Here is a 144,179-nt window from a genome sequence, read left to right as displayed (position 1 = left end):
TACGGTGATATTATTTCTGCCTGTGTTAACCACAGAAGTGATAGATGACACACACTGGTGTTATGCAGTCTCTGGAGCTTGTGAATCATTCAAGTGACTAACAGAAGGTACGGGAGGGCTGGGGAGCCCCTGACCTCACCACTGTAGGGGGGGGATCTCAGTAGATTTATTGTTTTAAAAGGTTTATTTTATTTTTATTTTTCTCTCTGTGTGTCTCTGTCTCTTTCTCTTCTGTCTCTCTGCCTCTCTGCCTCTTTGTGTGTGTTTGCCTTTGTCTTTCTGTGTGTGTGTCTGTCTGCCTCTCTCTCCGACTCTCTCTTTCTCTCTGTGTATGTGCCATGTGTGTATATATAGTGTCAGAGGTCAGAAGAGATCCCCTAGACCCGAGTTAGAAATGGTTAGGAGCCACTTCACAAAGGGATGCTGGGAATGGAACCCTGGGTCCACTGGAAGAACAGGAAATACTCTAACCCCTGAGCCATCTTTCCACCCTCAGTTTTTACTTGTTAGTGCTGGGATTAGAACCCAGGATCTTGTAATTATAGGCAAGAGTCTGACACTGAGCCACATCTCTAATCTCTGCAACTATCCCTAGGTAGAAATGTACATATGTATTACTTTTGTTGATGCTATTTTTCTCACCCCTTTAAAAATTGTTTTATTACATTTTTATTCATTTGTTTTGTGGGCATGTGAGTGTGTGTGTGTGTGTGTGTGTGTGTGTGGGCCCACATGTGCCATGGTGCAGGGCTGGAGATCAGAGGACAACTTGTAGAAATCAGCTCTCTTCTTCCACCACGTGGGTCTTGGGAATCAAACTCAGATTATCAGGTTTGGCTGCAAGTGCCTTTAGCTGCTAAGCCATCTTTTTGGCCTATTTTTATTTTTATATTTATATTTTTATTTTTACTTTTATTTTGTCTGAAAGAAGCTATGAAGCCCAGACTGGCCTCTGGCTCAGTCTCAGGAATGCTGGCCTATGCCACCAGCAGCTGTCTTAGCTGGAGTTCAGCTAACAGATGTTATGATTCTTACCACCAGGGGGCGGTAGGGAGAGCATGGGGCCAGCTCAGGTGGAGGAGTCCCCCTGGAACTAATCAGTGCTCATAACTCAAATGAGAGGGAACACTCCAGACAGCTCATTATGAGGGCATTGCTCTCCTCTGCTTTTTCAGAGTTGGACAACTTCCACTCAAGCACAGCAAAAAAGCTGATAAAAAGGCAACACAAACCCCTGTGGGCGAGAGGGAGTTTCTCCATTTCCCATGTTCTTAATTCTTCTTCTAGAATTTATTTATTGGCTTATTTGTTTACCGAAGCACCTGGAACTGATCTTATGGCCTTGCACGTACTAGTCTGGAGCTCTACCACTAAGCAACTCCTCTAGCCCCTCCCTGGGGGATTCTAGGCAGGGGCTCTACCACTGAGCCACGCCCCCAGCCCCTCCCTGGGGGATTCTAGGCAGGGGCTCTACCACTGAGCCACGCCCCCAGCCCCTCCCTGGGGGATTCTAGGCAGGGGCTCTACCACTGAGCCACGCCCCCAGCCCCTCCCTGGGGGATTCTAGGCAGGAGCTCTACCACTGAGCCACGCCCCCAGCCCCTCCCTGGGGGATTCTAGGCAGGGGCTCTACCACTGAGCCACGCCCCCAGCCCCTCCCTGGGGGATTCTAGGCAGGGGCTCTACCACTGAGCCACGCCCCCAGCTCCTCACTGGGGGATGCTAGGCAGGGGCTCTACCACTGAGCCACGCCCCCAGCCCCTCACTGGGGGATTCTAGGCAGATGCTCTACCACTGAGCCACACTCTCCGCTCCTCACTAGGGGATTCCAGACAAGCACTCTACTGCTGAGCTATAACCCTGGTGGCCCTCCTTTTCCTTTTAATTTTGAAACAGAGACTCATGAAATTTGTCCATACTGATTTTGAATTCACTCATTAGCCCAGGCTAGTCTTAAATTTGGGGATCCTCCTGTCTCAGTCTCCTGAGTAGGAGGATAGCAGGCCTGTGTTACTAGATCCAATTTCCTTAGAATAGTTCCAGATGGAGTGTCTCAGACCCCAGATGAAATCTTAGACCCAAAGATGCCCTCGTGGTTCAATAATTCACCACAGAGCACAAAGTAATCAGAGTTAGTGAGCTTCACCCTCACTCCGTTCCCATGCGTAGCTGTCTTAGCGTGGCATCATTAAAGCGTTAGCTTAGGAGAAGGACATCCTGTTTGCTCTTTCTTGCGTGGCCCGGATGCCTCATGGTGATGTATGAACAACTTCCTTCTCCCTGCACCGAAGCCACCCCGGGGCTCCTCTAACCGTATGATCACTGAAATAAACATGGAAGATGAATCACACCCCCAAACTACCTCCTTGGAAAATTAATTTCTCTCATTGTTGGGAAACAACGTTTTACCGAGTGGTTCCGTGTCAGTGCAGAGGAGGCTAAAGGCCTGAGTTGGTCTTTTTGTTTGTTTTTTTCCGTCTTGATTTATCTGTTGGAATCTTCTGAGAATTTCCATTTTGAAAATGTAATTGACCGTACACAAAACAAAGGCCGCTGATGGCTTCGTGAGCGGGTGCGCGCGCGCGTATACAGTGTTTGATGGGATAATTTTACCGCAATTTAATTACAACACTGCATGGCATTATCAATTCGTGTCCAATTAGGCTCCAGCCATCAACTACTGAATACATTATGAAGTTTGTTAAATCAGACCCATGGATGTCATAACCAACACCATAATACCAGAACAAAGATGTTATCACCAGGCGAATTGAACCCTCTGATCCCCATTGAAAGGTGGGCGTGCAAACTTAAAAGTACTTAAATGAAGAAATAACAGCTTTACAATTCACACGGGCATGCACGTAAAATCACAGCATAACTCATGCAGCCACAGAGAGGCCATTAAGGGAAAAATGGAATAAAATAATAAATGGTGCACTGCTGAAGGAAAGAAAGAGGATCAGAAAGGTCCAGGGTGTATCTCGAGCTCTGAGCCACTCAGCTGCAGCAGACATTTAGAATGAGGTGCGTGGGTTAGCTATATATTCTGGCTTAACAACTGATCACCAATATCTTGTTATACCTTCTTTCCCAATTCATGAAAGCTGCATCCCTGCCGCTATGCAGGACTATGTGGTCAGACTCTAAGAGGGTGATGTAAAGTAGTGGTATGTATCACTTTTAGATGGAGGAACTGAGGAGTTGGGGGGGGATCTGAAGCATTCTTTCTGTAAATATTCCAGCAGAGACTAGGACCGGTAGTCCACGCTTGTTATCATAGAGACTCAAAAGCTGATGCAGGAGGATTGTAAGTGGTAGTCCCGTTTGGGGCACAAAGTGAATTCAAGGCTAGCCAGGCAACTTAGTGAGACCAGGTCTCAAATAAAAAGAAAACAAGGGGCCAGAGAGAAGGCTTGGGCAGTTAAGAGCACTGTCTGCTTTTCCAGAGGTCCTGAGTTCAATTCCTAGTAACCCAGTGGCTCACAACCATCTGTACTGGGATCTGATGCCCTCTTTTGGCATGCAGGTGTACATACAGCTAGAGTGCACATATATTTTAAATACATACATACATACACAAATAAATACATAAATAAGAAAACAGTGCTGCAGACATGGCTCACTGATAGAGCATCTGCCTAGAATCCCCCAGTGAGGGGCTGGGGCGTGCCTCAGTGGTAGAGCCCCTGCCTAGAATCCCCCAGTGAGGGGCTAGGGCGTGCTTCAGTGGTAGAGCTTAGAAGCTACCACCAGTCTCTCACTCCTCACCTGTCTTGATGATTGAGAAATCTTCAACCACTCTGACCCACTGAGTAACCATATGGATGAAGGCATGTCAGTCCCTGCCCAGGCTCTTCCTGTACCTGCTGGATCTGTGAACTAGAGAGAAATCATTACTGCGTCAAGTCACTTAGCTGGTAGAGTTATTTGTTAGTGCTCAAATCCTCTCTTATTCTGACTAGTAAAAATTTTTGAAAAAATAATATGTGATAGACCTTAGAAAATACATCTGCTTGTGCCAACTATTTGCTCTCTGGAAAGATCTTTGATGAGTAAAAGCCAGGGGTCTCTTACAGCACCGAGGATCATTTTGGCTGAGTGGCTGATACACAAATCTGAGTATGTCTCAGACATACTCATTGGCATCTCTGGGTGTAGTCGAGTTGATCACCCTAAGCTTTCTGTTTTTAAAATGAAAACCGTGCTCTCTGTTTCCTATTTGTGGCTTGGGGTTTGAGCTCTCAGCAGCTGCTCCAGACCCATGCCCGCCTGCTGTCATTCTGGCCACCGCGATGGTAGTGAACATTTATCCTTCTTGAACCATAAGGCCCCAGGTTAACCCTTCCTTCTAAAAAGCTGCCTTGGTGGCCATGTTTGACCACAGCAATAGAGAAGTAACTAATGTAACATCGCAAAAAGAAAAATTAGGTGAGGAGCGACTGAGAAGGAGCCTGACATTGACTTTTGGCCTCCACATGCACACACGGACATATGCATGAGTACAAACGTGCACGCGTGCATATATGCACAAGAGTGCACACACACACACACACACACACACACACACACAATTACTGACTAGTAATAAAGTAGAACAGTTATAACAATGTATAGTTATAAAAGTTATGCTATAGAACAATTATAACAATGTATAGCTATAAAAGCTCTGCTATAGAACAATTATAACAATGTATAGTTATAAAAGTTCTGCTGATGGTGTCTCTTCGGGTTCTCTCAAAAGACCTTGCTCTGACTTTGGACTTTGGTTTAGTGGATGTGTTCCATCCCCCAAAGAGTCACATGTTAAAGTCTTGGTCCCCAGCACATCAGTGCTCAGGGGGTGGGGCACTGGAGAAGTGGTTGGGTCTCAAAGGCTCTGATCTCATTGATGGAGTCATCCCTGGATGGGTCACAGCTGAAAGAGCTGTTAGGTGGTAATGGAAAGGTAGGTGAGACCTATTTGAAAAGCATGGACTCTCGAGGGTCGAGGTCTTCCCCTGATCCCTCCTTTCCATCTCCTTTCTCCCTGCTTCCTGTTGCCCATGGTGTGAGCCATTTTTTACTACCACAATGCTTCTCTTCATGACAGTAACAGAAGCAATGGAGCCCAGTGACCATGGTCTTAAGCCCTTCAAACTGTGAGCCAAAACAAAACTTTCTTCTCTCAAGTTAATTCTCTTAGGGATTTTGTTCCAGTGGTGGAAAGCTGATCAACAGTGGGGGATGATTTATCTAATATGGGGCCAGTTCTGGCTCATCTAGAAGAGCTGTAAAGTCTCCAACTGGGCAGCCACAGTCTTACCAATGACACACTGGCTTCTCAGAACCGGCAAATATATACATTCCTAAGTATGAGCCTGACAGCTCCCTGGAGCCTCTTACCCCATTAACAGAGAGTAGTGGCTGACTATAGCTGATTGGGGCTGGTTCAGTCTTGAATAGCAGTCATTAGCTTTCACTGTCCTTTGTCATTACAAAGGACACCATTGAAAAGTCCAGCAGGGCCACTTTGCAAAAATCATACCTGTTTCTGTCTCCTGGCAGCAGAGCCCGCCGGGTGCCTAAACCAAACCGGCACTTCTAGGTATACCCTGCCTACTGGGGAGGAATCCAGACATAACTTTGTCATTTCAAAGTATTCTCCAGTGGCCAAGGAAAAGAAGTGCAGACTAGCACACTCCTAAAATATAGGCTATCTGAGAGTCTACAAGAGGGGTGGGAGGCTAGAGAAATAGTTCAGTGGTTAAGAGTGCTTGCAAAGGAACCAAGTTTTGTTCTCAGCACCCACAATGGGCAGCCTCTTATTCTAGTTCCAGGGGCCGATGCCCTCTTTAATGGTACCTACACATGCATGACATACACACACACACACACACACACACACACACACACACACATACAAACCATATACACACATGCATATATACACAATGCACGCATACACATACACACAGACATATATATACACACACACACACACACATACACCCCACACACACATACAAACCATATACACACATATACATATATACACAACGCACGGACACACACACATACACACACACACAAAGTTATATTCTTAGACTTTTGCCTGGCTCCCATTCTCCTTTTCTCATATTTCTATGGCTTCAAAATATTTGTTTTTCTTTTTGTAAATACAGAGACCATTTTCATATGTCAGCAGCACTATATCTATTCACTTCCCCTCCCTCCAACTGTAAACCCTCCCTGGAGCCTCCACATATGAGCACGTCTGCAGTTATTTGCATTCTGACAGCTTAAATCAAATATTTTAAAGCCAGTCATGAGGAAGGCAGTAAAATGCACTCCTGAGCCTCAGCCCAAACAAATATAATAATAGTAAAAAAAAATAAAAACCCTCACATTGGATTAATAAACAACAGTAATACTGGAAGCTCATTAGAGTTCAGGATTCATAATTGTGATGGACAGGTATTTTAATAAAAAAGGCAGAAGGTGATGAGAAACCAAAATATGTTTTTTTTTTCTTTCTTTCTTTCTTCTTTCCTTTTCTTTGGTCTTTTTATTTGGGCCTCGTTGTGATTTTTTTTTCTTTTTTTATGATTAGTGCTCTTAGGGTGTGAGAGTACCAGAGGCATCCTGGTGCTGATGAGAAAATATGGCCAGGATGTACTTGTAGGGGCATAAGTAGAAGGGCGATAAATGCCAGCACAAGCAAGTATTTCGTGAACATGAGTCACGGCATAGAGAAGGCCTCCTACAGCTTCTTTTCACCACCCACCCACCTTGTTTCTGGCCACATTATCCTCCATGCGGAGAGAACCACACTGGTTCAGGATCAGCCAGAGAGCCACCCCGATGCTGCCTCTGTGTTGGGGTCTCCCTGGGAGTTATAGGTCCACGAATCAACGCATTTATGTGTCATGGAATGACAGATTACAGTAGACTCTCCCTGACCCATAGCTTTGCTTTTTTGTTTCAACCTGGGTCCAAAATATTAAATGGATATTTTTCTGAAACAATGTTCACATTTTTTTAAAATTTGTTTTGAATCCTTCCGCTTCTCAAATTGTGGAAACAAAATACGGAGTTTGAAACCAAAGCGACCATACCACTAGGTTTTAGGTAACAACATTAAATGATATATTAATTTTATCTATGTGTATGTGTGCTTCTCTGTGTGCATATGCACAGGTGTGCAGGTACCCACAGAAACCAGAAGAGGCCATTGGATGCCCTGGAGCTGGACTTACAGGCAGGTGTGAGCCGCCCCACAAAGCAGGAAGTTGAGGCTGGTGTCATCCAGAGGCTTGACCAGAGCTGGAAAAATTTGCTCCAAGATGGCCTATCAGCATGCCTTAGCGGTAGGGTCTGGCAAGGAATAAAGGCCTCAGTGTCTCACTGTGGAGACCTTTTTGAAGCAACTGGAGCATCCTCACAGCCTGGGCTTCAAATGAGTGGTTCAATATGGATGTCATAATGCCTTCCATGACTAGCCTCTGCTGTCACTTCTGTCATGTTCTGTTGGCTACAGAGTTTTATTCGTCATGGAGAGGGTCCTTCAGGATGGATCCTGGGTGGGGTGGGAGGGGACACGGAATTCACTGGCACCAGCTTGGAAACTGATCCCTATGGATACAAAATATCTTCCCTCAGTTCCCCCTGAACAGGAAAGAAAACACTCAGAAGAACATTGTGTCATGTTACCACAAAGCCTGTTCTCAAATACCCAAGGATATTATTGTTGTTGTTGTTAAAAAAGGGAAAGAAAGAAGAAAGGGAAAGGAATGAGAATGAAAACATGGTATATTCACTCAAGGAGACATTACTCAGCTACTAAGAAAAATACAAATTATAAATTTCACAGGTAAAGGAGTGGACCTGGAAACAATCATCCCGAGAGATGTAACCCAGGCTCAGAAAGACACATGTGGCGTGTATTCTCTCATTTGTGGATGTTAGCTTTGAATCACATGCAATTTACCTGGAATAGCTGTGGAGGTCACAAAGCTACTAAAGGCCCAGGGGAGGCTGTTCAAGGGAGGGGAGACAGAGTACTCTGATATAAAGGGATGAAAGGGCATCATGGGATAGAAAGGGATTAAAAAGTCACAAGGACACGGACTATTGTGGAAGCTTCTTAAAATATATCTATACATATGCTTGAAAAGAGTTAAATTAGAGTTCCCGTGTAACAGAGAAATACCTACTAGACACCAGAGGCTAACAAACACAAAAAAACTACGTCCCAGAAATGGCTTAACTCTCCTGGAGTTGTTGTGGCCAGTGAGGTTACAAAGACCCACCAACATTCTAGGCTATGGCCAGAGTTCTTGGCTACCCTCCAGAATTTGATGTGGTAAAGCTCATGTTGCTGAAGATAGCACATGCTGGAGTGATGGGACGCGGAGAACTCAAGCTGGTAATGACCTCACTGACTTCATCCCAACTGGCTCACTTTCACAGTGCAGGAAGGTGCTAGTCCTGCTACCTGAGTAGATAATTAATTATCAGCCTCACCCAGCTAGGAACCCTGATGTGCTTCAATAATGACCAGCAAACGGGCCAAGCAAACCCATGCCCGCTGGTGCAACTGCGGCACAAATGTCATGGGGTAACCAACCATTTCCTGACTGGATCTAAAGCCTGTTCTACAAGATCAAGTTCAGCCTGTCACCATTATTGGGCCAAGAACCTATGACTAGACAGCTCACAGACCCTAGGAGATAACCTAATATTATTATTCTGCTAAGTGGACATAGTATCCCACTAGGGCTGGTGAAAAGGGCAACATTTCCTTTCTGCCATTCTTAGCATCCTCAAGGAGTTCCAAACATTCATGACCACATTTATGCTAAGCACCTCCAACGGCACAGGATGGAACGACATCCGAGACTTTTAAAGCCTAATGTGAAGGTATTCAGAGCATGTCATTACCTTTTCCCTCCGCCCTGGAGTTACCCAGGCTCCGAATCTGCACAGCTTCTGCCATGGGCTAATTTAGCTGTGATTTGTGACGAACATTTATGGTTTAATAAAGTGACTTTCCAGTCTCTGTGTTTATCACAGCCTAAGCACGGAGTCTCGCTGGGGAAGCATCTGCTGCCGATTATTATTAAAATAAAAAACACTTCTGTGAGCTGTTTTGTCAGGCCCTTTCAAGAGAGACTCAATCTCCCTTAGTGAAATGGCAGGAGAGAGAAGATAGAGGAAGCTTGGGGAGATAGAGAGGCTTGCGCCAGATGGAGGGAGACCGCTGGGAAGGGTCTTGCTGCGAAGGAAAGGGAGCAGGGAGGACTGAGTTGTGGCTAACACTTAAGGACCCTGAGCAAATCTCTCTGACTTCCTGATCCAGTGACACAGAACATGACACCCCATTAGACCCCAGAAATGTCACCGCTACCCTGGCCCATTCTCTTTGCAGAGTACATTGGTCTAGGGGCTCAAGCTCAGGTTCTCATGCTTGCAAAGCAAACACTTTATTGACCGAGTCATCTCCTCAGTCCCTGTTGTTTGTTTCCTGATGATACCTGTTCTGACTAGGGTGAGGTGGACCCTCCATACCCTTTTGATGGGTAGGAAATTGGGACTTTCCGACTACAGATCTCCAGAGCCAAATTATGTTCCTCTAAGATTCACGTGCTGAGGACCCTGGTTCTCTGCCTTCTGGTTCTTCAGCTTTGATTTGGGATGGACAGTTATGTTAGACTGTGACAGGGTTGGTTTTCCAGGCATGGTGGCAAATGCCCACAATCCCAGCACTTGAGAGGAAGAGAGAGACAGGAAGATTGGGAGTTCAAGGTCCTCTTTGGCTATGTAGTGAGTTCTAGGCCAGCCTGAGCAACATGAGACTGCGTCACAAAATAAAACCCCAAAGTGGCAATCCTATAAAAGCAAGGGCATTAGGGACCCCTAGTCCAGTCTAACCCAGACTAGACTTCCCTGTGTGTAGTTATCTATGTTACCGGCGAACTGTTTGGATTAAAGGGTAGCCTCAGGCATGACCCTCATTTTTACTTTGTTTGAGGCAAAATCTCTTTGTTGCTTTCCTGTTGAGCGTGCCAGCCAGGATGATCAGCTCAGCTACCAAGGATTCTCTTATCTCTGGCGCCAGTTTCTCATAAAGCTCCTGGGGTTATGGCTGCATGCCAACATGCCAACACGGGTGTGGCTTTTATATGAGGGCTGGGGATTTGAACTCAGGACCTTGTAGTTGCATAGCAAGTGCTTTTACCCGATGATTCATCCCCTCAGCCTCATGAACGTTGCATATTCCTTACAAAATTCTTCCTAAGTTGTGCAATCCTTGCCTACATCTTGGGGTATCCCTCCTCCCCCCTTTCCTCTTCCTCTTGATCTCCCTCTCCCAGTAGGGTTTCAGGGTGGCCTTAAACTTGTGATGTAGTTGAGAATGACCTTGAACTCTTCATCCTCCTATCTCAACTTCCTGAGAACTGGAATTCCAGATGTGCACCATCACATCTGGCATGGTGGTGCCAGGGATCAAACCAAGCCTTCATGCGTGTTAGGAAAGTGCTCTGTCGATTGAACTGCATGCCCAGTCCCCTTTGATCTCTTTATATGTCTATCTTGACTTTCTCTCCTCCCTACCCCCACCCACCCTCCTTTTATAGAGGGACATTTGCAGTCTCATTACTGTACATCTTCAGTGGCATGAAATTAAAAATAAAAGCTAATGAGTCATGGTATCACCAGGCTCTGGCTCCCCAGGAGCCTGGATAGTTGGGGGGTGGGGTGGGGCTTGGATCAGGTTCAATGTCAGCTTCTAAAGATCTGATTGGGTGCCATCCACCTGCTTTACCAGCAGGCTGGCTGGACACCCTGGGGTGGTTAACTTCTGAGCTGAGTGAGTGATCAGGTCCTATTAGGATATCATTCAGCATTACGATTTTGGGGAATGGGCTATTTACCTCCAAGTGTACCATATCCCCTATCCCCCTTTGTGTGTGTTTTCTTGATTCCCTAATTCATTCAGTGAGTTACTGAGGTTGCAGATCAATTCACAGAAACCTGCAAATGTACAGCACATTAGTTGGAAGACTGGAGCTTTCCGCTGATACTTGAAGTAGGGTTCATCTTATGGGGCTGACTATGTCATGGGTGAAGTCTACACTGATGGTATGCATTAACATCACCTAGGATGAAAGGGACAGGTGAGTGTGGGCAAAGTTGACTGACTGGGAGGAGAGATGTCACACGGAGCTGGCAACAGGGGCTGGGGAGATGTCTCAGGAGGTAAACGATTGTTGTGTCAGCATGAGGAACTGAGTTCAAGTCCCACCTCCCCTGCAAAAGCTGGGTGTGGTGGTGTGTCCCTAGAACCCATGTGCTGGGGGATGGAGGCAGGAGGCTCCCAGGAGCTTGCCAGGCAACCTAGCCATCGATAGAGCCAATAAGGGTCAAGGAGAGACCCCATCTCAAAAAGTGAGGTGGAGAATGATGGAGGAAGATACCTGGTATCAACTGTTGCCACCATGTGCAGGTGAGTACATTCATATGTAGACAGACAGACACACGCACACGAACACGCACATACACATACACACAGGAAAATGGTACACTGTCCAGTGGGGAGGGTTGAAAATTCGACCCAGATTGACTTACCCTGCTGCTACCAGAGCCTGCATCTTTGTATTCCTGGGTCCTTCTCAGGGACCAGGACCAGGGCCTTTCACACCACAGAGGTGGCAGGTATTTCAAGGACAGACCCCACCCCTTTGCACCAGGTTGGTGAATTTGCTGAGGCTGAATCAGTCAATTGGTCAACAATGGGAATCAGGCTCTGTTTCTCCGTCTCTGTCTGTCTCCTTGTCTTTCTCTTGATGGTATTCTGATGCTTGCCCTGCAAACATGGGTTTCCCGCTGCGTGGATTTGGAAGCTGGGTTTTTGAGTTGCTCATTTAGAAAAGAATGAAGCCTTCTTTGAGATGCAGGTTGTGATTATTAAAGCATAGCCAAGGGAACAGAGCCAATAGCCGGCACTTGTAAGAAAGCAGGAACTGAGCTATTCGTTTGGAGCCTGGCATATCCTAGCCTTCCCCAACCTCACCCGTCTGTTCCTGCTGTAAGATTACATGTCTACTCTAGCAGGGATCTATTTGTCATCCGAATAACTCTTGGCTCTGCCAAAATAATAATGTGACCACACACACACACACACACACACACACACACACACACACGCACACACACACACCAGAGCGCCACATAAGTTCTGGCAAGGAAAAGCAAAGAAATGTCTGCCCTCGAAGTCTTCCCCTGACCTAAGTAGGCCAGCATTCATCAAGGAGTACATAGACTTTGTTTCAGTAACAAAACAAAACCAGAGGGTTGAGGGTATAGTTTAGCTGGCAGAGCCTTGCATACCATGAATAGAGCCTTGGGTTCCCATCCTCAGACTGGAATGAGACAGCCAAGGAGACAAGCTTTCAGGCACTCCTGTGCAGGAAGATCTAGGTTAGTTTGGACTTTGGGCACACTTGTGTTAATTGATGTGGGAAGATCTGCCCACTGTGGGTGGCATCGTTCCCTAGACTGGGGATCTTGTGCTGTATACAAAGGAGAGGGGAAATGGAGTACTGGTGTGCATTCTGTGCCTCGGCCTCCTGAGTGATGATGGGATTACAGGTTTGTGCCACTGTAACCAACTATCAACCACTGTTATTTTATCTTTTATCTAAAAAATAAAAAGGGGCTGGGGAGATGGCTTGGTCAGAAAAGAGCTTTCTGGGTGAGCATGAGGGTCAGAGTTTGACCTGCAGCACCATGCAGCAGTGGTGTACCTGATCATCACTGGGCAGCAGAGACAGATGACTTCCTGAGGCCCACTGGACAGCCTGCCTAGCCGCCTAGCCTGCCTAGCTGGATTTGAGAACTCTAGGTTCAGTGAGAAGACCCTGTCTCAAACAATACGATGGGGAGGGACTGAGGAAGACACCCAGTGTTTACCTCTGGCCTCTGTACACACATGCTTGGGCACCCCTCCACAGGTGCACATGCATGCACACACACGCATATACAGCATAGAAATAGGAAGTGGTGTGATTCTGAATTCCCAGTGCAGCAGCCGTGATCCTCAGCGGTGCTCACAAGAACATAATAGGAAGGAAAAGACAACCCCATTCATCTCATGGAGAGATGCAACTGTAAGAAAAATTTTATGCTCAATAATTATTTACAAAAATGTATAATGAGTAAGCTTTGATAAATTGGACACCCATAAATGTGCTGTTAGCTCAAGCCAGAAAAAAAAAGTTTAATTCTAGAGCTTTATAGTCTCAGGTAATTAAAAAATGTAATTTTAACTTATATACTTTTTTTTTTGTTGAGAGAATTATGAGGGGGCGATTAATAAAATATTACCAAGCATAAAAATATATTGCATTAGAAGGCCATTCTGTAGGGGAAATGGGATGGAAATATGAGTTCGAGGGGAGAAAAGAAAATTAAAAATTTTTTTGACTATTAAAAAAAAGAGCCGGGCTGTACCTTCTAAGTAAAGGATGATGGATACTGAATTGCTCGTGTGTAGGTTTGACTGACTGCATTTGGAAGAGTGATATGACAGCTTCATTTTTTTCTAAGCGACAATATTTACAATAGATCAGTATTATCATCCTTTGCAATTATTTAGACTTAGGAAAAACTCTGGGTGCCAATTAAAACTGAGAGGGTATTAAGTATTCAAATTCTCTGTGGTGGGGAGTTAGAGCGTTATCAATAGAGTGGGTTTGGTGATGCTCAGGAAGCTGGGGGCGGGGCAGGATTGCAAGGTAAGGTCTACTTGGAAACAGCACCTTCCAGGCTACTAGGGAATTTAGGAGAATCTGTATCCAAATCAAAAGTAAAAAGAAGGCTGGGGGCGTGACTCAGTGGTAGAGCCCCTGCCTTGAATCCCCCAGTGAGGGGCTAGGGGCGTGGCTCAGTGGTAGAGCTCCTGCCTAGAATCCCCCAGTGAGGGGCTGAGGCGTGGCTCAGTGGTAGAGCCCCTTCCTAGAATCCCCCAGGGAGGGGCTGGGGGTGTGACTCAGTGGTAGAGCCCCTGCCTAGAATTCCCCAGTGAGGAGCGGGGGTGTGGTTGCTTAGCTAAACTGGGCCTACTCAGTACTGAAGAAATTGGGAAGCACCATTTTCCAAGAGCCTCTCAGACGCTGCCTTTTAGTGGAGTCTTTTGTTTTCTATATGATAGAACAATAAGAAACGTCTTAGAACAGGATCGTTTTGCCTAAACTATATGTTCTTGTACAAGTATCCCAATGTCTCCATAATGCAGAACGAGGTGTAGTGGGCCAAGTCTTCTGATTCCGTTCCACCCAGAACACAGAAGGCAGTTCTGAATTTTGAAACCCTGAGAAACAGCTGTTCCTATCTTTAATGAATTCTCTTTGCTATGCGACAGAGATCATGCCTTGGTAATTACAACAGCCATCCAATTATTTCATTGAAATCCGTAAGTATGGTTTCCATTCTGAAGGAGAGGGGACTGCACAGAGGATTTCTTGGGGCATGTTCTGATTAATTTCCCACTTCCACAGGAAATGCAGATCTCACCTCGGAACGATTCCGTGGTGCGAGAAAGAGATGGTTAGGCGTGATTGCTGTGGAATTATGGGAGGGCCCTCTTTCCAGTGCCAGAGGGCCAGCTAGAGCCTCCAACACACACCCGGATACAAGTATTTTGTTGTTGTGGTGGTGGTGGTTCCCTTCCTCCCTCCCCTCATCCTCCCTCCTTCTGTTCCCCTCTTGCTTGCTTGCTTTCTTAAAGCAGGGTCTCCTGGGCCAGGCCCTCATACTCACTATGTGGTCCAGCACGACCTCGAATTCTGCCTCCGTTCTCCAAGTGCTGAGACTGCACATATACAACCACATCTGGTTTCATGCCATGCTTTGGAGGAAACCTAGACCTACGCACGTGTGTTTAGGCAAGCCTGCTCCCAACTGAGCCGTATCTTCAGTCCACAAATACTTTACTTTGTACCCTAGAAAACCCTCATCATTTAAACATTAGTTCTCACCCAAATTGTTTCAGCAATTTTCAAGTGGCATCTGGAATATTCTATTACAAGGGAATTAGCCTTTTCCTTTAATCTCCAATACTTAATATAAGTGAGATATTTCTGTTTCAATTTATTAGGAACTGGCTAAATGATGCTCTGAGCCATCAAGACAGATAATCACGGAACTATGTGAAAATTAGTCTTTTTTTTCACTTAAAATATTGTCTGGCATGATGCTTCAAAAATACATTTGAGAAAGAAGCCCCAATGCATGAAGGTTTATGATTCCTTCTGTAACTGTGATAGCAGTTAGCTAAACAAAGAGCTGCTTACATTGGCTGGCTGACGCTTCAGGCGTGCGAAACCACTTCCAAAAAAACGTGGGAGGCTCTAGCGGCAGCATATTGCTAAAAATTCCCCCATCGTGGTTGATTCCCAAGTGTGTGGTCGTGGTAAGTGGCAGATTAGATGTATGACTTTTGTTTTGAAAGGAAGTCAACTTTTGTTGATTATGAGCTCTGAGATGTGGCTTCCTGTCTTGCAACCCGTTTATGCAGCAGGAGCAGAACTCCTGGATCAATTCTACAGCTAATGAGCGACGGATTTAAACAGTTAAGGGGCTGGGGGCCTGGCTAAGTGCCTGCTTAGAGAAATCTCCCCGGACCCAGGGAGTGCTGAGGGGATAGAGCTCAGTGCAACAGTTCTAGAATCGCTCAGCACACAGCAAGGGGCTCAAAGAGAGGCTCAGCGGTAGGATGCTTGCCTAGAATGTGAGAGGCCCTGAGTTCCATGCTAAGCACCATCAGAGCTTGGGGCATGCCAGTCATTCTAGCGCTTCAGCAGGTGGAGGTAACAGGGATAGGAGTTCAAGGTCACCCTTGGCTACACAGAGTTCAAGGCCAAGTTCAGCCTGGAATACATGAGGCCTGTTTCAAAACAACACCAGAAGCAGGAAACGTGTGTGTGTCTGTGTGTGTGTCAGGGGAGGGGTGGGATTAGGGGAGAGACAGAAGGTAATCCTTCGGTAAAGGGGTTGTCGAGATGGCTTAGCCAGTAAAAATGCTTGTGCAGCATGTGAGCCTGAAGACATAAATCCAGTCCTACTCAAGTGGTGGAAGGAGGGATTGGACTCTGACCTCCACATGTGAGCTGTGGAATGTGGGGCATGAGTGCGCATGTGTGCACACACCCGTGTGTGTGTGTGTGTGTGTGTGTTCTCTCTCTCTCTCTCTCTCTCTCTCTCTCACACACACACACACACACACACACACACACACGCACACACACACATCTAAAAAGAAAGGGAAGGGAGAGGGGAGAGACACCGTAGAGAGGGGAGCAATGTTGTACTGAATCTAAAGATATTTTGGTTTTCGAGATAACCTCTCACCAGGTAGACCAGGCTAGCCTCTATATCTTGCAATCCTCCTGCCTCAACCTCCTCAGTTCTGCATTTACAGGCATGTCTCACCAACTCCCCAGTTCATCTCTGTACTTTTGACAAATAACTTGTTGGGGCTGGTACAATTCCCCCCAGGACTGTAAGGTCCCCACCTCACATCTTTGCCTTGTTTGGGACAAGAACTCCTGAAAGCGCTCTGGGCTTGTCAGACTTAAAAGGGAAGAAATTAAAATATCAAGGCGGCAGAAATGAGTATTTAAAGCACGAAGTATACCCAAACATCAGTCTGAGGCTGCGAATGGAGTCTGACTTTCTTGAAACTGATGTTAAGAGCTGGAGCGCTCTCCTTTCATGAAGGGGCTGCTTAAATATTGCATGCCGGGGCCCCTCTCCTTAGGAATCACAGCCCGCCGCATCTCATCCTGTGCCTCCATCAAAGGCTGATGGCTTCATCACAGATTCAGAGGGTGCGTGTTGCGGGCCTCCTGGGGGACAGCTAGAGGAATTAACATTTTTATCACGCAACTGGTGAAAATGTAGGATTAAAAATAAGGCAGGCACGATGGAGGCAGAACATGCGGCTAGAGCAGGCAAGCAGGGAATCCAGGCTGTGAATGGAGCCAGGTTGGGCTTCCGGGGGGAAGTGGAGGACTGGTCCCACTTAATAACTGTCGTTAATAACAATGATGGTGTCTGTTGCAGGCACAGTGTAGAATGTCCCCCACTGGCTGATGTGTTTTAACATTTAGTCCCCAGCTGGTGGCACTGTTATGGGTTGAGGCAGAAATAGATCCCTGGGAGTGACTTTTCGGGGCAGGGGTTTCCAAGACAGGGTTTCTCTGTGTAGTAACTCTGACTGTCCTGGAACTTAATTTGTAGACCAGACTGGCCTCAAACTCACAGAATTCCATCTGCCTCTGCTTTCCCAGGGTTAGGATTCAAGGCTTGTGTCTGTTTATTTTTAACTGCATGTCTGTGTGTCTGCATCTGTGTCTCTGCATGAATATATGCAATGGGTACAAGATGCCTGTGGACCCCAGGAGCTGAAGTTACATGTAGTTGTGAGCCACCCAATGTGGGTGCTAGGAACGGAGTTCTAGCTGTCTGCAAAAGTCAGGCGACTCTCCACAAGTGAGCCATCTCTCCAACCCTAGGCTTTGAGCTTTAAAGACTTTGGCCCCGTTTTCTATCAGCTCCTGGCTTTCTGATCAGCCCACCTCTTAGCAATCAGCTTCCAGGTACTGAAGCCACAGTGGATTGTTTCCTCACAGACTGTGAGCCAACAAAACCCCTCTTCTCTTAAGTTGCTTCTTGTCAGCTATTGGGACAGCCCTTCTATGAGGGTATGCTGTTTATTGTAGAGCATCAGAGAATGCCAATAGCACAGTGTGTGTGTGTGTGTGTGTGTGTGTGTGAGCACACGCGCACACATGTAGGGGGGGGGATGAGTCAGAGAGAATGTCTAATAAGATGGGTCAGTGGCAAACCTGAAGTGGAAACTTCTAGTTCTTTGGAAAGTTGGTTATGTCAAATGATGCTTTGCTGGGGCACACAGCTGAAAGGATGTCTTGCTAAAGCAGACGTGTGGAAGACTGTTTTCCTGAAGCAGACACTGGTGGAAGGATATTTGGATGTAGCAGACACGTGAAAGGAACCAGGATAAAGGAGTATAAATGTGACCCCACAGACAGTGGGGGATGAGCACTGAGCTTTGGTTTGATTTGCCCTGTCTCACTAATGCTCACTAAAGACACGCATGTATTGGTTCACCTTACATAGCGTTTTTGAGCTCAACTTGTGATGATGCCACCATTAAGAGGAACTTGCCCAAGAAGTAATTGCTCACGACGGTCCTATGGCAGCTTGCTACTTCCATGGCCTTGCCTCAGGCTGGTTGGCGAGCCTGGTGTTTTCTTCAGGATTGAACTACACTTGCCTGGTGTCTGCCTGCCAAAAGGACTGGGCTGTAGCTGTTGAACTGTATTTGGTGTCTGCTACAGGACTGAACTATTGCTGGACAGGTCCACTTCCCCCACATCCTAACGACTTGTCTCTTTCACTACCAATGCTGGGTGGTGAGCTGGAGGAGAGGTTGGACCCTTATTAAAAATAGGTTGCGGGCTGGAGAGATGGCTCAGTGGGTAAGAGCACCCGACTGCTCTTCCGAAGGTCCAGAGTTCAAATCCCAGCAACCACATGGTGGCTCACAACCATCCGTAATGAGATCTGACGCCCTTTTCTGGTGTGTCTGAAGACAGCTACAGTGTACTTACATACAATAAATAAATAAATAAATAAATAAATAAATAAATAAATAAATAAACTATTAAAAAATAGGTTGCAAAAGATTTATGACTATACAAGCCAGTCTCTACTGTGGACAATGGGGTTTCCCTCCTATTGGGCAGCTAGGACAGTCCTTAGAACACTTAAAGCACTCAGTTCCCTCAGCCAGGCATGACCAAGCCCTGTGTCTGTGAGCAAGCGAGGCATTTTAGGGTTTAGTTTGGTTTCTTGGCTTGTTTGTTTTTGTTTTGTTTTTGTCATTTTGAGACAATGTATCTCAGGCTGGTCTTGAACTCACTACGTAGTGGTCCTAGTTTTTGTTGCTGGGATTAAACATCCACCAAAATCAAGAGGAAAGGGTTCGTTTCATCTTACAGCTTGCAGACCTTGAGCGAGGGAAGCTGAGGCAGAAACTGAAGCAGCCACGGTGGAGGAAGGCTGCACCCCAGCTTGCTTCTCATGATTCATTTTGCTACCTTCCTAAATCAACCCAGGACTGTCTGCCCAGGGGTGACACCTCCCAGAGTGGGCTGGGCTGCTGAGGGATGGCACCACTCACAGTGGGCTGAGCCCTCATATATCAACTATTAACAAGGAAATGTCCCAAGGAAGGGCCACTCTGATGGGGGCGATTCCTCACCTGAGCATCCTTCTTCCCAGGTGTCTCTATATCTGATCATTCCACCACCACCTTGACACCAAGGACTCTGGGTATGTGCTATCAAGTCCACTTTTACATAGTCCTGGGGGACTGAACCCAGGGCTTCGTGCATGGGAAGCAAACACTTTACTAACAGAGCTACATATCCAGAAGAGGGTTACTTTCTTCCTCTCACTCCTACCCTGCCGAAGAACATCACCCCCTGCATGCCCCAGCTGTCAAGGAAGATCCAGATAAAAGGCCAGCAAGGCGGCTCAGTGGTTAGGGGTACTTGCTGTCAAGCCTGATAGCTGACCTCTGTCCTCTGTCTGTGCACCTTGGCACACATGCTTGCAAATGTGAATGTACATGAACAATAATAAATACATGTATCCTTCCTTCCTTCCTCCCTCCCTCCCTTCCTTCCTTCCTCCCTCCCTCTCTTCTTCCCTCCCCTCCCCTCCCCTCCCCTCCCCTCCCCTCCCCTCCCCTCCCCTCCCCTCCCCTCCCCTCCCCTCCCCTCCCCTCCCCTTCCCTCCCCTCCCCTCCCCCTTCCCTCCCCTCCCCTCCCCTCCCCTCCCTCCCTCCCCCTCCCCCTCCCCCTCCCTCCCTCCCTCCCCCTCCCCCTCCCTCCCTCCCCCCTCCCCCTCCCTCCCTCCCCCTCCCTCCCTCCCTTCCTTCCTTCCTTCCTTCCTTCCTTCCTTCCTTCCTTCCTTCCTTCCTTCTAGACAGCTCACTGAGCAACCTTGGTAAGCCTCTCTAGACCAAGCTTGAGCTCACAAGAGATCCACCTGTCTCTGCCTCTGGATTTCTGGTATTAAAGGTGTGTACCATATCTGACTAAAAAGTGTTATTTTTTAAAAACAAAAACAAAAACGCCTGAAACTAGCTGGGTGTTGGTGGCACAAGCCCACCCTAGTGCTCCAGAGGCAGAGGTAGAGGCAGACATATCTCTGTGAATTTGAGACCAGCCTGTGAGTTCCCAGCCATCTAGGGCCACAGAGAGAGATTTCTGTCTCAAAACAAAAGCCAGAGAGATGCAGATGGTGCTAGGCAGAGGCATAGAGACAGCCTTGCACCAATGGCGGGCACTCGGTGAGCGCCCAGGGTGGACCAAAGGTTGGACTCAGTTCTCTGCCTGTGCTGCTCAGGACACCTGAGGGCACCCAACCTGGGAGCGACATGTGGGAATACTGAGGGTCTTAACCAGGAGGGAGAGTGAGATCATGAAGCCCTTGCACTAACATGAAAGGATTGCCAGGTGAAGGCTCCTCCCTCTATCCTCCATCACCATCCTCTGCCACTCCCCTTCATCCTGAGCGTCTCCTTTAGATAACCTGAGAAGTCTCCGACAGATTTTAAACCCTAAATGGGGATACTGGACACTCTCTTTGAGAAAGGACAGACACAGACTTTAGACTTGAGAAGGCTAGGGGCAGAAAAGACTGGACCAGTCCAAATGTCAATCATCGAATGAATGGATAAACACAGAGCAGGGTATTTACAAGTATGGGCACAAAAAGAGATGGGGAGGGGTAGGGGGAGGGGAAGGGAGAGGGAGAGGGAGAGGGAGAGGGAGAGGGAGAGGGAGAGGGAGAGGGAGAGGGAGAGGGAGAGGGAGAGAGAGAGAGAGAGAGAGAGAGAGAGAGAGAGTTAGCTCAAGACATGGTGTTCTGGTGTACTGACCAAAAGCACTTGAGATCAGCAGGTGCCACGCAAAGACTTTCTTCAAAGTTCCTAAATTACTAAACGCTACATTTGCCAAAGAAGACCACACTGCAGCCAGGCTTCTGACTGAACACTCCTAACCAAGGAGGAGTAATCTTACGTCACAGACGAAGCAGAAACAAAACACCACATCTCGCATCTGGAGAGCTTTGTCCCAGATGGCACATGCGTGTGTATGCGTCTGTGTTTGTGTGTGCTTATGGTTTTTTGCTGTGCTGGGGATCAAATCCAGGACCCTTTGCAAGCTAGGCAAGTGCCGCTGAGCCACACTGCCAAAGCCCATCCTTGGGGAATTTGGGGTAGACACTCTGGTTGAATTATGCCCCTCACTCCTCACTGGCAGAGTCTAAGTGGTATTTTCCCACTGTGATGGCTATGCTTGGTTGTCAACCTGACTACATCTGGGATTGACTAAAACCCAAGCGCCTGGGTACACCTGTGAGGGGAAATTTCTTAATGAAAACAATTTGAAACCTTTATCCGGATCTCTAGAGGTGAGAAGATCTACCTTTAATCTGGACCATAGCTTCTATGGGTAGCCTAGGTAAAGGACGTGGAAGAGGGAAGCTTGCTCACTCTTTGTCTGTCTGTCCTTGCACTGGCAAGCCTGTTCCTTCCCTGGCATTAGAACCTACTCCTTCAAGATCCCAGAATATACTGAAGACCAGCTGAGATGCCCAGCCTGGTGGATTGAACAACTACTGGATTCTTGGACTGTCTACTGGTAGACAGCCATTGTTGGGCTAGTTGGACCACAGACTACAAGCCACTCTGGTGAATTTTCTGTGTGTGTGTGTGTGTGTGTGTGTGTGTGTGTGTGTGTGTGTTGGAAGGCTCACCTAGCAACCCAGGGAAGCCTTGGATTCCGTCCCCAGCACCACAGAGAGTGAGTGTGGTGAAAGCATCTAACTCAGGGACTGGAGGTGGAGGCAGGAGGATCAGCAGGGTAAGATCGTCCTTGGTAATATAAGAAGTTTCAGACTGGGCTGAAGAGAGAAAGGACATGTGTATGTTTGTGTATGTGTGTATGTGTGTGTGTGTGTGTGTGTGTGTGTTGTGTGTGTATGTGGGTATGTGTGTATGTCTGTGTGAGTACTCTCTAGAGAACCCTAAATAATACAATGACAAAGCCACCCCTCTCCCCCCCCCCGCCATTTCTTTGTCTTTTTGAGATAGGGTCTTGCTACATAGCTCAGGCTAGACTGGAACTTGCTTTGTAACTCAGGCTGGCCTTGAACCCCCAGTTTTCCTGTCATCTCTTCCACGGTGCAGGGATGATGAGCATGCTCCTTGTGGTGGTTTGAATAAGTATGCCCCTCCCCACCATAGACTCACGTGTTTGAATAGGGAGTGGCACCATTAGGAGGCATGGCCTTATTGGAGTAGGTGTGGTTTTGTTGAAGGAAATGTGCTACTAGGGGGTGACTTTTGAGGTCTCAGAAACACAAGCCAATTCTCTTCCTGCTGCCTGAGAATCTGATTGGGATGTAGAACTCTCAGCTCCTCTAGCACCGCGTCTGCCTGCATGTCACCATGCTTCCTGCTGCGATGATCGCGGACTAAAATAAACCTCTAAACTGTAAGCCAGCCCCAATTAAATGTTTTTGTTGTTGTTTGTTTGTTTATTAAAGATATATTTGTTTTGCTTATGTGCGTACAGTATCACTGTCTTCAGACACACCAGAAGAGTCTTTGGATCCTGTTATAGATGGTTGTGAGCCACCATGTGGTTGCTGGGGATTGAACTCAGGACCTCTGGAAGAATACTCAGAGCTCTTAACCACTGAGCCATCTCTCCAGCCCCATCTGAACCTTCTTATATCACCACAGATGACCTTACCCTGCTGATCCTCCTGCCTCCACCTCCAGTCCCTGAGTTAGATGCTTTCATCACACTCACTCTTTGTGGTGCTGGGGACGGAATCCAAGGCTTCCCTGGGTTGCTAGGTGAGCCCTCCACCAGCTGTGCCTCATCTCCAGCCCCTTGTCAACAGATTCTTTGTAGGGAAATAAATTTTTGGAAACAGATGGAAGGCCATTTGTACAATGTCATGAATGTTTTTAATGCCAATGAATTTTGCCCTCAAAGCAGTTAACATGGCAAAGTTCATATTTTATTCATTTCCCTACAATAAAAATTTCCTAACTAAAATTAATTAAAAATTTAAAAACCATTGAATGTGAAGACCCCATCATAAACCTCTATCTCTATCCAATCTGCTCTTCCCTTTCAGAAACAAGAAAGATGAAGCAGAGGCCAGCCTGTCACCGGTCTTATTGGTACTGTACGTTTGAGGCCGAGTTATATGATGCAGCCTGTGCTCTCTTGATTTCTCGATCTCCCTGTGTCAGCCTCCAACATGCTGAGACTAAATATGTATCTCATCAGGTCTGGCCACTTCATTTCTTTCTTTATTTTTGAGACAGGGTCTCACTCTGTAGCCATGGCTGGCCTGGAACTCACTCTATGGTCCAGGTTAGCCTTCAACCTACAAAGATCTGCCTGCCTAGGCCTCCAAAGGCCTGGTATTAAAGGGGTATACCACCATGCCTGGTCTGACGACTTTAAAAAATACTATTTGGCTGGGGAGGTGACTCGGTGGGCAGGTGTTTGCTGTAAAAGCACAAGGACCTGAGTTCAAATCCCTTGAACCCAGTTTTTTCTTAAAGTCATCATCCTGATACCGTAATCCTGGTCAAAATGCCCATGGCTAGGGAAGTCATAGGTCCCAGGAGCAGATTTTCCTCTTCCACTTGTTTTTCTAAATGGTCATGCTGTCTAATTGGTTCTGAACACTCATGTTTATATTCATAGATTAGTGCTGCCTCAACTTTGATGAGGGACATCTCTTCCTGTGGCACTCAGCAGTTAATGGAGAGGCTCACAAATGGCCACAGTCCTAAGAATAGTGACAGCAGAGAGCTCAGCTCCAATGGGACAGCCATAGCAAACACCCCTAGGCTCGAGAAATATCTAGAGGAGAGAATGAAATAAATATGACCCAGAGGTTGGGGAGGAGTGCTGACACATCCTGGCTGTTATGTTCATGACCTAACTGCAGCTATGGACACCTGCACAAAATGAAGCCAACTGTATCAGCCGTACTTCTAGCAGGCAAGCAAATCGGACTTAGTAGGAGAAGACCTGAAGGGTGGGGGTGGCGGGGGTGGGGGGGAGGAAAGAGGGGGTGGGCCGGGTGGCTGAGAAGAGAGGGAGGGGGAATTAAAGGAAGATATGATCAAGATACACTCTATACATGCATGGGATTGTCAACAAATAAATGAAAGATATTGTCTTTCTTAGATTTATTTATTTTATTTTATATGCATGAGGGTTTTGTCTGCTTGTACATACGTGTGCTATTTGCATGTCTAGTGGCTGATGGAGGCCAGAAGAAGGCATCAGAGCTCTGAAACCAGAGTTATGGATGGTTGTGAGCTACCATGTGGTGCTGGGAATAAAACCTAGGCTCTCTGCAAGAACAATAAGTGCTCTAAGTTGCCGAGCCATCTCTTCAGCACCCCATCCCCAAGATATTCCTAAAAAGCAAAACAATAAAAATAAAACCTGGGCGTGGTCGTGTGTTCCTGTAATCCCAGTGCTGTGAAGGTGGGGCAGAGACAGGAAGATAACTGGGGCTTACTGGTAACCAGCCTAGTCCCAGGTTCAGTGAGAGAGTCTATCTCAAGGGAACAGGGAGGAGATGGACAGAGAAGGAAGGACACCAGACATCCTCCTTTGGCCTCTGTACACACACACACACACACACACGCATGCACACATACACAGAACACATAGATATACTCTCACCTACATACATATACAGAAAGAAAGCAATTTTATGAAGACATGATTGAGATACCCCACTTTAGGCATACATTTTCTCAACCTACTTCAGTAAGCATCCAACCTCCACTGTAGCTCTACCCGAGGTAGTGGAAAAGAAAAGTTATTCGGGAATGAGTAGACCTGTTTAGAAATAGTTCTTTGGGGGTGAGCCCAATCTTTTTTGTCAGGATACTAGCAGTTCAGTCCAGTATTAAACACCAAATACAGATCAGCAGCTGCAGTTCAGTCCTCTCTGCAGACACCACACATAAACCAGCAGCTGCAGTCCAGTCCACTTGGCAGTCACCACACACAAACCAGCAAGGGCAGATCAAACCGGAAGAAACCGTAAGGCGCCAACCAGCCCAAGGCTGCAGAAGCAGCAACTTTCTCTCTATGACTTCACCACAAGTGGAGCTCAGCAATGCAATGTAAGGGAAACCAATGCATGCCTGTCCTTAGAGAAGAGCAGTGAGACAGAGCAAAACAAACCAATGCTTAAGCTCCCACTGTGTGTGGGGTCATGTTTATATTCCTTCTGAACAACATGCACCCTTTCATGTGTCTGTTTTAGCAAGACATTCTTTCACCTGTGTGTCCCAGCAAAGCATCATTTGAAATAACTGACTTTCCAAAGAAACCAGAAGTTTCCACCCCACCCTACAATTCATTGGCACAACAGAAGACCCTGCAGAATAGAGAAGAGTATGGTAGCCATCTTTGGATCCTGGAATCTCACTCAGGATCAACTTCTAGGATCACCCTGACAGAACACGTAGCATGAACAACTTGGGAGAGGTTTATTTTGACTTAGTGTTTTGCAGAGCTCTCAGTCCATAGCCTTAGAGACGGACCATGGTGAGGCAGGACATCACAGTGGTGGCTGTCACAGAGATGGTCTTTCACCTCTTGGTTGATGGGAAGCTGAGAGGGCAGCTCACGACATGGCTGACAGGAAGCTGGGTGAAATGATTCAGGAAGAGTCCAGACACGTGCCCAGTGACCGACTTCCAACCAGCACCTACCTCTAACAGTCTTACAGTCTCCCAATAGTCTCTCAAAGACCAATGAATGAAACCATTGATTAGATCAAAGCCCCTGTAGGCTTAGATTTTTCAAATCCTACTTTTAATAAGACTTCTCAAACACTTCACTCCCCCTTCTAGGCCACCATCCAAAGGTAGGGGAGACAAGATGGTAAATAGGACAAGGAGATGTGGACCTGTTTAGATGTAGATCTTTGGGGCGATTCCAATCTTCATTTGTCAGGATACCAGCAATCCAGTTCAGTAGAGTCAGGAAACCGAACACGAATAACCTGTGATAGCAGTATCAAGCAGAAACAGCCAGGTCTCTGCCAAATCGGCACCAGTCAGCAGGAACAACCAGAACCAGCTGGGACACCAGGAGAAGTTTTCTGGCGAGCCTCTCTCAGTGAAGACGTGAGACCAACAGAAGCATTGCCACGCTAACTATGCCAGCGTGATATCCCTGTCTGTTGAGTCCTATTTATACTCTTTCCAAACATCACATGTCCTCCCATGGGTCTTTCCTCAGCGAGACACCCAGTGTGTGAGTCTGCATCACATGACACAACCAGAAACATCCACTTCAGCCCGTCCCATTTAAGTGCTTCTGAAACCAATATGGACACACCCAGAAGTGTGCTTGATGACCGTCCTAGTCGAGACGAAATCCATTTCAGGTCAATAGGCAAGGTTAAGGTAACCATCACGGGGGTGGGGGAATGGGTCAGGTGGGAATGGTCTTGCTGTACAAGCAGAAGGAACTGAGTTCAAACATTCAGCACCCATGTAAGTGCAGGGTAGACACAGCAGCCTGCCCTACATCCTAGCACATGAAAGGTGGAGACAGGCCGCCCAGGGACATGCTGGCTGTCTAGACCTGTGGGCTTGAAAACCTTCAGGTTGAGTGAGAGGCTGTGTTTCAGGATATAAAAAGAGTGACTGCGGAAGACATTAAATATTGACTCTGGTTTCCATGTATGCACACTGGCCCACACCCACACAGGGACCTATGTACATGTACACACAGGGACACATGTACAAGTACACAGCACACACGTACATACCCCCCCAAAATTAACTGTCATAGCCCCTCCTGGAACTGCATCTATGGCCATACTCCTATATTCTAAATAAAAGGCTGTGTTGTATAAAAGGCCTCCTTTGAGGCCATCTCTCATCTCTAGAGTTAGGTAAGAGGCAGGACACATGGCTCTGGGCTGAGAGTGAATTGGGGTGGCTACGGGCCATTCAGGTGTGTGCTCAAATATGGAAATATGTTTCCTCAGATACACCAAGCCTAGGCTTAGATTGTTGGTTGTTGTCCATGGGGTGTGTGTGTGTGTGTGTGTGTGTGTGTGTGTGTGTGTGTGTGCATCTGTCTATATGCCTGTGAGCATGCATGCCCAGAGGTGTGTATATGAAAGACATGGAACAACCTTGGCTATTGTTCCTCCAGATGTTGGCTTTTGTTTTGTCTTTTGATTTTGGGGGCAGGCAGGGTTTCTTATTAATCTAGAATTTTCCACGATCAGGTGAACTGTCGAGCAAGCTTCCCAGATTTGCTCCCTTTGCATCCTTGAGAGAGCGAGCTACCACATCTGGTGTTTCTAAATGTGTGTTCTGGAGACTGAATTCTGGCCCATTGCCCCAGTCTTGGTTAGCTAGGTTCTTGCTATGTAACTCAAACTGGCTTTGATCTTAAGATTCCCCTGTCTCTATTTCCTGAGTGCTGGGATCACAGGCGTGCACCACCATGCTCGGTCGGCTTGGCCTTTCCTTCGTAAGGAGAGTCCTTCAACACATCTGAACTTCCATTCTCCTCAAATATTCAAGGCAAAATGTCAAGCATAGCATCTATAATTTCAGAAATACTCCTAGCAGATCGTGAAGGACATGACTTTGAGAAACCCACAGCTGTATTTTGGCTTTTGTTTGTTTATTTTTACTCTGTTGGGGGTCACAAAGGTTAGGGACAGGGAGAGCAGTTGGGAAATGGGAGAGTGTATTTGCATGCTATCAGATTTTGGAAAACAAATACTTATCATACAGTATTGATTTTCCCAATCCAAATGCAAATTAGGATGGCGATCCAAGCTGAGAAATGAGGTCTACTTTTACAAAAGGCAATTACTATATAAGATTTCATTTTCCCACAGCGTCCCTTGTTGTCCAGCCCTTTGGGGTAGATGTTGAAAGGCAGCTGGGCTTGTGATGGAGGTGGTGCCGAGAAGATGGGGGTAGGGGGTGGGGGTAAGGGATGTCACATGTGCTCAGTTATGTGGTGCCACAGTGCTCAGTTGTTGGTCAGAGGTCATGGGATTCAGCTCTTTTCCTTTCTCTATGTGGGTTCCAGGGATTGAACTTAGGTTATAAGGTTTGGTGGCAGGCATCCTCCCACTGCTTAACCCTCTCACCAGCCCATCGGTTCTCATTTGTAAGAGGTACATTTTTGTCACCGAGAAAGTCGAAGTCATGGACGTCCCAAGCACATTAGCAAATTGATAAATTTATGTCTTGGTGTGGATGTACGTTGTTATCCAACCAATGCTGCATTGGCTCAGTGCTAATGCCTAGATCTCAAGGATTGGTCCTGGGTCCACAGATTTGATTGGCATTCTCAGGACAACACATTCCTTGGTGAGAGCACCCCTTTGCCTCAGCTGCTAGACCCCACCCTGCCTATGTCCAAAGCCTTCACAACAACACTTGACACAGATAAGTGGCTAATGGGTGTCACTGCTGGCATAACCACAGCTAGTACACCTGCCCACCAGTAGCCAAATGGTCTCTCTTGGTTGCACTAGTTTGAGTTGTTAGCTTCCAATTTGAAAGTCCAGTTGACTACATCTGATTGGTCAGATTTAGACCATGTAACTTCAGTGTAGTAGCAAGTGATGCTGAGAGAGTAACTGTCAAGCTATTCTTTTTTCTTTTTCTATTGTTTTTTAATGTAGAAAGTGGGATTCAAAAACTCTAGGAAGAGCTGGAGAAATAGTTCATCAGACAGAGGCATCTGCAGCCAACCCTCATGAGCTGAGTTCAGTCCCAAGGGCCGCCATGGCAGAGTGAGTGCTGACTTCTATGGATTGTCGCCTGATCTCTGCGTGTGTGCTGTGCCACACGCCATCTTGAATAAGCAAGTATAAAGATGATAATTGCCAAAAAGAAAATAGGAGATGGCTGAGATGGTAAAGTGCTTGCTGCTTGATCCCCAGAACACATAAAAAGTCAGGTACAGTAGCTCACACTGTAATCCCTGCACTCAGGAATAGAGACAGCAGGAGTTCGGTGGCCCACTATCAGTGTAGCCTAATGGGTGAGTGGCAGGACAATGTAAGGCCTTAGCTTTATAAACATGGTGGATGATGTCTGAAGAAGGATGGCCTAGGCTGACCACTGGCCTATGCACGTGCACGCACGCACACACACACACACCAAGCGTGGACACATTTGGCTAGACCCTCAGGTGCCCACGATGATGGCAGATGGTCATTTGCACAGGAACAGGAAGTAGATGCATGGCGTTAGTTGTCAGAGAACTGAAAATTAAAGCCCCATTTAGAAACTACTGCTTTCTTACTCCGTACTCTAAACATGAAAAGACTGACCACAGCAGCTTGGCTAAGAGGCGTGTCTCTAGAAAGGCTCAGGTGTGAGGGCTAGGTTCCCAGTTGGTGGATCCAATTACCCCAGACAGGGTGGTTTCCCTGTGTTGCCCTAGCTATCTTGAAACTCACTCTGTAGACCAGGCTGGCCTCGAACTCAGAGATCTGCCTGCCTCTGCCTCTCAAGAACTGGGATTAGAGGCGTGCACCACTACAGTCTAGCTTCTCACTTTCTGATGGTAGAGCCACAGCAGGTGGTGGCTCTTTGGCCTTTCTCTTGCCTCTGCAGGGCATCAGGCCTTAGCCCAAGCTCACGTTTTCATTATCCTGACCATACTACTGACAAATCTCTATTAAACTCCCCTTGAATGATCACAGTAGCATTTTGATCTTAGCACATTCCTACCTAATCATCTGTCTTAGTTAGGGTTTCACTGCTGTGTACAGACACCATGACCAAGGCAACTGGGGCTGGCTTACAGGTTCACAGGTTCAGTCCATTATCATCAAGGCCAAAGCATGGCAGTGCCCAGGTAGACATGGTGCTGGAGGAGTTGAGAGTTCTATGCCTTCATCTGAAGGCCACTAGAAGACTGACTTCCAGGAAGCTAGGACAAGTGTCTAAAGCCCAAGCCCATAGGACACACCTACTCTAACAAGGCACACTTCTAAATTGTGCCACTCCCTGGGTCAAGCATATATAAACCACCATATCACTCTCATCTTTTCCTTTCTTCTCAGAGGCATCTGGTACCAAGGTGGGCCACTTGCCTAGACCAATCAGATCTTTTTCAGGTTGGTCCAACCCAGGCAAAAGAACATGGCCCATAGTGGGAAGCTCTTTTGTTCACTGTCTACTGTGAGAAACAAAGATCTCTACTTCATAATAAGGGCCCTGCAGTATCAAAAGTGGGGTTTATTTTATATTTATGACTTTGCAAATGTGGGTTTCGGGCTAGACTGGCAGGCACTGACTGAATACAGAGGACCGTCTTAAACTCAAACGTGTGACCACCCATCCCTTTGTTGCAGAGCAATGGAAGGAGAGCCAGCTCTGTCTTTGTCCACCCCTCTGTTGCTTACATTTGCCTTTTTCTAAACAAAGACCGTATATAGTTTCATCTTTACATCCTGATTATTCCAAGGCTTTTCAGACATGGAACCCCACAGCAGGCTTTGTTGTTAGTTATTTATTACCCTGAACTACTAGTTTAGGGTGTTTGTGTGTAGCTTCGCACAGCTTGGTTTGGGAGTTAATTAGCCTAGCGGGCATTAACAGGCTCTACTGTTCTCTGTTTCTCTGAAGCTGGAGCTAAGCTGGCTCCAGGCGCCTTTTAGAAAGTGAAGCATCCGGTTTTGTTTCTTGTAATCTATCACAATGAGAGGATGTATGCTGGTGGCCTCAGGTCTCCTGGTAGCTATCTTGTGACCAGGAGAGAAACCAGCCTAAGGAGAAAGCCAGCCAACAGAAAGAGGAGACATGAGGAAACAGCAGGGAAACTGAGTCCGATTCTTCTCAGTATCTTAAAGTGGCAAATGACCCCCACACTTCGTTCATGTTGGCCTTTCAGCCATTTGCAAAGTAGCCCTTCACGAGACTCTAAGACAATGGCTCCCTTCCCCTTCCTTCCCCCCGCCCCTTCTCGTTTACTCATTTGCATTTCTCGCTTTGATACACAATGGATGGAACCATTCCTAGAATGAAAATCTAGTCTTATCTTCCACTGCAGCCTTTACAACGACCTATCTTTTTGCCCCCGAGCCTGGCTCCATCTTTAATGTGTCAGCAATCCAGCTCCCTGGAAGAAAGTACCCGAGCCCGATTGTTGAGTCAGGCTAATTAAAGATGAGTATCGCTGGTGGGATTGTCTCTTCGGAACCAAAAAATTAATTATGTTTCTTTGGCCTGGTGACCAGATGTGGAAAAACAAACCAACAGATGCACCTTGTATTTCTTCTAGCTGCTGTGCTCCCAGGGAATGTGCCCAGCCCTTGCTGGCTTTTGTCTTGGATTTTGTAGGGACCACACAGAATGGCTGTCTGGTGAGATCTAAAGAAAGGGGCTTTGGACATTCAAAAGTGCCTTGACAATGCCCATTCTGCTCCTGAGATGTGAGTCTGGGAAGGAGACATGGGGAGAATAGAACAGCAAGGCTACATCCTGAAGATGGGCTCAGACTCAGGCAGCCGGGAAAGGGAATCTGCATCAGTGGAGATGCAGGATGGAAAGACAACTGGTACCAAGCTGGACAACCCGAGTCTGACCCCCAGAACTTACATGGTAGAAGGGGAGATTGATCCCACAAAGTTGACCCCTGACCTACACACACTCACACACACACACACACACACAGAGGCACATACGAACACATAAACAGACAGAAGTAAATAAATGTAATAAAAAACATTTAAAAAGAAATGAACATGTTGGTTGTCATCTAAATAGAAACCTGAGGGCTACAGAGATGACTCAGTTGATAATGTACATTGTCGCGTCCCACTTGACCAGCAAGAAAGACGCAACCACCAGGTTCTTCTTAAAGCAGTTTACTCAGGCAGCTTCTCTTTAAAAATCCCCCAGCCTCCCTGGTTACAAGTGGAGTGGTTTTTCTTCACTCCAGCCACAACCACACCCCCACCAATTGCCACAGGTCACATCACCTCACCAGGCAGGCTTGCTCAGCCAATCAGGGATTAAGGGTGGGCCATCCACCAAACATGGGCTTGTTTACTACCTGGAGTAGATTTCCATCTGGCTGACCTGTTTACAGCCTGGAATGGCTCCCCACAGTACATGCCTTGCAAGCATCAAGATCTGAGTCTGATCCCCAGAAATATAAAAAAGACAGTGTAATAGTGCACACTTGATCCTGGGGAGGCAGAGACAGACAAGCTTTCAGACTTGCCAACCTAGCTTAACTGATCAGCTTCAGCCAATGAGAGACTTCTCTAAGAGGGAATAGTGGCCTTGCTGAAGATACCCTAGGTTGTCATCCTCTGGCCTATATACACATGTGCACACTTGTGTAGCATATCCCTCTCACACACATGTGCATGGGTGTACATATTTGAACACTAGGAGATTGATCTTGATCTGACACTGGTGGTACATACTTTAATCTCGGCACTTGGGAGGTGAGGCAGGAAGAACATTAGCTTGATTATTGTTTCACAACAAGACTCATCTCAAACAAACAAACAAACAAACAAAAGCCTCCAAACAAACAAAACAACAAACAAAAAACAAAATAGAGATTGAGAGATGGCTTAGCCAGTAAGGTCCAGAACTCCAACTCCAGGAGATCTGGTGCCCTCTTCTGGCCTCCACAGGTACCTGCACTTATGTGCACATGCCCACACACAGAAATAACACACCGAAAAATGACGTAAACAGTTTTATTTCCATCTTTAAAAAAGAGAACCACTGCCAGAAAGTGGTGGCTTATACCTTTAATCCCAGCCCTAGGAAGGCAGTGTCAGGCAGATCTCTGTGAGTTTGAGGCCTAGGCAGGTGCTCTACCACTGAGCCACACCCCAAGCCCCTCCCTGGGGGATTCAGGCAGGTGCTCTACCACTGAGCCACACCCCCAACCCCTCACTGGGGGATTCTAGGCAGGGGCTCTACCACTGAGCCACGCCCCCAGCCCCTCCCTGGGGGATTCTAGGCAGGTGCTCTACCACTGAGCCACGCCCCCAGCCCCTCCCTGGGGGATTCTAGGCAGGGGCTCTACCACTGAGCCACGCCCCCAGCCCCTCCCTGGGGGATTCTAGGCAGGTGCTCTACCACTGAGCCACGCCCCAGCCCCTCCCTGGGGGATTCTAGGCAGGGGCTCTACCACTGAGCCACACCCCCAGCCCCTCACTGGGGGATTCTAGGCAGGGGCTCCACCCTCCAGCCCCTCACTGAAGGATTCTAAGTATCTGTTCTACCACTGAGCCATGTCTCCAGCTCTATTAAATTTTATTGCTGAGCAGTTGTCCATGCGTACCTAACAATGCTGTATATCACAATGGGCATTTGAGGTCACTGTAGCACGGGGCAGTTACAATAAAGCTGCTGAGAATGTGTGCTCCCCTAGAGCATGATGTCTGTACACAGTCTTCCCTCATCTGGTGAAAGAACATTCTGGGTCAGTAGGTAGGATGGAGTTTAATAGCCACTGGCAGTTCTCAGAAGTGGTTGTTCTTTTTTACTCTTTGGAAGCTGCCTGGAGCAATACTTTGTAGTGAGTTGGGACAAGTAGATCTCAGGTTTTGGCGAAGTGGATTCCTGTGCTGGGATAGATCTGACATCCTTGTGCAAGAGGGTTATAGGCACTAAAGGCCACAGGACCAGCTTGCTTTTATTATGTTCATCCACTATAGTTGGTTCTTGAGAACGGATATGTAGATGAGGTATCCTTCAGACAGACCAAACTCAACATCTGGTTGAGGCTACACTGTCCATCATGGTGGAAAAAACATGGTGGCAGGAGCACCAGACAGCTGGTTACATTGTATCCACAATTGCTCACATTGTATCCTCAGCCAGGAAGCAGAGAGAGATGGATAAGAGTGGGGATGGGGAGGGGGGATGAGGTGGCGGGTTGCTTTCTGCTTTTTATTCAGTGTGAGATCCAAGCCCAAGAGAAAATGCCACTCATATTTAGGGTGGGTCTTCCCACCTCAGTTAACCCAATCTAGAAAGTCCATCATAGACGTGCCCAGAGGATTTGTTTTCATGGCTAGTTTAAACCTCTGCAAGTTCAAAGTCTATATGGACCATCATTTGTCCCCCACCCCCACTCGATCACACACACACACACACACACACACACACACACATACACACACTGTGTTATGTGATACTTTTTTAAGGGAGACATTGCCACAAGCACCTATTCACCCCAGATAGACAACCGATGGCAGATGATGAGTTCAAAGTCCAACTTGGTGACCCGATGAGTTTATTGGGGTTACTTACAGAAACACAGAGGCTGTTACTCATAGAAGCTGGGATGACTTAAAGATATTTGCATCACAAAAGCCCACCCCAGTACAGACTCGTGAAAGGTCCAACCCTGGAGCCCGTGGAGTCAAAGGTAGATCCTCTTGCAGGCACGTTGGCCCCTTACTTTACTGTTGACGTAAGCCTGGAGACAGACAGCTTTGTGCATCTGGTCACATTCCTGAGTCACGAGTTGCTCGTTTGCTATTGAGTCTCAACAAATCTTCCTTTACAATTTCCTGAGTTTTTTTTAAAAAAGCATTTATTTTTATTGGGCGCATGTGTATGTGCCTGCATGAGATTATATTTGCCACGTGTGTGCAGAAGCCAGTCCAGTCTTCGGAGTCCAGAAGAGGGTGTCAGATCCACTGGAGTGCCTAGGAGTTGCCATGCTGGGGCTGAGATCCTCTGTGAGGGCAGACGGTGCTCTTGTCTGCTGTGCTAGCTCTCCAGTCTCGGAGAATTCTGAGTCTTGTCAACTTGGAGGTATTGTTACATAATGCAGTAACACAAACATAGACACTATCTTTTCTCTCTGTGTGTCTCTCTTTCCCACACCACACACACACACACACACACACACACACACACACACACACACACACACACACTTCCTGGTGCTTTTGTAGCAAATGGGCAACAAAGAGCCCCTTTCCCAAGTCCAGAGAACACAAACATGTCCCATGTTCCCTCCAATTGAATCTGAGTTGGCCATAGAAGTCATATCTTTGGGAGTAAATTAAAGTTTTTGGATTTGGGGGGACTTATGAAGAGAACACGGTGGACCAAACCCCTCATTTATGGATAAAGAACCTGACAAGGGGGTGGGGACAGCTCCCTGTCAGCTCCTCTCTGCTGCAGAGCGTCTGTTGGCAGACAGCATGGGGTGGTTAAAGGTTTACAATTATTGTAATGAATGTCATTCCGCGGACACCCTACAAAATTGCCAGCTTAGGAAGGCTAAAGTGAGATCTTGTCAGCTCACATTTTAAGCTCTGTGATTAACCAACTACATGACTTGAAGTCATAAAAAAAAAAAAGGTTTGGAAATATTTTCCAGCAGCTCCGAGGACTCATTGGCATCTGCAGTGGATTGTGGGAAGAGGGTTAAGAGGTGGCTGCTCCCTACCTGGCTTTAAAGAGGACAGGGCAAGAGGTCGGGGAGATGGCTCAGTGGTTAAAGCGCTAGCATGAGGACCCAAGTCTGAAGTCCAGAACCTGTGTAAAGCTGGGCTTGTAGTGTGTGTGTAGAATCTCAGCATTCCTATAGGCAGACAGAAGTGCAGAAGGAGAATCCCAGGAGCCCATAGGACAGCTAGCCTGGTATGGAGTTTAGAGACTCTGTCTCAGACAAGGTGAAGATGAGGACATGCACCAAATGTTGTCCTCTGACTGCCACATGAACACTGCAGCATGTGTGCACACACACAGAAATGCACACACATGCACATACACACATGTACACACATATCACACACACATGCATAGACCTGCGCACACACACACATACACATATCACACATGCATACACATGACACATGCACATACTCATGCACACACATGCACAAACACATGTGCACACACATTATACACACACATGCTCATACACACATTATACACATATATACACACATGTACACACTTATACATATACACACATATGTACACATAATACACAATGCACATACACATATAGGCATACACATTCACACACACATACACACATGCAAACACACATAGGCAAACACACATGCACTTACACATATATACATACACAATATACACATGCACACTTGCATACACACATGCACATTCACACACACACACAGATGGTTTTAAAAAGAATAATATGGGATAAACCCAAAGAGTAACACACTAGTCCCCAGATCCCTGTCTGTGGACCCAGGACATCTTCATTACTGTGGCTTTCACATGTTTGGGTTACATCTTTTTAAAAGTAAAAAATAATAATTAAAATATTATATTAATGTATGTGTATGGTTTGTGAATATGAATATGCAAGTGTGTACATTTGTGCAGAGGCCAGAGCAGGACTTTGGATATTTTTCCTCTGTTCTCCACTTTATATCTTTCAGAAACCGTCTTTCACTGAATGGACAGTTGCTTTCTTAGCTAGGCTGGCCAGCCAGTGACTTCCTGAAATCAGCCTGTCTCCACCCACACAGATAACATATGCATAATAGCATGTCTGAGTTTTTACATGGATACTGGGGATTTGAACTCAGGTCCTCATGCTTGCAGAGCAACAGCACTTACTTACTGAGCTGACTCCTCAGCTCCATTTTGTTTTGCATTTGCTTCTGAAAGCCTCCTTTCCTCGCTGCATGCGATTTATGGGTGTGCACTTACAACCGTGCTGGTATTATACGCTTGCACTTAAAACCTGGCTACCTCAGATCTCATCAGTTTTCAGTTTGGAAAATCCCCTCTCAGGATTAACCTGACAAAGAAATGGTTTGTTCTCTAAGAATCTAGTGAGCACACATCTGCCTACTGGAGCATCAGCTTAATTATAAAATACACTTAGGGCTCCTGGGGAACTGACTTCCTATCCTTTTGTTTGGCAAGGACGCATATTCATTAGCTACTATCACTCTCTTCTGTTTTGAGAGTGAAAAGTCCTCCTGTTCTGAGACTTCTCCTGGGAAAGTGGGAAAAAATATCTACTCACCCCATATAGAGAATCAGTGAGAGACCACAATAGAGATTCTATCCAGGTCCAGCTTGATCAGTGGGTTTGTCGGGCTTACTTACAACGAGCCTGGATGATTCAAAGGCAGCTGTATCACAGAAGCTCACCTCAGTATGGACGATAGGTGACTCATCAAAATGACATCTCCTTGGGCTGGAGAGATGGCTCAGCAGCCAAGAACATCTGTCTTCTCTTGCAGAGAACCCAAGTTCTGTTCCCAGCAACCATGTTGGGCAATTTACAACCATCTGTGACAAAGCTTCACTAGTCCATCTAAACAGCAATAGAACAACACTAAGTAAGACAATGAATGGAGGGGAACTTCCAGGAGCAGGGAGGACTCAGAGGCAGCTGCATCCCTGAAGCCCGCCCCAGCGTAAGAGACATCGGGAATCCTGGAGCTCTTCTCTATACAACTTGCAGGGAGATCAGACAGGTGAGAGTCTTCATTCAGTTCAGTCTATCTGCTTCTTTTCTTGGGCCTTGAGACACTCTTCTCATTTGGTTTCCATTGCTATGATAAACACCACGATCAAAACCAGCTTGAGGACATGAGAGTTTATTTTAACTTACAGGCCTTTGTGGGGCAGTGGACCCTGCTGGAAAACTTGGTAAGGTCAAGTAGATTCAGAGACCCTGGTCCCTCAAACCTACTCCCGACCATGTTTCTGTCCTGGAACACATGACCATGACACCCTGTGGAGAGGATTGTAACAATCAGTCACATAAGGGCAGCCCCTGAAGCCCCTCTACATGCAGATGAGGCATCCCTAACATCTCAGACCCCCGACCTTGGTTCCTACCCACCACACAGCACCAACTCCGGAGCAGCAGTGACTGCCTAAGAGACCTGGCTGCTCGCCTGGATCCGACTTCCCCTCCTGGCCCTCCATGCAATAGAAGATTGACTTTCCTGCCCCTTTGGAAAGCACAACTCTTTGGCCATTCTGGCTGGGCCAAAGCCCCGCAGATGTCCACAGATAGTGTCTGGTACACAGACCAGCAGGCCATAGGCCTTTACTGAGAGAGGAAGAAACTGAAGTAGAGGCCATGGATCAATGCTGCTCACTGGTTTGCTCCCCCTGGCTTTCTCAGCCATCTTTGTTTCTTATATAACTCAGGTCCACCTATCTTGTCACTGTGACTCTGGTAAACAGCCCTTCAATCATTTACTCCATCCGACGGCAGGCAGGCCCTGCATTGGGTCCTGAAGAGACTCGTCCAAGAGCGTAGAAAATGAGAAGACCTAAGTGGAAGAATGTCTTGTGCTTGGGGAAGGAAAAAAGACTCGACAGTGTGGAAGTAATTCAATGAGTAAAGTCTCATACTTCAACGAGTAAACTCTTTGTTCCTACTTTGCGTAACGAGAGACTTGGCCATATCACTTGGCTTCAGCTGAGTCTCAAAAGCAGGCCAAGGCTAGTTTTCATAGTTCTGAGATCTATGGAGGCCACAAGAGGAGACTGGACATCAATGGTATTGACTAGCAATAAACCATACCTGCCATTAATAACCATGACCATAGCAGCTCTTATAAAAGAAAACATCTAACTGGGGATGGCTTATAGTTTCAGAGGTTTAGTCCATTAGTGTCATGGTGGGGAGCATGGAGGCAGACATGATGCTGGAGCAGTGGCTGAGAGTTCTACATCTGCAGGCAACAGGGAGAGAGAGAGAGAGAGAGAGAGAGAGAGAGAGAGAGAGAGAGTGAAAGAGAGAGAGTGAAAGAGAGAGAGACAGAGACAGAGACAGAGACAGAGACAGAGAGTGAAAGAGAGAGAGAGAGCCACTAGGCCTGGCTTGGGCTTCTGAAACCTCAAAGCACCCCCCACTCCAACTGTGAGACATTTCCTCTAGCAAGGCCACACCCACCCTACCCTAACAAGGCCAACCCGAGTAAGTAGTGCCACTCCCCAATGACTAAGCATTCAAATATAAGAGCCTATGAGGGGAGATTCTTTATCAATGTCACACCAAGCACTATGATCCCACTAGTCTCCCTGTCCCTCCAGATGCCCCCTCCTCTCCTGCAACCTCCCCCAGCAAGGAAAAGAAAATAAGATAGAAGAATAAAAAACAAAATGCCACAAACAAACAGCATCCTCTTGTGGAAGCTGTAGTCTGTCCCACAGTGCACCCTTTGGTCCTGTTCACTGCACTGAGTCACTGCTCTGTTTTGAGACCTCAGGCTTGTGCTGCACTCTCAGTGCTGAATCCTCAACAGGGTTACTCTGGGATAGCCTACTGTTGCCCTGTGTGATTGGGACTCTGCAGCTTTGAGTCTGCAGGGCTGGAGTGGGGGAGTGCATTCTTATTCAAACCACCATGCCCATTTTTCTCTGTCACCCCAATAAATTCATTGGTTCACCAAATTGGACTTTGGTGGCATTGCTATTTTGACCTGCCATTGTTTTCCTATCTGGGGTGAGTAGATGTTTGTTTTCATCTCCCCAGGAAAAGTCACACAACCCATATCTGCCAAGCACAAACCATAGTCAGACCTTGAAGGTCCTGGGCTTCCACGGACAACACATAGAAGCTCAGAAGGCACTTCTCACATCTTGCTGGCTGGGACTTCCAGAAAACCAACGCTGGGCTAAGAACTTGAGATGGGTGATGGATCTGAGGGATGGTAGTCAACACATGATATATTCATCACTTCTTGAAGCCTTATGTCTTAGGGTTTTACTGCTGTGAAAGATACCATGACCAAGGCAGCTCTTATAAGGACAACATTTAATTGGGGTTGGCCTACAAGTTCAGAGGTTCAGTCCATTATCATCAAGGCAGGAAAATGGCAGCATCCAGCCAGGCATGGTGCAGGCAGAGCTGAGAGTTCTACATCTTCATCTGAAGGCTGCTGGCAGAACACTGGCTTCCAGGCAGCTAGGATGAGGGTATTAAAGCCCACACCCACAGGGACACACCTACTCCAGCAAGGCCACACACACTCCAACAAGGCCACACCTTCTAATAGTGCCACTCCCTAGGCTGAACATATACAAACCATAACACCACGGCAAAAATGCCAGATGAAATCAACTTAATAGAGGAAGAGTTGGTTTGGGCTCCAGGTCCATGATGGAAGGGAAGGCATAGCAGCCGGAATGTGAGGCAGGTCACATGACACCCACAGGTAGGAGGCAGAGTGATGCATGCTGGTATTCAGCTCATTTTCTTCTCTTTTATTTTATTTCTTTGCGTTCAGGACCCCAGATCATGGGATGGTGTCACCTGCATTTACACCACCTGCATTTACACCTCAATTAACCTAATCGAGAAACTCCCTCATAGACAAGCCCAAAGGTGTGTCTCCTAGGTGATTCTAAATCCTATCAAGTTGACAACCAGCATTACCCCTCACAGTATATTATCAGTTTGTCTCATGGGTGTGTTCAGACCATTGACAAAAGCAACTCAAGAGGGTAGAGGTTTATTTTGGTCCATGGTTTCAGAGCACAGTCCATCGTGGGGGGAGAGGCAGGAGTGGAGGCTCGGCACGTAACAGCAGACCGGGACACATAGGCATCAGTTCTCAACGGGCTCCGGTTTTATTTTCACACTCCTGCTAAATCAATTACAAAACCCAGGCATCCGGGGGCTGAGCAGATAGTTTAGTTGGTAAAGTGTGCATAATCACGAGGAACTGAGTTTGATCCCTGGATTCTACACAAAAAGCTCACTGTGGTGGTACTCGTTTTAATTCCAGGGCTGGTAGGTGGGGACAGGAAGATCCCCAGAACTTGTTACCCAGGCAGTTTAGCCTACTTCCTGAGCTTCCAGTTTAGTGAGAGACACTGTCTTTAATAGGGGTGAGGGAGCTGGAGAGATGTTTCCACAGATAAAATGCTTGCTAATACCCCAGTGAAAAGACATTTTCTGTCTCAGAAAAGGTGGGAAAATGAGAACTTCACCAAAAATCTTTCTCTGATAGCTTTCTTGTAAGCTATGGTACCAGTGTTCTTACGTACACCCACAAAACCAAGCAAACACACACACACACACACACACACACACACACACACGATGCAATAATGCAGGTCTGCAACCCAGCACTCAAGAGGCTGAGGCCAAGCCTCTGTATCAACAACAGCAAAACTGTTCCAGCAAATGAATGTGGATGGTACCAGGGCCCCAGCCCCACAAGGGAGAAGAGAAACCAGGATGGGTCTGTGAGACGGGGGTTCTGTAAATCCTGGGTCAGATGGGCTCCTGACTGTGGCCTCTGGGACTCGGCTCAACCCTGCCCCCTGTACCATTTATACTCTATGGTGCTCCCCTGACAAGCTCAGAAGAAAAACACATTATCACATTCTATCCCGCTCCTCAGCCTCTTCAACTTATATCCTAAGCTACCTCTACAGGGGATTTACTTATTTATTTATTTTAGGTGGGGGAAATATATTTCTATGTGATTTGGGATCATTCAGTAATTTTCCAGAAATGCATTAATGGCTGCCTGCCTTTTTATGTAAATATTGTTTCCCCATTATAATAATAATAACGCTATTTACCATTTATTAAGTACATGCCGCATGCCAGGCGCCACAACCTGGGGAGGATGAATGCGGTTATTGTCCTCATTTTTCAGATGAATAAACTGAAATTCAAATAAATATCTCGTGCAAGGTCACTTTTGAACTGATGCTGTCAAATCCGTCTGTCTCTGGGAGATGAAGAGAATTAGATGTATGGAGTCATTCCCAGATCTACTTGCCTGGTGTGTGTGTGTGTGTGTGTGTGTGTATGTGTGTGTATGTATGTACCATGGGTCAACATCAGATATTTTCTGTAATTATTTTCGACTTTATCTTTTGAGACAGGGTCTCCTGGTGAGCTCACCCAGGTTGGCCGGCCAGCACAGGGCGGTGATCCAGCTGCCTCCGCCTCCCTAGCACTGGGATGGGGAAGGTAAATGGCACCATGCCCAGCTTCTTCTGTGGGTGCTGGGAATTCCAATTCAGATCCTCATGCTTGCTTGCACGGGAAGCACCTTCCCGGGTGAGTTGTCTCCCAAGCCTTTGTGTTCCCTTCCCAAGGAGTGTGGAAAGCTAACTCATGTATTGACATCTTTTGTAGATGGGTGTGGCCAGGTGACCAGTTTTGACCCTCAGATATAAGCACAAAGGGCTGAGAGGAGACTTGAGGGCAGATTCTGCTGTTTATATTTCTCTCTGTATTCTGCCTGGAATATTGGCTCTATACCAGAATCGTAGCAGCCATGTTATGGGCAGGAACTTAACGCCATAATGCCAAAGATGGCAGATTAAGAAGTAGACGCGATCTGGATTTTTTAAATGACATCATGAGCTACTCACTCCAGAATGATTATTTTGTGAGGTAAGTAATATAGCAATTGTTTAATATAGCAATTATTGTTGGCTGGTTTTCTTTAGGCAAGCACCGAAACTAACTTCCAAGAGCCACTGAGTGGAGCCAATTAAACTCTCTCCCCCCCTAGTTGCTGTTGGTCACTATTTATCACAGCAACAGAGAAAGTGACCTGCAACAGAAAGGGAGTTGGTTTCCTCAGTGGTGTAGCTGTTGGTACATCATGTATGCCTCTGTGAAGAACCCCACCCAGACTCACCCAGACAACCCCAATTAAATCCAAATGGGTGCCAGAAAACAGCAACGATACTAAAATTACCCCCAGCACACTGCAGTGTTCGTCATTAAAAATGCTTTATTACATCTATTTATTTATTTGTGCATATACTATACATGACTGTGCCATGGTGTGTGTGTGTGTGTGTGTGTGTGTGTGTGTGTGTGTGTGTGTGTGTATGCACATGTGCATGTGTGTGAACGAGGACAACTTGTGGGATGAAGTTCTCTCACTTCTACCGTGTGTGTTGTTCCAGGAATCAAACTTAGGTCATCAGGCTTGGTGGCGAGCATCTTTACCCCCTGAGCCATCCTGCTGGCTCCATAGTCTTCACCTTTAAAATGGCGATAAAGATATAATTGTTACGTGGATGATGATGTGGCTATATGGCTTATATTTCTTGTTGCGACAAAAATCTGACAAAGGCAACTTAAGCGGGAAATGGTTTGGTTGTTAAGAGTGCTTGCTGCTCTTCCACAGGACCTGAGTTCTGTTCCTGACACCTATGTCAGGTGGATCGCAGCCACAGGCAACCCAGGCTCCAGGAGAGCTGACTCCCCCTTTTGGCTTCTTCAGGCACCTGTACACAACCCCCTCTTTCATTCACACACACACACACACACACACACACACACACACACTGCCTTAGTGTTTCCATTGCTGTGAAGAGACACAATGACTAAGGCAACTGTTAAAAGAACAACATATAACTGAGGCTGGCTTACAGCTTCAGAGGGTCAGTCCATTTTCATCATGGCAGGAAACATGGCCAGGGTGCTGGCAGACATGGTGCTGGAGAGGGAGCTGAGGAGTTCTATATCTTGATCCAAAGACAGGTAGGAGGAGACTGATTCTTCCTCCCTGGGCTGAGATTGAGCTCTAGAAGCCCTCAAAGCTCACTTCCAGTGACACACTTCGTCCAACAAAGTCACACCTACTCCAACAAGGCCACACCTCCTAATAGTGCCACTCCCTGGGCCAAGCATATTCAAACCACCAGACCCAGGGAGACAAAGACAGAGACAAATAATGAAAATAAATATTTAAACACACACATACACACACACAAATTCAAGAGCAACTTAAGGAAGGACAGTTTTCATCTGGCTCGTGGTTTGAAGGTACACAGTCCACCATGGTGGGGAGGGCAGGGCAGCAGGAGCCTGCAGCTGTGGCATCCACAGTCAGGAAGCAGAGAGAGATGCATGTGGTACTCAGCTCACTGTCTCCTGTTTATTCAATCCAGGATCCCAGCCCATAGGACCTGGGCAACTCACCTTCAGGTAGGGGTTCCCTCTTCAGTTAGATCTTTCTGGAGACGCCCCCACAGGCAGCACAGAGGTGTGTCTCCTAGGTGATTCTAAGTTCTGTCAGGCTGACAGTCAGGATCAGCCCACAGGAATGATGACTAATGTCGTAGTCAGCGGATGACAGCAGAAAGAGCATGCGTCTAAGGCTGGGGGTGTATTGCTGACACCAAGGGCTCGCTGGCAAGAGGACTGGATTGCTCAACTTTAAGGAACTTCCCTTCTGTAAGAGGGAAAATCGGGATTAAAAACGTCATGATATTGCTCAGGGGATTAAGTCACATCAAGTCTGCTCACTGTTGGCACTGGGACCCACTCGTTGAGGAGATCTCCCCTGGGAATTAGGATCTGGTTTTGGCAAATACAGAAGAGCAGGTTTCAAACTGAAAATATTGATTCAGAACTTATTTTGATCTCAGCCCATAAGGAGTGCTAACCTAGCTTGCTCTCTCTCTCTCTCTCTCTCTCTCTCTCTCTCTCTCTCTCTCTCTCTGTCTTCCCTCTTCCCTCCCTCCCCCTCCCTCTCTCCTTCCCTCCTTGTCTCCTTCCTCCCTCCTTTCCTTTTTAAACTACTATGTCTGATTTTTGCCACCTGAAGTACATGGTAACTACTCATGCACGGCACCATATCCCTTCAGAAAGAGTGACTTGGTTTGAGTGTGATGGTGCTTGCTTGTATTCAGATCACTGGGGAAGTCGAGGCAGGAGGATTGCAGGTTCAAGGGTAGCCTTGGCTACATGGTAAAAGCCTAGCTGAAAAACAACAATGAAAGTAGCTCAGGCTAGCTACTCCAGAAATGACATACCCAGGTTCAGGTGTTGTCCCACTTACACCCAGAGCAGATGGTGCCACCCGGGGCGCTGACTTTATCCCAAGGTGCCTTGGTTGTTGGCTCACTGGTAAACGTAACACTAGTGAGGACCACACAAAGAGAGTCTATCCGTACCCAGTGGTTAGCACGATGCTGGGCTGTTGTAGACCCTGGCTGATGTGACATTCTTCTAGGATTCTGACTCTCAGAAATTCTTTTTTAAAACTAATTATGTGAGTGTTGTTGTATGCATATAATTACGTAGGTGCTTATATTTATATGGATGTGGAGAGGCCTGAGGAAGATGTTGGGGTGTCCTCTTCTATTGTTCTCCATCTTACTGCTTTGAGACCCATGGGTCTCTCACTGAACTGGAAGTTCACCACGGGTCTCTCACTGAGCCAGAAGTTCCCCATTTTGGCGAGGCTGACTGTCCTAGTGAACTCCTGAGATGCCCCTATCTCTGTCCCACGAAGGCTGGGGTTACAAGCACTGCGGAGCCTTGCCTGGCTTTCTTACATGGCTGCTGAGGATTTGAATGTAGGTTCTTACGACCTGGCTTGCAGATCCAGCACACTTAGCCATGAGGCCATCTTCCCGGTCCTTTAATCGACCTTTAAAAATAATTTTTATTTATATGTATGTGTCTGTCTATGTGAGTCTGTATGCCACATGGAGGCCAGAAAGAGGGTGTCAGATGCCCCTGGAGCTGGAGTTGTAGGTGGTTGTGAGCCACCCAAATTGTATGCTTGGAACTGAACTTGGGTCCTCTGGAAGAACAGCAAATAACCACTGAACCATCTGGCCCTTGATTAACCGTTTGATGTGTGTATGTATGAGTGTTCATGTACGTGAAGGAGCATGCATGTGCATGTGTGTGTGCATGCCAGAGGCCAGAGTCTAGAGGCCAACTGCTGGTGCTATTCCTATAAAGCTACCTACTTTGCTCTTTGAGACAGGATTTCTCACTGGTTGGGACCTTGCCTGGTTAAACTGGCCAGCCAGTGAGCCCCAGGAATTCCACGTGTCTCTGCTTCTCTGGCACTGGGGTGGAAGTTCATGCCATCAGTGCCTGGCTTTTTATGTGTGTCTCAAGGATTAAGCTCAGATCCTCAAGCTTGCAAGACAGACATTTTGCTGACTGGCCACCTCCCTACATCCTGGTCATCATTGGTTTTCCATTTATTTATTGTGTGTAGGTGTGGGCATGTGCACATGCATGTCGTATTCTTTCTCTGAGTGTCCTTTTCCCCACTAACCCCATGATTAATTCTATATTGAAATCTCTCCTTCACTCTGCTTTATACTGGCTCACCCTGTGCAGCCTTCACCTATGGCCCAGCTTTGGGGTGTTTCTCTGGACCACATCCTGCTGCTGCTGACAGCATCAACTTCTACAGGGGTTCATGTGGCTATCATAGGACTCTGGTTAGTCTCTTAAGAATGTGTTCTCATGCCGGGCAGTGGTGGCGCATGCCTTTAATCCTTGCAACTGGGAGGCAGAGGCAGGCGGATTTCTGAGTTCGAGGCCAGCCTGGTCTACAGAGTGAGTCCCAGGATAACCAGGGCTACACAGAGAAACCCTGTCTTGAAAAACAAAACAAAACAAAACAAAACAAAACAAAACAAAACAAAACAAAACAAAACAAAACAAAACAAAAGAATGTACTCTCATAAAAATACTGACCCTGGTCCCCAAATGTCTTTAGCTTCCTGTTTTGAGATATGACCTCTCCTATGCATTTTTTTACATTAAGCTACCCACCATATTGATGTCATGAGAGACAGATATCAATTAAGCAGAGCAGAAATGCAGCCATACTGTCAAACCTCCAGAACTTTGAACAAGGTGAACTGCTTTTTTTTTTTTTTTTTTTTTACAAAATATCCAGCCTTGGGTATTTTGTTATAGCAAGAACAAGCTGACTAATACATTGTCTTACAACCTCAGGCCACCAATATTTGTGTGTGTATACATATGGATGTGTGCATGTTCATGTGTGTACACTTGTGTGTGTGTGTACACAAGGGAGGTTAGAGGACAATCTCAGCTGTTATTCCTCAGATGCCATCTACCTTTGTGACAAGGTCTATCACTGGCCCAGAACTTAACAAATAATTAGATTTGCTGACCAGTGAACCCCAGGGATCCTCCTGTCTGCTCAGCCCTGTGTTCTGTCTTTTGTGTGTGTTCTTGTCTGTGTCCCCTCCCTCATGACCACTATGCCCATTTTTTTGATTAATTATTTTAAAAAGCTTATTCATTTTATTTGAGTTCTGGGATTGAGCTCAGGCTATTCCTCGGCCCCACAAGTATTTATTGTACACATGCTCTGTTGTGGGAACTTGAGACACAGCAGGGACCAGAGGAGTCTGGGTTCTAGTCACACACGTGTGAGACCTTTCTACTGTAGGGAGCGATATACTCAAGAAATAAAGTGTGGAACTGTTACCAATGGCAAATACTAAAAACTGAAAAAGAACTGGTGTGTGTGTGTGTGTGTGTGTGTACAAGTGCATGCATCAGAATCTGATATAGGTGCTGGGAACCAAGCCTGGGTCCTCTCAGAAAACCGGCATGTGCTCTTAACTGCTGAGCTATCTCCCCAGGCTCCTAGAAGATCTACCTGTGCCTGGTGAGACTGAGGAAGAGGGTCACTCAGGGACTGAGCCTGGACACTATCTCACACAAGCAGCCAGTCTTCCAATAATGCAGGAGGTTGAAGCAGGTGGGGGGGGGAGAGGGTGGGAGGGGGCGTGGGGAGAGGCTGGAAAGCCCCAGGGGAGGGGGCAGAAGCCCCTTGGAGCTGTTTTAATTGAAAGATCGCCTCTTCTTGGTGTTCTCTGAAGGCAGCAGGGTGGCTTTGAATTAAACATGAGCGCTAATTTATTTATCAAGTCTTTGAAAATGTGTCTCTTTCTGACTCTGATTCGTTGCACTGCTCCCGTTAACCCTTTCCCGGCATCTGACCAGGGGGTTACCCAGATCATTCTTTGCCAAGTCATCTACAGAGAGCATGTAGGAAAGGGGTTGATGTAAATTCATCTGGAAGTAGATCAGGGAGGGTGCAGAGGTCATGGGGCCCTTACATTTTCTGGTGGCTTGCCCCTTGGGGTTGCATCTTTTCTTGGGTCTGCAGATGATCAGAGCTCCTTTGTTGTGAGGCCTCAAGAGGCCCGTGGGGTGTGAGTGCCTCTACCTCTGCATTTCCCTGATGGTGTGTGTTGTGATAAACCACCAAACAGAAAACCACCAGAGGAAAGTAACTTAGGGTTTGTTCGGGCTCACTGGGAAGGCATGGCGGCAGGAGTGGGTGGTGGCTCAGTCGGGTGCATCCATCCTCAGGAAGCAGAGAGGGGGAGGAAGAGAGGGAGGGGAAGGGAGGTTAACCTTGATTGACTTAATCTAGGGAGTCCCTCAATGGCAGGCCCGGAGGTTTGTCTCCTGCATGATCCTATTAATCTGAAAATCAACACTGGCTATCACTGTCCCTTCTCCTCATCAAGCGCCCACCTGAGGAGGGGCTTTAGGACCTGTTAGGGTTTGAATCTGAATCTGTTAGGATTTGAATTTGAAGGCTGGCATTTTGAATATTTGTTCCCTCGTGCAGCTGGCACTCTTCTGGAAGGATTCGAACCCTTCAGGAGGTGGGACCTGACTGGAGAAAATGAGTGACTAGGGGTGGGACCTTGGAGCTTATACCAGAACCTGGTTGTTAGCTCTTTCTGCTTCCTGGCCACCATGATGGGAAACAGATCCTGCTGCACCCTCGTAGCTATCAGCTGAGCTCCCTTCCCCCAGCCTGGCGGACTAAAACTGTCTGAAAGGATGCGCTGAAATCAGTCTTTCGCTCTGTAGATTTCTCTTGGCTATTGTGGCCATGGAGATGCAAAAGTAACAGATACAGGGTCAGAACAGACAGGGAGCGTGGGAGACTCCCTTTGAGATGTCCTTCGGATCATGATGCCCAGGCTACCCCAAAATCTTGTGTAGGGTACTAGTGTCATTCCTGTTGCTGGGATAAAATGCCATGACCAAAAGGCAGGGTCTGGGAGAAAGGTTTTTTTTGGTTTTTTGTTTGTTTGGTTTGTTTTTGTTTTGTTTTTTGTTTTTCTTTAACCTACAGTTCCAGGTTATCCTCCTTCATGGTGGGTGTGGTGCTCTAAATGAGAAAGTCTCCCATGGGCTCAGACCTGTCAGTGTTTTGTTCCCAGTTGGTGGTGACATCTGGGAGGCACTGTGTCACTAGGGGGTGAGTTTATAGCTTAAAAAAAAGACACACATGCTATTCTTAATTTGACCTTTCTGTGTCCTGCTTGGGCTTCAAGATGTGAGCCCTCAGCTTCCTGCCCCAGTCACTATGCCTTCGCTCTGCCATTATGGACTCCCACTCTGGAACCATAAGCCTGAATAAACTCTTCTATAAACTGTCACGGTTTGATGAGACAGGCTGACTCCATGATAAGCTTCAAAGCTGCTGTTCAGGAGATTAGGCCTAAAAACCCAAGCTTCAGGCAGCCAGTCAGAAGCTGCCCTGCCACCTGGCCTGAAGCAAGGACAGTGGGTCAGCAACAGTTTCCAATCCTCGCACCCCGGTAATAGTTCCAGAATGTCCTTGAGAGATAGAACAAGATAAGGCCACCTACCCTGGAATTCCCTAGTGCTTTAAATAGAGCCTGTAAGCTCACTTGGTTATCTCTCTGTCTTGGGAATGGGAGACCCCAGCATGCGGGACTTCTGCAGAATACAACGCTCTTTGCATTTACATACTATTTGAGTCCAGGGTATCATTCTTCGGTGAATCATGGACCCTTCCACCTTTGCCCAGGGAAACTACACTCATAAATGAGTGGAAACACAAAGGTATGGTCACCTCTGCTGATGCTACAGCACTGATACCTGAACCATCTCTGCTGGGAGTGAATCCCTGAGAGTGCCAGCCTGGTGAGCCCCAGGTGGACACAGGAGCCTGCTTTCTGCTGTTAATCCCAAAGATGCAAGGAGAAAGACCACTGACCCAAACCATCACGGCCAAATTAAGTAAAGCAAGCTCTTTTACACGAGCTACCTCCTACTATGGCAGGGTTAAAAGGTCATCCATGATGGGAAAGATAACTTGGTTTGGGTTTACTGCTGTGAACAGACACCATGACCAAGGCAACTCTTTTTTTTGTTTGTTTGTTTTGTTTTTGTTTTTGTTTTTCGAGACAGGGTTTCTCTGTATAGCCCTGGCTGTCCTGGACCTCACTTTGTAGACCAGGCTGGCCTCGACCTCAAAAATTCACCTGCCTCTGCCTCCAGAGTGCTGGGATTAAAGGCGTGCGCCACCACACCCAGCATAAGGCAACTCTTATAAAGAACAATTTAATTGGGGCTGGCTTACAGGTTCAGAGGGTCAGTCCATTATCATCATGCAGGAATCATGGCAGCCTACAGGTAGACACGGTGCTGGAGGAGCTGAGAGTTCTACATCTTTATCTGAAGACAGCAGGAGGAAGCTCACTTCTGCATTGGATCGGGTGTGAACACTAGGAGGCCTCAAAGCCCACCCACCCAGTGATACACTTCCTCCAACAAGGCCACACCTATTCCAACAAGGTCACACTTCGTAATAGTGCCACTTCCTATGGTCCAAGCTTACTCAAACCACCACAATAAGGGCTTTTATAGATGAGGGATAGGGAGTTTCCAGATGGGGAGTTCCAAATGGGGCAGGCAAATAGGTGGAGTTACAGAAGCAGAACAAAACATAACAAGCTGGTCCTAAAAACCTCCTGAAACAAAGACATGGTTTCCGGGTGATCATAATAACCCTTTAAACAAGGACATGGCTGCCGTTTTCTGGAACAGGCAGTGCATGCAGAGTCATTTGTAGTTAAGGTTACAGGTGGGGGAGAGTCCAATCCTTGCCAAGCAGATTTAATCACAAACAGGAATGAACCTAGTTTGCCTTTACTATAAGGTGGTTTTTAAGCCCAAGATGGAGTCAGGCTGGTTCATCAATGGCTCTGGCATCAAGAGACACTCCAGGGAGCATGAGCCTCTGACATTGAAACAAAGGAAAGTGTGTATTTCTCAATAATCGGATGTATTGAGATGCTACTATTGCCCTACCCCATAGATGAATAGTTGGCTCACTAAGTTGCCCTGAGGTCGGTGGGAGCCTGGAGTCCCAGGCAGTATAGGAGTGAAATGCTCTGCTAACCCTTGCTTTGTCACCTGCCTCTGCCTACCTAGAATATCATCCCTGTAAGAGGTCACCTAGCCCTGACCCACTGGCTCTCAAGACCTGTGCAGAGCAGACACATGCATCCAATGACAGCCCCCAGTTTCTCTTTCTACAGATTATAGATCTCAAGTTCCTGGTTGGTGGTGCTTACTAACGCCACCTCCTCCCAGAGTGCATGACAAAGTCCAGAATTCTCTGGGATGCCAGTTATTTCAGTGCTCTGCTCTGGGGGGAGCCATTTCTACCCAATTTCTTTTTGTTTGTTTATGCATGCATATTATGTAGGTGAAAATCAGGTCGCTATCAATATCTTTGATCACTTCCCATTCTATTTTTTGAGACAGGATCTCCCAGTAGGCCTGGACCTCACCAGTGTGGCTAGACTGGCCAAACAAGCAAGCCCTGGGGTTCCTCCTGTCTCTGCCTCCTTAGTGATGTGGGTGTATGTGCCAGTATGCTCAGCCTTTTTAAAGACAGACATGTATTTCATGTCAATGTGTTTGTGTGTGTGCGTGCGTTTGTCTTTTCATACATGTATGGACATGTGACCATGCCATAGCAAGCATGAGGAGGTCAAGGATAACTTGGCTGGCTCTCTCCTTCACCTACGTGGGCCTCAGGAATTGAACCCTGGTTGTTACTCTCAGTGGCGTTTGCCTTTACTGACCGGGTCATCTTGATGGCCTTGCACTCAAACGTCTCCTGTGGGTTCTAGGGTCTCAAACTGGGATCTTTATGTTTGTCCAGCAAACACTTTGCCGACTGAGCCATCTCCCTATCCCTTTCCTCCCTGTACCCCTACTTCTAAGTACTTCCAGCCTAGGACAGCATGGGGCAGAGGCCAGACAGTGGCTCCCTGAAGCATCAGGTCCCGGCTGGAAAGCAGGATTAACTTGCCTAATGAACTCTAAAATAAGTCCACCACCACCACCCCCACGACAACTATTTTCTCCCTAAAATTGTTACTGATTCTTCACGTGAGGAGACCTCGCGGACCGAGGAGGACTGTTTGGCCTATACAGGAGGCCAGAGAGCAACTGCGAAGGCTGACAGAGAAAGGACCGGGGAAGAGGTGACTCGCTTTTTCAAAGCAATGCATTTCATTTTACTTTCTGTGTGCGGGTGTTGTGGCTCCGTGCATGTCTGTGCACCACGTGCACGTCTGGTACAGATGTAGCCTGGAAGTGGGTATTGGATCCCCTTGGAACTGAGGTCACAGATGTTTGTGAGCTGCTACGTGGGTGCTGGGAACCAAGCCTGGATCTTCTGATCTAGTGAGTGCTCGTAACCATGGAACAATCTCGCCAGCCCCAAGATAACCTGACTTTTATCTCCAGGGAGACCACCCCTCATCTACAGAGCTGATGAGGTGTTGCACGCCTTGCCTTGCTTTAATGCCAGAGGCTGCTGCTCCCTAGAGCATGGGATGCCGGGACCAGAAAGCATGCTCAGTATCACTTGGGGCTCTCCACATGGATAGTCTGAGGACTTTCCTCCCAGCAGACAAGAGTTCTTCATAGCACGGTCCTTTACCCAGATATCAGTTCTTGCTGGAGAAGCAAGTTGTTGAAGGGTGGGAAGGGTGCCCAGCTTTAGCAAAAGGAGCAACAAAGTGCCTGCTTAAAAATGAATTCAGTTTGGAGGAGGAGGAGGAGGAGGAGGAAGAAGAAGAAGAAGAAGAAGAAGAAGAAGAAGAAGAAGAAGAAGAAGAAGAGAGAGAGGGAGAGAGAGAGGGAGGGAGGGAGGGAGGAAGGAGGAGGAGGAGGGGGAAGAAGAAGAAGAAGAAGAAGAAGAAGAAGAAGAAGAAGAAGAAGAAGAAGAAGAAGAAGAAGAAGAAGAAGAAGAAGAAAGAGAGAGGGAGAGATAGAAGAAGGAGAAGGAGGAGGAGAAGAAAGAGAGAGAGAGAGGGAGAGGGAGAGAGAGAGAGAGAGAGAGAGAGACAGGAGAGTGGAGGAATGGCATGAGGAACTGTGGGAGGGGAACTGATATGGGGACAACTGCTGGACTGTAAAACAATAACATTCTCATGTTTTTGAAATGTGCTTTACATTAAAGAAGAATCTTAATGTTTAAAGAAAATGAATTCAGCTCAGTGAGCTATATTTTATAGTATATCTCATACCACATTTGTTGTTCATTCTGAAATACAGTTTTGTTTTCTAATATCTTGCTTTACCAGTCAGTTTTAGGGCTGTGTAGGCTACTGTAGCCCTTGGTTTCTAAAGCTGGGCATGTCCAGAGCCACACTGACCTCAAAGCCATTCTCAAGCAGAGAGGTGGGCTACAAGATATCACATGCACTTTACAATGGTTACACTATCCCCTTGGCTACCCTATCCCCTTGCCCTTCCAGGTAAGGGTCATGGCTCTGATTTTCTGGTGAGTTCCTACAAATCAAATCCTTACTTAGAGTCTCATTCTTCATCATTCGTTATTACACTGTATTTATTTACTTTGTGTGTGTGTGAACATGCATGCCATGGTACACAAGGTGGAGATCAGAGGGCAAACTTGCAAGCATCATTCCTTTCCTTCCATCATGTGGGTTCTTGGGAGTTGAACTCAGGTCTTTAGGCTTGGCAGTAGGTACCTCTGATAGCTTGGCTGTCAATTTGATACACCAAGGAAGAGAGAATCTCAATGGAGGAATTGCATCCATCACATTGACCTGTGGGCATTGTCTTAATTGATAATTGATGTAGGAAGGTCCAACTCACTGTGGACAGTGCCCCCTGGGGCAGGTGGTCCTGGGCTGTATAAGAAAAGATGGCTGAATATGAGTGAGAGAAAAGCAAGCCAGGGAGTGGGGTTCTCCCATGGTCTCTGCTTCAGTCTAACACTACCCAGTCCTTCACTGAGGGATTATGGGAAGGCATACCCCAGGCCTCTTGGCCTTGCCCCACTGCTGCAGCCTTGGCTGTGCAGGTCTTGCTCTTCCCTTGATGTCTAGCCCAGGGCTGCCTGGGTCCGCTTCTCTTTTCTTTTCCAACTAAAATTCAACCTATTCCTGATCTGCTATATTACTGTCCCCACCTCTGGAGGCTTTCTCTAACCTCAGACACCCTGGCGCAGGATCTACACACACCTCCAGCCCCAAAGTCTAAATCCCCCACCTGCCCTACACCCCAGCCTCCCATCTTAGCAAGTGTTATCAGCAGCCCAGGCTGTGGCCCAGGCTCTGAGTCATCTCTGGCCTCTTCCCCACCTGCACCCACAGCCAATCTGCTGGGAACCCCTGTCAGATCTGTTTTCAGAAGAAATCTAGCTTCAACCCCTTCTCACCACCTCCATCACCATCGCTGAGCTTGGCCCCCACTGTGTGCCTCTTGCATTACTAAAATAGGCTCCTAGGTCCCTGATTTTTCTCCAGGCCCCCCACAGTCTATTCCCACAGCAGCCAGGACTCTCCTATTAGCACCCAAATCCGATGATGTAATCGCTGGGGTTTCTAGCAGTTCCTATGAGACTAGAATCCTGACATGGGTGTGTGGGATCGGAAGCTGCAGCTCCAAGATGCTTTGTGTTCAGCACTTGGCTTCAGTGACCCCTTTCTGACTGCCACAATGTAAACAGCTCTTCTGTAATGCATGATCTTCATCACAGCCACCAAACCATCTGTCATGGGGGCTGGGGATGTAGCTCAGTTAGCATGTATGAAGCTTTAAGTTCAATCCCAACCACTGTACAAACTGGGTGTGGGGACACATGCCTGTAATCCCAGCACTTGAGAGGAGGAAGCAGAATGGTCAGAAGTTCAAAGTTGTCCTAGACTGGATAGTGAGTGATCTGGTGAGATTCTTGTCAGTTTAACAGAAGCTCCAGTTTTCTGAAAAGGGAAACCCCAAATGAGAAAATGCCTCCACAACAGAGGCCTGTAGGGAAATCTGTAAGGCATTTTCTTGCTTAATGATTCATCTGGGAGGGCCCGGCCCACTGTAGGTGGTGTCATCCCTAGGCAGGTGGTCCTGGGTGTATAAGTGAGACCACTGAGCAGGTAACGAGGTGTCTTAGTCAGGGTTTCTATTCCTGCACAAAACATCATGACCAGGTGTGAGGAGCAGGTGTGGCAGCAATCCCAAAATGGTGCCTGGGACTGCAGCCAAGTCTCATGACTTGCACCTGACTTCCTCATATACCCCGATTAAGCCACATCCACTGGGTGAACTGCGCAGGTGCACCATGATGCAAGATCGGACCATATGACAAGTGATGATTCTGGCCAATGGACTGCTGTTACGTGGACTGGGCTGATGGGGCGTGGTTGAGAGGTTATATAAGGGATTGCGATTGGGGGCTAGAGAGAGAGATTCCTGCGTGCATGTTGAAAGGTTCCTGAATAAACTGCTTTGAGAAGACCGTAGTGTCATCGCTCTTTTCTGCTGGTCGGAATCGGAGGCGACAAATGGTGGCCCATACGGGGAAGTTCAGAACTCATCGCAGTCAGGGAAGCTAGCTGGTAAGTTCCCAGGTAAGTGGGACAAGTTAAGTTCTCAGATTGAGACGATAAGGTTCCTGGTTTTGGGACAAGTTGCACCAAGCACCATGGGAAATTCAACCTCAGGTCAAACAGTGCGCCAAGCCCTTAAGGACTTGCTGAAAGTGAAAGGAATCGGGCTGAAAAAGGAGACCCTGGGGAACTTTTTAAAAGCAGTGGATCAGGTCACTCCTTGGTTCTCTGTATCAGGACATCTTACAGGGCCCAGTTGGGAGAAGTTAGGGAAGGACTTGAAGCTTGCAGAAGAACAGGGAGTTCTCGCTAAAGGGGTGCTGCCAGTGTGGAAGCTAGTACGGAATTGTATCGAGGATAAGGAAAGATGTGGAGTGGAACTCCAAAAGGGCAATGAGGCACTGAATCAGGTGAGAGAGGAGCGATCCCAAAAGTCAGAGGCAGAAGGAAGTTCTAGTGATGGGGATATGTCTGAGGACGATCTGGAGAGCAGAGTCGACAGTCTAGAGAAAGTGAAAGTGAAGGTAGAACCTTCAGCGCCAGGGCTGCCGTGGCCACTTCCAAATGCCCCTGATGGAGCATCGGGGTGTAGTGTGCATCCAGAAACCTGGAGGGAACTGTGAGCCCAGTGCTTTCCCGTATTTCAGGATGCACAGGGAGGTCATTATCACGAGCCACTTGACTGGAAGATTGTTCAAAGATTAGCAGAAGGGGTTCGTACTTACGGTGTCAGCGCTGCTTTTGTAAGAGTGCAATTAGAGAACCTGCACTGCTACTGCATGACTCCAAGCGATTGGCAGAATCTGATTCGTGCCTGCTTGTCACCAGGCCAATATCTAGACTGGAAGACATTTTTCATTGAGTTTGCTGCTGAGCAAGCAGTGATCAACGCTGGCAATGGCCAGCCAGCCTGGGATCAAGACATGCTGCTGGGACAAGGGAGATTTGTAGCAGCTCAAACTAATTATCCCATCCAAGTGTATGAGCAAATTAATAACATAGGGACTAAAGCATGGGCGTCTCTTCTGAATAGAGGAGAGGTGAGTGGGAACCTGACCAAGATTGTTCAGGGGCCCACAGAGCCCTTTACTGACTTTGTGGCTCGTCTTGTAGAGGCAGGAGGCTGTGTTTTTTGAGACCCTGATGCTGCCATGCCTCTACTGAAGCAGCTGATGTTTGAACAGTGCACCAAAGAAGGCAGGCGAGCAATTAATCCATATAAGCATAAAGGATTAGAGGTCTGGATGAAAATATGCAGAGAAATAGGAGGACCTCTTTCTAATTCTGGTCTGGCTGCCTCTGACATACAGATGTCACAAGGAGAAGGTGGCCAGAAGAATAATAACTGTTTTAAATGTGGACAGCCAGGCCACATGAAATGTCAATGCCTACAATTGAGTGGTGCCAGAAAACAGTGACCAAAAGTGCCCGGGTTGTGTCCTAGATGCAAAAAAGGAAATCATTGGGTCAGTGAGTGTAGGTCAGTTAAAGATATTCATGGACAGCCTCTTGCTCCCGGATATCGTGGTGCCCAGCCAAAAAATTTGAAAAGGGGCCCCCGACCCCAGGGCCCTCAAATATATAGGGCAGTAGCCGAGCGATGGCCCAGTTTGAGGCCACCAATGCAATGGAGTCACCCCGAAGAGCAACAACAGGGAGTGCAGGACTCGACCTCTGTTCCACCACCTGACTCGTATTAACACCCTGCATGGGAGTCCAGCTGGTGGACACAGACTTTAAAGGCCCACTGCCAGCTGATACGGTGGGACTGATTTTGGGAAGGAGTTCTGTTACCATGCAAGGATTAATAGTTCATCCAGGAGTAATTGATTCAGATTTTACAGGGAAGGTTAAGATTATGGTATCTTCCCCTAGAGGCATTGTTGCCATTTCCTCTGGTGATAGAATAGCTCAATTGCTCCTTTTGCCCAGCTGTCACTCTCAATTTCCAGCCAAAGATTCAGAATGGGGAGACAAGGGATTTGGCTCTACTGGGACCTCCAATCTATTTTGCTCTCTAAATCTTGATACCCGACCCCTATTGAAGCTCAGGATTGAAGGAAAAGCTATATCTGGTCTCCTAGATACTGGTGCTGATCGTAGTATCAGTACCAGAGATTGGCCCTCTGGTTGGCCTAAGCAACAGTCAGAACAAACTCTGAGAGGACTCGGGTACGCTCAGATGCCCGAAATGAGTTCTCGCTTCCTGTATTGGAAGGATGAGGAAGGACAATCTGGACAGTTTCAGCCATATGTGTTGGCTGTTCTGGTCTCTCTGTAGGACTGTGATTTGATGACTCAGATGGGCTTTGTTCTGACTAATGAAGGAGGCTATGGCAGCAAGGCCTGTGACATGATGCTGGACATGGGATATATTCTCGGAAAAGGGTTAGGGCAATTTCTGCAAGGTAGAACCTCTCCAGTGCTGGTTCGCAAAAAGAATGATCGGCCCGGACTGGGTTTTTCCTAGGGGCCACTGAGGGAACATTACCTATTACATGGAAGACTGAGGATCCAGTATGGGTTCCTCAGTGGCCACTCCCCTCAGAAAAATTAAAAGCCGCTAAAGAGCTGGTTCAAGAACAATTGGAGTTGGGACATAATCAGCCCTCTACATCTCCCTGGAATAATCCAATATTTGTTATAAAGAAAAAATCAGGAAAATGGAGACTTTTGCAAGATTTGAGAGAAATGAATAAGCAAATGACCTTGATGGGGCCTGTACAGAGGGGACTGCCATTGCCTTCGGCCTTGCCTCGAAATTGGCCCATTATAGTTTTATATATTAAAGATTGTTTTTTTCTCTATCCCGTTGCATCCAAATGATATGGTAAGATTTGCCTTTCCTGTCCCCTCCCAAAATCATGCTGAACCTGATAAAAGGTTTGAGTGGACAGTTCTGCCACAAGGGATGGTGAACAGTCCCACTATGTGTCAACTCTATGTTGATGCAGCTCTGAAAGGAGTTCGAGAGTGATTTCCAAATGTGAAGTGTTATCACTATATGGATGATATACTTCTTGCTGCTCCCAGGGATGCCTTGCTTGATGAAGCTTATAGCTTTGTGGTAACACAGTTGAAGGAACAGAATTTAGTAGTGGCCCCAGAAAAGGTGCAAAAGGATGTTGTGGTGAATTATTTAGGAACAAAAATTACAGCAAAATATGTGTCCCCTCAAAAGATTCAGTTTCGCACAGATGGATTATGCACCCTGAATGATGTTCTAAAGTTATTGGGAGATATTCAATGGGTCCAACCCTATCTTTCTTTGACCAATAAACAATTATAGCCATTATATGATATCTTACCAGGCAATACAGATTTAAATTCTCCCAGATATCTTACTGATGCTGCCAGGAAGGCTTTGCTGTTAGTAGAACAGAGTATTCAGGGTGCTGCCTTGAAACGCCGAGATGAGTCCAAACAGTTTATCTTGTGCGTACTGCAAACAGAGTCGCAACCCACTGGGGTTTTATGGCAGGGAGCTCCCCTGTTAATGGATACACCCCAAAATCTCCCCAGCCAAGACACTTGTTTATTATCATGCCTCAGTAACTCAGTTGGCTCTGATTGGTATACAGCAAAGCATGCAGTTTTTTGGAGTCACACCTGAAAGTCTAATAGTACTGTATAATGCTAAGCAAATTGAAGTGTTAACAGCCACGGAGGATAATTGGGCTATTTTGAGGTGTAGTTTTCATGGTCTCATAGATAATCATTACCCCAAGGATCGAATATTACAGTTGGTTAAAGTACATCCAGTAATCTTTCCTTGTATTACTGCTAGAGATCCATTGCCAGATGCTCCTCTTGTTTTTACAGATGGTTCTAAAACAGGACAAGGAGCCTATTTAATAACAGGATCATCCCCAGTTACCATTCAGTTTCCCCCTGCATCTCCACAAGTCATTGAATTGCAAATTGTGATTAAAGTATTTGAATTAATTCCAGGTCCCTTTAATTTGATTTCTGATAGCCAGTATGTTGTAAATATGCTGCAGTGTTTGGAGATAGTAGGCAAAATAAATTTGAGATCTACCATTGGAGAATTAGTTATTAAGTTTCAAAGAATTATTTTGAATCGGCATTCACCCTTTTTTATTCAGCATGTTCGTGCTTATACTGGATTGCCAGGGCCCCTTGCAGAAGGGAATGATATAGTTGATAAAGCTTCCAGAAAATGCATGGCCTTTTTAATGGCCTCATCTATTGATTTGGCACGTGATGTTCATGCACAATTTCATGTTAATTCAAAGACTTTGTCATCACAACTTAAAATTTCTCGAGCAGAGGCGAGAGAGATCATGACGGTGTGTAAAATCTGTGCCCCTTTATTGCCTCAAGTCAGTGTGGGGGTTAACCCCTGGGGATTGTGCTCCCTATATTTGTGGCAAATGGATGTTACCCATTTTCTTGAGTTTGGAAGGTTAAAATATATTCATGTTTCCATATATACAGCCTCTGGCATTATTTTTGCCTCCTTACAGACAGGTGAGAAGGCACGCCAAGTCATTGCACATTGTTTTGAGGCTTGGGGTGCCTGGGGACAGCCTAAAGAACTAAAGACTGATAATGGACCAACCTATACTTCAGCCTCTTTTGTTTCCTTTTGCAAGATGATTGACATCCGTCTGGTGCATGGGTTGCCATACAACTCTCAGGGCCAAGGCATTATTGAACGAGCCCATCGTACTTTAAAAGAATGTTTAATTAAACAAAAAGGGGGATTGCCCCTGCTGGGTCCACACCAAGAGAGAGATTAGCCATTGCCTTATTTACTTTGAATTTTTTGAATGAAGATAAACAAGGGAGTGTTGCAGCTGAGCGACACGTTAATCCTGATATTTCTCCAAAAGGCATGGTCATGTGGAAGGATGTCTTGACTGGTTGTTGGAAGGGCCCTGACCCAGTGTTGGTTTGGGTGAGAGGGTCTGTTTGTGTGTTTCCCCAGGATCACCTACAACCGCTGTGGGTCCCAGAAAGGCTGACCAGAGCAATTCAAAACAAGCAGAACAATGAGGACGTGGATATTCCTGTGGCTGGGAATGCTCCCGCTAGTGAGAACTGAAGAGCTACGTTGAGGAATTATGTCTGTGTTCCTGAAACCCATGCCATTGACACATTCAGCGCAAGTGTTTCCTCGATTCTTTACATTTAATGCTTAGCTACAATTGCTTTTTTTTTTTACCATAGGATGGAGAGATAGCTCCAGTGCAGGAATCTATGCAGTTTCAGCTAAAGGGATTGTTGTGTTTTCAGATGATTCAAAATATTTCATACATGAGTGATTGTGTTCAGCTGTATAATCAGACCACAGAATGGTTTGATATGCCAGTTAAGAGTTCTACTAAAGCTAATGCTACCTGGATTCGAGGGGTGTAGCCTGCTAGTATATCCAAGGGCAATGGCACTATACCCTCCCAACCTAGATGGGTCCCCCTTTGTAGGGGTGTTCGTGATTCCCTTCCACCTTGGACCGGCTGTCAATCTAGAAATTATTTTTCCTTTTCCCCTTATATAGGTACAATCCATAATAGTTCCTTTTCAGGGTATAATTAAACATATCAAAATCCAGCTCAAGTAGGAGCTGGTAATCCTTTTAATGTATGGTTGTTATGTGGGGTGAATGGTAGTTGCACTGATCTTTGCCCCTTAAGCATGGTGGTGGGAGGGGCCTGGGGCAATGCAAGTTTTTATTGGAATGGTTCTAGTGTGTTTGAGTCTTCTGTATTTCAATTTGCTGGAGGGAGGAATGTTTCTTTTCAGGCTACGCCTGTTTGTGGCCTCCTTTTGTGTTTATTGTTTATAATGATAGTTATGAGGATAGTATAATTAATTGTAGTAGTAATAATTGCTTTTATAGTATGTGCTGGAATGCATCTTTGCATCATTTAGCTGTTATTAGGATGCCTCGTTTTGTACTCTGGCCTGTTCAGGCTCCTTCTGCTATGACTTTGTTCAGACCTAAAAGGGATTTTGTCATTACTGCAGCCATTGTCACTGCTCTGCCACCGCAGCCACGGCTGCAGCCATATCCCTTATTGAGACAATCCATCGTCCATATTAATTCCACTCATGTCGACGTGTCCATGGCTGAAGGATTGGCCAGCTGGATCGCCACAGCAGTCTCCCACCTGAAAGAGTGGGCTAGCATTGGTGGACTTGCCATGTGCCCAATTCTCATCAGCGTCCTGGCCTTCTGGTGCATCTGCCGCATGTAGAGTTGTCAGCACAGAGCCAAAGCCTTGATGATACAGGCTTTTGCGGCAGTGGAAACAGGATAATCTCCTCAAGTGTGGCTTGGCATGCTAGAGAAGTAGTCAATGACGGGTAATACTCCCTGGGCGTGTCACCAACCTAAGACTGGGATCAAACCAACGCTGTTTGTCTCTTGATGACAGGTAAGGGGCATTGCCGCAGGGGGCAACCTAAGACAGGCATTCTCTCTGCCAATAAGTAAAGAAGGGGGAGATGTGAGGAGCGGGTGTGGTGGCAGTCCCAAGATGGCGCCCAGGACTGCAGCCAAGTCTCATGACTTGCACCTGACTTCCTCATATACCCCAATTAAGCCACATCCACTGGGTGAACTGCGCAGGTGCACCATGATGCAAGATCGGACCATATGACAAGTGATGATTCTAGCCAATGGACTGCTGTTACGTGGACTGGGCTGATGGGGCATGGTTGAGAGGTTATATAAGGGATTGCGATTGGGGGCTAGAGAGAGAGATTCCTGCGTGCATGTTGAAAGGTTCCTGAATAAACTGCTTTGAGAAGACCGTAGTGTCATCGCTCTTTTCTGCTGGTCGGAATCGGAGGCGACAACCAAGAAGCAAGTTGGGGAGGAAAGGGTTTATTCAGCTTACACTTTCCACATTGCTGTTCATCAGTAAAGGATGTGAGGACTGGAACTCAAGCAGGTCAGGAAGCAAGAGCTGATACAGAGGCCATGGAGGGGTGTTACTTACTGGCTTGCTTCCCCTGGCTTGCTCAGCTTGCTTTCTTAGAGAACCCAAGACTACCCAGCCTAGGAATGGCACCACCCACAGTGGGTCCTCCACCCTTGATCACTAATTGAGAAAACGCCTTACAGCTGGATCTCATGGAGGCATTTCCTCAAGGGAGGCTCCTTTCTCTGTAAAAACTCCAGCTTGTGCCAAGTTGACACACAAAACCAGTCAGTACATGAGGAAAAATCTAATAAGCAGCATTCCTCTCTGACTCCTGAATAAGTTCCTGCCTTGAATTCCTGTCTTAACTCCCTTCCTGATAGGCTGTGATGTGGAGACGGAAGCTGAATTAACACTTGCCTCTCTAAGTTGCTTTTGGCCATGGCGTTTTATCACAGCATTAGAAGCTGAATTAAGACAGTGAGTTGGAGGCTGGTCTGGGTTACCTATAGACCCTGTCTCAAACCAAAAACAAAATAGAACACCCCAAGAATGCATGATAGTGAATCTTTGTCAACTTGATGGAATTTAGTATTGCCTGGAGGGGATACACCTCCGGGTGCATCTACGAGGGTATTGGTCTGACTAAGATGGGAAGACCCATCTTAAATATGGGCAACACGTATCCATGAGCTGGGATGTTAGACGGAGTCAGGAGACCTGAGCACCAGCACCCATCTCGCTCTTCCTGACCAGAGGTTCTTAGTTTGACTGCTGCAGCTGGTTCCACTCTGCCTTCCACAGCTTCCACATCCAGATGGACTGCACCCTTGACCAATGAGGCAAAGAAGCCCTTCTGACTTGGAACCTTAAGGGTTCTTTGGAAAGTTGGTTGGATGGTGTTTTGCTGGGGCATACACATGAAGGAACATTTTGTGAAAGGCTAAGGCAGACTTGTAAAGGAACTTTTTGCTGAAGCAGACACAAGAGAAAGGATGTTCTGCTAAAGCAGGCACATGAAAGGACATATGATGAAGGAGTCTTTGCTAACAACATGCATGTATTGTTCTGCCTTACACTGTGTAGTTGAGCTCCATTTGTCAGGACTCCATAGAGAGAAACACACCAAAAACCTTCTGGTGGTGTGCTGCAGCTTCTTGTTGCTTCTGTGGACTCGGGCTGATTGGCAGAGTGATGTCAGCTGAGACAGACAAGACCCTCATGCGGTGCCACAGACCCTCTGGGCCCCTTTGTCTGCGTGGAACGGGTCTCTAGTCGCGGGTGGACAAAGCGTAGGATGAATTGACAGACAGACGCACACAGGAGAGGTCGTGTGTAATCTGAGTGTAATTTTCAAATCGAGCATCAGACTTTTTATGCAGAAGACAATAAGGAAGTTGGGTGACATATTCGCAAGGTACAAATGAGGTAACCGGAATCTTACATAAAACAGAGGAATGCAAACACAAAAGGTCTAACGGGAACCACCTGGGATAGAATTCATTGATAACAACTGGGATCAACAAGGGCTCCACCTGAGATTCACTAATCTTAGAAGCCAGGGTCAAGGGCTTTGCGCCCTTGCCAGAGTTCCTATTTTAGTCTATTGTATAGTCCACCTTCCCCTTAGGCCATTGTAAATACGTGTGTATGGGTGTAACTTTGCTATTATAGTTCTAAGTATCTATTCTGGTTTCTCCTTCGGTCTAAAACTTCCTTCCTCCTTAGTGATGGTAAATTCCAGTGTAAGGGAGTGACTTAGCTTTTACATTCTTACTGAATTTCAAGCCCATGGTCTTGCTCAGGGATGTTCTAGAACTGTTGGAACACTGGCAGAAGACTTTAGCTATGTCAGAATTTAATCTTAAAAGGCACTTATAATAGGATAATACTAAAAAGAGAGCATGTGGATCTATACACTAGACTAACGCAGGAATGGAAAATTAATGTATGGGTTAAAGGGAACGCCAGACTCTAGGAAGAGAGCTTCCTTGAAGCTCTTTGCCTCATGAGTGACTTTCAAGCCTCTCGGCTTAAGCTGACTCGACCAGAGCACGTGGCAATGCGGAGTACACGTGATGTTTGCAGGGTATAAATAGGGCTTGAGTGACAGTGATGGAGGCTGAGCTAGGCTTGCTTATAGAGCTTGATGTGCAATGCTTGTGGGTCTCGCAGCTTGGCTGATCTTTGCTTCCCTGAGAGGGGCACAGCCAGAGAACTACTCCTGGTATTGTTCCTCCTGGTCCCTCCTGCTGACTTGTGCCAAGACTGAGGCCTGGCTGTATCTGCTAGGTAGTGCCACCATTGTTGCTTAGTGTTTGCTAACCTGACTCTACCAAACTGGACTGCCAGTGCATCTGTGAGGTGTCTGCGAGGGGACTGAGCTGCCGCCGCCTGCTAGCCTGTAAACTGAACTGCCAATTTTCAGACAACACAGAAGGGGAGTTGATCTAAAGAACCTTCCCTGCCCCCGCCTTTCTTTCCCACTACCTCTGGTGGGTGGGGGGCTACAAGGGAGGTTAAAGTGTTTAAGGATCATCATAAAAAACAGGATTTGAAAAATTAAAGTTACACCCTTGTATCCCGTACACTGTCTTCCTCTGGTGTTTGCCACTGCAGGAGAACAAGGTGTCCTATATTACAAACTGAGTTCAAACACTCCCTGCAACTGAGGATGACTTTAAACAATGCATCCTCCTGCCTCTACCTCCAGAGTGCTGGGGTTTTAGTCATGTAATACAGCATTGAAACCAACTCTAGACTAAAACTTCTGAAACTGTGAGCAAAAAGAAATATTTCCTCTTAATGAATTGATCATTTCAAGAGCCTGCCTAGACACTGCCATGCTTCCTGCCTTGATGATAATGGACTGAAACTCTGAAACTGTAAGACAGCCCCAATTAAATGTTGTCCTTATGAGGCCGGCAGTGGTGGTGCACGCCTTTAATCTCAGCACTTGGGAGGCAGAGGCAGGAGAATTTCTGAGTTTGAGGCCAGCCTGGTCTACACAGTGAGGTCCAGGGCAGCCACCAGGTTAACAGTCTGTTAGTAACCTCTCTCACATGTGGGCATATAGCACACACTCAACAACAAAGAGAAAGCTGGACGATGTATTCAGAGACTGCATAATGTCCAGGAATTCTCAGGGCCAGTAATGAGGGTACCATAGGCAAGACCAGCAATTATGGTAATAGACTCTGCTGGCTAGTCTTTCTGTCAACTTGACCCAAGCTAGAGTCATCTGAGAGGAGGGAGCCTCAACTGAGAAAATACCTCCATAAGATTGGACTGTAGGCAAGTCTATAGGGCATTTTCTTAATTAGTGATCGATGGGGGAGGGCCTGCCCATGGTGGGTGGTGCCATCCCTGGTCTGGTGGACCTGGGTTCTATAAGAAAGCTGACTGAGCAAGCCTTCAGGGGCAAGCCAGTAAGCAGCACCCTTCCATTGCCTACATCCGCTCCTGCCTCCAGGTTCCTGACTTGACTTCCTTCAATAAAGAACTGTGGCATGAAATTGTAAATGAAATTGACTCTTGCTTGCCCAAGTTGCTTTTGGTCATGATGTTTCATCACAATGGTAAGGTTTGGGGATAAGCCCCTGTGCGGGAACAACGCAGATCTTTAGACTGGTGTTATTTCCTTGGCAACAAAGTTATCTCTAAAATTTTTTGCAAAGCAACTTGATCTCCTTTTCCAGGGTTAGATATCCATGTGCACACCATAGTGGCCATGAAAACATGCCTGCTCATTCTCCTGTCATGGGGCTGATACCTACCAACAGCTGGAGCTGCCCCCTTTGACACCCATCACTGTGTCTATACGAAGGTTACACTTCACGCCTTCCTTCCTTCCTTCCTTCCTTCCTTCCTTCCTTCCTTCCTTCCTTCCTTCCTTCCTTCACTTTGTATTTTGGAAGGGGAGCAGGTGAATTGAGACAAGGTCTTGCTAAGTAGCACTGGCTAGCTGGGAACTCATATAGCCCTGGCTAACCTCAAACTTGTGGGCAATCCTCTTATCTCTGCTTTCAGAGAGCTAATGGGTTTTTATCATAGCTGGCTCAAGGGCACACTTCTGTGTGTATGTGTGTGGAGTGTGTGCATAAATGTGTGTTTTTATTTATTGTTTTCCATCTTGTCTTTGAGACCTAAAGGTCTCTGTTTGGGCAAGGCTAACTGACCCCAGGAATCAACCTACCTTCAACTGCCAGCAACTGGTAGTCCAAGCACAGACTTCCACAGCTGGCTCAAACTCAGGTCCTAATGCTTGCAAGGTAAGTATTTCACAGGAGCCACCTCCCCAGCTCCCCTCAAAGGGCACATTTCTGAAAACCTGCTGCCAGCCCATGGTCAAACGTGCTGGAAACACTGAGACTGCCGTGCCCTGTGAGGTGCTGGAGTCTTCTGGTGATCAAGTTCGCCTCCTCTGCCTTGGTTAGACCACTTCTCTTGCCCACCGTGAACTCTCTGGACTGTTGTAATGCATGCTTACAGACGGAGTGTCTTAGACATCATCTATTCCATGACAGTCAAGAGGCGGGGAAGCTGAAATCCAGTTGTTGCCAGGGTTGTCTCCCCTGAGTGCTGTGTGGATGGGAGGAGCCTTCCTGCCTCTCCTGCTCCATGGTTGCTGACTCTAGTTTCATCTTTCTTCTCCTGTGGTTGCACGACTCCATCTTCACACACACCGCCTCTCCTCCCTCATCGATGTGCCTTGAACACCCCTTCCTTTTTCTCAGGGGCTACCCTACATTGGTGACGACCTCATCTTGAGAACCTTCATAGTTTACGTCTGCAAAGGACTTGTTTCCAAATAAGGTCACACGGGCTGCAGCAGGGTCAGGGCTTGGCTGTAGGCAGTTCCTTCTTGATTTGCCTTTATGCTTTCTGTAAGGAATGTGCTTATACATTGAATCCTGTAAAATCTTTTTTTTTTTCCAAGTATCGGTTTTAATATGTAGATTTATATTTCATTCTGCAAGTTCATCAAAATACCATTTAATTGCCTAGTCTACATTTAAATGACAGATGCCCCTAGTAATGATTAAGAGCATTATCACAAACACAGCTAAAGGTATTTATGGTTGAAGTACTTCACATCTGTCTTCAAATATGTATTTCCTAGGTATCTTTTCCATTGTAATTTTCAGTAAATATACTGAAGCTTGATTTCACATTCATTTCTAAACTTGAACTGTTTTTAATTTTAAAAATAGGCATTTATACAGAGAAACTTATAAAAACAATTTCATACATATTGAGATGTTTCAGCATTTCTTTAAAGTCATTTGAGCTTCCTAGTTTTGCTGAAACTGCATTCAATGAATCATTCAGAAAAACAGAACATATCAGAAGGAAAACTATCTTTTTAAAATTTTGTTCTATAACCCACCTTTTAAGGACTTTAGACAAGTCTATATAATACTCTTTTTATTGTCTAGGAAGAAATTACCCTTCTACCATTAGCTTTAACATTAAAAGGACAGTCCAATTCTTTAATTCCTTTTTATTCGAGGTGGGTGGGGTAGGTGTTGCTAGTAGATCAAGCCGGGTCCTCACCCATGTTAAGCTTAGCTATGTCTGCAACATGGAATATAAACCTTGAGAATCTATCCCAAGAGTTAGATATGCAGCATAAATACTTCAGAGTGTTTTCTCTGTATTCACATATTTTTACCTTTTGAGAAACATACACTTTTTCAACTCTCTTTTTCTTGCTTAGAATACTTAAAATACACATGTACACTATTTGTCTGTTTCTTTCATTATATGGTATATAACCTATGAAGATTTTGTATGAAATTAGAGATGAGGTCATATGGGTCATAAGCTCTGAAGAGTGTTAAGATAATTGTGGTATTTATAAAGCAAATCTTAAATATTTTCAACTGAGAATAGAAAAGATAATCAGTACTTAATGTACCCAGTGTTGAATACTGACACTTGGTTTTTTCCCCCTTACACCTTTTTTTGCCATTTTCCCAAGTTACCAGTTTCCTATAAATTATTTGAGCTATTTTTTTTTCGTCTTCTTTGGGGACTTAAGGTTCATTTTTTTTCCCATGGAAATAAATTGTTTACTTGGACACAAGTTTAAGGCACAAGCTACCCTCAAAGATTCATGTTATGCTGAATTAGTACAACAGAATCCCACAATCATTGCTTTAAATTCTAGATAGCATACTAAAGTATGTCTATAATTAGCATACCTCTTTTGAACAATGGTTAGTACATACAAATATCTCAGTGTATCACTTGACTCATAGTATTATCATTAGATACTTAGTATTATGAGCTCACTTTTCAAGTTGTATCAATCAAATGTCACTGACAAGATGGATAGAAGTTCTTTTAAGTTCTGAATATTTGTGTAATCCTTTGGCAATCAAACCCCAAGTCTGATAGGTGTTTTGTAGACATAATGCTATTTAGACTTATTGGGGTACAATTTCCTATTGTCCTTAATATTTAAATCTATTTTTTGTTCTTGTTTCTAATGCATACATTATATTACATTGATAACATATGTGATAAGTCAACGACAAGGGATTCATTATTGATGTAGACATAATGGAAGCTACAGATTTATATTTTATACTTAAACATAACCTTATAGTTAGTATACTAGCCTCCTGTATAGGGAGATATCCTTCATACATGGGTTCCCCTAACTGCTTCTCCTCTTTTCCTTGGGCTACTAGTCAGTCAATATGCTTGTAAACCTGTTCCGGTGCTTGTTGACATGAAGTCTTGAAGATATTTAGATGAAGGTGTCTTGAAATTTGCAGGCACAAAGAAGTAAAGTATATCATCATATCAAATGAGGAAATGACCATTGCTATCCACAGAACAACATATTCATCTATAAAATTATTAAAGTATTGGTCTAAAAATAAAAGACCTGGCCCAATAAAGACAGTGTCTTGAAGATATAGTTCACTTTTCGTCATGTGAGCTATCACCAATTTTTGTGCAACTTTAGCAAAGACACATCCAAACACTAAAGTATAAAGGCAAGGGTGTTTTTCAAACACATTTGTTGCAGACTTTTTATAGATCATTATTGCCAATATAATAATTAATCCTATGTGGAGTCCAGGTGACAAGACACTGGTGCCTGCAATAGTAGATCCATTCTTGCCAACACCACCATGGAGGATCACATGGAAATAATTTGAACAGGAAAATATTAATCCACCTACAACTCCAAGAACCGGAACAATCTTCAGTTTTATTTCTAGAATAGGTATCGTATAGTCCCACATTGTTGCTCCTCCAAATGTAGACAACATAAAGACGATCACTAAAGCTACCTGGATCTCAGTTACATCCACCCTTCCAAATCTCAACACTCCTGAGACGTAAGTCTGCCAATGAGCACAGTAAAACATGAACATCCCAACGAAAGAGCAAAAAAACAACCAGTCAGGATGCGTGCCTAGGCGAACAGCAATGGAAGCACCGATGGCCATAAATACTGTGGAAAGAGAGTCACAACCATGATCAAATAGTTCCCCTAAGGGAGAGCAAGAGTTTGTCCTTCTGGCTTGTTTCCCATCAATGGCATCCAGTGACTGGTAGATAAAGAGTCCCAGGGCACATAAAAGGTATGTCCAGTATGGTGCCTCCTCCGTGACCGTAGGGCAGTAGAAGATGAGCACTAGTGTGGTGACCAGGTTGATGGCGAGGCCGATGAGGGTGATGGTGTTGGGGGCCATCCAGAGCGGGATCCATTGGAGCAGCCAGGTCCAGTAAAGCTGCAGCGGCGGCTCGAACAGCGACTCTCCCACCGCGGTGTAGCGGTGCTCCTCCAGCCGCCGCAGCTGCGCGGCACTGAGCGGCTCACCTAGCGCCTTTACCCAGCGCGGCGCCGGCCTGGCCCCGGCGCCCGCCGCCATGGCTGCCTGCGGGGCCTGCCGCGACCAGGCGCAGCCCGCGGCCCGCGCGGGGGGCGGAGAGAGCCGAGCGAGGGCACAGCGCCCGGGCCAGCTCTGCCGGTGGGACTCCGAATCCTGTAAAATCTTAACGTTGGTGTATGTTTTTCTCAGAGAACCTGTGCTGACTCTCATTTAAAGAAAAAGAGGATTCTGTATTTTCTTGCTTTCTTTTCCCATTGCTGTGATAAAATACCTGGACAGGGGCAACTTATGAGAAAAAGGGTTTATTGTGGCACATGGTTTAGGGGCAAGTCTATTACTGTGGAAGTCACCGTGGCAGAAAGTTGAAGGAACTGCCCGTATCACATCCATAATCAAGAGCAGAGAGCAATCCATGTGTGCATGCCAGTGCTTAGCTTGGTTTGTCTACACTTACACAATCCAAGGTCCCTGCCTGCCCAGGGAATAGTGAGGAGTTCAAGGCTACCCTCTACTACACACTGTGAGCCGGAATTCTTGGAAAGAAGTGGGTGGAAAGATTGTAACACTGCAGGTCTATAGCCTGATTACAATGTATCTTAGGCTATCTTTAGGCCCCCAAATAGCCCAAAGATTGTGTTAATTAAGCCGGAAAGCATGGCTGGGATCCTGAACTATGTAAGTGGGGGAGGGGGCTGGGCAGCAACGTGTGAGTGCTTCACCTCTCTCTGCTTCCTGATTGCAATTCGGTGTGACCCAGCTGCTTCCTCTTCCTGCTGTCTTGGCTTCTCCACCATGGTGCACTGTACCCTTAAACATTGTGTGAGCCTGAACAAACCCTTTTTTTAAATCAGCCCATGTGAGTGAGTGTGTGTGTGTGTGTGTGTGTGTGTGTGTGTATGTGTGTATGTGTTTGTTGTTTTATGACAGCAACAGAAAAAGAAACTAAGATGAGGAAATTCATTTACCAGCCATCAATTCTTTCCCATTACCAGAGTGGCTGACCAATCCACTATAGAGTCTCATCTCAACTCATGTCATTAGAGACTGGGACCTCCCAGAAGATTCCCCTTCTCAAGGGAGGCTTATGTGACCTCTCTTCTCTCTACAGGTCTTGGGGGTGTAGGCTAGAGCTTCCTAAAACCCCACTTTTCCTTTCCCCAGCTACTCAGCCCACAACGGAGGTGTAGCAATGGGATCTGTTACTTGTGGATTTAGAGTCTTAAGAAGCGACCCACTTACTCTGCTCTTGAATTTTGAAGTTGAAAGTCCAACTTGGACCCTCAGCTTCTGAGGATGGTGTAACTATGGCAACAGCTCTCTAAGCAACAGTAAATATTTGCAAGAGAGAGAGAGAGAGAGAGAGAGACAAGAGGAGAAGGAAGAAGAGAGCCAGGGCTTGGGGAACAGAACTTTGCCCAGGGCACTTGCAGATGACTGGAGGCTGTTCCTGGGATCCCAGGGGCCACTCAGGGGCTTGCAGGAATAATTGTTAGGGGCAGGGCTGGGTGAACACCTGCTTTGGTTCAGCTCTGTTCTCCCAGGTCTCCAGGACAGGTGCTCTTATGGTAGGAATTCAGGGCCAGACTCCAGGGTGAACCTCCTCTTTTCTCATTGTGCATACATACTCTGATACAACCCTTCTGTCATATATGTGTATTGTATATATATACATATATATTACCTGTGGGCGTAGGTGACAGTGTGCATGGGGAGGTCAGAGAACAACTTGCTAGAGTCAGCTCTCTCCTTCCACCGTGTGGATGCCAGGGATGGAACTCAGGTTGATAAGCTAGATGGCAAGCACATTTACCCAACAGAGCCATCTAGCTGCCTCCCCAATTTGGTTTCTTATGTGGGGGGCGGGTGTGGCGGTAGTCCTAAGATGGCTCCCGGAACTGCAGCCAAGTCTTATGACTTGCACCTGACTTCCTCATACACCTGAAAATAAGCCATGTCCATTGTGAGAGCTGCGCAGGCGCACCATGACACAAGATCAGGCCATTTGACGAAGGCCAATGAACTGAGATTACTCGGACTGGGCTGATGGGGCATGGTTGAGGGGTTGCGATTTGGGGCTAGAGGGAGATTCCTGCTTGCATGTTGAAAGGTTCCTAAATAAACTGCTTTGAGAAGAACGCTGTGTCGTTGCTCTTTTCTGCTGGTCGGAGACAGAAGCGACACTCAGTCACTTCATCTTTGTAATGGCAATAAAGAACCAGTTGCCTTGGTGGGGATGTTGTGGGCTAAAGGAATTCCAGCCCTCCAAAGGGCTCTGTCCTCCTGGAGCAGAGCTGTAAAGGACCCCAGAGTCCCAGGGCAAGCAGTTATTAAGAGCTTCAGGTTGGAGCTGGTGCAATGGCTCAGCCAGTAAACTGCTTGCTGGACAGCATGAGAACCCGAGTTCAAGCCTCTAGAACCCCCTTAAGAAGTTGGATATGGGGGTGGAGAGATGGCTTAACGGTTAAGAGCACTGACTGCTCTTCAGAAGGTCCTGAGTTCAAATCTCAGCAACCACATGGTGGCTCACAACTATCCATAATGAGATCTGACACCCTCACCCTCTTCTGGTGTGTCTGAAGACAGCTACCATGTACTTACATATAATAAATCTTTGGGCTAGAGTGAGCAGAGGTCCAGAGTTCAAGTCACAGCCACCAGTGATGGCTCACAACCATCTGTACAGCTACAGTGTACTCAGATACATAAAATAAATAAATAAATCTTTGAGAGAGAGAGAGAAAGAGAAGAGTGGTGGCACATGCTTGTGATGCCAATATTAGTGAGATCTCTGTGACTCATTAGCCAACCAGCCTGGCCAAATTGGCAAACTCCAGGTTGGTGAGAGTCCCTGTCTCTAACACACACACACACACACACACACACACACCCCTGAGCTAGACTCCAGCTGTGCAGTGCGACCTTCATCTCAGACCTTGGAGACTCACTTTTGCCCAGCTGTGGCCAGCTGTGCAGATGCTGTGGCATGCTTTCCTGCAGATGTGCTCAGGCTTAGCCACAATCTAGGTCACGGCTCTGAGTGCACCAGGCCCAGGGACAGGGTGTGTAGAGCGAGTCTCAGCAGAGGGAAAACAGGATTCAGAGTCCTGTGTCTCTCGGGGGCTGGCAGTCACCTCAGTGCCCCTAGTGCTTGATCCTGGACTTTCCCAATGAGGCAGTCTCCAGCACCACAGGTTTCCAGGTTAACGGATCCCTGTACACACCTTGCTTTATAAATAGGCCAAATGGTGCATTTATTTTTAAATTACATCTCACGAGGTGCAGAGGATTGCATGTATCTTATTAGCAAGAGAATGCTGTAGGCCTGCATGATACACTGCCAAGACAAATGTTCTTGGGTCTTGCCTTTTTTTTTTTTTTTTTTTTTTAGAGTCTGGGCCTCAGTTCCCCATCCTATAAATAGGTGGTCTCTGGGTTCCAGCCTTCAAAATGAATCTGAATATTCCCCAGGGATGTTTCTGGAAACTCTCCTGGGAGCTGCTTCCACACACATGGCAGAAGCTCACGTAATTTTTTTTAGTTTGTTTGGTGCCTCTTGTGGCTTCTATATTTGTTTATTCTGTGTTGGTCGCACTGGGTACCCCTGAAATAGAACAGGAGAGGAGGCTGAGAGGAGGGGTCCCAGTAGGAGGATATGGGCTTTCGGAGCATTGTGATATGACTTGGACACATCCACTCACCCCTTGGGTTGTGCAGAAGCATAAACTTCATGCAGGACAAAATGATGGGTCCAGTGACAAAATCAGCTAAGAGTGGCTGAGAGACAATTCATTTGGCAAAGCACTGCTGCATGAGGCTCCTGAGGACCCCCTGGAAGTTAAAAGGTTAAAAGGATGCCCGTGGTCCCAGGCCTGGGGAAATGAAGACAGAAGCAGCAAACCAGGCTAGCCTAATTGGTGAGCTCCAGGGTCAATGAGAGACCCTGACAGAACAAATAAGGTTGGACAGATGACGGTGGATAAAGTGCTTGCTGTGCAGGCATGAGTGTGCATATGTGTGTATATGTGTGTGTATGTATGTGTATATGTGTATGTATATGTGTATATGTGTGTATGTGTTTGTATATGTGTATGTATGTGTATGTGTTTGTATATGTGTATGTATGTATATGTGTTTGTATATGTGTGTATGTGTGTTTGTATATGTATGTATGTGTGTATGTGTGTATATGTATATGTGTATGTACATGTTTGTATATGTGTGCTTGTATATGTGTGTGTGTTTGTATATGTGTGTATGTGTATATGTGTATGTGTTTATATATTTGTATGTATGTATATGTGTGTATGTATGTGTGTACATGTGTGTCTTAGTTAGGGTTTTACTGCTGTGAACATGACCAAGACAACTCTTATAAGGACAACATTTAATTGTGATTGGCTTACAGGTTCAGAGGTTCAGTCCGTGATCATCAAGGTGGAGCATGGCAGTGTCCAGGCAGGCACGGTGCAAGCAGAGCTGAGAGTTCTAAATCTTCATCTGAAGGCTGCTAGTGGAAGACTGACTTCTAGGCAGCTAGGAGTAGAGTCTTAAAGCCCATGCCCACAGTGACACACCTACTCCAACAAGGCTACACCTTCTAATAGTGCCACTCCCTGGGCTAAACATATACAAATCACCACAGTGTGTATGTATGTGTGTATTTGTGTATGTGTGTACATGTGTGTTTATATATGTGTATATATGTGTTTATATATGTATGTATGTATATGTATATATACATATGTATGTTTGTATATATGTGTGTATATGTATTTGTATATGTGTTTGTCTATGTGTATACATATGTATTATGTATGCATGTGTGTATGTGTATGTATGTGTGTATGTATGTGTGTGTATATGTGTATTTTGTGTTTATGTGTATATGTGTGTGCATGTTTACATGTGTGTCCTGATGCCAAGTGTCTTCCTCAATCATTCTCTACTTTAATATTATTTTTTCAATATTTACTTTTCTTTTTATTTGTGGTGGAGGGAAGCCACTGGCGTGCGAATGCTCTTGAAGGCTAAAAGAATCCGTCAGATGGCTCTCCAGCAGCCGAGCAAGATGCCCAAAGAGAAGAAGGCCAAGGGGAAGAAGGTGGCCCTGGCCCTCGCCATCGTCAAGAAGCAGGAGGCCAAGAAGGTGGTAAACCCTCTGTTCGAGAAGAGGCCCAAGAACTTCGGCATTGGACAGGACATCCAACCCAAAAGAGATTTAATGCGCTTCGCCAAATGGCCCCGCTACATCAGGCTGCAGCGGCAAAGAGCCATCCTCTACAAGCGGCTCAAAGTCCCTCCTGCCATTAACCAGTTCACCCAGGCGCTGGACAGGCAGACAGCTACTCAGCTGCTTAAGCTTGCCCACAAGCACAGGCCAGAGACAAAGCGAGAGAAGAAGCAAAGGCTACTGGCCCGTGCTGAGAAGAAAGCTGCTGGCAAAGGTGATGTCCCAACTAAGAGACCACCTGTCCTCCGAGCAGGAGTCAATACAGTCACCACCTTGGTGGAGAACAAGAAGGCTCAGCTGGTGGTGATTGCCCATGACGTAGACCCCATTGAGCTGGTGGTTTTCCTACCTGCTCTGTGTCGAAAGATGGGGGTTCCCTACTGCATCATCAAGGGAAAGGCCAGACTGGGGCACCTGGTCCACAGGAAGACATGCACTACTACTGTTGCCTTCACACAGGTTAACTCGGAAGACAAGGGTGCTCTGGCTAAGCTGGTGGAAGCTATTAGGACCAATTATAATGACAGATATGATGAGATCCGTCGCCACTGGGGAGGCAACGTCCTGGGTCCTAAGTCTGTGGCTCGAATTGCCAAGCTGGAAAAAGCAAAGGCTAAAGAACTCGCCACTAAATTGGGTTAAATGTACACTAAATTTTCTGTACCTAAATATAATTACAAAATTAAAAAAAAAAAAAGAATCCGGCAACTGCCCTGAAGCAGGAATGACAAACTGCTGTGAGTGCTGGGAACTGAACTGGGGACCTGTGCAAGAGCAGTCAGTGCTCTTCACCACTGAGCCATCTCTCCAGCTTCTCTCCACCTCATTTTTTGAGACAGGATCTCACTAAACTTGGAATTCACTGGCCAGCAAGAACCAGAGATGGAGACAGTGCTGGGATCACACATGGCAAGCCAGGTTGGATACTTTTTTATGTAGGTGCTGAGGATCTAAACTGAGTTCTAATCCATTATCCTAGTACCCCACTCCCCTTTTTCTGCAAGACCTGAGTTTTGAGCTGAGATGTGGCCCCTCTGTAATCTATGCCATCCCCTTAAGCACAGAAATGCAGGGGTTGACTCTGTTGTTCCCTCGGGGCACATCACTTGTGTATGACAACAGGTGACAAGGAAATGTCAATGTACCTCCGAGCTGCGAGCCTCTCTGATTACCTCTGCTTGAACGGGTTTTAAATGTGCTTGAGAATATTTGCACTGACAACGGCGGCGAACAAGAGCGCTCTGCCGAGCAGGTAAATTTGCTTTGTGTTTCTTTGAGAAAACAAAGGGAAAACGAGCAGCCCGTCAAGGCCACAGTGATAGCAGAAAGTGTGCATGGCCTGGCCTTGACAAGCTTCCCTAGGCATAAAGCTCTCCAGTGACTGTCAAATCCTCTCTGTGCAAACGTCCCCCATCCCACATCCTGCAGAGTCGAGGGGCTGCTCTGAGCTGTGGCAGCTTAGTTCAAGGGCTCGGCTTGGTTAGGTTCGATCACGTGGATCCAGGGAGCAATAAGGAAGTCTCTGGGCTTGCAGTGTGGATGCTCAAAGCTGTCATCCAGCCCTCTGGAGGCAGAGGATGGAAGACTTCAGGTTGATGATCAGCCTGGGCTATGTGGTGAGTTCAAAGCCAGCCCGGGCAACAAAGAAAAACCCTCTGTTTAAAAAGAAAACAAAAGAAAAGTCACTGTGAGCCTTGGGGAAGTAGCTCAGTAAGTGAGGCTCTTGCTGCACAAGGATGAGGGTCTAAGTTCGAATCCCCTGGTGTACTAAGAAAGCCGGGTACTGTGATACATGCTTATAATTACAGAACTGATGAGGTGGGGACAGGAGGATTCCCTGGGGCTTGCTGGGAAGCCAGTCTAATCAAATAATCAAGCTCCAGGTTCAGTGAGAGACTCTGTCTCAGAAAATAAAGTGGAGTGTGATTGAAGAAGACATCAGATGTCACTCTGATCTCTACTCAAATGTGTGTGATGACACGCACACACACACACACACACACACACACACACACACACACACACACCCCTGTCATGCTAGGGTACGATTCGAATTCTGGGATCACTCCACACAAACAGGACCTGGAAATGCACACGGGATTAAACTGGCTCGTTCGTGAATCTGGGTAGAACCAGACTAGAACCAGTTAGAACATGATTGATGTGTGAGGATAGATTTGATTCTGGTTCTTCACGTTTGCTTTTAGAAGCCAGGAGGGGAGGTGCCAGAGGACAGGAGTGGTGGGGCTTTGCTTAGCTCTGGGTTTCTTTGTTCAGTTGGTTAGCTTTGTTTTATGAGTATATCTTAAAGCAAAGCACAAGGTGAACCTTACCTGAGGAACTACAGCTGAAGTCAACTCCTGCCGACAGAGAGAGAGAGAGAGAGAGAGAGAGAGAGAGAGAGAGAGAGAGAGAGAGAGAGAGAGAGAGAGAGAGAGAGAGAGACTGAGACTATTGGCATTTTACATTTTTCAGATTTATTTATTTTACTTTATGCATATGTGTTTTGAGTGTGTGTGTGTGTGTGTGTGTGTGTGTGTGTATGATGTGCATGCCTGGGGCCCCTGGAGGTCAGAAAAAGGCTTTGCAGTTCCCCCAGAACTGGAGCTATGGATGGCTGTAGGCTACCGTGTGAGTTCTGGGAAGCAAATCTAAGTTCTCTGCAAGAATAACAAGTGTGGCTGGGCAGTGGTGGCGCACACCTTTAATCCCAGCACTTGAGAGGCAGGCAGATTTCTGAGCTCGAGGCCAGCCTGGTCTACAGAGTGAGTTCCAGGACAGCCAGGGCTACACAGAGAAACCCTGTCTTGAACTCCACCCCGCCCCCCCACACACACACACACAAAGAATGAGAAGTGTTCTTAACTGCTGAGCCATCTCTCCAGCTGGCATTTTAGACAGGCATATGAGGTTGGGCTAGCCTTAAAGTCGCTCCGTGTCACCTAACCTGGTGGTATCTGTGCATCTCTGGAGGATGGTAGGCCTGGGTCTTGACTTCAACTTCAGCATAAGCTATGGCTGACAACATGATTGAGGGACCGACTCTTCCTCCTCCTCCTCCATACTCACCATCATCCCCAGTGCTGAGGATGCTCTGGGGTGAGACATGGGCCCTGTACAGTGTGTAGGCTCAGAGTCTCTATTGCCACGGGCACACCAGCATCACGGCTGATAGCCCTACCTAACGCTGGGCCTGGGGACTGATCCATCACTGAAAGAACAGTCAGTACTTTTAATTTCTAAGCCACCTCTCCAGTCTTTCTGTCTGTCTGTCTTTCCTTCTGTCTTTTTCTTTCTTTCCTTCTCCTCTTCCTCCTCCTCCTTTTTTGTTTGTTTGTTTGTTTGTTTTGAGGGTTTCACTATGTATCCCTGGCTGTTTTACAACTCTCTATGTAGTCCAGGCTGGCCTTGAACTCACAGAGTTCCACCTGCCTCTGCTTCCCAGGTGCTGGGATGGAAGGTTCAAATGCATTCTTTTGAGCCACTCTCTTAAGTGGTTTCCTGGGCACTATAATTAGCATCTTAATTTATAGCAACCTAGTTTGGATTAGTATTAGTTTAATTATAATAATGCCCCAAATTTTGCTTTCACAATAGCCCCATTCTCTTCCCAGTGGTCTGTTATTGTTACGCAAATGACAACTTTTTATACCACTGTCTGTCTATGCAAATTTATAGTTATCGTTTGCTGTAATTGTCTTTTAAATCACATAGATGAGAAGAGCTACACACACAAGTTGTATTTATACTGTCTTTCACAATTTCCCACACGGCTACACTTGACAAGTGTTCTTTGGTTCTGTTTCTCTCCCTCTCCTCCTCCCTCTCTCCTCCCCTACCTACCTCCTCAGCCTCCTCCTCTTCCTCTTCTTCCTCCCCCTTCCTCCTCACCCCCTCTCTTCCTTCTCTTCTTCCTCCTCCTCCCCCCCTTTCTTTTTCTCTTTCTGATTCTCAGCATAAAACCCAGGTTGCCCTTAAACTTAAATTCTCCTGCCACAGCCTCTCAAATGTCACAGTTAGAGGTATGGCCCCACACCTGGGTGCTGTGCATTTCCTTCTGCAGGTCTGAGTCCCGTCCTGCAGGACCCTGCCACTATCTCTCATGGAGCAGGCCTGCCAGTGTTAAATTTTGTCAGGTCTTGTTTGTTTGTGTACTTAGGATTGTCTTAGTTTGCCTTTAGCTTTGATGGAATAGTTTTGGTGGATGTCAGATTCTTGATTGACAACCTGTTTCTCTCAGCACTTTGAATATGATGTCCCTCTGGCTCGTCTTTAGAGGTTCTGATGAGAATTCAGCTGTACAACTGATTAAGGATTGTGGGGAATTGCAGGCTGGTCTCCAGGCGAGCTGAGGTCTGAACCCCGATGGTCATGATTCACCTACATGGCACAATAGGCGTTCCCTCATGCTCCTGGAACTCTGGCCCCTGCCTAAGGTACCACCTCCCACAGCCCCCACAAGAGAAGCATGGTCAGTAGTCACTTAAGCAATGGCCCAAGCTTCTGACCTTCAGGCTAAACTCCTCCCCAGTTACCTAGCAACAGTGAAGACCATAAAAAGGGGTGCTCAGCCCCCACCTTGCTCTCTTACTCCTTTGTCCTCTCACCTCTCTCTTCTCTTCCCTTTCTCTTTGTCTTCTTCTTTCCTCTCATCTCTCCTTCTTTCTCTTTAGCCTTCCCCCCCCTCCTTCTTTTTACCTTTTCTCTTTCCCCTGCATTTTTATAATAAAGCTCTTAAACCATAGAGTCTCTGCTCTGCTCCTTCAAGTTCCGCTGCGCACTCTGGTCAGTATTGGGAACTTCTTCCCTCTCTCCCACAACCCTGGTGGCTTTAGCAAAGTAGCTCGGGGGGGGGGGTCCCCAGGCAGGGCTGCCCCTTGAACACCCCCTAAAGAGTGGGATAGAGGAATTCCCACCCAGGGATGAGTGGATAGGGTAGGTAGCAGCCCTCCCACACCTGACTGACCAGAGAATAGAAAAACTCTGGCGGTGTGTGGGCATCTTTTTCCTTCTGTTCTTCCCCAGGCTCCCCCCCCCTCCGTTTTTTATTTTGTTCCCAACAAAGGATCATTGTTTATGAGTCTTTTCTCCCTTGTTTTTATGAATGGTCTCTGAAGGATTTCCCCCCTATGTGTAATGTGTGATGTTCATATGTGTGCAAGTGTGTGTGTGCGATTGTGTGTGTGTGTGTGTGTGTGTGTGTGTGCAGGATGTGCATGTGAAGGCCAGGGGACAATCTTGAGGACCAGACCTTGTTTTGTTTTTGAAATGGGGGTCTCTCTTTGGCCTGGCGTTCACTAAATAAGCTAGACTGGCTGGCCCCAGAATCCCCAGCACTGGACTACAAGTGTAATCATATTATACCTGGATTTTACATTGTTTCCACACGGGTTCTAGGGTTCTAGAGATTAAACTCAGGGCCTTCTGCTTGTAACTTGAGCTATCACCTACCCTGTCTGTGACATTTTATAACTTGGTTATGAGGTTTCTGGGTCTCTCTCTCTCTCTCTCTCTCTCCCTCCTCTCTCTCTCTCTCTCTCCGTCTGAGCTTATTGTATTTGAGGTTTAAGTGTTTTATAACTTCATGTTTGATTTCTCTCTCCCAAGCACCATATAGCAGCAAATCTTGAGAACTTTGTTTCTAAATGGATGCTAAGCCCGCCCACTTTCCCACCCCCTCCGCTCACCATAACCTCTTACCTTGACACATGATGCTGTTCCTCACCAGTCTCCCTGTTTCATCCCCAGTCCATTTTCCAACTCCCAGGGAGGGAGGGAGGGAGAGAGGAGAGAGAGAGAGAGATTGATTGATTGATTGATTGATTCTTAAAGCACTAATCAAATGACCCCAGGCTAGAGAGGTGGCTCAGTGGGTATTTTCAGGACAAGCATGCATGACACCTGACTTAGATCCCAGCACCCACCTAAAAATCTAGGCATGTGTCTTAGCTTGGGTTTTACTGCTGTGAGCAGACACCATGACCAAGGCAACTCTTATAAGGACAACATTTAATTAGGCCCGGCTTACAGGTTCAGAGGTTCAGTCCATTATCATCAAGGTGGGAACATGGGAGCATCCAGGCAGGCATGGTGCAGGAGGAGCTGAGAATTCTACATCTTCATCTGAAGGCTGCTAGCAGAATACTCAATTCCAGGCAGCTAGGATGAGCATCTTAAAGCCCACGTCTCATTCCCTCCTCCAAGTTCCGTGGCTACTTCTCTGGCTGTGGCAGCCAGCTTTTCACCACCTGTGACAAAACAAAAAACAAAACAAAACAAAAAAACCAAAAACAAATAAACAAACAAAATGCCTAAGGAAAATCACTAGTTTCTTTTAGTTCTAAGGGCTCAATCTGTGGTCGCTTGGCCCCAGTGCTGTGGGCCTGCAGGGCCAGGGGACACCCCTGCCCTGGCCTGGAAGTCCTAGTGCACATAGCCGGGTCCCCCACCTTTGCTTCCCCTGAGGAGTTCATAGCCAAAAGGTGCATGCATGCCAGAAGGAGAGAACCCAGCATTGCAAGTGCAAGCATGTACTGCTAGGCTTTCCTGGGGCCACTGGGGGCACACACTGCAACCCCTGTAAAGTGCAGGCAGGGCAGAGGATGGGATTGGTGGGGAGATGCCATTATTGGCAGCTCTTGCCATTCACATCTTGCTTCATGAACGCCATGGGCTGTTACACACATGAAAGTTACAAGACATTCCTCCTTTAAATCTCTCCTTTCCTTTTGCATTGTAGGGTCCTCTTCAAGGTTCCCTCCGACACCACAGGTTCCCACAACATCAAGGTCACCCATTCAATATGTGCTAACCTCCCTCCCCTCCTCTGGTGCAATAACATTACCAGTTTCTGAGTGAAAGCCCCTCTCAAGGTTTCTGCACTCCTGTAATGACTGTACCCCAGGTCTATCTTTATAAGCCTGAAGAACTTGCCTTGCAGTTGGGAGGGGACCCTAAACCCCGCAAAAAGGGAAATCTTCATCCCTCTGCTCATCAGCCTGGGTCTCACTGTCTTTGCTGGATGCCACAGGACCCGTGGAGCAGCCCTCATCCAAACACAGCATCTGGTATTCTCCAGGATAAGCTTGACCTGGTCATGTCTCCCACCATGGACCGTCTGAGTCCCTTCAGGGACAGATCATCTCCCAAGCGGTAGCTGTTCTACAAAATGGGAGTGCTCTGGACTGACTGCTGAACAGGGAGGAACTTATGCTGGCCTGGGGTAGGGGTGGGATGCTGTTTCTATGTTCATAAATATATGCTCGTGGAACTGAACATACAGGTGCTTACAGATTTCTGCTGAGATCTCTGAGCTCACTATGCCCCAGGTACCTCCACACCTTGGTACTCAAACCCTCTGGTGGCTTGGCTTCTTCCCTTCCTTGGACCCATAGTGGCCACTGGGATCCTTCTCCTACTGGCTCCCTGTTCCATCTAGTTTCTAAAACAGCAAGTAAGCAACATTGCCAAAGCCACTACCAACCAGGTTCTGTCTGATTCAATATCAAACCATCCCCAACCTAGAGGCTGATGACTATGATGCCTCCCCTGTATAAAACAAAACGGGGTAGAGGTAGGGCCTGGGAACCATGGGACCAGGAAGAGCAGGCCTGGAACAAGAGTGGGGTCAAGGTGTGTCCAAAGCCCAGAAGTCTCATCCTGAGATTGTCCTACCTCCATGCCCCAGGCCTGCACACTTAATCCTTGCTCCCCACCTTCACCTCTAGAGAGGAAGGTCAAGCCGAAGGTAGCCAGGTTAAACGTCCTTTCCCCATATAAGGTCATGTTCAGCAACAGCTGTAATCCTTTCTCATGCAATTGAGGTGTCCCCAGCACCCTGGCTGCAGCCAATGATAATACACTCACTCCAGTAGCCCCTACTTATACCCCAAAGGTTTAAATAGTCTTTCTAGTGTTCTCTGCACTCACACTGACTGCGGACCACAATCCTGCCTGTACCCACCCATACCCTGGATATGCTTCCCTCCCACCAATCCAGCCCCAGTGAGCATCAGACATGGGCCGGGCAGTTGCAAGGAAAGAAATCATGTAAAGACAGTATGTGGGAGCCAAGCATCTCTCTCATGGTAGCCAGGAAGGGAGGGAGGCAGGGGGAGGGGAGAAACAGAGAGAAACACAGAGAGAGAGAGAGAGAGAGAGAGAGAGAGAGAGAGAGAGAGAGAGAGTAAATGCTGAATCTATCTATTGAAACTTGGCTCCACCTCCTATAGTATACCATCTCCCAATAATACCATCAGAACATGGCCCATGAGAGTGCTCAGCAAGTGAAGGTGTCAGCCAAGCCCGACAGCTTGAGTTAGAAGGGAGGGAACCAACTCCCCTAAGTTGTCCTCTGCTTTCCACGTGAATGCCATGGAGCACATGTGCCTGCGCGCGCACACACACACACACACATGCTCACACACATACACACATTGATACAATGAATAATACCTGTGCTCAAAAGCGAGGTTGTATCTGTTTTCTCCAAGACCTCCCTACAGCGAGAGCTGACGCTGGGTTCCCGGATCTGAAAGGACCAGGGGTCACCACCTCTTCCTCCTTGGCGGACACCTGGTGCCAGTCTACCTTGGTTTTAGCTGCTGTTTTCTCACTCTCTGAATAATGTACCATTGATCATCTGGTTTCCATGGTGTTCCTTAACCAGCAAGACAACTCAAGGGGTGTCCTACTCCACCCTTATGAGATGAGCAAGTTCACTATGGAGAAGCTCTTCGGCCTCAAGCAAAAGTATCTTGAGTTGGCAGACTGAGTCCATGGGTCTGCCTAAGATGGGTCACTCAAGACACGAGGAACTCACTGGATTCTATGACTGACTGCACGTGTGAGTGTGGAAGTGTGTGTGTTGGTCAGAAGTCAACTCTTTGATAGTATTCCTCAAGAGCAGCCCAACTTGTTTTATTGTTTTAATAGAACATTTTTTTATTTATTCTTTCACTTCATATAAGTAGACAGTGTGATCTTGGTCACACCCATCCAACCCCCACCATGTTCACTGGTTACCCTCACCACATTTCCCCTGGCCCTTTCATGTCTTCTCTGGATCCAATTGTTGCTGCCTGTTGGAGTGTTGGCTTACCTTCCTGGGTTGATCCTGTGCAGGTCTTGTGTGGGTACCTGATGGATTGAATGAGAATCCCCCCACCACCACCATAGGCTCCTGTTTGAATGCTTGGTCCTCGGTTGCTGGACTATTTAGGAAGGATTAGGATGTGTGTCAATGGGAGTGGGCTTTGAGACCCACCCATCCATCTCTCTCTCTCTCTCTCTCTTTCTCTCTGCCTCCACCTTGAGGTCAGATGTAAGCTCTCAGCTACTGCTCCAACATCATGCCTACTTGCCTGCCACCATGCTTCCTCCCGTGATGATCATGGATTGATTCTCTGAAACTGTAAGCACGCACACCGTGAAATGCTTTATTCCTGTAAGTTGCCTTGGCCACGGTATCTCTTCAGATCCATAGTAATCCTAGAACAGTAAGTATAGCAGCAGTGAGTTTACTGTTGCAGTACCCTTGTCCAGAAGACAGCATTCCACGGAACTTCTCTGGATCCAGCTCCTTCCTCGCTCCTCTTCTTCTGCAAGGTTCCCTGAGGCGTCCCGTCTTCCTTTTCTGAAACAAAGGCCTCACACTAACTCGGAACTCTCTTAGTCTAAACTGAGTGGCCAGGTAACTGAGATTACAAGTGTGTCTCTTCATGTTTCTTAACTTCATAACTTTTTCTGAGACGGGGACTGGCTGGGTATTCTGGCTGTCCTCAAACTCAGAGAGACTTTCCTGCCTCTACCTCCCAAATACTGGGACTAAAGGTGTGGGCCACCATGCTGGCCCCATGAACTCAGAACTCAAGTCCCCGTGTTGCTTATAGGTCTGCACTTTACTAACTGAGCCATCTCCTTGGCCTGCATGATTTCTTCTCTATGCAGTCAAACGTATGAAGAGTAGGACCAGTAAGATAAGGATGGGGGTGGGGCGGGGCGGGGCTGGGCGTCTTTAGGGCAGGTCAGCAGGGAGTACTGTGTGACCCCAAAATACTCTGGGTTCCCAAGCTGCCTCAGTCATGGAAAGGAAGCAGTCTGGCTGAGCAGGGCTCCCTGCGAGGCAGCACCAAGAGACAGAGGTGAGTCTGCTCGGTACCTGGCAACGAGAAACTGCCAAGGCACCTTGAGTGTGTGTGGAGAGTAGGGTGGTTGTGTACCCAAGAGTGTGCATGCAGACCTGAGTTGAATTTAGTCTCTCCTGCTATCACGCTCCACCTTGTATTTTGAGACAGGGCATCTCACTGACCCTGGGGCTCCCTGATTGACTAGGCTAGCAGCCAATGGGCTCCAGGGATTCCTCTGACTCCCACTCCCTCCACCCCTGGCCCCCACTAGAACTGGTGTTATAGGTGCTGAGACCTTGTGCTCAGCTTTAGAAACCACGGGTGTTAGGGATCTGTCCGACACTACTTGCGCAGCACTTTACAGACTGAACCATCTCCCCGCTTCCCACCAGGTACCTTTCCATGGAGAGCTGCCTGGCTGGTAGTCTCAACATGAAAGGGATTAAAAATAAACTCTTCTCCACCAGCCTAATCACGTAGAACTCCAAAGGCCCCCAAGCAGGGCATCTGGCCTAATTTCATGTTCTACCCAACACTAATGATGTTCAGTCTGCCAAGTAATAATTCACATTGAAAATAGACTTCAGAGACCTCTGTGACCCACCAGTCTTGGTTTGGGAGGCTGAGTCCCACTGAGCCTCAGAATGAAGTATATCTGGCATATGATGTCAGGTGGCCCCCACTGTTAGATGCCACTTCCACATAATTGAAAACATTGCTCTGCTGTTGCCAAGAGAGTAGATACACAAATGGAAAGTGGTGGCAGTAAAGAGACTGTCACCATGCCAGCCAGAGCCAGGTGGGCACACAGAGGGGACTCTGGGAGGATGCAGTGGCATCTGGCCCTGCAGAACCAAAGACCAGAAGGCAGAGGTGACTAAGAGTGAGCAGGGGAAGGCACAAGGCCTCCAGGTCCAAAGGCTGGCTGTGACTCCAGTCTGCCTTTCACCAGCTATGGATGCCCAAAACCTGAACTGAAGAGCACTGGCTTGATAAAGTGCTTGCAAAAGGACCTAGGTTCTAGGCCCAGAACCTGCTGAAGAGAGACAGGCAGCCGAGCCTACTTTGGGAGTTCCAGGTCAGTGCACGTCTTGACATTAAAAAGTAGGGAGGAGGCCGAGGAGATTTCCCAGTAGATAAAGCTCTTACCACGTAAGCTTGTGGACTGGAGTACACAGAAGTGTCTGTAACCCAGGCTTTCCTATGGAAATGAGAAGCTAGCTGGCCTGAACACAGAGGCAAACAAGGAGGAAGAAAAGGACCAACACTGACCTCTGCACATAAACCAATGGTACACACACAGGCATGTGCACACACACACACAAAAGATTTTTTTAAGGTGGATAATCCTTAATGACAACCCCCACATGCACACACATGTACCTGTGTACACACACACACACTTTTCATTGTTCTTTGAACTCACCTGTGAATTGAGATTGGCTTACAGAGAGCTGTGTTAAAGAGATTAAATGAGATGTAGCAAGAACACTTACACAGAGAAAGGGCAGAGGAGAGCTCAGGGGCTTCTTGGATGGGCCAGGGACAGATAGCCTGCTGGACTCCCATAGCATGCTGCCAAAGGAGGGGGACACAGTTGGACAATGCCCTACCCCAAGGGTCAACACTCCAGGTCCTTCACATATGGCTGTGACTGTCCACTGGGGTGAGGTCTCATTAAACTGAAGCAGCTGTGCATCTGCCAGGAAGCACAAAGCACCACCCTCCCAGACGAGCTGGGCTCCAGTTGTGTGTGTGTGTGTGTGTGTGTGTGTGTGTGTGTGTGTGTGTGTGTGTGATAGGGTGGGGTAGGGAGAGGAGAACGAGAGAGATAGGGGGAGGGGAGAGAACAAGAAGCTCAAAGCATCTTCCGGTGCATTTTAATCAAAATTCCATCATCACAAGAGCTCTTGTGGCATACAATGTCAGGATGGGCACATCAAGTTGGTCCTACAGATGGAACATCCATGGATCCGCACTTCAAACATGTATGAAAAATAAAATATATAATATTTATAGCTTTATAAATTTCCCCACTGAATCACTTTCTCTTTAAAATAAATTATGATATATGATGCAGCCTGGAGTCACTAAGCAAGTAGCAGCCAAATGACGCCCGAATCTCCAGTTCCGGGGGGAAATACTTGATGGGGGACGGTCAGATGCTCACAGGAACCAATGTGGCTTACAAAACAAGCTCACTCTTCACAGTGGGCTGAGCATCAAAAGGAGGGGAGGCTTCTAATGGCTGTTCATCTTTTGTGGGGATTGTTGTAGAAGCTGCAAATGAACTTTTGGCACCAGATGAGAAGAGCAGCCCCTCAAAGCCAGCCCAGCAATGATCCTCCTGAGAGGGGGACCTTCTCCATGGCAGGGGGTCTGCTCTGGGGATGCTGGGGATTGTCTGAGCGGCTGGCCCTCCAGCAGCTGCAGTTCCCTCAGAGGGAAAGACCAGAGTGCACATGACAACGAGGGAAAGGCCCTATTTCAGGGGCTTCTGTGCAGAGTTCAGTCAAAAGCAGGGATGTGCTACACACACAAGGGACCTAGGCCACGCCGGTAGGATGACCGCACAGCCATCAAAGGGGACAGACAGGAAGTACACATGAGACACCAAGGATCCAAAACGACAGGCAGGGCTGGGCTGCATTAGCATTTACAGGGACTGGTGGAGAGGCTCACAGACTTTACTAGAAACCCCAGCAGGAAGTGGCTCAGGACTCTTCCAGGGATTCTGTCACTACCCCCCCAAAAAAACTGACAAAACGGTAAGGAACCAATGAGCCTAAGACAAGGGCGGCCACCCAGCCTGCCTGAGAGCTCCGGCTCTTTTCTGTTCAGGCCAGAGGTTTTAGGTGAATGGGGAAGAGATGCCTCGAAGTCCCCAGAACAGCCTGATGGATCGTGGCCTCTGGGACAGAGAGGGCAGCTACAAGTCCAGGAGCCGCTCTTCACAGGTCTCCACAGGCCACTTGGAAGCCCCTCCGAACACATCGACGTTGTTGTCCACCCACGGGATGATGTTGCCGGGCATGTTCGTGGAGCAGTTGGCGATGTTGATGATCTCCTGCGCCCGGAGGACGCGGTCCCATATGTTGAACTGGCTAAGCTCTCCAACAAAGGCCTGCGTGGCGTCAAATCTGCCTCCTACCGTGTCCTGGAAAGTGGAAACGGGCATGCTGGGATAGCTTCACAAGCAGAACCGGCCTCCTGACTCTCCAGGGAACGGAGAGGGAGGGGACCACATATTCCACAGGTCCTGAAGCCTCACCCACTTTACACAGGGGAAACTGAGGCAGTAGGGGAAGACAGTCACCTAAAGCCTGACTCTCAGTACCTTTCAGGGGTGAAGCAGTGGACCTGAGGAAGGAGGCCATGCATGAGTTTGCAAGCCCCCACGTGCTTACTCTCTGTCACCCCTTACCTAGATAGCAAGTGTCCCAGATCATCTTTTGTCCCACGAGCCCACTGCCCCCGCAGGTACACTACATCTTTCCTACATGGCCTTCGCTAGATTCCGGGATCCTGAGCCAATAGTTCCAGGGAGATTTCAGTTCTGCCACTGTGTACCAGGTAAGGCCAAATGCAGGGGCTCAAAGGGACACTGGAGATGCCTTCCTATAGTGCTGACCCACAAGGCACTGGACCCGAGCCACTATATGACCCTGTGATTACAAGGACATTCCCACAGCTTGGTCATCACACAACCAGGGAGCTTGGCTGTTAGAACAGTGGCAGGGTTTGGGAGACCTTGGGCAAGGGCATGGGGATGCCGGGTAGCTGGGTTGGGCAGCCTCCTTGGTAGCATCCGTGAGAGAGTACCCACCTGCTCTTGCCCCAGGATGAGCACACCCCCTGGCTTAATGGGGTGCCAGGGTGCCAGGTTTTCCCCGGTGCCCAGCTTCTCCCCATCCTGGAACGCTTCCCACATGCCGTCTCGAGTGGTCCAGGTGATGCAGATGTGGTGCCACTTCCCGTCACTAACAAACAGCGGCAGCTGTGCAACCTGCGGGCATCAACATGCAGGTGAGGACTTGCCAGGTCCGGATCCCACAGATTCCTCCAGCGAAGGAATGTCACCTGGGTTACTCTTCTTCCCACAGTCCAGGACTCCTGCTGGGATTCCCATCCCTGTCTTGTGAGTGACACACCAAACCCCATTTGCCTTGTGTGTGTGTCAATCAGGAGACTGGGCAAAGCCTCAGGACACTGGGCATTCTTGGTTCTGGGCCTGGCTACCGACTCCCTTACTAAGCTAGGCTCTGTGTAAAACCTGGCAGGTAGCACTAAGAGACCTGTGTGTGTGTGTGTGTGTGTGTGTTTGTGTGTACACCAAGCCTGTGTCAAGCGAAGGTCTGGAGACCTCTATACGCATATGCGTGTCAGCACAATACAGGAGTGTGCACATACAGACCCTACACTCAACTACAGGCCAGGAGCCTGTGAGCACAAGGTTGTGCTGTTGTTACCGTTGGTCTCCTAGCAACCTGAAGTCTCCCTCCCAGGAATTGGATGTTTACAAGAGGTCTAAGGGGAGAGGAAAACAAGACTCTCAGGGATTACAGTGTTATTTAGAACAATAAATCCGTGGCTCGGGAAAGCTGTTCCTGCTAGAAGCCTGGGAGGCTCACTCCACTCCACAGAACTTCCAACTTCTCCACAATGCTCCCAGAGTAGGCAAACTCCATCCAGTGGCAGTTTGATAAAGATCACAGGCAGGCACGGTCTCTTCTTCACCTATCCCAAATGGAGGCTGGACCTGGGCCTTCTACAGCAGGGGCAGCCATTCAAATGCTGGACTAGGGACATTCTTTTATTGTGTTGGACCTGACTTTAGGAGAAAAGTTTGAGTCATTTGTTTTCAAGACAGGGTTTGCACGAGGTGGCTGACTGATCAGAGGCTCACAACTAGGCTTTCAAGGAGTGGTCCTTACTTCCTGTACAAACGGAGCTTCTGCTCTGGGGAAGGCAAGGCTATGGAAGAGAAAGAACAGTTGCCAGCGGCTGAGAAGGGCTGGGCGGGAGTTGACTACATGTACATGGGGGTGTGGCGGTGGGGCTGTTTTATATGTTTATTGTGGTGTGATTATACAGCTGTCTGTATACATTAGTCACGGCCAGCTAAAACTGAATGTACGTTTAAAAGCTCAGCTTTGCCATATGTATAGTTTATCGCAATAAACCCAATCCCTTTAAAAATCTACACTCTCACACAGGTGCCCTCGACCAGAGCATTTAGGGAGAGCCACAAACGCTGCCTCTGCCTGTGGGGTCCTGCCTTCCTACTCCTTCCGCTCCGTTCCTGTGACATGGGAATCCTCAACTGCCTGTTGTTGGCCAGACTCAGAGCTGGGGTCTCTATAGGCTGCAGATATCCTCTGCCACCCCAATCCCACGGTCAGCACTCTGGAAAGGAAATGCCTCCTCCTCCACACTGAGGAGGGCAGCCACCACACTCCCAGTCAGTAGCTGAAACAGACTGTGGCTGGCCAGGATCTGCTCTGTGTGCTGCCGAACGCCAGCAAGTGCTGATGTCCTCCAGTGTCTGCTCCCCTGGGCCCCAGGGAGACTCCAGCAGGCCTCACCTTGTCGTTGATGAGCAGCTCGATGGGATTATTACCCCACTCTATCAGCACAATCTCATTGGCTTGCCCGGGCACAGCGTAGGAGAACGGCGTACCGATGCCTGGCGAGGCACTGGACCGCAGCCACAGGCAGATGGTAAAGGCGTACAGCTCAGGCAATGTCTTCTTGATCTTGCCATACAGGTAGTTTGTGCGGAGAGGAAGGGACACTTTGAATGCATCTGGTGACTTGAATGCACTGTTGCCTGGGTGGAAGGAAAAGGGGTTGCAGCAGGGTGGCCTGGCCAAGTACCAGGACCCATCACTCAGGCAGGCCAGCACTCCAGCTCCTGGTCAGAGTGCCCAAATCCAGCAGTCCTGGGACAGTCCTTGACTCCCAGGAGCTTACACTCTGGTGGGAAACCAGTCTAAAGACAGTAGGAGGGGAAGAGGGGAAGGGGGCGGGGACTTCCTCTAGGAGACAGTGACTAGAGGAAGTCCAAAGGGCCGGTAAGGGACCACAGAAAGCCTGTGACACAGAAGACCCGTGGGTGAGAATCCCGACAGAGGCACCGGCAAGTACAGCCCTCCAGGATGCTCCCAGAGGTGTGAAGGGAATGGAATATTTTGTGAGACATACAGTAGACACCATAGAGAATTTATCTCTACCTTTTCTTTTTTTTTTTGAGATGGTCTCATTGTGTGCTTTTGTCCTGTAATTCCTACTCAGACCAGCGATCCTTCTGCCTCTGCCTGCTAAGTGCTGGCATTGAAGTTGTGCATCCCATATACAGCCTATCTCCATCATTAAGGCTAGGAAACGAGGTCTCAGAGCGCGAGAAATAACTCAGCAGCTAAGCGCGCTTGCTGCTCTTCCAAAGCGCCCTGGTTCAATGTCCATCAGTCACATGACAGTTCACAGCCATCTGCACCTCCAGTTCCAGGGGATTTAATGCTCTCTCTGGCCTCCACACACGGCATACATACATATGCCTATGCATATATACATACACATAAAACAAAAAAAAAATTAAGAGAACTCTTCATTCCTATCTGTTTCTGAGTAAAGGCCTTGCTATGTAACCTGTAGCCCAGGCCGGCTTTGAACTCACAATCCTGCCCTAGCCTAGTGTCTTAGGGTTTTGTGCAGCAATCAAACCCTAAAACACCTAGCAAGTATCGGGTTTTTAAATGTATGCCGCCACCACCTGCAAGAGGCTTCTTTGAATTCACAAATAAATCAGACAAAAACAAAACGCCCAACTCTGGTCCTTTCTGATCATCATTGAGTCTCACAGTCTCAATGACTAAAAGGGAGAGGAAGGAATTAGAGACACTGGATTTAATTTTCTTGTTCTTCCTCAATCAAGTCTTATTTCCTCCCATCTTTCCATGAGCACTCTGTCCCTCTGTCTTCTTTCTTAAGGGCAGGCTTTGAAACCCAAGGGACCTGGGTTTGTCTCCCAGGACCAGAGCACTTGATAAACACTGTGGATGCGTGAGCCTGCATCACCTGTAGATGATCACCACCGCTCAGGCAAAGGAGTCAGGCTTGAGGTGCACACTACAGCTTTCCTCAGAAGTGACAGGACAGCCCATCTCAATCCCCGCTGGGAACCCCTTTGCTCCTGACATAACCTTTCCTTCCCAAGAGAAGGCTGCATTGCTGGACTGTTTTCTGGAATGTGGGATGGGGGTGGGGGAGACAGATGCATGCACAGGTGCTGCGCCCCTCAGGCTAACACCTGGCCACAACCTTAGACCCTCTAGACCTTACTGGGAGTGGTAAAAACCCCATCCTCCCCCCATCTCAGGCTGTTCTCATGTACATGGCACATCTGAAGTCTTTGAAAACAAACTCTTACATGGCCTGGGACTTTCAGCATCATCTTGACTTAAGCTCAGATTAATGTACAGTTCTGTTACCCAAAGTTTGCAGGAAACAACACGATTCTGTGAGTGGCCATAGTGACAGTTTCCCTGTACATAAGGATCAGATCCTGCCAGTGAAGGGGCCTCAGTTCCACACCCACTCAACAACTACTTACTAAGTGCTCTTAAAGGGCCAGACAACCTTACTCCATCATGATATTCCCAAGTCCCAGGGCGCAGGCCTTATCTGCAGAGGTCTCCTGCACAGCCCAGCAGCTGAGTCCAGGGTCACTTTTCTGGTCTCACTGGGTTTTCTAGCTAGTATTTGCTCCTGCTTCTGTGGTTATGTAGTCTCCCTGATTCATCCTGACCTCCCATGGTAGGCATCTCTCAAAACAGGCTGTGGGCTATGGAGCACCTGCCCAGACTTGGATATCTGACTGTCTCAAACACCAGAAAAAGCAAGCCACTGTAAACACAGGGGCTTGCCCCTCATTATGCTGAAGATACAGAGCCAGACAACACCCGCTCCCATTCTGTAGGTTGTACTGTTGTGTTGAGGCTTCAGAGAAACGACTTATCTAAGGTCACCCAGCTACTGAACCAATAGAACCAGAAGTCCCTCTCTCCACTACACATAGCCACTGGTGCTCAGTCTTCAAGTGGCAAATGGCCGAGTTCTTAATGAAGGCATCATTATCTAATAAGGAGAAATGGCTTCTATGCTCGCAGGTGGGCAGGCTTGCCAATTTAATAAGACTCGGGGTCGGTAATATCATTAGGTCGGTGACAACAGATAGGTTTAATTAGAGCAGGGAGAGCAGAGAGGCAGGGAGGGGCTCTAGACTGACAACTGGTGCCCTTTATTTGAATAAAACAGCTTGGAGGTTCAGAGGAAACTTAGTTAGAACCAATTAAGGAATTAAAAGGCTTGACCAATAAATCAGAAGCTGCAGGTGGTAGACAAGCCTAAGGAGGGGGGCAGGCAGCCTGGGCCTTTGAAGGAGGAAGCTCTGGTTTCTCAGTGCCAAAGCCGACAATTTCAGCACCCAGCCAGCTGCACCTGGCCTGCTGGCCCAGACTCTGAGGCCTTTACAAATGAACAGGTCTTACAGACAAGAGAAATGGGTACACTGGGGACATGGGTGCTGTGCAGAGTCAGCACACCCAGAGCTTCACACCCAGTTAGGGTTAAAAACCCATTTCTTCTCTGGGATCGCTACTAAACTTCTCAGATCTGCAGAGATTGAGAGCATCACTACTGCGACATCTGTACCTGCCATGGATACCTGTTGTGGGGCTAATAGAAGACACCGAAGCTACAGCTAAGCATCTGGCTCATATCTGATGTAGAATGATGAACCCAAGGACAGAAACTCCCCAGAGCCTTCCTAACTGGCCGCATGCTTGAGCCTCTATGGGGCTCAGTGAGATGCTTCTACGGAACCTGGTGGAGTTCCAATTCCTAGTGCACTTCGGGGGCTGAGCATTTGCATACCCTTCTACAGTGGACATAAAGCAGAATGAGCATAAGCTCACAAGTGCCCAGAAACAAATGGCTTACCAGATGGTCATTTTCCTTTAAGACTCATTCCAGAACTGAGTGGGTGGAACACAAGGAAAAAGTCTAGCATTCCTGTGCTGGGGGAGTCAAAGGGAAGTCTGGGCTTGGAGACGGCTCAGCAAGTAAGAATACCATTGAGGAAGTAAGAATACTGTCTTACGGAGGACCCGGGCTCATTTCTGTGCACCCATAGGGAGCTCACGATCACTGCAACTCCAGTCCCAAGGGATCCAACATCTTTCTAGGCTCCGTGGGCACTGGGTGTAAATGTGGTGGTATACATATGCATATAGGCAAAATACCATATACATATACACTTGCTCCTGCGTGTGTGAGGGTGGGCAGGTGTGTGTATACATGAGATGCAGGAGCTCTGTGGTTCCTCTGAACCATTGATGTACAGAGGCTTGGCTCTTGTTAGCCCAGCAGCCTGTGGCCTGTTCAGCTGTGGGGCACTGTTCAGTGAGAACTATGGGGCAAGAATGTGGGTGTCAGAACCAGCATGACTTGCCTGAGCCCTGCCTGTCCCTTCTGGTTTAGAACAGGTGGGGAAGCTACTAAGTACAGCATGCTTTTCCACTGGCCTGGAGTTCAAGGACAGATAATGGAGAGGCTCAGGTTTATGTCACTGTGACAAGTGTCTTAGGCTTCTTTAGCAAGTATCTATAAAGGAAACTTGCCTGCCTGGGAAATGAGCATTTTCTCATCTGTGAAATGGGTAGCATGTTCAGCATGCAGCCTGATACTATGTCCATTCTCCGGATTTATACTGACTTGTCTCCTTGCTGGTAAGCAGAGCACTGTGCCAAGGGAGGCGCAAGGCCACCAAGTCCCCTCTGATTCTAGTCCCCCCTTTCAGTCACTCACTGCTATGCTTCCTCCCTGGCCCCTGCCTCCCAAGGATCCACCGTGATTGTGTGGGGTGCTGGGGGTAGGATCCTGTTCTCCCTCTTGTCAAGCAAGAAAGAATCAGAGGCAGTTGCTCTGCCTGTGATGAAGGCTCTGAGACCCAGTGCATCTCCCGATGTCACCTAGCAGTAGAAGACAGACAGAGAAGAAACTATTTTTGAAAACTCAAGAATCAATGTCAAGTCAGAAATGGCAGCACACACCTGTAATCCCAGCATTTGGAGGCTGAGGCAGGAGGATGGCAAGTTGAAGACCCGGTTAGGCTATATAATAAGATGCTGTTTCAAGCAGCTAAAACAAAACAAAACAAACCCCACAAGAACAACAACAACAACAAAACAGAATCTAAGTCAAATAAGTAAGTCAAGGGAAATAACAGAAAACAGAAAGGCGTTTTGGGAAACCGGGGACTGAATGAAACAATAGCCCATTAACTCATGCTCTCCTTCACCTGACCCTTCTGTTCATGACCAGGGTCACGGGACAGTTTTCTATTGGATGGTCTCCTGTCAATCATGACATTGAACTTGGCTTTGTCATCTTAGTGAATCTGATTCTATACCCTCCACCACCAAACCTAAAACCCCACAGGTCACCCAGAGGGTTAGGGGGTTGAGACTACAAGCTGAAGCATTTAGGAGCCTTCATCTCCTCTTCTGTCTCTCAAGGAAGATTCTGTCTGAAACTTACCTCACACAGCATGAGATGACAAGATGAACAGAGGCAGAACTAGTTACCATTCAGAGGTCAGGCTGTTTATCCAAGCTGGTCTGGAGTGCCTTTGTTTCCCCACCCCCACCCCCACCCCTCCCCAGGGTACTGCTGGTAGGGCTAGGAGCTAATCCCTGTGAGCACAGACATCTAAGGACATCTCCATGTTGTGCCACTACCACTGCTTCACTTATGTCCATAAATGGAAATCCTAGATCTGCCTGAAGTGGTAAAAAGGAGGCCACACTCAGACAGAGCGCCGGGCGGGCAGGCGGGCGCACAGCACCTACCTCGCTCCAGCTCAGTCACCCTCTGCAGCAGGGCGTTCAGCGTGCTCTCGGTCTTCTGCCGGTGAGCCGAGGTCTCATTGTGAAGCAGGGACTTCTCATCTTCCAGCTCCGCCACCTTGCGTAGCAACTGCCTCTCCAGCTCCCCGAGCCTCCGCTGGAGCACCTCTCGGAAGTCGCTCGGCAGCCCAGCGTTAGACACATTTGTGCGGAGCTGGAGCTTTGGAAGGGTGGGAGGGAGAGAGATTCAGGCCAGCTGAATAGAAACTGTGGCACGCAGCTACAGTGACCCAACCACACAGCAAGGAGCGTCCAAAGCGGCATCCAATTGTGCCAGTGGCTCAAAGAGAACATTTTACTGATGCCCCCACCCCCCGCCGCCGCCGCCGCCTTTTTGGTAGGGAAAGTCTTTCAAAGTCAGACAAAAATTACATCCCTGCAATATTTGAAACTTGTGAATCTCACTTTCTCCTCTCGAAAAGCTGCTTTTCTTCTCTTACCAAAAAGCCTAAAAATTTAGGCAACATCTATAATTCTATGTCATATAAAGCCCAAAACACAGGCAAGATTTTTTTTTTCAAACAGTTAATCAATGGTACTCAAAGCCAGCGAGCTTTCATCTAGAAATGAACACGGTCCCCAAGTTCCAAAATGGTACAAGGGCAAAAGGGCTCTGCCATATTCCTGGAAAAGGTCAGGTACAATACGTTACTAAACCCCAGACAGCTCCGTTTTTAATGTAGCCAAACCCTCACTTCCTATTTCTCTCACTCCTCTGCCATCACGCTGGCTCGGAGGCTGCCAGCCACCCGCAGCCATGAGCCCTTGGCAAGCGCCTGAATCCCCGTGTCCCAGTGTACCAGATTATAAACTGTAGGAAACTGGACCTGCTTCGAGCCATTCTCTATTACAAGGGTTAAAATTAAATAATCTGCCTGAGTCAGACTTAGAACTCAAGAAGTGTGAGCTCTCAGTAATCATGACTCATGGATCCACAGATGCTGGAAATACTGTATATAGCAGTCATGCCAAAAGCAACACTCCGATAATTTAGCAATAATTAACACCTGTAATTTAAACCTCATTTTTGCTAATAGGTATTTTTGATAAATGCTGTTAACAGAAATGTCCACACTTCTTAAACAAGGTGGGAAGTAAGATGAAAATTAATTGATGATTTCTCCCCCAAAGTTCCAAATTACCCACGGGAGAAGATAGCGGGATAAAGTCCGTTCCCCAAAAGTCATAGCTAAGGGCATCTTAAAAAAAAAAAAATGCTGACTCCATGAAGAGGCGTCTTTGAGGTTAAGAAGGGGCTTGCTTACATCCTGGGGTCGCTGGCTTTCCCCCTCCACTCTCCTGCAGATCAGTCAAGCCCAGTCCTCCCACACCCCGACCCAATTTGTCAAAGAAAACACCAGATGCCCAGGGGCAGCTGACCTCCGGTGGCAGTCTCAGCACTGGGTACAGCCAGCAGAAGCGTGCCCCGCTTCTGAAAGCGGAGGTTTGCAAAGAGGAAACAGGCTGCCGGGGTCACCGGGTTTTGCCCTCCAGGCTTGGCAGTCTGGGTTCTTTAGGTAAAAACCTCGGTAAGTTCACGGTGAGTCTAGTGGGTAAGTCCCCGCGCGCGACGGAATGGAGATGGGGGTGAGGATTTCACCTTTCCCATCGAACGTGGGGACAGAAGAGGACAAGGAGACAGGAGGCCATCACAGTAAGGTCCAGAGTAGGAGCGAGACTTGCACCCCCGAACTCAGCTCTCCCAGTGGATGGGGGCGCCCAGCCAGCCCACGTACCCATTTCTCCCGCATCCTCAGTCCCACGATCCCGGGGACCACCACCCGCTAGATGCCACCGCGCACAGGTACCTCGAGGCTCTCCAAGCGGTCCTTGAGGGTTTGCAAGGAGCGGCTAAGCTGCTCCACGACGTGGCCCGGGTCCCGCGGCAGGTCGCCCATGGTGTCCTTGCCCGTGGCCCCTGTGCCGCGCGCCTTGCCGCCCGCCAGCCCCTCGCAGCGGGCCAGCTTGCCGGTGAGCTCTCGGATAGCTTCTCGCTGGGCGCCCAGCGTCTCCTTCTGCTGCACGACGGTCTCGCGCAGCTGCAGCACAGCGGCTCGCAGCTCCTCCTCGGGGCTCAGAGCGCCTCCCTGCATGGGCATCGCGGGCAGCGGGCAGCCGGCGCGCGCCGCTTCGGGGGGCAACGCGGTGCACACGAAGCGACTGCCAGGTATCGGGCTGTCCTGGGCTCGTCCCGCGGCCACGGCGAGCGCTACGCCGACGGTCAGCAGCGCCAGCATCTCGCTGACCCGTGTGCTCACTTCAGCATCGGTCGCTGGCTTGCCGTCTGGGCGCCTTCGCGGCCGGCTACGTCTGTCCGAGCGCGGCGCTCGAGGGAACCGCGTGCGGCACGGAAACGGCAGCACAAGCGCCGCCTGCCGTCGCAAAAACCCGCTCTCCGCTTTGCGCGGCGTTCTGGCCCAGGCTCTGCCCGCGCGCCCTTTCTTAAGCTTGAAGGGTGGGGCCACAGGCGCGTGGGGCTCGCGCCGCGCTCTCTGATTGGTCCGACGGCGTTCGCGTCACGCGGAGGGCGGGGCGGGGGCGCGGGCGCATCTCTAAGCTGGCCGGGGCGGCTGGGTTCTGTCGTGGGCTGGGTTTCTGAGACGCGAGTGCAGGATCCCCAAGGCTCCTTAGGAAAGGAAACTGGGCTTCGGAAACGGTCAGAGAAAGCGTTGGCTGGCCCCGCACGGTCAGAGAAGCCCCGGGGACAACTTGCCGCCCACGATGAGAGGTGTTGGCGCGGCTTCCGGCTGAGAAACCCTGACTGAGATGACTCCACTTTCCAAGGAGGTATTCACCCAGCGGGACTCGAACCCGGGTCTTCCACGCGAGCCACCTACGCGGCTCGCGTGGGTTTCCTTGTTCTGGCGCGGGAAGCACGACGGTCGATTGCAGAGGCGGACAGTCTGTAGGCGTACCCAAAATCCCAGGCCCAACCCCAGAGAACTCAAGGGGAAAAACAGAAGGAAAAAAAAGAAAGAAAGAAAGAAACAGACCAGCAGGGACAGAAGTGGGTCCTGGATGCTGCAAGAAAGAAGGGGATGCCCACACAGAAGACCAGGAGGCGGTAGTCACGAGTTCACTCGAAGGTTCTTGTGAGGGGACAATATCCTTCTAGACATGACCTTATTTATTTCCTATGACCTCGGTTTGATGAGAACATCCAGCCGGAATAAACATGATGGGGCCATGGCAAAGATTGGTGCCCCGTTCTTTTTAATGCGGGAATCCAACAAGTCCACTTTACACCTGGAGACTAGTATCATCAGATTCTTGGAGAAAACCTAATATTAATACTCAGAAATCCCCCAAAAGATTGGGAGGGGGGTATTTCAAAATCTTACCCATGGCTTACAAGTTCAGAACAGTTACACACTTAACAGACTCAGCTGGTTTACTGTGAATTAAAAATGAAAAAAAAAAATTCCCCCTTTTTAAAGAAATCCTGTTGCAAGGTCATTAATCACATTATCCATTCTACCAGAAACAAATGGATTTGTCACTTGTGCAAAGAAGCTGGGGTTGATTCTGGAAACAAATTGTATCAAAATAAATGAAATTATTATGATAATACAAAATAGACTGCAGTGATTAATCTCTGGGAACCAAATTCTGACCTGTTTTGCACTTCAAACAATAGCTTCTGTTATGTAAATAGTTGTGGGGTTTTCAAGGACAGTGTTGCTAAATTATAAGGAAAGTTCTATTCATGAAAAATCTCTTCAAGGATTAAAAACTACAGACAGGATATTCAGTCTCCACAGGATCCAGAGCAGAGGACGCAGAAGCAAGGATGGCTCAGGTAAGAATATTCATCAATGGAAAAGGTAGGGTGTAGGCAGGGGGGTGAATACTGGGCTAATGGCTTTGTTGTCTAGACTCACCACGAAGAAGTTTCCCCTTGTTGAATTTGACCTTGAGTCTACCATTTCTTCCTAGACTTTCTTTGGCTACATGGAAACTCAAAAGCTCAAATAACCCCCCCCCCCACACACACACACACACACTGCAATCGTGAAGGCATCAAAATCTCAAAACACTTTCTTTTTTTTTTTTTTTTTTTTTTTTGGTTTTTTGAGACAGGGTTTCTCTGTATAGCCCTGGCTGTCCTGGAACTCACTTTGTAGACCAGGCTGGCCTCGAACTCAGAAATCCGCCTGCCTCTGCCTCCCGAGTGCTGGGATTAAAGGCGTGCGCCACCACGCCCGGCTCAAAACACTTTCTAAAGTAGTACATTTTTAGAGGATGCTGTAAGGTACCAAATCCAGGCATGTTCAGAATTACCCAAATATAGACATGCTACTTGAAGTTCCCACTCATAGACTTGATGCTCCTTTACTCCCAGGCCAGGGCAGATCTTAACTGGGTGTAACAATGGATTATCATTGTTTCTATGTAGCTCTCCGGCCCTCTCATGACATGGACTAATAATTCATATTTGCAACTACTTGAAGCCAAGGCTTGTCCTTTTAATAATTAAATCAAATGTATTTCCAGAATTCTAATTTCCTCCTGACCAAAGAAGGTGATGTACAAGAAGACATAAAAATAGCATATATCCCCAAAATAATTGCTCTTAGACTTCCTACAAGAGTTCCCACTATGAGACGGGATCAGCAGAGTTGCCAAACCCCAGATGGAAAGACCCAGACATTGAGGATGTGATTTTCTCTGGAGACAGTAAAATCAGAGGACTTATGCTATTTGCAGTTTTGTTTTCCTGGTACAATGGAAAAATCTGCTGGTTTAGGAATGAGGCCTTCTAGTCCCAATGCCAACTGTTACTAGCTAAGTGGTTTGGGGCAAGCCATTTTCTCCTCTTTGGACCTTGTAGGAAAGATAAGGCAATTAGCGGCAACTCTTTAATGGCCCTTCTGGCTTTATTCAAGAGCCTGGTAGTTCCGGGAGGAAGGACTCCCTCTTCCACATGCCAAACATTACAAAACATTGGTTTTCTTCTGTGTGGGCAATGAATTTCCTGTAGCGAAGGCAGAGTAGGGAAGGTCAGGCTGGTTGTGTAAACAGCAGATAGACTTTCATACAAGGAGATGCTGTGGTCGCGGCTGTAACCTGTTCCTGGCAGCGTGGGCTCTCTGCCTTGATTTCTTCCTCACAGCACAGAAACCGTCCACCTGAAAGATCCTGCGTGCATGACTCACCCTACCCATGAGAAGGGCTGTGCGAGTGACAGAGCCCAGGGCCCACAGATTTTTCTGCTACTTGAGAAAGTCGTGCAGATCTGCAGCAGTGAATCACTGCCACCTAATCTCTTAGTGTAACCGATGCGGCAGCATAGTAACCACCCACTCATTCACTATGTCGGCTGGTCCCGGAGCAGCCGAGAGCCCCGAGAGCCCCTTATGGACTTAACCCATGACCACGCGCTGGGAATCCTGATGAGCTGTTACCTCCATTTTATTGCCCCATCTGTTTGGCTCCCTGGTTCTTCTCACATGCATTTTTATCTTGGTCTTCTGGGAAATGTGCTAATTTCCACCGCGGTGTCAGAGGAACCTATCTTATACAGTTTCCCCCTCCCCCTCTTCTGCATTTCCTCCCCTCTCAGCCACTTGGGAAGTCAAGAGTGGGGGCGTGTGCTCAATAGCACGGAATTCAAGGACAGCTTCCTGCAAACATGACTCAGGAACTGTCCTCGGTGCTGAATTTCAGTCCGAGGGGAGTTCAGAATGGTGTGTGTGTGTATGTGTGTGTGTGTGTGTGTGTGTGTGTGTGTTGCATGAGAGTGTGCACAAGGGATTCAGTGCTGGAGGCGCTAAAGGATCCCGATTAATCCCCTGTAATACATAAAATGCTAATACCCTTTTATGAGTGTGTTTTTCACGAGACCAAACTGCCCAATAAAGTGGAAAGGGAGTTTGGCGTCAGGCAGCACTTGTCTCAGTCCCAGTCTGATAAGTGTAACTTAACCTCCCAGAGCCTTAGTTTTCTCATTTCTAAAATTAAAAGTAAATTTATGAGCAAGCATTGTTGTTTCTAGGCTTGTGTGAGACACTGTTTCCAGACATGTTTAGCATATAGCAGGTGCACAATAAATGCTAATGGACCTCTCCTCCCCTTCTCTCCACCAGAGCTAGGACTGAATTATATAGGTCCTATTAAAAACAAAATTAAAATTTCCCTTTATTCTGTATACTATCCTTTAGAACTAAATACACTAAGAGTCTGGGGCAATACAAGCCAGCTTCCTTAGAGAGATGATGAGAGTTGAGAACTCCAGAAAAAATGTAGAAATCTCAGCAAGTAAAAGATCTACCTCTCTCTCTCTCTCTCTCTCTCTCTCTCTCTCTCTCTCTCTCTCTCTCTCTCTGTGTGTGTGTGTGTGTGTGTGTACATAAGATAAATTATGGTGTTATAAAGATTTAATCATGTGAACTATTTTGCATTTATGCTAACTTGGTGTTTATGCGAAGGGACCCAACTAAAAGACTGGTTGTATTTCACATTTCAGCAAATGAATTTAAATTGCTATGGGATGTGAGAGAAGCCTGCCCCTCTGATAAAGCAAATTTTTCTTTCTTCAGTGCATCTGGCTTCTTCCTGAATGATGTATCTCTGGTTTAATTTTGGAGCAAGTGATAGGAAACATTGACTTTCAGAAAATGTTCCTGTGCAAGGGTGTATTACAAGTGGGTAGACAGCCATAGTTTGGGGAAACGGCTTGTTAATGTAACTCCATGGTTTCACCAAACAAATGAAGGCTCAGTGGTACCTTCTGATTTCTAGCAATAGACTAGGTCACTAGAAGCCAAGAAGCACAGGTTAGCTTGGTGTCTAAAGGGAATGGACTCTGAACAGTGAGCTTCCTGGGTATGATGTAACTGTCGGTAGAGCCCTTGCCTAATATAAAACCCGGAGCGTCACCCCAAGCACACAAAAAAAGACCCCTTGAAGTTAGTTTGCTTTGAGGAAATCGAAGAGCATAGTCTCTCAATTTCTCTATATTTGGAAACACTAGGGATAATACTTCCTTTATATGCTTGTCTAAAAATTACAAAATTGGAACTGGGGAAATGGCTAGTGGGGGAGGGGAGGGGAAGACTTCTGAATATGCCAATGTGGAGATCTGAGTTCAAATCCCTGAAATGTAGGGTGCGGACAGGAGACTCTCTAGAAGTTACCCTGGCATGCACAGTTGGAAACAACAAAGAAGCCCTGCCTTGAACAAGGTGGAAGGTAAAGACCAACACCTGAGGTTCTCCTCTGACTCTCACACATATGCTGCACACACACACACACACACACACACACAGAGGAGATGGAAAATTGATCTAATTATGACAAAGATTGTAGCTCACTGTGCCCATATCAGTTAGGCACAGATAGCTTGTGTGAACATTTGAATTTTAAAGATTTATTTTTCATTTTATGCATATATGAGTATGCTTGAGCAATGTGTGTGCACCGTGTGCATGCCAGAGCCCAGGACAGAAGAGGGTATCGGATCCCCTTGACCTGTAGTCACAGACAGTTCTAAGCTGTCATGTGGGTGCTGGGGATCAAACCTGGGTCCTTTGCAAGAGCAATAATTGCTCTTAACCACTGAACCATCTCTCCTGCTTGGATGAGCCTTTGAAAGCCCAAGCTGGAAGCAATTCTGTAGAAACCCAAAGACTAGAAAACAGTTTTCAAAAGATTAAAAGATGAGATAGCTACTTAACAGCAGAGCCTTGGTCAGATGCAGGCCTTTGATCTTCAGTGAAAACGTCGTTTCCTTTTGCTGCTTCTTAGCTTATTCACTGACCCCCGAAAATGCTTGTCTTTTCTTCAGGAACGACTTCGATAAAAATGAATAAATTGTTATCAATTGCAATTACTATAATGTCCATAGAACTCGCCAGAGCATCCAGGATTGTCGATTAAGTTTAGTTGGTATTAGAACTTCCCACTGGAGTGGAGGAGATGGCTGAGTAGGTAAAGTTACTCGCTGCTAAGCTTGACCACCTGAGTTTGGTCCCTGGGACCTACATGGTAGAGGGAGAAAATGGCTCCTAAAAATTGTCCTCTGACTTCCAAATGTATGTTGTGTACACACACACACACACACACACACTTACTCACACACTTGATGGATTGTTTTTATAGATGTTCCATTATAAGTTTCTATGCTCCTGTGTTCTGATTATCTTGCATTTTGAGCCAGCCTCCCTTCCTCCCCACTCCTCTCCCTCCTTTCCTTCCTTCTTCTTCAACCAATGTTTCTTAGGCTTTTATTACTGTGAAGACATCACGATTATAGCAACCCTTACAAAGGAAAGCATTTAATTAGGGCTGGCTTATAGTTTTAGAGGTTCAGTCCATTATCATCATGGCAGGAAGCATGGCAGCACGCAGGCAGACGTGGTGCTGGAGGGGTAGCTGAGAGGTCTACATGGGGATCCACAGGCAGCAGGATGAAACAGTGAGCCAATAGGCTGAGCTTGAGCTTCTCAGACCTCCAAGCCCATTCTCCAGTGACACACTTCCTCCAACAAGGCCACACTTACTCCAAGACAGCCACACCTCCTAACAGTGACACTCGCTATGGGCCTAGGGGGGCCATTTTTATTCAAACCACCACAATGCTCATGTCCACAGTTGAGTGGTCCACAGCTCTCAATACTCTCACTAGACTCTCTATGTTTACAAGTTTATGCTTTTAATTGTCTTTACTGAGATTGATCTTTATGAGGCCCCAGGATCTAATTAACTAATTGTATATTGTCCATCTCAAGAATTCAGTACCTGAACCTCTAACTTGATGTGTCCTCGGCGAAAGGCGTTGTGCTCGTAGCCATCCCTCCCTTCTTCCTCCCATGTGCCTCATCTCTGGCATCATTAACATTTTCCACAGGATTCTGAATCTCCTCCATTTCCGCCAATACTTTCCAATCCCGGGCCCTTTCTGGGTCCTAATTCTTCTGCATGTCAGCTTCACTGGCACCACTTCAACCCCACTAGTTTTGTTCTAAAGTAGACCAATACCCCCTAACCACGCTTTTCTAACTCAGCATTCCCATTGGTGTTCACAGTTCCTGGAGTAAATGTCTCCTATTCCCAGACGCCACCAATAGTTTCCTAAATAAATCCATACACCTTTCGGTCTCCTTCACTCGCTCCCAACCTTCCGGTTCAGCTCTGTTTTCTATTATATCCCTTTTGACCTGCCCTTTTGAACAATCGGATGCTTTTTACACCCAGCTCACAGGCTTTCTCCCATTTCTCCATTTTACAAGTTATTTCCTCTAAGAAGTTCGCCCTGGGGCTGGAGAAGATGGCTTAGGTGTCAAGGCTGTGTGTTGTTCTTCCAGAGGAACCAAGTTCAGATCCCAGCACCCATGTTGGAGGCCTCACAACCACCTGTATCTCCAGATCCAGAAGAGCCAACACCTCCTTCTGACTCCATCGACACCCACACGTCCATGGTATGCATATTCACAGAAACGCACGACGCATACTTTATTAATAATAAAATAACTTTTAAAGTTTGCATCGACATTAGTCATAATAAAGGATTGTCATCTACTGGACACTGTCTTATTATTCAGACCTGTGGCTCTGAATCTTTTCTACTGGACTCTGGACTCCTCATGAGCAATGAGCAACAGCTGGGTCTGACAGAGGTTGTTATTCTTTATTTTCACCAATGCCTTTTAGAGGTCATTGTTCACAGCTATGATACTGTTGTAAGAAAGAAACGAAGGGTTTGTTTAACATGTAATCTATTCTGTAACTGTAGAGAAAAAAAATTTACTCTTTATGTGGATCTTCTGCTCTAATAGAGAAGCTAGGAATTGGCCTTTGGAAAGGACGAGGAAGTGGGTGTCGGGAAGTGCCGGGTGTTGTGGTCTGAATATAAGATGCACCCCCTGCTCCCGTGCAGGTGTCAAGCTCTTCATCCTTAACTTGGTGGCACCATTTTGGGGGGTTCTGAAAAGACTTGAGGAGGAGGTAGAGCAGTGCTGTAAGTGAAACACTGGAGGGGGTAGAGGGGGATGCACCTATGAAAGTTTATCTTGTCCCGGTCCTTTCTGTGGTCTCCCATTCCTGACCACCATGAAGTGAACAGCCCATTCCTCCCCCTGCTCCCACTGCCTAGGTGTTCTGTCCACACAGACAGAGTCAAGTGTCAGTCAACTGACTCCTCAGAAACCGTGCCTCTAAAGAAGTAACCCCTGCACCCTCAGTTACTTCGTAAGTTATTTTGTAACAGCAAGGAAAGGCTCTAACATAAGGAGTATTTGGAAGAGAGGGCAAAAGAAGGGACGACTAAACCAACTTGGGGGGTGGGGAGGGAAACAGGATATGTAGTTAGGAATCTCTGCCTTACAGGCTTCTGTTTCAAATCTATTTGCAGTTTCCAAGGATACCTCAAGATAAATTTATCCCGTCTCTAGTAGGTATCACTCACCTCTCATCTGCAACAAAGATGAGGTCAGTGCTTGGACGGAATGAATATGAGAAGGAACACTGGAGTCATAACAATACTCAGTTTTTAGCTGAGCAGAGGCGAGTGGGAATGTGTGTCTTAAATGGCTGCAGACCTCATATTTTCTGAAATTTCTCCACCCGTGTCCTGAGGTAGAAGCATCTTGCTAATAGGGATGCAGGGGTTAGCATTTTTAAACCTGCAGGCTTTTTAACTTTAGCCCTCCGTGGAGGTTAAGGCGAGGTAAAAGAACAGACACCTCTCCCAGGATTATCAGAGGTTCTGCGCCCAAAGCATATCTGAAATGAGAGGGTCTGAGCCAAAGCAGGTTCTCCAGTTTAAAAAAAAAATTTAAACTAACAGACTATGATTGATGCAACCTTAGACTTTGCACTGTTTTTTGTTGTTGTTGTTGTTGTTAGAATGGGTAAATTTATTTTATTTTTTAAATTTATTCTTGGGAATTTCATGCATACATATAATGTACTTTGATCATATTTTCCCCCTTCCAAATCCTCCCAGATCTGTCCCCTTGTCTCCCTGTCAACACCATGCACTCTCTGTTAATCTTTAAAATAACACTCTGAGTCCATTTACTGTCTCCCAATAAGCACGGGTGTGGGGCTATCCAATGGAGCAGGATAAACTTAGCAGGGACCACACCCCTAAAGAGAAGTGACTCAGTTTCCCTTCCTTAGCAGTCAATATGAGCTGAAACTCATACTGCTCTGTCCTTGTCCACACACCCCCAGGTCCCTCCCCCTGAAACATCTATCCCCCCTAGAATCCTGATGCTCACATGGAAGGCCATCTCTTCCTACCTGTTCTGGTTAGCTTTCACTGTCAACTTGACCCCGCCTAAGAGTCATCTGAGACATCATCGGTTGACTTGCCCAGATCAGATTAGTCAGCAAGCACATCTGCCGAGGATTTCTTTTGTCTGTTAACTGATGGAGGAAGGCTCAGCCCACAGCAGGCAGTAGGCACATGGCCCTGAACTATGTTAAAAAAAATTCCTGTGGTGGTGGTGATGTCTGTTGTTGGTGATGCTCACCTTTAATCCCAGCACTCAGGAGGCAGAGGCACGTGGATCTCTGTGAGTTCAAGGCCAGCCTGGTCTACAGATTGAGTTTCAGGACACCTGTCTTGAACAGTCTGTCCTTCCAAAAAAAAAAAAAAAACAGCAAAAAGGCTAGCTGAGTATGACTGGGTCTCTAAGCAAGCAACCAAGCAGCATTTTCTATGGTTTCTGCTCCACTTCCTTGGCTATGAAGCGATTTCCTTGGTGAGTGATAACATCGCACAGGGTAGCAAACAGTCCCTCCTGCCTTCAAGTTCCTGCGTGATTTCCCTCACTGATGGACTGTAACCTGGAATTTTAAGCTGGAATAAACCCTTTTCCTCCCTAAGTTACTTTTGGTCTGAGTGTTTTATTGCAGCCATGGAACGGAAACTTGAACCTGAGTGAAAGAAGGGAAGATCAGGTGTGTGTGTGTGTGTGTGTGTGTGTGTGGTGGGTAATGTATAAAGTCTTACTATATCGAATTTGAGGGCATCGAATTTGAGATGCCCTTCCTAGAAATAGTTTAGATTTTCAACCAAAATATAAACAAGGGTCCAGTCAGTTCCACAGGCAGGAAACACACAAGCAATATTTGAATAAATAATGAAAAATCTTCTTGGCAATTCCTTATCTTTGAAAAATTTGTCAAGATAAAAAAGATGGTTGCGATATTATACAGTTAAATGTTTTTGAGCTTGCATCCCAGGCCCTGCTTTGTCCCTTTATCTACTACCTGGGTGTTTATTCCCTTACTGATTCATTTATTAACATAAATAAATAAACTGTTGGTTGCCACATTGAAAAAAAAAAAAAGAAAGAAAGATGGGAAAAGATGGCATAGTTCAGATTGCCCATTTGAGAGGAACTAGACCGTTTCCAGCCTCTACCAGGGAACCGTGTTGGCCTGTGGTTCAGAAGTCCCGTGGTCATCCCAGCCCAGCCCTGGACCAGCCACACAAAGAGAGAGAAACCCTTTATGCGCACCACGGCTTTTGTTGCAGAAGCAGCTGTGAAGCCCACCCAGGTTCTCTTTTTCATTTGCTCTGTGATTCAGTCCGGCTAATGAACAACCTCTATGAGCTAAAGAGCATTGGAAGGTATTTCCCTTCTATTTAAACCTCCCTAAATACATCCGTTCTCCGGATAAGGTTCTCTCTCCTTTGCGACAAAAATCAATCTTTGTTTAACACCCCAACTAGAACGGATCCTACCTTTTTATGGAAACTGATACTGTCTTATGGTTGTTTTTAGGTCTAGCTGCCTGAACAACATATAAAGTGGTTAAAGGGTTCTGAGAACAAAGCTGTAATACTGTACTGTAGCCTTGAGTTTCTGAGCTTGACAGATAAGGTCAATTTAATGCCAAAACATAAAAAAACCCTCATGACATATGAAAGCCAAAGGAGTCTGAATCAGTGTATGATATTTGAGGTCAAAGCTTTGACTCCAGGCTTTGTATTATGTCTCCATCTTTCTCCCCCGTGCTTCTTCTTTCTAAAAAAGAACTCTCTCAATGTCTACACCCCAATAACAAAATAAATTTGCATTAAGTGCGTCACTCAGAGCTACAAACTGATGTTTTGATGTTTCATCTTTATTTTTAAACCAATAAGTGGTATCAAGGGTCTTGGTTTAAAAAACACCAAAGCCGGAGAGGAAAAGGAGTGTGTGTGTTTGCTGGGGGCAGTGGCAGGGCTGGGCAGCGAGGCAAAGATTGCTGGTTCCTTCCCTTCCCGATTGAAACCAACCTGAATGCTTGAACTATTACATAAATACCAGTCACTGTGCTGAATGTTATACTGATAAATGGTCAGGAGATACAGTCTCAGCTGATAATTATGACGGATAAAGACTAATTCTGTCTGCTTCTGTGTCTCTACTAGATAGGGTCTGGTATATTGTAAGTGCCTGTCTTAGTTAGGATTCCTATTGCTCTGCTGAATCACAAAACCAAAAGCAACTTGGGGAAAGGTTGTTTTGGCTTACATTTCCATATCATAGTTCATCATCAAAGGCAGTCAGGGAAGGAACTCAAACCTGGCAGGAACTTGGAGTCAGGAGCTGACACAGAGGCCATGGAGGGTGCTGCTTATTGGCTGTCTCCTCATGCTCGCTCGCTTGCTCAGCCTACTTTCTTTTAGAACCTAGGACCACCAGACCAGGGATGGCCCTCGCCCATCAATCACTACAGGCTTGCTTGCTGCCAGATCTTTCCGAGGCATTTTCTCAATTCATGCTCCCCTCCTCTCAAATGCCTCTAACTTGGGTCAAGTTGACATAAACTATACAGCACAGTGCTCAAATGTTAATGATAAAGGATGTGCCGTTGAGTGTAGGGACAATATTTTTTTAAATATTATTTTTATTTATGTGCATGTGTGCACACGTGCAGTTTCCAAAGAGATCAGAAGAGGGTGTTGGATCTCTCAAAGTGGGAGTTGCAGATGATTGTGAGCTGTTGTTGTGAGTGCCGGGAACTGAACCCCGGTCCTCTCCAAGAGTAGGAAGTGCTTTTAATGATTGAGTCATCTCTCCAACTATACACCCCCAAAATTATTCTGTAATAGTTTTTGGTGTGTATGGGGTGGGTTGTGTGTGTGTGTATACAGGTGTGTGTATAGCACAGTTTGCATGTGGAGGTGTGACTGCCTTCTGCATATGTGGCTGTTGAAGGACAGCTTTCAAGAATTGGTGATCTCCTTCCAGTCTGTGTTCCAGGGTCAAACTCAGCTTGTCAGCCTCAACCACCTGGCACTTTTATCCGTTGAGCATCTCACCAGCCCTGCTTCATAAAACATTATCCAGTGAGATGGTCCCAACTTAGTTTCTGAGCCCTGCAAGCAAGGCTCAGTATTACAATGGTATGTTGGAAGTGTCTATATCCAAGACAGATAACAGAAGCCAATCCCTCCAGTATGATGGCTTTTTAAGGAATAAGAGAATTGAGGCCTTGCCCTAAAGAGTGAAAGCTAGGGCTGATGGCTTATTCCCTTGGGAAGCTGAGGTAGGAGGATCGAAGGTTCAAGGCTTGACGGGAGTACACAGTGAGTTTACAGTCAACCTGAGCTGTATGGTAAGACCCTGGCCCAAAACAGCCAGAATGTGGGGAGAGGACTCAGTCATAGTGTTCCAAGTATAAGAACTGGAGTTCATGTGCTCAGAACCCACATGAGTGGCTGTGGAATCCCAACTTTTAGAAGGCAAAGACGGGGAAATCCCTGGTACAAGTTGGCCAGCTAGACGAACCTGCATTAGCAAGCTTTGAGTTATGCATAGAACCTGCCTCAATGAGATGGGTAGAGAGCCATCAAGGAAGACTCCCAACCCAAGACTCAGGCCTTTACAGGTACATACAGACACACACACACACACACACACACATACACACACGCACACCATACACAAGAAAAATTATAACAAAATTAATTTATTGCATGTGTGTGTGTGTGTATATATATATATATATATATATATATATATATATATATATATACAAATACATAGAAAAGTAAATCCTAATATAAATGAATATTTTTTAAGGTAGGGAGTTGGGGAGGAAAGAGGGAACTTTAAAGGATAGATTTACAGGGAAAGGAGTCAAAAGCAGCATGTCGCCCACTGGAATCCTCCTCAGCTGTTCTTTCTACATCACTTCACATGGACCCTCAGATGCCACCCAAGACATGCACACACATGCATACATACATGCACATACATGCACACCCACACACGCACACACACACCTACACACACACACACACACACACACACACACACACACACACACGTTGGTTCAAATGGACTGTTAGCATACTGGTCGACCTCTAGAGTTTTTTTTTTTTATCTCCCCCTTGCCATAACAGAGCTGTGGACAGCTCACAGGGGTTCTCTTTGGGATGACCTGGGCTGAACAAGAGTAACTCCGGTGACCCTCTCTCATCCAAGAGATTTGTTTCTTCTCTTAGCCCAGATTAGAAGTGACCCCCATGGAAGTTTTGTTGAGTCCCCCATCACCACGATGAACACCAGCCTTTAGAAGGCTATTTCAGCAAACCTATAACAGGAAGAGCTCGCACCAAAGCTCACACACTCACCTGCCCTGTGCTTGGTACCCGAGCTGATGGATCGGAAACAAATGATTCTGAAACTCAATTTCACAGTGCGCCTACCTGCTGGAAGGAATCAAAAGAAGCCCGCGATGTAAATGGCAGAAGAGGGAAGGGCTGCCCCCGACGTCGACGTGCGCATCCTCCCAGGACCTGGAGGGAAGACCCGGGGGTGTGGTCTGTGACCTTCTGGCTGCGCAATGGGATCTCGGAGGTCATGTCAAGGGGTTCAGTGATCCCAAAGCTCTGCATAGTCAACCATGGCTGCATCTGTTCTCACAGAGCATCTTAATGCTTGAACATAGCTAACATTAAATGTTAAAATTAAATCCGTGGGCATTGATTCTGTTCTTATATCATCTGTCGGTTAGGGAGAAGTGATGTTGTGGAACTCCTGATAAAGAGAGCCTCCTTCTTTAAGCTGTTCATAGGATTAAAATAAAATTCAATTCAATTCTTTGGGATGGGCCAGTGTGGTTTAAGAATTCTGTATAGTCTCCAAATGATTTCTTACTATCTTATTTGCTTCTTTAAATGTTGTCGTATGAATATATGCTGTGTTTGTGTATTGGCAGACTAACCTGGATGCGGCTGAAGAGGTCCTTGAACTTCTGATTCTCCTATCTCCATTTTCTGAGTGCTGGGACTGCAGGTGTACCGCCATGCCTGGTTAATGTGGTACTAGGGATTAAACCAACTCTGTGCATGCCAGACAGACTCTCATCAGTGTGTGTGTGTGTGTGTGTGTGTGTGTGTGTGTGTGTCAACCTTGAGTGTCTTAGTTACTCTCTTTTGACAGTGTCTCTCGGGGATTGGGCTGCGCCAGCAAGCCACTGCGCTCCCCAGATCCTCCTGTTGTCCCCGCACGCTCTATCTAACACTGGGCTACAGATGGGTACTCTCACACCCAGCCTTTATGTGGGTCCTGGGGATCCAAACGTAGATCTTGATGCCCGAGTGGCAAGCCCTTTATCAACTGTGTCATCTCGCCAGCCTGCACATTCCTTAAAACTAGTGATAAAAAGAAAATTCTTAAAAGCATCCGAGGACAGGGTGAAAGGGATAGACTATATACAGAGAAAAAAGGCAGGAATCCTAGCCGACTTCTGGCTGGGAAAAAAAAGTGAAAGTTAGAAGAAAAGGAATAATGTATTTCAATTCTTACAGAAAGGAGAAACCTCAATGTGGGATTATGTAACTCAGCAAAAGCATCTCTCAACCACAAAAGCAAAACAAAGACATGCAAAGCCCCAGAATACAAAGGAACTGTTAAAGAAAACCGCCAGGCATAAGGAAAATATGCCAGCCAGGCATAGCAGTGCACACCTTTAATCCCAGCACTCAGAGGCAGAGGCAGGTAGATCTCTATGAGTTTGAGTCCAGCCTGGGCTACACATAGCAAGTTCCATGGCAGCTAGAGCTTCATAGAGAGACTCTCTTAAAAAAGGAAAAGAAAGAAAAAGAAAAAGAATATTCCAGATCACAATATTGATCTATGCAAATGAACAGAGAGCATCACAAAAAAAAAGTATACAGGCTGCATCATAACTGTCTATGGGATTGTCCTATAGTGTCTACAAAAGAAGCAGCCAGAGTCAATTGAGTGAGTCTAAGAGACTGTCTGGATTCGAGAGCGATTGCGCACACATGCTACTGGTCATGGAAAGTGAAAATTTAAAATACACGACAGCATTTACAAGTGAACTAACCGGCACTGGGGGTGCTAAGCAAGCGGTTCAGAAGTTCAAAGCCAGCCTGAGACACACAGGGAGATTGCTTTCAATTCTCTCCTCTTGATTAGATTCATTTGATTTTTTAATTGTTTATATGTGGGAGGTTGGGGGCCATATATGTCCAAGGAGGTCAGAGAAAGATTGAGATACCCCAGAGCAAAGATACCGCTAGTGATGAGCCATCCAGTATAGGTGCTAAGAAGCACCCAGGTCCTCTGCGAGAGCAGTACATGTTCTAAATGGCTGAGCCATTTTCCCAGCCCCCTGTTTTAACTGGGGAAAAAAAATGATATATTTAGAGATATAACTATCAAATCCAATATGTTTGAGTTAGTAGACTCTGTGTTGTTAGGATGCCAGCTCCCTCAAAATGGCTGATGGAGTCAGTGTAATCAGAATCAAATGTCAACATGTAAAGCGGTTGCTTTACATGTATCAATAAGCTCCTTTCCAATGTTAGATTTGCCTCTGGTGTGTGAGGGCATCCTCAGCATGTGTGCGTGTACGCATGCATGCAGGTGTGCATGTGTGTGTCCTTCTAGCTCAAAGGTTGGCCTTGAGTATTGTTTGGATGTTGCCTAGCAGACTAGGCTAGCCACCCAGCCCCAGAGATACACCTCTTTCCATCCTACCCTGACTAGGATTGCAAGCACACAAGACTAGGCCTGGACTCTTTAAACGTGGATTCTAAGGATAGAACCCAGGTCTGTGTGCTTGCCAGGCACACAGTTCCTGTTTTGGATGTTTTGAAACAAAGTCTCACTATGTAGCTCTGCCTGGTCTGGAATTCGCTATATAAATCAGGCTAGCCTCCAGTTTGCAATGATCCTCTTGCCTTTGTCCCCCGAGTGTTAAGATTATAGGCTCGCCCCCACTAAGCCGGGATATCTACGCCTGACAATCACAGAGAAATTCAAAGAACTCCTTGGCAAGAAAGAATAAAGTTGGAGGGATTATTCCATTTGATTTCAGCCCTAACATTAATGCTACAGATATCAAGATGTTGAATTGGGGTGGTGTTAGACAAATCGATCAGTTGAATACATCTGGTATGCATCTGGTTATGGGTACCACATGCATAAGCAATTGGTTGTTGACACCTTCACAAAGTTTGGAGAAAAAAAAGAAGCCTTCGAAAGATTGTAAAGGAGCCTAGAGAGATGGTTTAGCAGTTGCCTACCCAGCGCCCCACCAGGTGATCCACAACTGCCTATAACTCCAGATACAGGGATCCAACGCCCCCTTCTGGTCTCTTTTGTCATTGCATGCAAGCGTGTGCGTGTGTGTGTGTGTGTGTGTGTGTGTGTGTGTGTGTGTGTGTGTGTGCATGTGACTGCAGGTACCCTTGGAGTCAAGCAACACTGGGTCCCCTGAAGCAGGAGTTCTGGGCATTTTGAGCTGCCCCATGAAGATGCTGGCAACTGAACTTAGTCCTCTGGGAGAGCAATAAGTGCTCTTAGCTGCTGAGCCATTTCCCCATCCTCTGTTTTTGTCAAGCATTTTGTTGCCACAACAAAACAAATAACTAATAAAACAAATAATCAAAATGTATTATAGATGTAAATATAAAACTCAAAACCATAAAACTTCTAGAAAAAGCATGGAAGAATATCTTATGACCTCACACAGATTTTTTTGAGGGGCACAACATTAAAACACATTTTTAAAAGAGTTATATATAGGATTTAATTTAAAAAAGAACTATTGCTATTTGAAAGGCAATATGAAAGAATTCTGCCATTGTCTTGGAGAATATTTATTCAAATTAAAAGTATGACCAAGTACATTCATCCAGGCTATACACAGAGAAAACCTGTCTTGAAAAACCCAAAATAAATAAATAAATACTCAACTTTAAGAAAATAAAAAACACTATGTACTAGCTAGATGGGTAAAGGCACGTGCCACCATGAGTGACAACCTGACTTTGATCTCTAGGTTTCACTTGGGAGAAGGAGAGAGTGGCCTACGGCAAGTTGTCCTCTTACCTCTACACATGCGTCATAGCATGCGCACATGCATGCGTACACAATTAATGAATTGATTAAAAATAAATAATTAATTTAACACCCCAGTTAATAATCGGGAGAATATTTGAACAGCCACCTCACAATGAGAATGGACAGATGGCTAATAAACACTTGAAAAGACTTTCAACATCATTAGTCATTGAGAAAATTTAAGCAAGGATTAATCACCACACACCCACTAGACTGTCTAAAATTAAAAATGACTGACACCAAATGCTTGAAAGAGTATGGAGCAACCGGAACTCACAGAGACTGCTGCAAACATGGGAGTCGTTCGGCCACTGTGGCTGGTTGGACACTGAATGTATACTGAGCCTGTATAGCCGTTCGACACCAAGGCACTGTTAAAAAAAGATTTGAAAACTTTTTTTCTATGGACTCGTACGTGAGTGCTTTATACATAATAGCCAGGAAGTGAAAACAAACCAGTTGTCCACCGACAGATGTGGTATATCCATACAATGGAAATTTAGAATACAGAACGGATGGACTTCAACATAATGTTAAGTGAAGCAAGAGATTAATTAATTCATATAAATTTCAATTTATATGAAATGCCTAGAAAAGGATATTTTTATGAACAGAAAGTAGATTTGTAGGTTGGGAATGGACATAAGAGTTGACTATCAATATGCAAAAAGACCTTCCTAGACTGATACAAATCTGTCATCCCTGACAGTCAGAAAGCTGAGGCAGGAGGATCACAGGTTCAAGGCCTTCCTGGGCTGCGGAGTTCAAAGGCAGCCTGGACAGCTCAATGAGACTCTGGCTGAAGATACAAAACATTAAAAGGCTGTGGGTGCAAACCAAAGGCAAGCTTCTGCCCAGGTTTGAGTCCTGATTTCAAAGTCAAAACAAAAACAGATCATGAATTAGTCATATCATTCCATAAATTTATTGCATAATTTAAATAATACACTAAAAAAACCTGGTAAAACGTATACTATAAACATTTTAGGGGGTTGTATTGTGGTGCATGTGTTCCTATGTGTGTTTGACTGTGGGCACAGCATTCGTTCAGAGGTCCAAGGACAAGATATTGGTCCTTGTCTTTTACCTTATTTGATGTGGCTCCTCTCATTGTTTGCTGCTGTGTGCACCAAGCTAGCTGAGCTGTTCCTCAAGCAAGTCCCTCCTGCCCATCTTCCAACTTGCCACAGGAGCGCTGGGGTTTCAGACTCGTGTATCCATGGGTGTATCCATGCCTTTACATGGGTTCTTGGAAGTCACACTCAGTTCCTCATGTTTGTGAAAACATGTTTTGCTAACCGAGCCATCTCCCCAGCCTCTAAATGACAAGTTTGGAAAGCCAATTAGGTCACCAGAAGCTGGAGAATAGGGCATCGAGGGCTGCTGGCCAGCTAGCATAGCAACATACACACAAGTTCATATAGTCTGAGAGGAAGAGGCGATTGCTCCTGAGATCAGGCATCTGTCAGCACGCTCTTTATACACATGGGGACATGTGCACCTAAGTGATATTAGCATGTGACATAACTGTACACTGGCAATAGAATGCATGAGCGTGCATCTGTGACAACACCCACGAGAAATGACAGTGGTCATGGCTTAGCATAGAATTGTCATACGATGTCTCATATGTATGTGTATGGCTCTCTCTTTCTATGTGGGTATGTGCACTTACGTGTGCAGGCATGAGCACATGCATGTGCATTTCTGTGTGCAGGCACACGTGGAGGTAGAAGCCATGTGCCTCTCAGATGTCATACCTCAGGCATGACCCATATTGATTTTCTTTTTACATTTATTTATTTATTTATTTATTTATTTATTTATTTATTTATTCATTTGGTGTGTGTGTACCAGACATGTGCCATGCATGGAGATCAGAGGTCAGTTTATAGTTTTTTTCATCCACTTTTAGGGAACGGGGGATACAACTCAGGTTGTCAAGCTTGGCATACAAACAACTTTACCCACTAAGCCATCTGGCCAGTCACCAGCTTTGGTTTTTGACAGGGACTCTCACAGATCTGGGGCTCACTGATTGGGTGAAGCTGGCTGGCCTGTGAGCCCAAGACCCACCTGTCTCCATGTCCCCAGAGCTGGGATTGCAACCAAGCTGGCTGAGCCATTGCTGCAACCCTGCAATGTGATTTTAATATAGAAAGATCCAATGAGAAAGCTTCACCCACCGAGCTCTGACTGCTTTCTTCCTGAGCTTGTGATCCCAGCCAATGAGAATAGCCTGCATTCTGCTCTGACCTGCCAGATCTTGTTACCCACTTCCGAATCAATGAGGGAAGCGCAGTAGCCTGAGCCTTCCACCTCTGAGTCTCCCGGGTGCTGCTCAGCCAAGGTCTTGTCCACACAGCACGCCATCTGTTCCAGGACAACTCAGGTTAATCCTAGAGGATTTCTTTCTGAAACAAAATGCTTGCTCTCAAGCTGCAAAGATGAAAACATAGCTTCTTAGAGAAGCGCGCTGACTGACAATACCGACTTTAAAAGAATACTCCTTGCTTTCTTGCAAGAGTCTTGAGCCGAGTTGATACAGAAGTCAGAAAATGCAAGAGCAGATGAATGCTTCTCAACAATTCATTTGGACCTTGACTGGTTTCCCCCCAAGATCAGGTAAAACTAAACTGATCCTAAGAGACCCCCTTTTGGCATAACAGAATAAACCAGTTACTTAATGTATAATATAATGCAGGTGGGGCCTGGGGAGATGGTTCTGCTAGTAAAATGTTTGCTGTGCACGCATGAGGACCTGAGTACCATACCCACTGTCCTGGAATGATGGAGCATTCATAGAATTCCAGAACTGGGGGTGGCTCACTGGCCAGCCAGCTAGTCTACTGTAGGCCTATGAGAGACCTTGTCTCAAAACCACCTGAGGTTGTTCACACACACACACACACACACACACACACACACACACACACACACACAGAGTCTTCTACAATACTTTCCCCCTTCCTTCTTCCTTTCCTTCTTTTCTCTTTCTCTTTCTTTCCTTTTCCCTTCCCCTCCCTCCCTCTTTCCTTTTCTTTCCTTCTTTCCTTTCTTGCTCCCCTCCATCCTTCTCTCCCTCCTTCCCCTCTCCCTCCCTCTTCCCTACCCTTACACACACATATAGACAAATACATATCCTGTCTCTCCCCCTACCCCTAACACATTAAATCTGGGAGCAAGTTCCTGTGGGTGACATTTCCTTCTCTGTAAAATGAAAACTGGCATGATTGCTAAGGCCCACGGGGGACGGTTGCGCTCAGAACCTCAGTGAGATATACTGCTCGGCTGATCGCTGGCTGCGGCACAGGCAAGAGCTGACTGTATTTCCAGACCGAGACTAAAATCTTCCCAGTTATTGTGCTGTTTGATGTCAGAGAGTTGAAGGATTTTTAAAGCCCAGTAAAGCAAGCTGTTTATAAGATCTCAGTGCTGCCACAGAGATAGTTTAGCTGATTTCTAAACCTTGATTAAAAGCCAGGCACAGGCACAGGCACAGGGGAATCGAGATGGTCACCCGACAGTAAAAAATGTTGCCTTGCAAACATGGGGACCTGAATTTGATCCCCAGAATCCATGGGAAAGGATCTGACATGGTACCTGTGTTTGTAATCCCAGTCTGGGAGAGGTAGAGACAGATCCCTAGGGCTCCCCAGTCACCCAGACAAACCTACTTGGAGAATTCCAAGCCAATGAGAGACTGTCTCAGAATATCAGGTGAAAGTCACCTGAGAAATGACGTTCAAGGTTGACCCCTGCCCTCCACACATGTACCTACATATGTGTGTATGTGTGTGTGTGTGTGTGTGTGAGAGAGAGAGAGAGAGAGAGAGAGAGAGAGAGAGAGAAACTCATAGGCACAAGAGAACACACATACACAGATACACATAAGTAAAAATAAAAATCTTGCTGAGAGTGGTGGCACACACCTTTATTCCCAGCACTCTTAGGCAGAGGCAGGAGGATCTCTGTGAGTTTGAGGCCAGAGCCTGGTCTACATAACATGTTGCAGGCCAGCCACAGCTATGTAACATAGTGAGACCTTGTTTCAAAACAAAGAACTTTTCACAGCTGCATAAATGAGTATCAGCCCCATCCCATATCAGGCTCAGCAGGGGATGAGAAATGAAGTCTTTGGTTGTAGCCACCCATGCTGTTGCTAATTTGTATACAAAGCCAGACCTGAGAACCCCTTGTTTTGTTTATACTATACCAGATACAGAGATTTTTAAAAAGACAGAAATCCAAAGGGTTCAGACTTAAATATTAGCATTTTGTTGGCCTTGTTTAGGCACAGCCAACATCTGAGACAATATCCAGGACTTTAGTGACATTTCTTCCCTGAAGCTCCGAGGTCTGCACAGGTCACTCAGGCTATGATGTAAATTTTTGTAAAATGTCAGTTTGGAGCTAGAGAGATGGCTCAGTGGTTAAGAGTGGTTATGGCTCCTGCAGAGGACACAAGTTTGGTTCCCAGAGCCCTTGTCAGGTGGCTCACACTACCCGTACTTCCAGAACCTGTACCTGATACCATTTTCTGGCCTCTGTGGGCAACTGCACTCATGTGTGCACAGTCTCTCAATCTCTCTCTCTCTCTCTCTCTCTCTCTCTCTCTCTCTCTCTCTCTCTCTCTCTCTCTCTCTCACACACACACACACACACACACTATTTTAAAATATCATTCTGTGCAAATATTTGCAATATTTTTAAATTATGCTAGCCACTCTTACTCTGTGATGATTCAAATAAGTGAGAGGTAAGTACGTTGAGAAGTGGCATCCCTTGCCCTACCTGAGCCTCACCCTGACCCCAGCACACTCCCAAGCCCTGAGTGACATACATGGCCAGGAGTCTGTGCTACAGGGCATGTGCAGATGCGTGCAAGCACCTCAACTCACACACGGCAGCCTTGCTTCTTTTCATTTCTTTTGTCATATTCAGGAAATAGCTTTGTTGTTTATTACTTATTTTGTTCTGCAATATTCTTTATTCACTCAATCTCCATCATGAGATCTCAGGAAAAGCTGGCAGATTAAATGCCCTCCTACAGGATGTTCAACCACAGCAAAGGGACTAACGGGCACACAGAGCTGCAGGAATAAAGAGAACCTGGAAAGAGATGAGAACAATAACACCTCGGAACAATAAAGGCAGATGGAGAGCCAGAGTACAGCAGAGGAGATCGGAGAGAAATAAAAAAAAGAAAGAAAGAAAGAAAGAAAGAAAGAAAGAAAGAAAGAAAGAAAGAAAGAAAGAAAGAAAGAAAGAAAGAAAGAAAGAAGCAGATGCCGGAAACGGGCCTCAAAACCACTGCCTTCTGCAGGCTGGAGACACTCTGCAGCTGATAGCACTTGCTGCGCTTCCAGAGAACCTGAACTTGGTTTTCATCACCAGTATGAATGGGGTGGCTCACCTCTGCCTGTAACTCCAGCTCCAGAGGATCTGTAAGCACACACTCACACACACACACACACACACACCCCTAAAAAGGAAATCTTTATCAAGCGAGGAGATGATCAAAATTTTGATGACCCATAAATGTCAAACACTCTGATACTTTCAGAGTTCAGTTTTCTCTTTATTATATCAAAGCTCTGTCTCCATAAATTAACAAATGACTGGATAGATGGCTCACTGGTTAAGAGCATTGACTACTCTTCCAGAGGATGGAACTTAGTTCCCAACAAGCAGGCTTGGGCAGCTCACAACCTCTGTAACCAGCTCCAGGGGTTTAGTGTATTCCCCTGGCCTCTGCAGAGACCTGGACTCGTGTGCACGAACCCATATCCCCATACACAGAAATTAAAATAAAACTCCCCTTACTTTCCTTTCCTCTGTGTTGAAATGGGCTTCCCTCCGTCCTTCTCACGTCCCCGGGGAACACCTAAGGGCTTATGCCTCTATCTGTAACTATTTCTGAAATGCAGCTACAAGGTTTAAAAGGCTTCTCTTATCTGCTTCTTGTCGCTCATAGCATACTTAACGGTATCTGGGAGAAGATTAGAGTTTACAGTGCATAGATGTGATAGGTCTTCTGCACAGCTATATTGGGAGGAAGCAAACAAGAGTGTATGAGACAGTTCCATAGTAGCAGTCCGTCGTGCTTCCTTCCGGAGTCTGTCCTTGACTGCCCTGCAACATTAAAAACAAACAAACCAACCAACAAACAAATCTGTGTCAAGTAAAGTATCTGGCATGTGCTAGGGAGGTAATCAAACATCTGCATTAGCGGGTGGGTACTGTAGTCTGTCTTGCATTGCTATAACAAAACATTGAAGACCGTGAGATTTATAAAGAAAAGAGATGTGCTGAGTTCACAATTCTAGAGGCCCAAGAGCATGATCCTGGCATCTGCTCAGCTCCTGGTGAAGCGGTTGTGGCTAAAGACATATAACATGACCGAAGCAGAAGTGAGTCGTAGCCAGTTGCACATGGAGGACCAAAACACCAGGGAACCTGGCTTCCAAACGACTCCTCTAAGCCCCCGAAGACTTGACTCCCAAGGAAACGTAATCAGTTTCAAGAGCCTGAACCAAGTCTCTGGAGAAGGACATTAATCCACTCATGAGGGTGGAGACCCCCATGTTCTAATTATTAGTATTTCGGGTTATATGCATGTGGAATACATGTGTGTGCATCTGTGTGTGGAGGCCAGATGACAACCTGGGATGGCATTCCTCAGACAGGGTCCACCAACTTTCTGAGTCAGTTCTGTCACTTGCCAGGAACACATCATGTGGTCTCCATTTGGTGGCCCCCAGCTTTGTTGTCTGCGTAGTGGTAACTTCCCAAAGCGAGGGTGAGCCTGCTGTGGACTCCAGCATGCTCTCCTCTTGTTCCTAGCCCTTCTGAAGTTTCACGTAGCCCAGGCTGGGTCTTGAACTAACTACAGAGCTGAGGATGACCCTGAACTTCTGCTCCTCCTGCTTCCACCTCCCAAGTGTTGGGGATCACAGTTCTTCACCACCTTATCTGGTTTTGAGCGGTGCTGGAGAGGGATCCAAGCATGATAGGCAACTACTTCACCCACTGAGCCGCATCCCAGCCCCTCTGGGCACCTATCTGCTTCCAGCTATGTAAAGAGACTTTTCTATCCAAGCTATTTAGGCATTGAGTCCCTGTCCTCTCCATTTCTAACCCTTCCCACTTGAGTCTCACTCACTTCCCTGGATCATTTCAACTTCCATCTGTGTCCTTTGTCCCAACCTTTCAAAGTTGGGACAGTCACTTGTTCAATGGCTCCATTCACACGCATCACAGTTCCCTGTTTATTTCATTGATCGTTGGCAGATTCCCTCCAGATTCGCGGCCTTCTGCCCAAACCCAGCATGTTTATAATGATAAGTGCAGGCTTCCTTCGTGGCTGGGGATTTCACCGTTCTTGTGAGCTTGATTCATGTCCCCAAACTTCCCCTAGAGAGAATTTTCCCAGACCACTAGACATTCCATTCACTCACTAAGTCTGTTTGGGCAAAGGGTAGTTACCACCAGAGGTTTATATATCTTTCTGCTAACTGCTCCATAGCCACCAATATTCACATGTTCCTTTAAGAGACTAGGAGCGGCTGGGTGGTGGTGGCGCAGCCTTTAATCCCAGCACTTGGGAGGCAGAGGCAGGTGGATTTCTGAGTTCGAGGCCAGCCTGGTCTGCAAAGTGAGTTCCAGGACAGCCAGGGATATACAGAGAAACCCTATCTCAAACACTGCCCCCCCAAAAGAGACTAGGAGCTACAGACACAGAACATCAGTGAATAAGACAGTCGGGGGTCACTGTCCTGGAAGAACTGGCTGGTTAATCATCAAGGGAGACTGAGGTGCAAATAATTAAAAACAAAATAGGCAGACAGAAAAACAGACAAACAAACATCTTAATGAAGTATAGGAACCACACAAAACTAGGAGATAGCTCAGTGGATCCAATATCATTTATAAGCATGGGAACCCGTGTTTGGACTAAGGACCTGTGTAAAAGCCAGTTCACATCTGTAACGTTAGAGCTGGTACTGAAGCCGTGATGAGGATGGGTGAGTCCTAAAAGCTTGCTGGCTATAGTTTAGCCGAGTCCATGAGCTCCAGACACCATGAATGAATGATCCTGTCTCAGTAACAATGGAAGCAAGGCTACCTGAGGAAAGAGGAAAGGACTCAGAGGGGCCAGGAGGGTAACAAGGGTGAATACCATCAAAACGCATTATGTACCTGCCCACCTGCCCAAAACTGTCACAGTGAAAGCCAGTATTATGTGCAAGTCATATGTGATAAAAAGATTGTATTGTATACACACATGAATACAATCAGAGCTATGAATGGTTTGCTGTTTGAAGAGAGTTGTAAAAAATAATAATAATAAAATAAGGGGTTGTTCGACAAGGTGGTGCACTATATATATATATATATATATATATATATATATATATATATGTATATGGCATGTGATATGTGTGTGTGTAGGGATAGATAGATAGATAGATAGATAGATAGATAGATAGATAGATAGCTTGAGGCTTAGTGGTGTTTGCCCAGGGTGCATGAAGTCCTGGGTTCAGTTCCCAGATCTGCATAAACTAGACATGGTGGAGCACACAGTTCCAGCACTCAGAAGGTGGAAACAGGAGGATCAGATGTTTCAAGGTCCTCAGCACATAGTGAGTTTGAGACCAGCCTGTGAGCTACATGAAACCCTCTGTCTTAATAAAAACATGAGAAATAAAATAAAATAGTAAAGGAAAAATGCTGGAAGGGAAACTGCCAACCTGAGCCCAGGTCCCTGCCAAAGCACCTGCTTTGATTCTGAGGCCACTGGGAAGGTGAAAGGGTTTCCAGCAGGAGACTGGTCACGTGAGCTGATTTGCATTTTGAAAGGTCACCTGCTCAAGTTTCATCTGGGAGGCCCCCAGGGGAAGGAGGTGAGAAGGAAGAGGAAGAGGAGGAGGAGGAGGAAGAGGAGGAGGTGTCTACAGCCTGGGGAAGTGCTGTCCTCAGTCACTTTGTGAAAAGCACTCTTTCCCTAAGTCATTCTGAATCCACAGGGCAGCTGCATCTAATTCAGCTTCACACTGATCTGAATTCACAGTGTGAAGCCTCAGGGGCTCCATCATCCCAGGGCAGAGCAGCTCAAGGACCATCAGTTCTAGATTCTCAAAGTAGGGATAAGCCTGCCTGGCCTCCAGCACTGCCTTCTCTTGCCCAGCCCCTCTTCTTCTAACCCTCCCTCCCCCACAATGCCAGTGCAAGCCTTGGGTTCTAACTGCTTTACAGTTTAACTCCTTCATCTTTCCTCCCCTTCTGATGTGGGACTCTAGTGCTCCCAGGTAACTGTTCTACCCAACTCTCCACTGTGAGGATATGAACCTCAGACGGTAGGGATAGCAAGGAATACGAGGAAGTAGACTCAAAGATAGAATTTAAGTCCCATGTAGCATGTAGTTTCTACTACCCCAAGATGGTAGCAACCAATGGCTGGGCGGAAGAGGCAGAACTTCTAGGTTCCCACAGGCAGGCAAGGAGATGCAGAAGAGGAAAGGGATTCGACGTGCTTCGGAGGGAGAGAGAGCCACTGGCGGCCGTGCGAGATCTCGGGTGGAGTGACCATTGACTGCTAGCATCTTTATTGCTCGATCAAGAACCAATTGGGGAACAGGACCTTCAGCGTTCACAGGCCGATATCCAGTCAAAGTATCAGAACCACTGCCTAGAGTCCCACACCCATCAAACAGACCTTGTCCATGAAGATGGAGCTCTGGTTCCTGCCCAGACAGTGATGGGAGCAGGATATGGTCAAGAGTAGCTGGGAAGGCACAAGCTGTTCTAAAGTCTCCAACCAAGCCACGGAGCTCGAAGAGGGTGAGTGAGGCAGTGCATACCTGTAACCCCAGCACATGGGAGGGAGGTGGGGACAAAATGATTGATTAGGTAGGTATTCACTCAGTGTCTAAAGGAGCTTGACACCAAGCCCAGTGACCAGAGTTCTAGTCTCTGGACCCACATGGTAGGTGAGAACTGACTCCTGCAAGTTTTCCTCTGACCTCCACACGTGTGTGCACTATGGCACGTGTGCTCACACTCACAACACAATAATTCAGGTGCACTCTCTCGCACGCACACACACACACACATGCACACATGCTAAATAAGTATTAAAATGTTTATAAAGAACAGGTGTCCAAGGTTAAGGTCAGTACATGGTGAGTTTGAGATCAGTCTGAGCTACTTGAGACTGTCTCGTAACAGAGAGTAGGTAGGAGCCAGCAAGGAAGCTCAGTTGATAGAGTGCTTGCCTGGCATGCAGAAAGCTGTGCATTGGATTGGATGGAACAAGTTTGAGGCCAGTCTGGGCTATATGGGGCCTTGTCTTTAAATGGAAATAAAAGAAAAAGAAGAGGAAATGCAAAAACCCCAGAAGTTTTTTATTTCATATGTGACATACAAGTATTCACGGGTGCAGTGCGCTAATTTCTTCTTTCCTCCCCTGTTCTGGGAACGTGTGTGTGTGTGTGTGCATGTGCTTGTGCAAATGGAACAAATGTGAATGTACTTGTTCCTGTGTATTCCGGTGTGCACACATGTGTGGAGACCAGAGGCCAACCTTGAGCATCATGCCTCAGAAGCTGTCCACCTTGTCCTTTGAGCCAGCATCTCTCACTGGGACCTGGAGCTCACTGATGGGGCTAAACTGACTGACCACCAAGTTCAGGGACCCACCTGTCTCCACCTCCCCAACACTGGGATTACGAGTGTTTGCCACCATGCACAGCTTGCTACACAGGTGATCAAACTCCGTTCGTTCCTCATGCCTGCATGGCAAGTGCCTTTTACCCACTGATCCTTTTCCCCAGCCCCTGTATTTGGAGACCTTTGAACTCCTCTCCTTTAATGATTTCGAGATTTTATAATAAATTATTGTAAATCATAATTCCTCTCCTGTGTGGTAAAGCACTAGGTTTTAGTCCTCTTGTCTAACTATGTTTGGTACCTATTATCCACCCTCCCTTCTAGCATCTCTGGCACTAGAGGGGTTAACGTGATACTAGAATGAAATGAACGTCAATGGAATGAGACTCTTTTTAATGAGCTGGTCATGGATGCCTCGAGGGAAAGACCGTAAAAGTCAACACATGAAATTCAGAGAGCCTCTTCCACAGCAAATAAAGAGACTCTTATCTCCTGCAGGCAGAAGACAGGAAAAGTCAGGGCCTGGCCTTCATTGTTAGTAAGCTAGGTCCTCCCCTGTCAATTGAGTGAATCTCTGTCTCTGCCAGTCTGTTGCTCAGGGCATAAGACCGAAGAAGAGAGACCCTGAAGATGGAGTTGGGGTCACTGGGCTGATGTCCTCTGGCACCTTGAAGACCAAGCCTTCGGTCCCATAGAGGGACTAATGGAAGATTATGGAGTAGCATCAGAGCTGCCTTCCCCCCTTCCCTGGTCCCAGACCACCATTGAGGGACCAATCCCCACACGCACCGGGTGTACCTGCCAGAGTCCCCAAGTGACCACAGCCGAGAGGAGGGAGGAATGTGGGGTATCAAGCATTCTCACAGTCTCACATGTTTGAATGCTTGCTCCCAGGCTGGTAGAGATGTTTAGGAAAGTTACAGAATTGTAGGAGGTGGAGCCTCACCGGAGGAAATTAAAAAAAAAATTCAATTGATTTGGTGGTGGGGGTGGAGGTGGGGGGGTATATTTGTGGGTGTAAGTGTCTCACAGTATACCTGTGGAGTAGGTCAGAGGCCAGTCCATTCTCTCCTTCAGCCGTGGTCGTCGTCATTGTTAAAGTTGCGTTTTATTATTTTTAGCGTGTGTGTCAGAGGGTGCACGTGAATGTCAGAGTATAGCCAGGGTGGATTTGTATTTAATTCTACTATGTTGCTCCTAGGGATTGAACTCAGGTCATCAGGCTAGGCAGCAGGTGCCTCTACCTGCTGAGCCATCTCACTAACCCACCCATGATCTCGAGGCACTGTGCGTCTTGTTTCTTCTGCTGTGGCTACGCAAAGCCCCTGGTATCGGGCCTTCAAGCCTCTGGCCTAATCTCCTACCTCCACCTTCTATCTCACCTTTATCTTGCTAGCATTTCAGATGGTCACTATATCCAGCTTTTACATAGATTGTGGGGACTAAACAATCTATGTTTAGTCCTAGCCTGCATGTGTGCCCAAGGATTTTGTAACCTGGTTTCACTTTCTGCTCCCTCACTGTTTGACCTCTGCTGCCATGCCCCACCCCACGCCCCTGCCATGGGTTTCCCTCCAACTATAAGCTAGAATAAACCCTTCCTTGCCTTTCCTTACTTAAGTCTTTCCAGTATTTGGTCACAGTAATATGGAAAAAGTAACTATATCCCCCGGGGGCTGGGGTGGGGGGCTGATTACAGACACCTGTGATGGAGGCGGGTGAGCATGGGGGTGGTCAGTCTTTTTGCAAGAGTTCGCTGTTTTGGAAATGCTTTCCTGTGGACCTGCACTGCATTGAACACCCTGAAAAGAAGTACCGGGATGGGTCTCCAAAACTTGGAGAAAGCAGCCACCACAAAGTGAGACAGAAAAATCGTGGAAGAACCAAAACCAGGACAGCAGTTAAGAGCACAGACTGTACTATCAGAGGATCTGAGTTCAGATGCCAGCATCCACGTCTGGCCGCCCCCAAATGCCTGTAGCTCCAGCTCCAAGGGATATGACGCCCCCTTCTGGCCTCTGTTGGTAAGTGCATACACATATGCACACACCCACTCGCAGACACACAAGTGAAATAAAAAATGAATCCTAAAAAACAAGAATCAAAGGGTCAGAAGTAGGAACTCCCTAACAATCTTCCAGAATGGAGAAACCCAATTGACTGCAGCAACTTTTTATTTTTTACTTTACTTCTATGGGTATTTACCTGATTTATGTAAATGTACGACTTGTGTGCCTGAGAAAGCCAGAAAGAAAGAGGGAAGAAGGAAGAAAGGAAGAAAGGGAGGAAGAAAAAAAAACAGCCAGATGCCTTAGAACTGCAGTTTCAGATTGTTGTGAGCTGCCATGTAGGTGCTGGGAGCCCAACCCAGGTCCTCTGCAAGAGCAGCCAATGCTCTTAACCACGGAGTCATCAGCCCAACAGCAACAACTTTTAACTATCTAAGAACACATAATTCATTTTAATTGAAAAGGATTAATTTGCTCCACTGAAAAATGTTTATGTTTTAATTTAGAGAGAGAGAGAGAGAGAGAGAGAGAGTATGTGTGTGTGTGTGCACGCTCATGTGCACACGCCACAGTGCACATGTGAAGATCAGAGGACAATTTGCAAGGGTCAGTTCTCTCCTTCTTCCCAGCTGTTCCTGGGGATGGAGCTGAGGTCACTGGGCTTGATGGCACACCGTCTTGCCTGGCCTCACATCACTTTCTGTACTTCATCCTTGGCAAAGTTTTAGTTTATTAGTAACGATCTCAGTTCACTTGAGGGGAAAGACTGCTCTCCCCTCTTTTTCTCTCTTGACAGTTTTGAATATGAAGTATTTATGAGGGGAGATGTTCTTTCCTTGGAGGTTTTTAGTAAGCAGATTGTTCAATTTTTTTTTCTCGTTTTTCAGAGAAAGCTCTGTGCCGTTATCGTTCTCAAGAACAAATTCTTTCCCTCCTGGCTGCTGAGTTTTACCTTGGATAGCTTTTCTGCTTGGGTTTCAGGATTCAGTCTGTTCCTGCCTGGGCCCTGAAAGCTCCTTTCTTGTGAGTTTTCCTGGTGCTCGGTGTGAATCACACATGGAGGCTCGCTTTAGTCAGTCTTTATTCATCAGGTTTTTGCGTAAGTTATTTTAGCTCACTGACGCTGTTTTATTATATTCCTGTGTCTGTGTATGTCTGTATGTTGGTGTGTGTCTATGTGTGTGTGCCTGTGTCTCTTTGTGTGCAAGCATATAAGTAGATCTCATAAGTTAACCTCGGGTGTCATTTCTTAGCCACCATCCCCCTTGTTTTTTGAGAGATGGCCTCTCACTGGCCTGTCAGACTAGGCTAGCTGGGTCCCCAGGCCTGCAAGGCGAGCCTTTATTGACTAAGCTATTACTTCAGCTCCCTAATATTGTGTTGAGTTCTTCTCCTCCTCCTCTTCTTCCTCCTCCGCCTCCCTCCCCCTCCTCCTCCTCCTCTTATGGTGCTAGAGATTGAAGGCAGAGTTTCAGAGCACGGTAGAAAAAGACACTACCAACTAACTTTACATCTTTAGTAGACCTCTGGTGTTTTGAAATTATGCTGAATAATACTATAAGTTATCCCTGTATGACAACACCATGGTAAGACTAGGGTGGTTCACATCAGGGGCTCCCCATTGCCAGCTCTTTTCATCCCTGAGATAATGTCACCTGTAGAGTCCTATCCTGCAGATGAGGAAGTTGAATAATGAACACACCTCTCATAGACATTAAGGTCAACAACTTGGAAGCCTCACTTCCAGGTGGCAGATATGAAAATGAGCCCAGAGGTCAAACTGCCTATGTTTGAGACCTTCAAAGAAAAGTAATTCGGCCCTTCCCACGTAGTCACAGTCAGGGGAGCTTAGAATCAGCAGATCAGGAACTTTGGCACTTAAAGTCCAGCAGTTTCATTTCCTGCCCCAAACATATGCATGTACATACATGCATGCATATATACATACACATACATACATATATGTGTACATATGCTATGCATGCACACATGCATATATATATACATACATGTACATGCATGCATATACATATACAGTATATATGTACATATGCATACATATACATGCACACACACATATACATGCATATATGCATACATGCATACATATACATAGATACATATATATATACATATACATGAACACACATATACATACATATACATACATATATATGCATATAAAACATGGTAGTCCTCAGTGCAAAACAGCCCCCTTCCATCTTCATCAGATCAACTGCTTGCTGTTTGCAAGAGTCCATCATGACGGTACTTATTGATGTTCCCTTAAAGCAGGCAGGACATTGTCCTTCACTTAGCTTCCAGTTGCCCCTCAAAGCCACGGGTATGTGATCATGCCCCAATTGCTCATGGCCTCTTGGTCTCCAGGAGGGGCTAGAGCAATTGTCAATTTGTGGGACTTAAAGCATTTGGGGAGCCTCACACCAGATATCTTTACATTACGATTCATAAGAGTAGTAAAATTACAATTATGAAGCAACAACAGAAATAATTTTATGGTTGTGGGTCCTCACAACAGGAGGAAGTGGATTAAAGGGTCACAGCATTAGAAAGGTAGGGAACCGCTGGGCTGAAGTATATGGGCTGAGGGAAGTTAGCTGGAAGGGGTTTCCATCTCTGTGGCTATGGAGAGAGAGGCCATCATCGGGGCTGACTAAAGAATTTCTAGCAGCTGCCTTGGGGTCTCCTTGCTCCTGGAAGTAACCCTTCCCTAGTCACTGTAAGAGCAATGAGCTCATAGGCACCTCCACATGACTTTGCTTTGTCCTTGGGCCCTCACAAGGAGACCAGAGAGGCTTGTTTCCTCCCCAGGAATGGACTCTTCCCAACCACACTTGATGTGGTAGACACTGAGGAGGTGTCAATCCACGTGACCTGGATTCTAGTTACACCCCAGATACAAGTCATTTCTCACAGAGGGACTCAGGTCAGTAATTATGTATTGGTGGCTTGAGGGCCAGGTGATGCTCACGATGTGTTTTGGCTTAGCTGGCTGCATATTGGAGGACATGTATTTTGAATTTTAATTCTTTCCTACGAACAGTCAGACACTTAGATAAGTCAGATCCAGAACCTTTACACACTTGCCTGGTCCCTCTAGCTTTCTGAAATGGCAAATTTAGGACTTTGTTTATTCTCCTCCCTGGAATCCCTGACCGGGGGGCGGAGTGGTGGTGGTGGTGGGGTGGGGCATATGCAGACCCTAGGATGGCAAGGTAGATGAAGATGTATACAAGGTAGTCAAAAGTGCAGCATGGGGTTTTGTGTGTGTGTGTGTGTGTGTGTGTGTGTGCCAGCATGTGTGTGTGTGCTCACATGTATGCAGAAGTCAGAAGACAACTTGCAGAGTGGCTAGAGCATGCAGGTGTGTTCACATGTTCCTGTTTGTGCAAGGACATAGAGGGATGGGAGGAGGGGCTGTGAGTGCATATGTGAGATCAGAGGTCAACCTCCAGCATTATTCCTTGGATCAGAGTCTCTCACTGACTAGCTAGGCTGGCCAGTAAGTCCTCCTGACTCTACCTCCACAGTGCTGACGTTGCAAGTGGTCACTACCATGTTGGCGTCCATTTTTTTTTCTTAGATTATATTTTCTTATTTTAGTGTGTGCACACACATGGGTGCACATGCCAGTGCCCAGACATGGAGGTCTGAGGACAACTTGGATGCATCTGTTCTCTCCACATATCACACACACCCTGGGATGCAGACTCCAGTTTTCTGGCTTTACCCAGCGTTTCCTTTGCTTTTGAATATGGGCTGTAAGGGATTGAACAGCTTGAGCACAGGCCCTTATACGTGCGCGGCGAGCACTTTACTGACTGCTGTATCTCCAGCCTCACAGGAGTGCTTTCAGGCGGCCCTGCATGCTCTTGGGGTCCTGGCATGACAGACACTCACCCTGAGCCTCCCGCTCCACAGAGCAGAAGAGGACATTCTTTCCCTGAGTCCCTTTTATACCGACTTCTATGCCCAACCAGGTGACAGACAGAATCAGGCCTGGGTATTATCTCCCAAGCAATAGGCATCTCATAACACCCAGGCATTAGGTGGTCTGAGATGCTATCCGAGGGAACTCGATAGGGCTCCTCTCAGGCCCTAAGTAGAAATACAAAGGAACAAATCACAGAGTCTCTATAGAGCCTTTAGTAAGTGCAGGAACAAGGGTGGGGTACGGGGTGAGGGGGGAGTGAATCCATCAACATCAAGGGCCTTCTGAGAGGAGCCAGCATGAGCTGTGTGCTCTCAGGCCCAGGCTGAGTTCTGTACATTAGAACCATTCTCTTCTCGAGGGTTTCCTCATATCAGCTCGGGGACAACATTTCAGGCCCAACACAGAATTAGATCCATAATGACAGGGGATGTGGGTACTCCTGGCCCAAGTACCTTGCGAATGAATTCGTTCCTTTGTTTTGGCACCAGCTCGACCACCCAGTCTGAGCGAATGCTTTTAACAGCATTGCTTAAGCCCTACCAACATGGCACAAGCTTTCCTTAAGTCCTGACCACTTAGATGATTCCTTCCCACAAAACCCTTCTCATACATTAGAAGTGAAACAGGGCACAGGGCACAGGGCACAGGGAAAGCCAAGTCCTTAGATGCACAGCACATATGTGGAATTTTTTTGGGAGGGGGGTGGGTAACACATATTTTTATACTTAGTGCATGTGTGAACATGTTTATGTGTGCATGTGTATGGGAAGGCACACATACCCATGGTCGGCACATGCGTGTTGAGACCAGAGGTCAACATTAGGTATCTTCCAGTATCAATTTATACCTTATTTTTAAAACTTTATTATTTTTAAAATTTCTTATTTTTAAAATTTATTATTATTATCATTATATTATTATTATTATTATTATTATTATTATTATTTTGTGGTGGTGGTGGTGGTGTGTGTGTGTGTGTGTATGTGTGTATGTGTGTGTGTTCATGTTCACTATGATGTGCCTGTAGAAGTCTGAGGACAACTTGCTAGGATCAGTTCTCTTGCTCTACTATGTGGGTTCTAGGGACAGAACTCGGGTCATCAGGCTTGGCAGCAAGCCCTCCCTAACCCAGTAAGCCCTCCCTTACCCAGCAAGCCCTCCCTTACCCAGCAAGCCCTCCCTAACCCAGCAAGCCCTCCCTAACCCAGCACGCCGTCCCATCTGTCCTGTCTTATTTTTTGAGGCAGGCTCTCTCACTGGGCTCTTCCTGATGCTGGTGTGTGCAGGCTTGCCTGGCTTTTTAAGAGGACCCTGGGGATACCAAGTCCTCATGTCTGCTCACCAAACACTTTACAGACTGAGCCATCTCCCCAGCCCCTATTTTAACATTACTACAACACAAAATACCTAAGAAAGCAAGTGTTCTCGGATAATCTGGCTCCTTCTTCCTTCATCGTGCTGAGTTTTGTGCCTTATACACACATAGTTGAGCTAAAGTGAGCTTATCGAATATTTATTAAACCTACATTTGTCTGTACAATCTGGCAGAGTATCAGTGTCACACAAATAGCCTTACAATTAGCAATTCAGGTTTGCAGGGTAGAGCATGCCCATGTGTGCACGCATGCACACGTGTGTGTACACTCATGCATGCATACACAAACAAGTACAGGAGAAAGCTAGAAGCCAACACCAGGTGTTGTCCTCCTCAGGAAACATCCACCTTTTTAAAAGACAGAGTCTCTTGCAATGAGATCTTGCCAATCTTTTGCTCAGCTGGCTGGCTGGCCAACCTCAGGGATCCTCCTGGCTCTGTCTCCGTGAGTGGGGCGGGGGCGGGAGCCGGGGCAAGGGCGAGGATGAGGATGAGGGCAGGGGTGGAATGAGGGTGGTTGGTTACATTTATATACCACCATACTCAGTTTTTTTCAAAAGGGGTTTTACCTATTTTAAAAGATACATATGTGGGTCATATATGTGTGAATGTACACAAGTCAGATCCCCTGGAGCCGAAGTTTCAGACAGTTGAGAGCTTCCTGATATGGGTGCTGGGAACTGAACTTGAGTCCTCTGCAAGAGCAAGCAGTAGGTACTCTTAACCCCTGAGCCATCTCCCTAGTTCCACACGCAGCTTTCTAAGTAGGTGCTGGGATTCGAATTCAAGTCCTCATGCTTGCAAGGCAAGGTCTTTCCCTATTGAGCCATCTCCCTAGACCCCCACAAAGGAGATTTAATTTGCTTAACTTATCTCAAATGGCCCAAAACCGTGAAATGCCTGGTCATCTAACATAAGCTGTGGTGAAACAGATCTGGGCTGGCCATTCCCCTTACCCAATGCCACTCGCGTGCAGTTTAAGGTTAAACTGGCAGAATCCTCAGACAGATTTTTAAAAAGCCGGCTCCTTAATGATCAAGCAGCATTTGTCTGATCCTTCACGGCTCCATCTCAGACAGAGCTCAAAATAAGTTTGTGAACAGTTCGTAAGGCAAAAGAGAAAAGAAAGTCACCAAGTAGCTCGCTGTGGAAAAACGGAAACCTATTCCCACTTCCCTGTGTCTGATTGAACCACTGTGAGCCTGCAATGCCACACACCCCGGAGGGACCAGATTAAAGACCTTCTGGAAAGGCTTTTTTTTTTTCCTGCAGATCTGGTTAGACAGGTTCTTTTCACACCTCTGCAGCTTATCTAAGGCTCGACTCACAGCCTTGAAGGAAGCTCTGCCCTTCCTAAACTACAGGGAGCAAAAGAAACCCAGCGCTGAGAAATGAGATGCTAAAGTTCAAAGCCAACATCATGCAAATGGCAGACAGGAGGGCGGGAGAGCCGCTTGTTGTCCAAAGGAAGGCTGTCGCGGGTGACTCCCCAGACAAAGCTTGCTGTGAAAACCTGAGGACCGGAGTTCAGATCGCCCGCCCACAAGTAAAAAGTCAGCACGGCCGCACATGCGCACAGGTCACGGGTGCTCGTCGGAATGGAAACAGGATCTCTGGAGACCGATGGCTGCCAGCCTATCTCCAGGTTCAGTAAGACACCTGTCTCCAAAGGAACTGATTGAGAATGATAGAGGACACTCAGGATACAGACCTTGTAGGCGCCTGCCTTGCTCCAGCTTCCAACCATATTCTGCTTCCTGGTCCTCTGTCCTTGAACATCAGCTTCAAACCCCGGTCCTTGTGGGTGCAGTAGCACGCACTACATCTACTAAGTGGCCACTTCAAGCCCTGTGTTAGTTTTTTTCCTCATTGTGGCAAAAACCCCCGGTGTAAACAAGTTAAAAGGAGAGATTTGTTTTGTCCTGGATGGTTGTGGTCCAGTCCCTGGGAGCCTGGCTCCACAGTGCCTAGAGACACAAGGGGTCATGGTTGAGAGTATGTGAAAGCAGAAATACTTACCTTGTTCATCTTGGGAAGGAGGGAGGGAGGAAAAAAGAAGGGAGAGAGAGAATAAATGTGAATGTTATTTTTGGGTCGCTATGACCAAAATATGGGCTAGGAACAACTGAGGAGAGGAAAGGCTTCCTTTGACTCATGGATTTCAGGGGTTTTTTTGTTCAGCACAGCAGTGACGGTATGACAGAGTTCACGGTGGCGGTGGGAGCGGGTAGTCTTCACATCACAAAGGACTGTGAAACAAAGACTAACGCTGGAAGCAGAGACCAGCCAATAACCTTCAAAGGACCACCCAAATGACTCATTTCCAAGACAGAGCCTACTTTCTAAAGGTTCCATAGGCCCCTATACTGGACATGAAGCCCCCAACACACTTCATACTTAAACCACAACCATATGGGGCTGGCTTTAAGTCATGTTTGTATATAAACCACAGGTTGTGGATACAATACTATGTTCCAGGCATCAAGTGGAGGGTTTCTAAACTTATCCTCCACGAATAAGGAACGATTGTCTGTTTTCTTTTTTTTTTAATTGTTTATTTTTAAATTAATAAATGTGTGTGTGTGTGTGTGTGTGTGTGTGTGTGTGTGTACACGCGCATGCAAGTGTTTATATGCACCGTGTGCATGCAGTGCCTGTGGAGGCCAGAAGAGGGCACCAGATCCCCCGGAGCTGAAGTTCCGAGAGGTTGTGAGCTACCTGATGTGGGTGCTAGGATCCAAATCCGGGTCCTCCAGATGAGCTGGCAAATTCTCTTAACCTCCAAGCCCTCTCTTCAGCCTTAAGTTGTCTGTTTTGCTATGGCAGCCTGAACTGGCAAGTTCAGAAACACAGCAGGAGTCACAGAGCTGTTTTGTCAGGATGGCGGTGCTTCCCCAAAGAGCTACCAACGGGGGTCTGCTAAGTGGTCGGTGGTGAAACTGTGTGTCCTCTCTCTGTGAGGTCTGGGAAAGGGAGCCAGTTACTCTGCTTGGGGCTTCCCATCTCTGTCCAAAAACACTGTCACTCTCTTCTTTGCTGAAGGTATTTTTTTCTGCCTTGGGGAAGACACCAATGACCCAAAACCTAGTTTAAGCTTTATAAAGAGAGGAGTGAAAGCCAGTCTATCTTTTCCTTGGAACCCACTTGCCTGACTCTTGCTTTCAGGGAGGACAAAATGCTAAGTCAAGATCACATTCTTCAATGGCTGGCTTTACGGTCACCCACTCAAGTGACAGAGATGCTAGTCAGGTCTCCAGTGGCCCAAGAGTTGTAAATACTGACCTCTTTGTATATTAGAAGAAGATTTATCTTTGACAAAGTTGTAAAGAGTTTGTTTGCTTTCTGCATTTCCCAACCCCAAAGAGTCTAGTGGCTCCAAGTTACACAAACGGTCCCAAGCAATTTTTCTAATATACTCTTGAACTTAGGGCCTCACACATGCTAAAAAAAAAAAGCATTCTAACACTGAGTCACGCCCCCCAGCCCCTCACTGGGGGATTCTAGGCAGGGGCTCTACCACTGAGCCACGTCCCCAGCCCCTCATTGGAGGATTCTAGGCAGGGGCTCTACCACTGAGCCACGCCTCCAGCCTCTCCCTGGGGGATTCTAGGCAGGCCAATGAGAGGCTCCAGGCATGAGTCAGCAGGGGAGTGCTTGCCTAGCACATATGAAGCCTCAGGTTCCATTCCAAGTACCAAGAAAATAAGGGGAAAGGAACCTTTTTTTTTCCAATACAAAATAAAAGTGGGGAAAATAATCAACTCACAGAAAAGAAGTAAACAGTCGTTATATAAAAATGTATTTATTCCTCCTTACTCGTGATAAGATACAAACAAATTAAAGCTACCCTGAGGTGGCACTTCTCATTTGTGACACTGGCATGCTGCTGCAAGGACAGGAGCATCCACACAGTTTATGGGTGACGACTGCAACGCTTACAGAAGGAACTTGTGCAGCTCGCAAACAGACGTGCGCTTTAAATTTTTGACCAGCCTTTCCCTTGTAGGAATTTCCCTGAAGACTTAAAATAGCAACCGAAGTCCTGGAAACATTTTCAATGCAAATGCACAGCAGAGCGACTGAACCAACCATGAGACATCTGCTCAAGGAAATATTATACAGCGAAACAATGCTGGTGAATCCTATAAATTCTCTGGAACCAATTCCTAGAATGTTCTATTAAGCAGAAGGCACTGAGCTGGGTGTAACAGTGCATGCCTGTAACCACAGCACTACCTCAACACTCAGGAGGTGGAGGCAGGAGGATTGAAATCCACGGTCGGCTGTGGCTACGTCGTGCTTCTGAGCCCAGCTTGTCTCAATGAGGAAAAGGAGGAGGAGGTGGTGGTGGTGGTGGTGGTGGTGGTGGTGGTAGAGGAGGAGGCAGAGGAGGAGGAGGGGGAAGAGGGAAGGCAGAATGGCTAAGAAGTGGCTCCGTGGATAAGGGGTTGCCACGTGAGTGTGAAGACTTGGAGTCACATCCCCAGCACCTACCTAAAAAGCCAGGCATGGCTGAAGACAACCTATAACTCCAGCGATGGGGAAGTCAGAGATGGGCTGATCCCAAGAACTTGTTGGCTAGCCAGCCTAACCTGACAAAGAGTTTCAGTTCAGGGAGAGACGCTGTCCCAAGGCAACAAGCAGAGAGCAGTAGAAGAGGGCATTTAATGGCCTGTCTGGTATGTACACACATGGATATACACACACACACACACTCATATCCATGTACCATGAACACCACACACACTACACCATGCGTGATACATACATACACACACACTAACCACATACACACACATACACACTATATCATGTACACATACATACAGCACACAATACACACTATACCATGCACGCATACATACATATACACCACACACACATATACACTACACCTTGCACACATACGTACATATACACATACCACATACACATATATACTATACCATGTACACATACAAATAAACACACTTATTTGTTTTGTTTTGTTTAATTTGGTTTTTTTGAGACAGGTTTCTCTGTAGCCCTGGCTGTCCTAGAACTCACTCTGTAGATCAGGCTGGCCTCGAACTCAGAAATCCGCCTGCCTCTGCCTCCCAAGTGCTGGGATTAAAGGCATGTGCCACCACCGCCCGGCTATAAACATACTTATACATACCACATAAAACATATATATACATACTCCACAATAGACACCAGATGCATACACACATAATCTAGAACAACAACAACAACAACAAAAAAAACTTTAAAAAAAGAAAAAAGAAAAATGAAAAGGAAGGCTGAGTGGATGGGCTGGAAACTGACTCTAACACTGAATACAAACAAAAGCAACCGGTACCACAATTCAAATCAATCACCAACTGAAATGTGTGGAAAAGAACAAACTCAATTAGCTTTTGAAAACAGTATTTGGCCTGTATGCCCCCAGGCTAAAACCAACAAGAGTTCTAAGCAAATATTGAATTTTAATTAGTCGCTCTTTTCTCTGACTTGAGCAAGCCGGTCTGAAAGTAGGCTCTGAACGACCTGAGACCACAGAAATAGTATTTACAGTGGCTAATGAGAGTCAAGCTTCTTTCTTACATGCATGTGAATGTGCATGGTGCTTGTGTGTGTGTGTGTGTGCGTGTGCGTGTGTATGTGTCAAGTCTGGCAAAGTTTTCTGGTTTCCCTTGCAGGTTTGTTTGTTCCGTGGTGCTGGGATCAAACCTAGGGCCTGGGATGGGAAGGGAGACAAGACCACAGCAGGCTAAAATGCTTGCTGGGTGGGTGTAAGGACCTGTGTTTCATGTCCAGAACCCATGGAAAGCCAAACATGATAGCACATTGTCTACAGTCCCAGCATGCATCTGGTGAGATGGGAGGTGGAGACAGGAGGGCTCTGGAAGTCTTTCAGACTGTCCACCGTGGTGTGTAACAGCAATGCACGACTACCAGCTGTGCTTAGAACAGGGTGGAGGTGAGGATCTGCACCAGAGCTCATCCTCGGACAAGCACATACGGCACACACAAACTTGCACTTACACACGCACATATTTACACACACACATGTTTTTTACATGACCTTTTACATACTAGGCGAGCATTCTACCACTGAGCTCCATCCACTCCTCAGATGTCTTACATTGACACATGGAAGCTTCCAGGTCTATTCAAGCAGAAGACCCATTCACTGGTTGGGGAAGGACATTTGAACTTTCCACCTCGTGGTCCAGAAGGAGAGATGACTGGGGCTTCGGGCTCAGGGCACAAGACACTGAAGAAACCGTTGCGTGTGATAATAACACCACAGTACTTTACCAAGTCACAGGTAGCTGTCACAGCCCACCCAGACCACACAGGGATTCGACGAAAATCTAAATCAGTTCCCATAAGACACTGTGAAATTCATGCAAAAAAAAAAAAAAAAGAATGTTTCCAGTTTAACTGTGGACATGGGAGGGTTGGAAAACATGAACTCACGATCCCTCTCTTGACAAGGGTCACCTGGAATAGAAACGTGGCTACTCATGGTGACTGGGTGTGTATGTGGTTCCCACAGCTGGCTCTGTATATTTCACACCTGCCCGGTCCCTCAACGAAGCTTCCTGACTGGGTCCCATGGGCTGAGCCTCTGTGTTTGTAGCCTAGGGAGAGAAAAGCCATTGACACTTTGGGAAAAAATGAAGAGATAAATGGGCACCTTCAGATCTGTGACAGGGACGCTCAGCAGGTTGAAGTGGGAAGGATGGGCTTGGAAGAGGAAGATAAGTAGAATGTTCAAGACCAAGGCAGCAGGAGTCAGAGCAGAGGGACTGGAGATGGCTCAGTAGGGAAAGTGCTTGCCTTGTAAGCGCAAGCAACTGGGTTTGACTCCCCAGTGTGTGTGTGTGTGTGTGTGTGTGTGTGTGTGTGTGTGTGTGTGTATTTATTTATTTAAAATATGTATTTAACTGAAGATGTGGCTCAGTAGAAGAGTGCTTGCCCAGCATATGCTGGGCCCTGAGTTCAATCCCTGGTAGTGCTAAACAAAACAAAAATGAACTGTGACATAATATATATATATAAATGCTACAGGCAAATGAGATGGCTCAATGAGTAAAGGCACTTGTCCACTGTCTTAGTTAGGGTTTTTCTGCTGTGAACAGACACCATGACCAAGGCAACTCTTATAAATAAGGACAACATTTAATTGGTGCTGGCTTGCAGGTTCAGAGGTTCAGTCCATTGTCATCATGGAGGGAAAATGGCAGAGTACAGGCAGGCATGGTGCAGGAGAAGCTGAGAGCTCTGCATCTTAATCCAAAGGCTGCTAACAGAATATTCACTTCCGGTACCTAGGATGAGGGTCTTAAGCCCACACCCACAGTGACACACCTACTCCAACAGAACAGGGCCACACCTTCTAATCGTGCCAATCCCTGGACCAAGCTCTTACAAGCCATCACATCAACAAACCTGATAACCTGAGTTCAATTCCCAGACCTACATGGTAGAAAGAGAGGACTAACTTCTGAAGATTGTCCTCAGACCTCCACTTGTGGCTTGTGACAAACACACACACACACACACACACACACACAATACATTGGGTGTGAGGTTCATCCTTGTAATCCCAGCGCCAGTGACTTCCATGGGCACAGCATAAAGCAGAGACAAATGGATCTGTCGGGCTCACTGGTCAGTCACGCTTAGCCCACTTGGTGAGTTTCAAGTCAGTGGGAGACTGTGTCAAAGATAAGACAGATGGTGCTTGAGCAAGACACCTAAGGATGTTTATGGACACACATGTACACACATATGTGAATGCACATAAGTACCCTTTGAGTTCAGGAAAGGATGTCGAATCTCCTGGAGCTGAAGCTAGACATGGCCGTGAGCCGCATAACATGGGTAAGCTAGGAATCGAACAGGGGTCCACTGTGAGAGCAGAATAAACTTTAACCTCTGAGCAATCTCTCCAGCCCACCGAAAGCATATTTTGACTCATTTAACAAACACTGGGGGGGGGTGCAGGGTCATACGCCAACCATTTTAGACAATGTGCCCCCTTTCTTATCTCTCAACCTAGCAGGAAGCAGCGGATGCAATCCTTGCCGCTGGCATAACCCACTAGCATGGCTGAGTCACAGTTCCTTACCCTGGTATAACCTTCCAGCATGGCTGAATCGCAGGCTCAGCCCCAGCCCCCACCCTCCATTACTCATTCCATGGCCACTGACTACTGCCCAACTCAAGCCTTTCTACTTCTTCCATTTTGGCAAATGTCTCCACCCTTGTTCTGGGGTGCCGTATCCTGGATCGGATGGAGCAGAGTCCTTGGGGGAACCACCCAGCTTCTCCATTCATGAAAGTAAAAACCTTCCTGTCTGATTCCACAGTCATTTCTTATCTATTTATTGTTGTTTCCTCGCCTTCCAGCTAAATAGACCAGAGTTTTGGGATACGGAAAGCCAGGAAGAAGATGACTCCTACTCCAACAATAAGAAATTCCTAACTTCTCTCTAGTCCATCCAAAGGCTGAGTTTGCAGGGCAGTTGTGCAGTCTGAATTACGATGGTTAGTTTTACTTGTCATCACAGTCTAGAATCAGCCAGGAAAGGCTTAACACAGGATTGTCTGGATTAGGTTGGGTTCTGGGTTTGGCTATGAGAGATTTTCTTAATTGTGTTCATTGAGATGGGACCCCAGCTCTGTGAGTGACACCATTCCATGGGCTGTACCAAGGACGGAAAGGGAAGGAGGAAGGGAGGGAGGGAGGTAGCAAGGGAGGGAGGGAGGGAGGGAGGGAGGGAGGGAGGGAGAGCGCTGAGCACTGCTATGCATTCATTCATGGCCCCCTGCTCTTCCTGACCATGGGTCTGATGTGAACATCTCCTTCACGTTCCTGCTGCCTGCCTTGACTTCCCTTGGCTATCACCTGGAAATAGGAGCCAAATGAGCCACACACACACACATACTTCAAGTTGTTCTAGTCAAGATATTTATCACAACAGAAGAAAAAACGGAGGCAGTAATCTAAATCAAGTCTGACAGAACACGAGAGGAAAAGGTTTCAGGTGCTATACAGGTGTGTGGGAATTCAAATATCATTTTAAACCATTTACTGAAGGCAAAGGGAATGCTATCTATTGTACAGAACTACAGACACAAACTCCCTCTAGCAGGTCTCCTCCAAACATCTGTCCAGGTGTGCATGTGAAGATCTAAGAACACATGGTGGGGTCCGTTCTCTGCTTCTTGCACCATATGGACCCCTGGAGCAGAGCTCCAAGCATCGAGCTCAGAAGCAAGAAGCTCTGCTCAGCTATCCGTGGTCTAGCGTACCTACTACAGGGATCCCCAGAAGAAGCAAGCAGCTCTACTCAGCCATCCGTGGTCTAGCGTACCTGCTACAGGGACCCCAGAAGGCGAAGAGAGAGACAGTGAGGCAGATAAGCAGCAGTGTAGGTGCTGAGCAGCAGTTTTCCAAAATAAAGTAACTTTAGATTACAAATCTAAAGAGATCAGAGGATGACACTAGTGCAAAGAGCCTCCCATCAATATGCGGATAAGGAAAAAACCCTCAGACATAGCCTAAATCCCCAGTCCCAAAGACTAATTATAAATACCATATTCCAGACGCAACTGAAAAGAAGCAGACACATTTCGGGCAGAAGCAAACACACAATAACAGTGAAAGTTTCTTATAAACAAGTATGCAGGGCTGGAGAGATGGCTCAGCCATTGAGAGCACGGACTGCTCTCCCAGAGGTCCTGAATCCAATTCCCAGCAACAACACGGTGGCTCACAACCATTCATAATGGGATCCAATGCCCTCTTCTGGTGTGCCTGAAGACAACGATAGTGTACTCACATACATAAAATAAAAATAAATAAACAAATAAGCAAATAAATGTCTTTTTTTTTTTAAGTATGCAGGTCATAGGCTGGCAAGATGGCTCACAGGGTAAAAGCGCTTGCTGCTAATACTGATGGCCGGAGTTCAATCCCCAGAACCCATGTGGTAGAAGTAAAGACTCCTCAATCCCGACCTCTGACCTCAACACACTCAGCACATATGCATGTGTGCAGAGAAACACACACGCAATAAGTAAATAAGTAAATAAACAAATAAATAAATAAATAAATAAATAACTGTGCTATTTTAAAGTATATACGATA

At 46.8% G+C, this 144,179-nt stretch overlaps 2 protein-coding genes and 1 pseudogene across 2 annotated transcripts; 1 reads left to right on the top strand and 2 right to left on the bottom strand.

Moving 5' to 3' along the window:
- Nucleotides 1-68,994: 68,994 nt before the first annotated feature.
- Nucleotides 68,995-70,443, bottom strand: LOC110294698 (cholinephosphotransferase 1). The gene has a single exon (XM_085837416.1). The coding sequence runs from the start codon at nt 70,407-70,409 to the stop codon at nt 69,213-69,215; it is 1,197 nt and encodes a 398-aa protein (XP_085693542.1). The 5' UTR covers nt 70,410-70,443; the 3' UTR covers nt 68,995-69,212.
- A 4,980-nt stretch (nt 70,444-75,423) lies between these two features.
- On the top strand, nt 75,424-77,209 carry LOC110295396 (large ribosomal subunit protein eL8 pseudogene; annotated as a pseudogene).
- Nucleotides 77,210-87,596: 10,387 nt separating this feature from the next.
- On the bottom strand, nt 87,597-99,107 carry Nptx2 (neuronal pentraxin 2). Its single transcript, XM_021163467.2, has 5 exons — nt 98,503-99,107; nt 96,638-96,854; nt 91,313-91,557; nt 89,554-89,733; nt 87,597-88,884 (listed from the first exon to the last, which is right to left on the bottom strand). Exons 1-5 carry the CDS (start codon nt 98,929-98,931, stop codon nt 88,657-88,659), a joined length of 1,299 nt encoding a protein of 432 aa, XP_021019126.1. The 5' UTR covers nt 98,932-99,107; the 3' UTR covers nt 87,597-88,656.
- Nucleotides 99,108-144,179: the final 45,072 nt, after the last annotated feature.

This window comes from Mus caroli, unplaced genomic scaffold (genome assembly GCF_978045245.1).
Source record: "Mus caroli unplaced genomic scaffold, Mus_caroli_1 scaffold_4, whole genome shotgun sequence".
NCBI classification, from domain to species: Eukaryota; Metazoa; Chordata; class Mammalia; order Rodentia; family Muridae; genus Mus; species Mus caroli.
This window is presented reverse-complemented; position numbering and strand designations above follow the sequence as displayed.

What these genes read in the sequence shown, in the direction of transcription:
- Nptx2 (XM_021163467.2), bottom strand. Translation starts at nt 98,931, where the DNA reads ATGCTGGCGCTGCTGACCGTCGGCGTAGCGCTCGCCGTGGCCGCGGGA. An exon ending in ACCGCTTGGAGAGCCTCGAG is followed by an intron (nt 96,855 to 98,502) that starts GTACCTGTGCGC and finishes ACCCTTCCAAAG; the next exon opens with CTCCAGCTCCGCACAAATGT. An exon ending in AGCTGCTCATCAACGACAAG is followed by an intron (nt 89,734 to 91,312) that starts GTGAGGCCTGCT and finishes TGATGCCCGCAG; the next exon opens with GTTGCACAGCTGCCGCTGTT.
- LOC110294698 (XM_085837416.1), bottom strand. Translation starts at nt 70,409, where the DNA reads ATGGCGGCGGGCGCCGGGGCCAGGCCGGCGCCGCGCTGGGTAAAGGCG.